Here is a 144,179-nt window from a genome sequence, read left to right on the forward strand (position 1 = left end):
AAACCATCTTACAATTTCCTATGGGGAGGCCTTGGATCCATTCTGCAGGAGCTGTACCATCGTCACTTCACCAAAAGTTAAAATTGGTGACGGAGGGTCGATTGGTGACTATAGATGCAGAAGAAGACATCATTGCATCAGTCACCGATGATATGCCATACATAGAGGCCGATAGTGAAGCGATAGAATGTTCATTCCGCTCATTGGAATTCGTAAATGCCACATTTGTCATCGAGATGAGCAAAATCCCAGAGCCTAAGATATCCAAAGCTACGTCAATGAGCTTACGGCTAACGATGGGAAAAGGAGCATTGCCTGGAAGAGGATTGGGAAAATACCTCCAGGGAAGGGTCGGAGTACCGATCCTAGTTAACAAACAGGACCGTTATGGTTTGGGATATAAGCCTAATGCGATGGAAAGGAGGAAAGAGATGGAGAGAAAGCAAGAAAAGAGAAGAGCACATTTGAGCGGGATAGAAGTCAAGTGGGGGCCGATAACCTTTCCCCATATATCTAAGACTTTTGTTTCAAGGGGAATTGTCTACCCTGAAGAGAAGGATGAGGTTACAGAAGGAAGGATTGAGAGGTTGGACATCAATGCCATATCCGCGGAAGAAAGGGTGGAAAGGAATTTATCGGGCATTCGTCCTTACGAACCTGGAAGTGTTTTGAATAACTGGACTGCAGAAGAGATCCCTGTAACATTTAGAACTAATTCAGAGTAATGTTCAGAACACTTGTTGCCCTAAGCCTGGGGGTGATAAGAATCTTTTGTAAAAGGCACATGTCCAAAATCTAATTTCAGTGAAAACTTATCATTCAGTTTCATCTTGAGCAAATATTCTTTCATTCTTTTCATTCCCTTTATAATCATAGTATGCATACAAGTATTCTTAGATTCTTTTATTTGGGCCTCCATTTGTTCCAATAACAGGTCTTCAGATATCAACGAGATGAGCGACTCTGTTACTAATTCAGAGTCTCTATTTGAGCAAGACATGAGTATAGATAATCCTCAAGATTTTGAAGGTGATCAAGACAGCGTTTTATCTCCGGATTTGTTAAGAATGATGGAAGAAGAAGAAAAACAAATTCTACCCTATAAGGAATCAGTAGAAGTTGTGATCTTAGAAGAGGGCAGAGAGGTAAAAGTTGGCGCTTGCATTGCCAGGGAAACAAGGCGAGACCTTGTTGAGTTGCTTCAAGAGTTTAAAGATGTCTTCGCATGGTCCTACCAAGACATGCCAGGTTTAAGTACTGATATCGTGGTACACCGATTGCCTATAAAGGAAGAATGCAAACCAGTCCAACAAAAGCTTCGAAGGATGAGGCCTGATGTCTTGCTAAAAATAAAGGAAGAAGTCAAGAAGCAATTTGATGCTGGCTTCTTACAGGTGGTCAAGTACTCAGAATGGGTAGCCAATATAGTCCCTGTTCCTAAGAAAGATGGGAAGGTGCGAATGTGTGTGGACTACAGAGACTTGAACAAAGCCAGCCCAAAAGATAATTTCCCACTGCCTCATATCGATACCTTGGTAGACAACACGGCCGGATACTCACTGTTCTCTTTCATGGATGGTTTCTCCGGGTACAACCAAATTAAGATGCTTTCTGAAGACAGGGAGAAGACCACATTCATAACGATGTGGGGGACGTTTTGTTATAAAGTGATGCCTTTTGGATTGAAAAATGCGGGAGCAACGTACCAGAGAGCCATGATAGCATTATTTCATGATATGATGCATAAAGAGATAGAAGTCTATGTTGATGACATGATCGCAAAATCCAGAACAGAAAAGGAACACGTGCAAGTTCTGAGAAAACTGTTTCTGAGGTTAAGGAAGTTCCAGCTAAAACTTAACCCAGCCAAGTGTACTTTCGGGGCTAGATCAGGAAAACTGCTAGGATTCTTAGTCAGCGAAAAGGGAATTGAAATTGACCCAGACAAAGTTAAGGCCATACAAGAATTACCTCCGCCAAGGACTCAAAAAGAAGTTCGGGGTTTCCTAGGAAGACTGAATTACATCGCTCGATTCATTTCACAATTAACTGAGAAATGTGACCCCATATTCCGCCTTCTTAGGAAACACAATCCAGGTGTATGGGATGAGGAGTGCCAGGAAACTTTCGAAAGAGTTAAACATTACTTGTCCAACGCCCCAGTACTGATGCCACCTTGCCCTGACAAACCATTGATACTATACTTGGCAGTATTTGAGAATTCCATGGGGTGCGTGCTCGGCCAACATGATGAGTCAGGACGAAAAGAAAGAGCGATCTATTATCTCAGCAAGAAGTTCACTGAATGCGAAACGAGATATTCGCCAATTGAAAAATTATGTTGCGCATTGGTTTGGACTACTCGGAGATTGAGACAATACATGTTGTACCATACGACTTGGTTAATCTCAAAGTTAGACCCTCTGAAATACATGATGGAGTCAACTGCTCTAAACGGAAGGATGGCCCGATGGCAAATTCTACTATCTGAATTTGACATAACTTATGTGAATCAAAAGGCTGTAAAAGGGAGCGCGATAGCAGATTTTCTAGCAAGTAGAGCCCTGGACGATTATGAGCCTTTGAACTTTGACTTCCCAAACGAGGATCTGATGTATGTGGCAACTACTGAAGCGAGCACACAAGAAGGCAATACTTGGAAATTAAATTTTGACGGAGCCTCAAATGCCATGGGCAACGGGATTGGGGCAGTCTTGGTATCTCCAAACGGTGATCATTATCCTTTCACCTGTAAACTAGATTTTGATTGCACGAATAACATGGCGGAATATGAAGCATGTATCATGGGAATCCGCGCGGCTATGGAACGCAAAATCAAGGTACTCGAGGTATATGGGGATTCGGCATTGGTAATTTATCAGCTCAAAGGCGAATGGGAAACAAGAGACCCTAAGTTGATTAGTTACCGAAGGATAGTCCTAGAATTGATTGAGGAGTTTGATGACATCACTTTTTGTTATCTCCCACGAGACGAGAATCAGATGGCCGACGCTTTAGCTACATTGGCTTCCATGATCAAAGTAAATAGACCAGAGGATGTGAAGCCTATCCAAATGAGCATTTATGATGCTCCAGCCCACTGTTGTAATATTGACGAGGAAGAAGAAAAGGACGACAACCCTTGGTATCAGGACATATTGCGATACGTGAAAAATTGTGAATACCCGAACCAAGCAACCGAGAATGACAAGAGAATGTTGAGGAGACTGGCCAGTGGTTACGTCTTAGATGGGGAAATCCTGTACAAAAGAGGAAAAGATCAGGTGCTGTTAAGATGCGTAGACGCTGTGGAGGCCAAGCAGATCTTGGAAGAAGTCCATGATGGTATTTGTGGAACACACGCTAACGGTTTCACAATGGCCAGACAGATCATGAGATTTGGATATTATTGGTCTACCATGGAAGGAGACTGCATCAAGTATGCTAAGAAGTGCCATAAATGCCAGATTTACGGAGACAAAATTCATGTGCCTCCATCACCTCTTCACGTCATGACTTCCCCATGGCATTTCTCCATGTGGGGCATGGACGTCATTGGGCCGATATCGCCAAAGGCTTCAAACGGACATCGTTTCATTTTTGTAGTGATTGACTACTTTACTAAGTGGGTAGAGGCTACTTCTTACGCCAACGTCACAAAGACAGCTGTCAGCAAGTTTTTAAAGAAGGAAATCATATGTCGGTATGGAATGCCTGAATGGATCATATCAGACAACGCATTAAATTTGAATAATAGCACGATAGCAGAGGTTTGTAATCAATTCAAGATCAAGCACCACAACTCATCGCCATATCGTCCGAAGATGAATGGTGCGGTGGAGGCAGCCAATAAAAATATCAAAAAGATTGTAGGGAAAATGACTGAGACCTATAGAGATTGGCACGAGAAGTTGCCATTCGCCCTCTATGCTTATCGAACATCCGTCAGGACTTCTACCGGGGCAACACCATTCTCTTTGGTTTATGGAATGGAGGCAGTGCTACCAATTGAGGTTGAAATTCCCTCTCTCCGAGTTTTTTCAGAATTAAAGTTAGACGAAGCAGAATGGGTCCAAGCCCGATATGATCAGCTGAACTTGATTGAAGAAAGGAGGTTAAGAGCTATCCGTCATGGTCAAATGTATCAGAAACGAATGATGCGAGCTTACAATAAGAAAGTTCGTCCTAGAAACTTCCATGAAGGGGATTTGGTACTGAAGAAGATCCTTCCCATACAAAAGGACTTCAGAAGAAAGTGGATGCCAAACTGGGAGGGACCTTATGTAGTAAAAAAGGCCTTTTCGGGAGGGGCATTAATTTTAACTGGGATGGATGGCAAAAGCTTGCCCAATCCTGTGAATTCAGATTCAGTGAAGAGGTACTTTGCCTAAAAAAAAAAAAGAAAAAAAAAGGGAGAGGCCAAGGCGAAAACCCGCAAAGGGCACCTTGAGACCAAAGGGGTTTTGAATTGAAAACCCAGGAATGGGCAATTCAAATTTTCAATCAAAGATGAGGCATAGAGTAGTTTTGTCTTCTCCGAATTAACAAGAAGGAGAGATGCTACATCTTGGGGCATCAACAAAATCTTTTAGGATTTCTAAACACAGAGTTTGTGCAGAGAAGCTCATGCTGCGATATCTGGGGCACCTTTTTTTTATTATCTTATTTACATCTTAGCAAAATTTGCTATTTGTTCATTTAGAGCTCTGCTCTCAATAAAATTCCATCTTATTCATTGTGATGATCTTTTTCATATATCAGCAAAATTTGCTATCTTGATTGATTTATTCATTTCGAGCTTTGCTCTTAGCAAAATTTTATTTTGTCCATTTTGATAATTTTTCAAACATTCTTCTTTGAAATAACGATTAATGGATTGACAATACACATGCAGAAGGAGTTCTGCGTATTACTCTGAAAGTTTCTAAATAACACGAGGACCTGAAACAGGACTGTTGTTTAGAGCTGACCAAACTTAAGGGTTAGAAGCATTGGAGGAAGAATAGTCCAAATTACATCTATTTCTTTAGGTTTTCTGTCAAAGGTACTGGCTGAACAAGAAGACATCAGTGATAGAACCTTGATGAACAATGAGGAATGACAACCTAAGCATTAAAAATGGATCATTCTCATGACATTCTACAAATATAATACATACACATCTAGTTAGGAGCATTTGATTCATTCTGATCATGTCATCCTAAACACTAGGCATAAATAGGTCCATGAAATGGATTTTGCAGGTCATGTTCCCCAGAGAACAGATTAAAGAAACAAATCCTATACCCCTGAAGTTACAGTGGGATAGATTGAAGTCATTAAAGTAGATCTTGTCTTCATGTATTGGCGTGAAGTAGATCGAAGATGCAGATCTTGTCTTCCCATATTGGTGGCGAAGTAGATCGAAGATGCAGATCTTGTCTTCCCATATTGGTGGTGAAGTAGATCGAAGAAAGCAGATCTTGTCTTCATGTATTGGCGTGAAGTAGATCGAAGATATCAGATCCTATATTCCTATATTGGTAGGAAGTGGATCGAAGATGCAGATCTTGTCTTCCCATATTGGTGGCGAAGTAGATCGAAGAAAGCAGATCTTGTCTTCATGCATTAGCGTGAAGTAGATCGAAGAAGCAGATCTTGTCTTCATGTATTGCCGTGAAGTAGATCGAAGATATCAGATCCTATCTTCCTATATTGGTAGGAAGTGGATCGAAGATGCAGATCTTGTCTTCCCATATTGGTGGCGAAGTAGATCAAAGAAAGCAGATCTTGTCTTCATGTATTGGCGTGAAGTAGATCGAAGATATCAGATCCTATCTTCCTATATTGGTAAGAAGTGGATCGAAGATGCAGATCTTGTCTTCCCATTTTGGTGGCGAAGTAGATCGAAGAAAGCAGATCTTGTCTTCATGTATTGGCGTGAAGTAGATCGAAGATATCAGATCCTATCTTCCTATATTGGTAGGAAGTAGATCGAAGGTAGCAGATCCTATCTTCCTATATTGGTAGGAAGTGGATCGACGATGTAGATCTTGTCTTCCCATACTGGTGGTGAAGTAGATCGAAGAAAGCCGATCGACGATGGCAGATTTTACCTCCCTGACTACAGTGGAGTACATTGAAGCCAATAACTCTATCTCCCTACATTTAACAGTGGAATAGAGTGAAGAGCACAAATCTTATCTCCCTAAGCAGTAATTGAGCGGACGAAGAAAAACACAAATCTCATCCCCATGGAATCGTAGCAGAGTAGATTGAAGCTACAAGGCGTATCTGAAGTTGCAGTAGAGCAGATCGAAGAATCATAAGACGCAGTGGACTAGAATGAGGTTACTTGAAGAAAGGAAGCACCAAAAGAAGTTAAAACTCGACGAGCCCGGGCAAAATTGGCCTTTCTTAGTCTTTGCTTTGTTCTCGTTACACGATAACAAGCAAAGAGGGGCAGCTGTAAGGCCCAATTTTATGCCCAGGCCCGAATATTAAAACAATAAACAACAGTCCAATTACAAAATAACAAACCCAAAATTCAACCCACTACCTAGCCCAATAGCAGAAACCCTAGCCCAAATAAAAAAACAAATGTTTGCAGCAGAAAACCCTAGGCGCAGCATGCCTAGGGCGCGCCGCTCAGCCTCGTCTGTCCCCCCACTCGCACGCCTCAGCCTTGGCCACCACGACGCCCACGCGTCTGACACTCCCACCTGCTCCACCGTGCCCACCACCTGCAACAAGAACAAACACCACAGCAAGGAAAGCATGCAAATGATGGGGAAAACAATAAACAAAAGGAACAAAACAAATATATTGGCTTTAAAAGCCGAAATCTGTCATGGGAACAAGGGGATTTTTTTCCTTTCATTTTTCAACTGTAATACTACTTAAGAATACAAGAAAAAAGCAGATTCAAGCGAGAAAGACCAAAAACAGAAAAGGCAGTCAGATCTAAGGTTTTTTTATTGTTCAAAAACTCTCTATTATATATTTTTACATAGCATAAGTCTAAAAAAGGAGTTAGCAAAAAAAAATAAAAAATTTTACCACGCGGTGGCCGGCGCCGGCGCCGGCGAGCCTCCGGTGGCCGTCCGGTAACCCCCCCTTGGCCGGAAATCGCTCCGTGCCCTCCCTCTCCCTCTTTCTTTCTTTTTTTTTCCCTCACCTGGTCTCAAATGAATTTTTCAAAAAATTTAGCTTTTATAGGGGACCAAAACGCACCGTTTTGGTCCCCCCCTGTTTAATGATAAAACGACGTCGTTTCGGACGTGGGGCGGGTCGACCCGACCCGCACCAGGGTAGGATCCGCGTGTTTTTGAGCGGAAGGGCTATTTGCGCAATTGGCCCTTCCGCATTTTTATATTTCGCAATTAAGTTATTCGTTGTTTATAAATTGACCCTGAAATCCATTACACTTTGCGATTTAGTCCCCCTTCCAACGGTGTCGTTTCAAGTGTTTGGATAAATTATTTATTTGATCCCCCATAGTTTAACGCGCGTTCTGATAAGTCCATTCTCCTTTAATTTCTTTCAAAATTCGCCCCAGAGATTTGGTTTTTAATCCAATCTCATCCCTTCTTCATTTTTTTTTACCTTAAATTTCATAATATTTTTGCTGTTTAATTCAATTTTAAATATAAATTGTTATATATATAATATTATTATCATTGTTGTTTTATTATTATTGTATTATATTTAACTATATATATATATTTTGTTTCGTTTCTATTATTATATACATATATCATATATTCATTAATATTAATATTTGTTCACATATTTCATTACATATATATATAGGTATTTTTGTGTATATGGTATTATTTTCATGTATTCATTTATTTATATCATTTTTTAAATAATTATATTAGGCATACACTTGTAAATATCGTGCTATTCGTATATTTCCCATTATCTCATACAAATATCTTTGCATTATTCGTCATACATTTTTTTCATTTTTATGTATATGTTTTAGATATCACAACATTTATATATTTTCGCATTATGTTACGTATACATTTTTTATCTTTACTATTGTGATTATTAGTATATGTTTTTTATATTTATGAATACATCTTTAATACATATAAGTGTATATTTATTATTAATAGATGTTTTCAACACTATTATTATGTATATTATGTGAATATTTTAACATTATATTATATATGTATTTATATATATTACGCATATATATATATACCCCTTTTTTAAATATTATATTTTTTACATATATATGTAGATATACGTACTTATACCTATTTAAACATATTTTTTCACACTTCATAATTTTTATACACTTACATATATTTATGCATATTTTACATCATATACATACTTATATATTTTATACTCTTAAAAATGCTTTTTGTATATTTCATATATTTTATAATTCACATACATATATCTTATATTATCACGATTTGTAAATATATAAATACACATTTACATTTTTTTAAATATTTACCGATTTCATATATGCGTATATACTTATCTATGTTTTCATATTCTGTAATTTATATATATATTTCTTATTTTATGGTTTTAAATTATACATGCATATATATATATTTTACATAATTGTATTTATTGTCATCATTATTATTTGGTGTTTGCTTATTTATCCATGAACACTTGTGCTTTTTCTAAAATGTTTGTTCTATTTATTTATTTGTATGCTTTGTTTATGTAATCGCCTCGTCATTTCATTTTGCCTATTGCATTGTTGTTACTCATTTTACTTTGCTCACCTTGTCGCATTCGTTATTGTTTTGTCAAGCATTGACACTAAACACCAAAAGGAAAATTTTTCTAAATAAGGCAATATTTCGCGTTTGGGAATTCGAGAAAACGTGCCCTAACATGCTGGGTTTCGATTTCTCGTTTGACTAAATAGCCAAATATCCTCTTAAAGCTTCAAAGTATGGTTTCATTAAACTATAAGGTGATCTTGGTTTCGATGGTTTAGAGTATCGTGTCCTAACGTGCTGGATGTGATATTCCCTCGGAACAAGAGAATCTTATGTTTCAATTCACAATATCAGATTTTCTTTTAAGGATCGCATTAAAAAAAATCTTCAAATTTTCAATTTTCGACACTAAAACACTAATTAATCAACTAGGTACCAATTTTGGGCGTATCGAGGGTGCTAATCCTTCCTCGTGCGTAACCGGCTCCCGAACTCATTTTTCTGAGTTTCGTAGACCAAAATCGTTGTTTTTATAAAATTAAATCATTTATTAAAAACAACCACTTTTTGAGGTGACCCGATCACACCTCGTCAAAAAAGGATTGGTGGCGACTCCCGTTTTCTTTTTTTAAATCCAAGTCGACCCCGTTTTCATTCAAAAAAATGGTGTCAACATGGTCTTACACGGAATCACATATCACTTACCGATGCCATAGCCCAGCTATGGTCTTACACGGAATCACATAATCACATGTTCACATGTTGCCATGGTCAAACCATGGTCTTTTCCGTCAATTCATCACATATCACTGAACGAAAGTACTCATTCCTGCGTTCTACTCAATTTGACTTCCAATTCAATTTTTCATACTATTAGAATATTCATGGTTTAGACATAAAACAAAATATCTTATTATCTTTAATTTAACAATTAAACATAAGATTCTATCATATGAACATACTAATTTCACTTATTCAAGCAGATGTACATACACACGTTCCATCTATTTAAGTAAATTTGCTTATCATATTCACTTAATCAAATATGTTGAGCACATAGCATTATATAATCACCAACATACTTGGATGAGCTTATCACAACATAAACTTTTTTTTAACTTATAGTCATCTCTTTTCATACATGAACACATCCATATCACAAATTTTTATACTTACCTTTCCAAATTCCAACATAACGTGAGCATTTTTCATTTATCTCAATATCATTTTTAGCATTATCGAAAATAGCTCGATTGAAAATCATCTCTGTCTTAACAAAGCAATTTCGTTAGAGCCCGGAGATATCACATCATCAAGAGTAATAACGTGGCATGTATAGCTAGGCTCACATATGCTACGTTTGGTCCGAGAACCGACTAAACCGTAGCTCTGATACCACTAAATGTAACACCCCTTACCCGTATCCAACACCGGAATAGGGTACGAGGCATTACCAAAACACATACACTTGTAAACGTATTTAACCGAGTTATAAAATTTCATCAAAATTAAAACTTTCAAAAATAATTAACATGTTTCTATAACTTTTCACAATATATCCTCAAAATATTATAATCATAATAATTAGGGCCTGCGAGACCCGATACATACTCATGCAATTTAATGCTTCATTTCCATTTCATTCAATTCGCAATTTCTCATGCTCATAATTTAAATCATATCACTAGAAATTTCCATTTAATTCACGTACAATTCAATGACATCAAATTCAAAACTAATACGTATTTACCATTTAACTCAATGTTTATTGATTATACCATTCAATAACACATTTATGAAATTCTCAATTTAGCAATGAAAATATCACTTTAGTTTGAATAACAACATCGTCCTGATATAAATACACTACCACTTATCCATTTACTTTAATTCTTTTGGGCCCATTTGTCACTTACCATCCTTAATCAAATTAGGGAACGGTCACGGAAAATTGAGTACTTCACTTTCACTTTGCCATAGTATAACTATGGTCTTACGTATGATCACTTATCACTTGTCCCTTGATCAGATAAGTGTAGCCACTTATCACTTTGTTTCTTGATCAGATAAGTGTAGCCACTTATCACTTTGTCTCTTGATCAGATAAGTGTAGCTAAAGCTATCACTTATCACTTTGTCTCTTGATCAGATAAGTATAGCCGAAGCTATCACTTATCACTTTTCACTTGTCACTTGATCAGATAAGTGTAGCCGAAGCTATCACTTATCACTTTCCACTTGTCACTTGATCAGATAAGTGTAGCTGAAGCTATCACTTATCACTTTGTCACTTGATCAGATAAGTATAGCCGAAGCTATAACTTATCACTTTATCACTTGATCAGATAAGTATAGCCGAAGCTATTACTTATCACTTTCCACTTGTCACTTGATCAGATAAGTGTAGCTAAAGCTACCACTTATCACTTTATCACTTGATCAGAAGTACTCAAATCCGGCGTTCCGCTCAATTTGATCATTTATTCATATATCAGGCTTACCAACATGTGTTAATTCATAAACCATTCATGGTATTATTTCATGCCAAATCATATACTGAATATACCATACACACATACTATGAAACTTTATTTTCACACATGAGCTTAAACCATGACCAATAATGCACAAAAATAAGCATCATTCATATTTCATCGTTTATGAGTTATAATCAAACATATGACCATTTATACACAAATCATTCATATATTTCCCAATTTTCCTCCTCCTCCTCTCCATTCCACATCCTTAATGTGTATAACACACTTAAACAACATTAACCATAATTTCAATATTCACTAACATGTATATTCAAAGCTGTTTATCCGAGTCAGAGTCACTAAATTATTTTTATCTGGAGCTACAGAGCTCCAAATTAAGATCCGTTAATTTTCCCTGAAACTAGACTCACATATCTTCATACCATAAAATTTTCATAATTTTTGGTTCAGCCAAATAGTACAGTTTATTCTTTAAAGTTTCCCCTGTTTCGCTGTCTGACAGTTCCGACCACTCTTCACTAAAAATTAATTATCTCATTGTACAGAATTCGGATGATGTTTTAGCTTGTTTCTTCTAAAAATAGACTCATTAAGGATTCTAACCATATAAACTATAACTCATAATCATTTCTGTACAATTTTTAATGATTTTCCAAAGTCAGAACAGGGGAACCCGAATTCATTCTGACCTTGTCTCACAAAATCTATTATATCTCATGATTTACAATTCCATTGCTCACATCATTTCTTTTATAAGAAACTAGACTCAATAAGCTTTAATTTCATATTTTATTCATCCTCTAATTCAATCTCTACAATTTTTGGTGATTTTTCAAAGTTACACTACTGCTGCTGTCCAAAACTGCTTTAGTGCAAAATATTGATTTCCATTTTGCCCCAAATTTCACAGTTTATACAATTCGGTCCTTTCTCAATTTACCCCTCAATTAATCTAATTTTCTCTATTAGTACTTTACTAGACATTATAAGTTGTTACACAACTATTGAAATTCAGAATTGCCACATATAACTCTATCTTCAAACTCTTTTACTATTAGGTCCCAAACATTCACTTTCTATTCAATTCTTTCAATAAAATCAGCATATGAACAATTTAAAGCTCTAATTTCATCCTAAATCATCATATAATTCCAGCACATATTCATATCAACTTTCAACTTCTTTCATAAAATCAAAAACTAATGAATTTAACAAGTGGGCCTAGTTGTAAAAGTCATAAAAATACAAAAATTTCAAGAAATAGTCAAGAATTGAACTTACTTGTAATAAAAATATGAAGAACCAGCTTGAAGAAGCCCTTCCATGGTGTTTTAGCTGATGAGAATTCAGAAAAATGAAGAGAAATCTAGATAATTCCACTTGGGTCCTAACTTTATTAAGCAAATTTTGCAATTTTCCAATTTTGCCCTTAATTCTCCTTACTTTCTTGCTGATTTCATGCCTCTGCCGTCCAGCCCAAATAGACCTTGGGTCCATTTTCTTTTAAGCCCTCTTCCTTTTATCATTTAAGCTATTTAATCATTTCCCAAAATTTTGCATTTGTTACAATTTAGTCCTTTTTGTTCAATTAATTATCGGAACTTTAAAATTTCTTAACGAAACTTTAATACTAACTTTTTAACACTCCATAAATATTTATAAAAATATTTATGGCTCAGTTTAAAATCCCCGAGGTCTTGATACCTCATTTCGATTCTAATTATTTTAATATTTATTTCTAGTGCACTATTCACTATTTCAAAAATTTTCCTAACTTCATATTTAACTTATACTTGCTAAATTAATAATATTTTCTACCCATTTGTCGAATTTAGTGATCTCGAATCACCGTTCCGACACCTCTGAAAATTCAAGCCATTACATTTTTTTTTCGTCGGATTTGTGGTCCCGAAACCACTGTTCCGACTAAGCCTAAAATCGGGCTATTACATTGGGGCATCTACAAGGGTACTCTAGATCCCCTGAACACATATTGGGCAAGAAGAGAGTCCTCAAGAAGTTAGTACAGAGAAGCTCACACTGCGATATCTGGGGCACTTATTCCCTTTCATTCATTTTGTATTCCAGCAATGTTTGTTGACTGTGATTAATCTATTCCCTTCAAATGTTGTTTCTGATAAATTTCAGTTTTGTCATTGTTATGATCTTTTTCAAGCATTTTGCATTGAAATGATGATTAATGGACTAAAGCCATTTTCGCAAAAAGAGTTCTGCATATTACTCTAAAATTTTTTAAATAGTACAGGAACCTGAAACAGGACTATTATTTAGAACTAACCAAACTCAAAGATTGGAAGCATCTGAGAAGAAAGAGTTTAAATTGGAACTACCTCTTCGGGTTTTCTATTCAAAATTTGAGCTGAACAAGAAGACAGGGTACCATTTCAGTGAAAGAACCTTGATGAACAAAGAGCAATGGCATTAAAAGGGATTCACGCTCACAACATGTTGCACCCATACATTTATAGATAATTCATAACGCATCTAATTAGGAGCATTTGGTTCATTTTGATCATAGCATCCTAATTCTTTGGCATAAGCATAAATACATGGAACTGATTCTACAGGTCATGTTCCTAGAATCAGTGAATTCACCAGACCCTAACCCCCTAAACCTTAACCCCCTAAGCAGTAGGGTAACAGGTTGAATTCACAAGCCTTAACCCCCTAAGCACTAGGGTAACAGGCTGAAGATATATATCTTATCACCCTAAGCAGTAGGGAAACAGATCAAAGGTAACGAGCTTTAACCCCCTAAGCAGTAGGGTAACAAGTTGAAGTTGATAGATCTTATCACCCTAAGCAGTAGGGAAGCAGATCAAAAGACGGTGAATCTTGCTTTCCTGAAGTTGCAGTGAAGCAGATTCAAACCACCAAGCCTTACCCCTCTAAGCAGTAGGGTAACAGGCTGAAGATCCATAGATCTTATCACCCTAAGCAGTAGGGAAATAGATCGAAGATGATGAGCTTTAACCCTCTAAGCAGTAGAGTAACAAGCTAAATTTACAGACCTTGACCCCCTAAGCAGTAGGGTAATGGGCTGAAAATTACAGATCTTGTCTCCCTGAGGTCGCAGTGGAACAGATCGAATCCAACAAGTCTCATCCCCTGAAGTCGCAGTGGAGCAGACTGAAGATTTACAGATCTAACCCCCTAAGCAGTAGGGAAACAAATCGAAAGTGATGGGCTTCAACCCCCTAAGCAATAGGGTAACAAGCCAAATTTTCAAACCTTAAACCCCTAAGCAGTAGGGTAACAGGTTGAATTTACAGATCTAAACCCCTAAATAGTAGGGAAACAGATCAATGATGACAAGCCTTAACCCCCTAAGCAGTAAGGTAGCAGGCTGAAAATCAAATATCTTCTCCCTGAAACAGCAGTGGAGTTGATCCAAGCACAACAGATCCCCTTGAAGTTTCAGTAGAGTTAATTGAAGTCACATGTCTTATCTCCCTAAAAATTGTAGCAGAGCAGACTGAAGATAGCAAATCTTATTTCCCTAAATATGCAGTGGAACGGAGTGAAGCTAAACAAACAGGTCTTATCTGAAGTTGCAATGAAGCACATTGAAGATACTTGAAGGAAAGAAGCGCTAAGGAAAGTCAAGACTCAACGTGGCTGGGCCAAACAGGTCTTTCTTGAGAATCTTTGCTTTATTCTAGTTACACGACAACAAGCAAAGAGGGGCAGCTGTACAGGCCCGTTTGACCAAGACCCAGACCCAATAGAAGCCCACTAAAGACCCAAACAACCCCAGACCCAAACTAACCAGAACCTACCTAATTACAGCAGCCCATTTCAAACCCTAAAACGAAAAGAACAAAAAACCCTAGCTGCTGCCTCCCTGTCTCATCCACCATCGACGCCTGCAAGAACTGCCACTGTGCCACCGCCCCACTTGCACCTGCAACATTAAATGTGGAGAATAAACAGATATTAAAAAACAAAGGCATGTAAACGGCTATTTAAAGCCGAATCCAAAACCATTTGTACATTCGGCCTTTTGTGAAATAAGAAATAATATTAGACTTTAAAAAAAAATACAAAGCAAAACAGAAACCCTAGCAACATCAAAAGCATAAAACAGTCCAAACAGAGAATAAAAAAGCTAATAGCCGAAGGTGATTCTCATCCTTATCTTCCTTTTCTTTCTTTTTTTAACCTATTTTATCCACATATACATATATATATGCTTTAAAAATAAAAAAATATAATTTTTTTTACCTTTTTCGATCTCCTGCCACCGTGTACGGTGGCCGGCGCGACGGACGACGCGGTGGACGGAGACCAGTCCGGCAGCAGAGACCTGGGGCTGAGAGAAAATTGAGAGAACAGTTTTTTTTTTAGAAAAGAGAAAACTGATTTTTTTTTAAAGAATTTGGGCTTATATAGTGACATAATACGGTACCGTTTTGGGCCTCAACTCACAGCGCCAAAACGACGCCGTTTAGGCGCTGACCCGAGGACCCGACCCGTCCTACCCTAGAATCCGCGTGTTTTTATTGTCTTTGGGATATTTACGCCCCTAGTCCCTTTGCTTTTCCCACCTCCTACAATTGGATCACTTTCCTTTACTTTTGTCTTTAATTTGGCCCCATGACTTCGGCCTTCGATTCACTATGGTCCGCATCGAAATGGTGCGCTTTGAGGCTTTGGAATAATCTCCTGATCGGCCCTCCTATTTGCTCGCGTGTTCAAATCAGTCCCCCTCTCTTTTATTTCTTTTAAATTCGCCTTAAAAACTCTATTTTCAATCCAAATTCATCCATTTTTTTATTTTTTATTTTGAGTTTTAATATTATTCATAATATTATATTTTATTATTATTATGTTTGTATTTTTTTACTTATTAGCATCCTATCATTATCATTTTTACTTAATATTTATGAATATATATATGTTATGTAGTATTATTAATAATTTAATATTATTATTTTATGTATTTTTTATGTATTCTTTTAATATACATTAAACTCCATACTACGTATATATGTATTATTATTATTACGTATATTTATTCTTTTTAGACATTACATATATTTTACGTATATTATGTATATATTTTAATATATTATGTGTATATTTTGTTTTGTATATTATATATATATCGTTAGTGTTATTAGTTTTATTTATTTATCCCAATTCGTGTACATGTTATGTATATACATTCAATATTATCATATATTTATTTTCAACATATATTTATACATAGTAATATTAATATTCATCATCTTTGTAATTACTATTATCATTGTATTATTACCTTTTTTACTACCATTATTTTTTTATACATATATATATCATTATTTGCATTAATACCATTTTTATTACTATTACTTTATTACGGCTACTACTAGTATTACTATTATTTCTTTATTATTTTATTACTACTATTATTTTTTTTTATCATGCTACCCTTATTTTTCCTACTATTATTATCATCGCTATTATATTATTAGCATATTATTTTTATTATCTTTATTAATACATTTTTTACCTTTTGTCAACATTGTTATTGTTTTTCTATTTTATATATTACTTATTTATTTATTGATTTATTATTAAGTTTCCTTTTTTACTTATTCTTCTTATTCTTATTTATTTTTATGATTTTATTTATTTTATCTATTATTCTCTTCTTCAATTACATAGCTTGTTTATTTCTTTCATTTTTTGTCATTCATATTACTCTTTTATTATTATGCTTGTTAAGATCATGATTTATTTCTTTTTCACAAATTTGTGTTATATCATCCTTTACCCAACAAAAATAATCCTTTCATAAATATAATATTCCGTATTTAGTAATTTGAGACAATCGTGCCCTAATTTACTGGGTCCCGATTTTTTCTCATTTTAAACGGAATATTCTTTTAAATCACAATACGAGTCTAAAAAAAATGTTTATTTTCGGAGCTTCGAGGTGTGGTGCCCTAACTTACCGAGTATGACATTTTGATACCTCAAAATAAGATCTTTTGCAAATAAAGGCAATGTTTGGTGTTCGGAAATTCGAGGAAACGTGCCCTAACTTACTGGGTTTCGATTTTCCTCGTTCACCCTAACTAATCAAATATCCTTTTAAAAGAAGTTAAAATACATCGATTTTAAATAAAAGGCATGCTCATTCTCAAAAGTTCGAGATGCCGTATCCTAACTCACTGGATATGACGTATCGTTGCCTCGAGACGAGAATGTCTTTAACATTTTGATGTTTATTTTACAAAAGAGGGACCGTATTTCGAAGTCTTTCAAGTTCTCAATTTTCGACAATTAAGACACTAATTAATCAACTAGGCATCAATTTTGGGCGTATTGGGGGTGTTAATCCTTCCTCGTGCGTAACTAACTCCCGAACTCATTTTTTGATTTTCGTAGACCAGAGATTATCGTTTTAGTAAATCTTAACTTTTATTAAAATGATTAATTTGAGGTGACCCGATCACACCTCATCAAAAAGGATTGGTGGCGACTCCCGTTTTTTCGTTTTCATTTTCAAATCCAAGTCGATTCCTGTTTTCCAAAAAATGGTTACGACAATAAGTATTATATATAATAGCGTAAAATAAATGGTACATGTATAATCTCCAAAAAAATATGTATGATAGTTTAAAAATAAATAAATAAATATATAATAATAATTATTATTATTATTATTATAATAAAGAATAATATTTTAAAAATGTGCAAAATTGATCTCAATGTACATTATTATGAAGTGATTTAAAATAAAACAACTTAAAATAAATAAAACTAAAACAGTTCCAAAAAAAACTGAATAAATAAACTAATAGATAAATTAACAAGCTTGGACTAGGATCAAGTTAAAATTCAAGGGAAAAATTATAAATAACGAAAATGGCCTATTGGGGACCTAGGTGAAACACGCTGAAGCACATGAAGAGTCGATTAGGAAATTATCCCTAGCCCCTATGCGCTGCGTTTCAAGATGGACTAAACTGAAGCAGACATAAAATATGCGGTGAAATTTAAAAAAAATAGAAAAATCGATGAAGACTAGATTGTAGCGCCCTGAAAATAGAAGGACCGAATGCGCAATAAACCCAAATGGGTGAAACACGCAGATCCCCCCATGGATCAGGTCGGGTCGCGTACGGCTCTACTCATACGATGCCGTTTCAGTGCTGGTGCCTTTGGTGCAAAACAGCATCGTTTTGCACTGCTATTTAAACTAAAATTTTTCATTTTTTTTTATTTTCCTTCCTTTTCTTCTACAAAAACAGAGAGAGCAGCCCCCCCGTTTTCTTTCTCGGCTAGGGTTTCTTAACCCTTCATCGCCGCCGCCGTGAAACCACCGTAGGTGGTGATCAGCGTCTACAAAAGGGGGGTTGTTTGACCCCAATTTTGGAGTGCTCGAAGGCCGTATTCCTTTAGCCTGTGAACCCGAGAGAAAAGATATCCTTTTTCTATGGGAGTCGGTTTCAATGATGGAGCAGGAACTCTGACGACGCGACTCCAAGGTTGGGGTAAGTCTCCTTTTCTCTTTTCTTTTTGTTTTTTGTTTAAAACAGAAAACATAAAACAGGAAAAAGAAGAAGATGAGATTCAACCTTTTTTTTATTGCTTAAATCGTGTGTGTAATACAATATTTCGCGTTTGAGGCTTCTTATAGCCGAATACAAAAAAAAATCTATTGTTTGCTACTGTTTGGCTCTGCTTTTGCTGTTTTCCTTTCTTTGCCATGTTTGCAGGTCCATGGAGGGTCAACGGATGAGGGAGTTTCCACTTCCGTGCAAGGGGCGTCGATCCTCGGGCGGAGTACGCTCTGAGGCACTCGGGTGGTGGCTACGGCGCAGGCGAGGCTCAGAAACCCTAGGGTTTCTAAGTTGGCTTAATGTTTGGGGCTTATTGGGCCAATAGAGGTTGGGTTAGGGATTTTGGGTTGTGTTTGGGCCATTGGTAGATTGGGCCTGCTTGGTTGTAGTTGGGTAGTGTAGTGGGTTTGGTGAAGTTTAGGCTTAGGTTGGGTAATTCAGGCCTACTAATTGTTTGCAATTTAGACATAAGACTTATTAATTTTTGGGTTTTCTAAAGGGCCGGGCAAATTTGGGCTCATACATTAACAATAAATAACTATTCAAATGGATTTATTTGAATAGTCACCACTTTTAATTAATAAAAGTTTTTTTTTATCAAAAATGGGCCTAAAGGCCGCCATCTCGAATTAACAAGCATCAATAAGTACAAGCCCATGGATATCGCTCGGATACTCCATGTTAAAAGGAAAGGTACAACGTTTGTTAATAGCAAGTTTACAAAGGCTATCAGCCACTCTATTGCTCAAACAAGCAACCCACTCAATCTTAAAATCGATAAAAAAGACTCCAATAACCCGAAGATTTCTTTCAATCAAAAACCAAAGATCGAAATGTCCTCTCGACGAGATTTAAATTGATTAACTAAACTTGCATAATTGGTCTCGAACAAAGCCCTTGTGATGTTGTTACGAGCCCACATAGTCCCTTCCCTTAAGGCTTTTGCGTCAGCCCATTCAATATCCATCTTTTGGTCCAAAAAGACTGCACAACCCTCTAACACAAAACCATCATGGTCCCTCGCAATAATCCCGATTCCAACTACCGAGTCAAAAATCTCCGCATCAATATTAATCTTAATAGCATTATTTGGAGGCTTGATCTACCTATGGGACCTAAGGGGACTGGGGTTCATTGGGGCATGCGATAGATTATGGATCCTAAAATCATCCCCCAAAGTCCTCGCCAACTCCCAAACCCCCTAAGCATCATCCTTCTTGCCCCAAAACAGAGCATTATTATGGCCATTCTAAATATTCCATAAAATTGTGATGAGATTCTCAAATGCCTTAAGATCCAATAAGCAGGTGGCATCCTCAAGCCGATCAATACCACTCTCAAAGGGAGAATCAAGTAAGCGTCCGTCAAGCCTACCAAAAGAAAAAACAGTACGGGCCTATTTTCATTCCCAATTTCGCATCGATGGCAAGTGCGATCGAAGTCATGGAAAATCGAGGCCATTTTAACATTAGTTGGGAGTAAGTTGTGACCAACCCTCCATGCAAAAATACGGATTTGGAAAGCACATGGAGTTTCCAGATAGTCCTCCCGAATAAGCAGTGCGGCCCATAACCAATCTTCTTAAAAATAAGCCAAGAATAGCCAGATTTTGATGAATAGCACTCGGACTTGTTGTGAAACTAAACAATTGGATCCAGTGGACCATGTTGAATAGTCGGTAATGCACAAATATGATCACACAACCTATTGCCATAAAGTTCCTCCACCTGATCTCTGTCCCACACACAAAAGTTAGTCCTCCACAACTCGCTCACCAAACCATCCCAAATGCCATTGAAAGAAGCCTTCAACGAATTACCATCAAGATCCTCAAAGCCCCATCAGTCGGACCCAAACCTAGCAGTCATGACATTACCTATTTGGCATCCAAACACGGTCTCAAGTGCTTTAACCATGTGCAGGATACTCATCAAAGAGCAGGAGGGCTCATCAACTGTCTGAGGGTGGAGCACATCCCAATCCAAAAAGTACTTAGAGCATAGAACAAGGTAACATAGAGTATCCTTATTATTGATGATTTCAAAAACTAATTTTTATATATTCAATAAAAATATGTCACTTCATATTTTTAAAAGAATTTTTAATTAATATTATGTATTTTCTAACACTAAATCAATTCTCTTTAACAATATTTTAACTCTTGTCGCATTGATTAATTAAATAAAAATAGCAAATAAAAATAACGCACGTTGATGGTGTTCTTTTTGTTAAAATAGGTTTATGATTTAGAATCTAGAGTTTAATACTTTGATTTTAGGGGAAAATGGCTAGAATAAGATTTAGGGGTGAGGTTAAGGTTTAAGTCGATTAAAATTTAGGGTTTTATTTTTTTAAAATAATTTTTTTAGATCTTAATCTTAAATTTTTCACACACAAAGAAAGATAACTTATTATATATTTTAATTTAATCTCTTTAATAGTCATTTTCATTACTATGGTTACATTCAAATCTTAACATATACTTCATCATTAATTTTAATCACACTACTACAATAACTAGTTTCACCACCCATCTAAAAGCAACCTAATTTCAATATTTTTAAGATGTTACAACAATATGAGACAAAAACAACTGCTACCTTTAAAATTAGCCTGTCCTTGATCTATCAGTTGTATATGAAAATAAACATAACAGAAGTAAAAAGGAAGTGTCCCCACAGTTCTTTTGACAACTTTGGTCCAAAATCTATAATATTTTTCTAGTGTATTAAGTACTTTACAGGTTATATAGATGGTTCTAAAGCAATAACTTAGTACCATGACACATTCAAACGAACCTTTTTTAACCATTTGTTGCTTTCCATGAAGTACCAATTTGGCAATTTTTTTTACAAAAAAAGCATGAGTATTTTCAAAAGATCTTGTAGATAATCCAGCTCTAATCGCAGCCACTAGTAAAAGCTGGTTTATTTTAGTTCTATTAAAAGAAATCAGATTATTAGACTACTTGCATAGGTGAAAGATTTGATATGATCTGATAGCATTGAGTTGCAGGCTGTATAATATTTCTGATAACAACCCACCGTATGTATATAAAAAAATTGCAAGTAACTTATACTAGTTTGACAACTAAGATGAACTAGTCATCAATTATTGTTGTAAACCTGGCCTGCACAATAGCATGCAAGAGCTGGTCGAATAACTATGTAATACACAGTTGATAATTGTACTTTCTCCATTTGCTGGTTAGAAACCTATTCCACTACTGTCCCTATCATGCTCCTGTGAGGCTCAAAAACTATAGTTTTTTAACATTAATGTGCTTGGTGCTTTAGTTTTATCAAGTTTTTAAACATATCTTCTTCCAATATAGAGTATTCCAGGATTCAAGCGCGGCTGTGCCAATAGTTACTTGTTGCAGAAGTGGAGATTCATAGTTCCAGATTCATGGAAAACAGACAACATGGTACGGTACACAGTTCATGTCCTTGATAGCTATGAGTCAAAGGACATCATGGTATGTTTTATCGAAGGTTTCAAGGCAGTTTTATTCGTCTCATCATAATTATATATGTTGATGTGCAAAAGAATTACGGGATATAATAAAATTCAATGATTGTGTAAGTCCTGTAATGATGAAATCAGTTCATTGAGCATTAAGGAATGTAAAACAAAAATATTGATTTCTATAAACAATTTCTACAATAATTCTTTATAGGAAACTTCGTGACTTTTAGAAAATAAGAGATATAATCTATTGTTCTTTCAATAATCTCCTCATTTTCAAAAAGAAAAATAGAATTTAATAATTTTAAAAATCAATTGCATAATTGGTATTTTATAATTGAATCTTCATTTAGTGCATGATAAACTATGATTTGAATTGGCAATTCTATTTAATTAATCAAACATATCTCATACAATAATTTTCATATCAATCAACACAAAATATTCCATGATAATATTATAATCTTGTGTTTATGACCTCTTTTCATGGGTTATATTAGAATAAGTCGTTAGGGCTTCTTTGGATGCCTGTTTATCATCAATGCAATTGCAGCACAAAACCATTTGGATGAAAAAACTATGTTGAGTTGGAAAAGCTAAAATTACGCCACACCTTAAAATTTTCGGGAAAGGATTGTATGAAACAGTAACGCCACGTTATCTGTATCCCTTTCCAATAGTTTTATGCCACATCAATATTTTTATCCTGAATTTCAGTATTTTAATTTGGATTTGATTTTTTTCAGGATAAAATCCTGAAATTCAAAATAAAAATACTAATGTGGCATAAAACTATTGGAAAGGGATATAGATGACGTGGCGTCACTGTTTCATACAATCCTTTCTCTTTTCGGGAAAGGATTGTATGAAACAGTAACGCCACGTCATCTGTATCCCTTTCTAATAGTTTTATGCCACATCAGTATTCTTATTCTGAATTTCAAGATTTTATCCTAAATTTCAGTATTTTAATTTGGATTTGATTTTTTTCAGGATAAAATCTTGAAATTCAAAATAAGAATACTAATGTGGCATAAAACTATTGGAAAGGGATACAGATAACGTGGCGTCACTGTTTCATACAATCTTTTCTCAAAATTTTCACTGGTCTCTTTATGTCAAGTTGAAAATTGAAAGCTGCTTGCAGCTCACATACCATTTTTGTCCTCATTCATTTAAAGAATTAATACAAAAACCCGTTGATGGCTAAAAGGAAGATTATTGATTTGTATCATGGATAACTCTAAGATTATAGATTTGTATGTCATCTCTAAATTTTTAAAAATTTAACATAATTGGGCTAATTGAATTTTATATATGGTGAAAACTTTATATATTTTTGTCTTCACATTTCATTAAAGAAAACTATGGAGGATATGTTTTATACAAGTAACACGGAGGAAATTGGAGTTTTGGCCGGTTTGTGTTGGCTGCTGCTGATTGCCAGTTAGATCGTTAGGATTTTTGTCCCTGTGTCCAGGGTAGGGAATAACACCTACTCACAGTGTGCTATGCCTTGTACCTCCACTTAGGCTATTTGTCCTAAGGTTGGTGACAGTACTAACAAAAAGATTGAACATGAAATCCAGTGGAATATTTTGGATTGTCTTTTTCTTTAGTTAGTGGGTCGTGAATTGAAATTGGAAACAGGCAGAGAGGATCATTAGATTCTCATGCTCATATCTAGCTACCAAAAGAGTAAAAAAAAAAAAAAAAAAGGCAATGACCTATTGATCACTACTTTTAAGCCTTCCAACTTTCGCTATATATAATCTCCACCATTTGACTTCTCTTCCAAACAAATTTCATCCAAACTCAGCAAACCTACTGGAAACCATGTATTCAATTTCAACTTCTTCTACTTCATCCCAACTATTGCAGAATTTTCTTGAAAACTTTCATTCCAGAAAATTACTGCTTTATTACAAACAATCGAACCAACCATCAGCTCCTCCTCCTTACCCTCAGAATACCAGTTTAGACCAAAATGTTTGCATGGTACTTTCAGTCATCTTTTGTGGCATAATTTTCTCATTGGGGCTAAACTTAATTATCAAATGTCTGCTAAGGTGCTCCAACGGGTCGGCTTCCGACTCCATCAACAACACTTCAGCTGCAATACTTAATAAAGGAATCGAGCCAGAGGCACTCAAGACTTTCCCCGTGGTGAATTACTCAGCGGAGATGAATCTGCCGGGGCTGGACGGGGAATGCGTGATATGCCTGTCGGAGTTTACACCTGGCGAGGGCCTGCGGTTTCTACCGAAATGCAACCATGGATTTCATGTTCGTTGTATTGATAAGTGGCTTAAATCACACACATCATGCCCCAAATGCAGGCATTGTTTGCTTGAAACATGCCAAAAGATCATGGGATGTAACCAAAGTAGTAGATCATTGGAATCATGTGTTCCAGCTCAGGACAGCATTATGAATATTCAACCTCTGGAACCTGAAGGTATGGCACGTGATTATAGGGGTGTTAGCTGATCTGATTCTGAAGGTGTTATATTCCACGAGCGAAGCTCATTTTGGAAATGGAAAACCATACTGTCAACTTGTATTCGAATATTCTTAAAAATTATAAAATTCAAGTAAAATGATTGAATATGTAAACTAATTATCACTGCAAAACTGTTGTTAGAAATGCCTGAAAAGAATGGCACCAAAAGCCAAGCAAAAAGAGAAAACATTAACCGTATCATGGAGACCCCATTTGTACTTCACCAAAATGCTAATTCCAACAGTAAAACCAGGGCACCCAAACAGAGATAAGATGCTAAAAACATTGGCTGTATATAATAAAGTTATCTCAAAATGTAAATATGAATTCATGAAGATAAGTTGCATGCCTGGATCCATCATATTAATTTGACGACACTTTTGTCAAGAATTATTTAGCATATAGGAAGGGGAAATTATTTTTAAAAACAGAAGATTTCTTTGAATCAAGTCCACTGTTATTACTGGAGTATGTACGGTGAACAATAACTTGCCATGATGGACTAATTAATTTTTTTTAAACTGTTATACGAGTTCATAATAATAATAATTTAAAAACTAAGAACTATATCGATCAAAGGGCACAATACATTGACAATTAATAGTTGGCCCGGCAGTAAATCAAGCCACGAGTTATAGTTTTTAACTTCCAACAATTGCACCATGCTGCGAAGAGTGCACATTATTCTACCTAAGTTGTCATCTAAAAGACGAGGAAAAACCCAATCCCATGCTTCCTTGGGCCCCAAGTTCCAGGTCAGCCCCACAAAAGTCAAGTATAATCTTTGGTATTTTCTCTATTCTAATTACCTTCTCCACCTAACCACTATTTTACTTCATTCTCTTTTAAGTTTCCTCCATTTTCCTTGAAGTATTGGAAAGTGTTTCAAGGTGCCATCTTCCACACCCTCATGCTCAATTGTTGGAATTAATGTACCATATGATAAATTATTGTTTATTTATGTGATATATATATAACTCCAAAAGCTAGTTTACTAGTTTCTAAGCTAATTTATTGGTTGGTTTACATCTATTTCAGATTAAATTCGAAATAAAATTATAAATTTTGAAGGCTAAAGATAATAATTTTATATGTAAGAAAATTTAAATTGAATTATAAATTTTTAAATAAATCATGTAAACTTAATACCCCGAAAAATAATTGTATAATAGGTAACCTAATTGACGGCAAGAAAAACCTAACTTCTATACTAAGTTGGAAATTTCGTCTTGAAAAGTCAACTTGTTTTGGTGAAAAACCTAAACAGTGCATAAACTACACTCAGCTACAAGAGTTAGGCATGTATGACGTGAGGCTTTGGAAGTGTGTATGCTAACATGATGATTTTATTTAGATTGATGTGTATTTGGGTGTTGTATCCTTGTATCCTTCTTTGAAAAAATTGCAGTTCAAACACAACAAAAAGCTAACAATCATAGTATGGTGTTTTTTCATATAGAAGACAAGACCATTAGTGTTGGAAATTCTACTGCAAATTTGGGTAGAAATAGCATCATTTCAATTTTCAAGTAGCAGTTCCAAGTCACTTATAAATGTGTAGTATTACACACACATTTCCAGTCATTCCTTTCCCAACTTTCGTGCGTCAGAGGATATGGATTCATTTAGTGGTGTATCTGGTATGAAACAAAAACAAGTGCCTAACTTTGAAATTAGCCTATCCTTGACCTATCACCTGTATATGAAAATTCAAACATAATACAAAAGTGAACAAAGAGGACTCCCCCACTTTTCTTTTCACTTTTTTTCCTGTGTCAAAAATACTTTACATGTTATATAGTAACAACCCTTGATAGATTAGATTAGATCAACCTGTTTTATAACCCTTATATTGCTTTTCATGCAATACCAATTTGACAATTAAAAATAGCATGAGTATTTTCCAAAGATCTCATATATCATCCAGCTCGAATCTTAGCCGCACTAGTAAAACCTGACTTGTTAATCAGATTATCCTACTACTTGTATGGCTGAAAGATGATGATCTGATCTGATCTGATCTGATACCAAAATAAACAAAGTAAACAACATGGGGTTTTGGAAACTGGTATCTTATTTAAGTGCAAGTAACTTGTACTAGTTTGACAGCTAAGATGAATTAATCGTCGAATGTAAAAGTAATGTTAATTTATTGTTGTAAACCTAGCCTGCATAACAGCATGCAAGAAGCTGATCCAATAACTATGTAATAGCAGTAAAGTAACCCAGTTTATATCTATATATATATATATATAAAGTTTGGCCTTAGCCGAAAAGAAAAAAGGACTGCAAATTGTACTTTGTTTATGCAGCAACTTTGCTGCTTAGAAACCAACTCCACTAGTACTGTCCCTATCATATTATCCTTTAAGGCTCAAAATATATAGTTTTATAAGGGCGGTGCTTGGTGCTTTGATTTCATCAAGTTTTTAAACATCCCTTCTTCACAAGATTTCAGAATTCCTCAGCGGTTGTGCCTGTAATACTTGGCAAATCCGGGTAAAATAGGCACCGGCTAGTGACTAGATGTTCCATGGAGAGAAGCAGTGGGTGGAAACTAGCACGTCGTACCTTTTTTGGCTGCTGGAAAGTTGAATTGGCCTTTCAGCAATATTAAAAAATGGAATTATCTATTGAACTACAAAAGACCTAGTGGGGATCCAACTTGTTGAAAGTCCTAAATAAAATCTTGGAGTAAATTACCCTAAAGAAATATTTCGAGATACACTTTATTCCTTTAATATCTATATCTATCCATATACCTTTATAATTTACATTCTTTTATCTGCCGCGTGTCTCCTTGTTCACACACTTTTTTATTTCTTTTATTTTGATTCAATACTAGGGTGACTGTTTGATCGAATCCGGTAAAAAGATTTCGAGGTAATCGAGTTGATGAGTCATATTTTATCATTCTAACTCGATTTAAATTTTTTTTCGATTTGAGTAGAGTCGAATCAAATCGAGTGAAATTAAAAAATTAAACATGTCAAATTAAAGTCTTGTTACAGTATAACTAATTTCATCTTAGAGCAATAAATTTGAAACCATATATATTTAAAATTGTTTTCAAAAAAAATAAAAAAATACTTTAGTATGATAAACTTGAATCATAGTATGATAAACTTGAATCATTATTAACTTATTTAAGTCCCTAAAATTGTTATTCTAGAAAATTTTTAATTTTTAAACTTTTTTATATAGAATTATTTTTGAAATTTTTATAAATATTTTGGATTTAAATAATTATTTTGAATTTTTTATATTGTTTGTTGAGAGAGAGATCAATTTCTTCATTTTTCAAATTTGACAGAAACCAATAGGGTATTTACACCAATCTGTTATTCAAATTATTAGAGTTATTCGAATGGTAAAATTTAACTCGATTCGAACTTGAAACTTGAATTCCGAATAAATCAATTCGATTAACTCAAAATTCAAAAAAAAATTTGATTTTTTGAATCAAATCGAGTTTTGCTCACCCCTATTTAAAAAGGATGATTTAGGTGTAGTGGTGTTTTTTTATTACATTGTAGAAAAAAATTTAAATTTCATTTTCATTAATTTATTACGTCTAAATTTGATATTTAATTTCTATCTTTTAATTTTTAATATATAATTTGTTTCTTATACTTTTATAATATTATTAATTAGTTTTGAATGCTCTAAATCTACACATTCCTCCTTTTTCTCCTGGGTTTTCTTTACTTTTTTTTTCCTTACATTCTAAGATTTTAGTAAAATTCTAGTTTAACCTCTATAATATGTTAAATTTTGATATTTAATCTATATATATTAATTTTTGAAATAATTTTTATAATCTCATTCATTAATCTAAATAATTAATATTTTTATTTCACACGACCACTAAGTAATTTTTTTCTTAATTTTAAAATATTATACTAATGAATTTAATAGAAAATTTTTAACTTTCGTAACAACTAGATTTAAAGTTTTAAATTCAAAAAATAAATGAATTGATAAAAATAAAAAAACAATTCTAAATATATGAAAAAACATATTTTAACTTTCAAAATTTTTAGTAAACATATACTAAACCCGACGCGAAGCGTGGGCGGAAAAAATGTTAATAATCTTAAAATATAAGTCTCTGAGCCCCCTTCTAATTAATTATTTTTCATGTATATATAATCTTTCAATGGAACCAACTCCTTACAGCCCTCTGAACTAAAAACACTAGCAGCAAATTAAATATGACAACTTCAATAACATCAACCCTTTTCTCCCAAGACTTGTATCCAAGAAAATTTCTCTCTCTTCACCCAATAGAATCCCCTGCAATTTCCCCAGCTCAACAAATCAATTCCCCCATCAATGACAACGTCCATTCAAATGCAGCCGTTATTCTCTTAGTCCTCATTTGCACCATCATTTCCTCTTTGGGGTTGTTTTGTATGGTCAAGTGTGCAATTAGAGGCTCAAGTTCTGTTGCTTCTGAATCTGGTGTGAACCCTTCAGCCAAGTTAGCTAATAAAGGAGTTGAGAAGAAAGCCTTAAATTCCTTCCCTACCATAAAATACGCGACCGAGTTGAAACTAACCAGCCTAGACACCGCTTGTGCCATATGCTTGTCGGAGTTTGCTGCTGAGGAGCGTCTGCGGATTTTGCCAAAGTGCAACCATGGATTTCATTCTCAATGTATCGACACTTGGCTTAGTTCACATTCTTCATGCCCTACATGCAGGCACTGCCTGATAGAAATAGATCAAAAGACCGATAAGTGCAGCCCGATAGGTTCCTTGGAACAGCCTCTGCCGGTGCAAGAAAGCATCATCAACGTTAACGTAGAAGAGAACTGAAATTGTACATAAATACAGGGGGGAAACTAAGCCGGTTTTGGTGTAATGATTAATAGAAATGCCGTCTTAGAAGTTGAAAATCATGACTAATTTCATATGTGGCTGCTATGCAAAGCTTGCAACTACTGGAACATAGAACTAATTATGGAACACAATTTTCCATTAACGAAATTGCAAGCAACAAAGTGTCGGTTGAACTGAAAATTCTTAAAAGTTAATGGAACAAAAATCCTGTGATTGGATCAAAATATTCAACAGATCGTATGATCATTCTTGCACAAGGGAAATGCAATGTGGGAATGGCAAAGAGATGTGATTAAATATGAAAAGCAATGAGAAATGATGCAGCCGTTTGGGGTCAAAATAAAATTTTAGAATTTAGCTGGCCAAAGTTAAAAATTTTGTTCAAAAAATTTTAAATTGATTACCTTATAACTAAAAGGAATATTATACCTCTTAGCTAAGGAGGCTAAGGCCACTATCTTCCCTTCTAACTATGCCCCTGAAATGATGTCCGGAAAAAGAAACTAAAGCAAAATAAATAAATTAGGAATTAGTGTTAACTCTGGTTAGAATTGCATCTTAGTGTCTGTTACACCTAATAGGACTGTTTTTCTGGACTTCTAGAAACTTTCCTTCACAGCCACTCATGAAAATTCCTCCACTAATGGTCCATACAACAAGCAAGCCAACTCATTAGTTATGTAATTATGATGTCAGAATTACAAGACAACCTAGAACACAGGTAAGATCATGCAAGACGTACCATAATGTCAAAATACTCACACCAATGATGCTCATTTGGCTAGTGACCCTTGATCCCTAACCTTTGATCTACCAATATGGCCCACCACGTGACATTACGAGACAAGGAGTAATCCACTAGATAAACCCATGAGCACAAAGGGGATCAATTCCATCATCTTCATTCTTCTACCTTCTTCAACCTCCTCCTCCTCCTCTTTCTTTGATGGCTCTCTTGCTTACATGAGTGAATCAATCTCATCCCTTATTCTCATTCTTTTCATTGTTGATCCTTCGTATTGAAAATATCAAAAGCTAAATGAAATTGAATTGTGATGACTAGTGTCGAAACCATTTTTTAATTTTGAAAAAACGGGATTGACTTTAAAATGAAATATGGAGTCGCCACTAATTCTTTTTGTTTAGGTGTGATCGGATCACTTAATAAAATATTTTATTAAAATATTGATTTTGGTCTATGAAATTCAAGAAAACGGGTTCGGGAGTCGATTACGTACGAGGAAGGATTAGCACCCTCGCAACGCCCAAAATTGGTACCTAATTGATTAACTAATGTCCTAATGTCAAAATTTTAAAAAGATTTAAAATGCAATGCCATTTGAAAATGTTTGATTATACTTGAATTGGATGCCAAGATTCCTTTGTCCCGAAGGAATAAAATATTATATCCAGCGCGTTAGGACACAATATTTTAAACCTCGATACCAAGGTCATCTTATAATTTCTAAAATTCATGAATTGAAATTTTAAAAGGATATTTGGCTATTTGGTCAACAGAAAATCGAAACTCAGTACGTTAGGGCATTATTTCTCGAATTTCCAAACGCACAATATTACATTATTTTTTTAATTCAAGAAAACATGGATGAAATTTCAAAAGGATATTTAGTTATTTGGTCAAAAGGAAAATCGAAACCCAGCACGTTAGGGCACGATTTCTCGAATTTTCAAACACGAAATTTTCTTTTGTTTTGAGAGGTTTTTAAATGAGAGTGATTATGAAAGCGGTGAAAAAAATGTATTTGCTTGGTTTGTTTGGGATAAAAGACAATCGATATCGGGCGAAATCATGATGCAATAGCAAGACCTAAAAGCATAATTTACATGCATAAAATAATTTATGAATACAACATTGTACAAATGGATGACAAGGATAATAATATGGCCATACAATTTGAAATACTCAACAATAATAATCCTATCTTGGAAAACAAACATTTATAATCAAACATTAATGAAAACTAAAGAATATAATTAATGAGAAGTAACTCAAATTAAAATAAATAAAACATAACAAACTTTCAAATGAAGGTGAATAAAGTTAAAATAAATAATGTGAAAAATGGGAAGTTTGAAATCACCAAAATATAAAAATGATTTAAAAATAAATTAATTGTATAAAAAAATTAAAATAAGCAACATGTATAAAAATTTGAAATAGATCGAAAAATAGAAATAAATAATATGCAAAATAATATATAAACGAAGTTTGAAATGAGTATTATGTAAGAAGAAAATTTAAGATAAGTAAAAGATAAAATAATTTTAAGTAAAAACATTAGTTTAATATAGATAATATACATAAAATGAAAAACTTAATACGAATAATGTACTAATGTCGAAACCATTTTTTTGAAAAAGGAGTCGACTTTGATTTTGAAAACGAAAAGGAAAATGATGAGTCGCCACCAATCCTTTTTAATGAGGTGTGATCGGGTCACCTTAAAAAGTTGTTATTTTTAATAAACGATTTTATTTATTAAAACAATGCTTTTGGTCTATGAAATTCAGAAAAACGGGTTCGGGAGTCAGTTACGTATGAGGAAGGATTAGCGCTCTCGACACGCCCAAAATCGGTACCTAATCGATTAATTAGTGTCTTAACGTCAAAAGTTGAAAATCTATAAGAATTTAAAAATATGATCCTCCTTTTTTATTAATGTTAATTTTACAAAAATGCTTGAATAAATCAAAGCGGATGCTAAAGTCCTTCTTGTCCCGAAGTAATACAATGTCACATCCAGCACGTTAGGATACGACAGTTTAAAACCTCGAGAATGAGCCTGTCTTTTTCAAAACTCATGCGTTTTAATTTGAAAAGGTTATTCGGTCTTTTGAATCAAACGAGAAAAATCGAAACTCAGTACGCTAGGCCACAATCTCTCGAATTTACAAAACACAGAATATTGTCTTTATTTAAGAATCCCTTTATTATGAATTTTGGTGAAAGTTGGTGAAATATTTAAAAATGATATATGGTGAAATATTTAAAAATGATATACGAGTAGATTATTTGATTATACTTAAAAAAGAAATCGTTTAAAACATGAAAAGGGTCATACGTGACTCATAAGGATAGTGCAACATACATTTGAAATAACAACAGCATAGTATGCATAAAATATAACATATATAGCCTTAATATTAATAAATCATAAAGTTAATATGCATGAACGATAATATTTATAATAATGCAAATAATAATGATATCAATAATAATAACAACAATAATAATAAATCTAAATTTGAAAGTACATGTAATATATCTAAATTTTGAAAGTACATGAAAAGTAGTAAATAGATAAATAAAAAGGGAAGTAAAATGACAATAACTAGGGCAAAAATAAAATAAATAAGCTAATTTAAAAAAGAGTGAGTAAATAAATAAATAAAAGCTAATACAAATTTGGTTTAAAAAGAAATCAATTAAATAAATAAATAAAATATTAAACAGTACATTAAATAAAATCATTTTTAAAATAAATAACTAAATAAACAAAAGGGATAAAATAAATAAAAAGAGTCCAAATTTAAAAGAATAAGGACTTGATTGCAGTTAAAATGAAGTTTAGGGTCCAAAATTAAAATAAAATAAATGCAAGGATATAAAAAGATTAAATTGGAACCTAAATAAAACTTCAGGTAAGCATTCGAAATAACAAAAATGGAATAAGGGACCAATTCACAACATGTTGAAAATGCCAGGGAGCAAAGGAGCAAATGTCTCAGGCCACTATGCGCAGCGTTTTACCTGAGGGCCTAAATGACACACAAATAAAATTATAGGGGTTGATTTAAAATATACAAAAACATTCCAAGACCTGATTGAAAAGTGTAAGAAAAACAGGAGGATCAAAACAGAAAATGTCCCATTTGGGATTTAAAACACGCAGGTCCCCCCATTAATCGAGTCGGGTCGCAAGTTTCCCCCCCAAACGGTGCCATTTTGAGGTGTGAGGGCGGTGCAAAACTCTGTCGTTTTATACGGCTATTTAAACCAAAAAAAAATTTTAAAAAAATCATTTCAGCCTCTTTTTTTTTTTAAAATAAAATAAACTTTCGAAACCCCTTTTTTCTTTTTTCTCTACTAGGGTTTTAAACACTAGCCTTTGCGCCGCCGTCGCCTATCTGCCACCTTTTACGGTGGCCGACGTTCCTAAAGTCCCTTTTTTAGCCGATTTCAGCCTCCTTAAACCTGATTTAAAGGAAAAATACCCCAAATCCCTCCAAAAAATAAAAAACAAAAAATGGAAGAGAAAAGAACAAAAACTAAGGCCCTTCGCCTCCCTATCCGGGACGGTGATATTTCTGACGAAACTCGAAGGTTTGGCTGCCCAAACTCCGACCGCAGGCACGAGGTGAGCGATTTCTTTATTTTAAAATATGTATCAATATATACTTGCTATGTTGTGAATAGATGTGCAGCATAAAAAGAAAATACTAAAAGGATTCTTATTTTCTATCTTGAGAGTTTTTTGCTTTCAATCTGATTTTTTTTTATTTCAAAAATCCCCCCTTTTACATTCGGTTTTTGGTGGCTTTATAGCTGATTACACTGTTTTCCGTCACTGTTTGCTATTGTTCTCTATTGTATTATTTGTTTGCTTGTCACGTTGCTTCTGTTTCTGTCTCTGCTTTGCTTCTGTTCTGTTTCGCAGGTTGCTAAGAGGTCAACGGGGTTGGTGCAAGGCCGAGCAGAGGGGGTCAGGCCTCGAGACCAGGCGCGGGCGGTGCGCTCGAGGCACACGGGGGCAAACGACGCCTAGGGTTTCTGCTTCCCTCTTTTGGCTGAAGTTTGTTTAGATCTTAGGCCTATCGGAACGTTAGTGTTTTTTGTTGTTTGGGCTGTTGGGGTTGTAATATTTGGACTGTTAATATTGGACTTTTATTTGGTTTTATTATTTTTTAATTTTGGTTTATAACGGGCCGAACAAATTGGGCCTGTTACAACTAATATATAAAAATGTTTAAAAGAAATGAAATATACAATTTAAAATGGGGCTCTTAAAATGAACCAATTATATACATAAATAGATTTAAGAAACTGTATATATATACATAAATAGACTTAAAAGAAAATAATATGAAATCAATAATATATGCTTAGAATATAAATTATGTATATGTATATATAATAGTATTAAATTAAACATCATATAATTTGTGAAACATAGGAATATATATAAAGGAAAATTCTAAGATAAATAAATTGTAAAATAAAACAATAAGAAATATATAAATGAAAGTATAAATTAATGAATTATAACAATGTAAAATCAATAAATTAATTCAAGACAATAAGTTAAAATAATATGTTTTAAAAAAATGAATAATAAATAAATTCTAAAGAATATAAAAACATAAACTAATACTTAATTGAAATAAAACAAAATTGACAAGATAATTTATAAATAAAACAATTTATTAAAGCAGAATCGGGGACCGGAATAAAATGCACACAAATGATCAAGGATTAAAACCGAAAATGTCCCAAATCCCAAAACGCGGTGTTCCAATATACGCATTTAAATGGCTCGAGGACCAGATTGAAATAAAAATTAAATTTTTGGGTCCAATTAAAAAAAAAGAAAAATATAAGTAGGACGCGATTGAATAGCGATGATAATGCGGAAGGACCTAAGGAGAAAATTGTCCCTTTTATCAAAAACGCGCGGATCCTCCTCAGGTCGGGTCGCGTGCGCTGGTTGAGGCCTCAAAACGACACCGTCTTGAGCCTATTTCCATTAGCCCTAAACGACGTCATATCCATTGCCTATAAAAACCAATTTTCAACCAAAAAAACATTTGATGCCTGTTTTAAAAAAAAAAACTCAAGTTCTCTCCAGCCCTCCGAGTTCCGACTGAACTCCAATTATCGGGCCACGGCCGTACGCCGCCATGCGCGATGGTCGGGACCCAAACGATGGTCTCCTTTGGCCATTTTCTCCTCCCCGACCTAGATCCGAAGCCAAAACACGCAGAAACCTTACGACCGTTGAGGAGAATCGAGAAAATGATTCAGTTTCCCCTCCTTCGATCACCTAAAAAGGTAAACATCAATAATATTTTTTTATAGATATACATGCATAATATTTTTGGATGCGTATGGATTTGAAAAAAATATGAAAATATACCTCTGATGGAAACTATTTTTTTATATTCAAGCTCTCGTATTGATTTGTATGCGTATTTACAGTATTTTCATTTGGCTTTTATAGCCAAATCTAATGAAATAGCAAAGAAATTAAAATTATTTTATTTTCCAGCTATACTATTTATTGGATTTGGTTATTGCTATTTCCTTCCTTCTCGCAGGTTCTAACGCTGACGTGGAAGCGTACGGAGGCGATACGGAGGCAACGCATGGGGTGTACGACGTACAGGGGCGCTGGTCCTAGGGTTTCAGTTTCTGAAACCGCAACCTAGGCATTTGGGCTCATTTTAGGATTGAGCCTGTAGATTTGGGTCAGATTGGGTTTATCTTGGGTTCTTTGTATTTGGGCTGGTAAAGGTTGTAAATGGGCTATTTCGGACTGTTTTATTTTGTGGCTTTTTTATTTTTTTTGTTGTTTATGATGGACCCGGGCAAATTGAGCTGCTTACAGCTAGCAGCAAAAAAGTGCAAGCACGTATCAACTCTCTATTATAAAAATCAATTTATATGAATTCATTTATTAGTAAATAAGTATGAATTTAGTTTGTGTACTAGCATAAAGAATCATATTGAAATTAAATTTTAACAAACTTAACATCTATTATTTAAAAACTGACAAGGAAATTATTATTTTTTGCATTTAAAATTTAACTTCAAACAAAATATTTCATTTGCAAAACCTTAAAAGCTTTACAAACAGGGGCGTATCTAGGGGCTAGGCCCTAAAATAAATTTTTTTTCATTTAGACTCTTTAAAATTTTTAAAATTTTAAATTAATAAAGATAAAATTATACTTTGCTCCCCTAAAAATGATAAAAATTTAATTTAATATTTTAAAAATTAAAAAATATAGGCTATTCAGATGGTGTTACTATTGTAAAAGTATAATTTAATTTCGACTCTTCCTAAAAACAGTTTTTTGGCTTCGCCCCTGTTTACAAAATTAACTCTTTTAAACAATAAATGACAATTTTTAAATAATAAATATTTTTTATACAATGATAATTCGAACCTAAACTATTTTTAGAGTAGATGAACATCTGACCGATTTATTAATATAAAAATGAAACTTGTATATATAAAATTATTAATATATAAAATTTTACCCAATTATTCATGTCAAAACGAAACTCGTATTTAACTTGTGGAATACCATTTTACTGCATGAGTTTAGTGAAAGGTGACGTGATGTCATATATTTCAATCAACAAATGTCATGCCATTATCCTTCTCAAATTAGTCAGCTTCAAGGGAAATATATATTTTTTTCCTTTCAAACCAATTAAAAGCTTTCTTTGTTTCAATCAAAATAACGTACCATGCGTGGTTCGTATATATAATTATGGGATTAAATTAAACTGATTTGTGAGAGTTTAAAATTTTGAGTTTCTTCATAGTTTCGGTTTTTACCCAAAATATGTGGTAAACTTTTAGTCTGTTTTCCTTAAATATTGAAAGATGCTTTATGCTTTCCACATAATTGCAGAGAAAAGAATGGAAGGGTTTGGTCGCCCTCAAAACCTTCAATCTCATTTGCCTCTTTTTCTATGGACACTCTACCTTTAACATTTTATTAACATCGCTTTTTCTTTTCTCACCTTTTCCTTCTTGTGTCTCACTTTTCAAGTTATCAACAAACAAAGAGACATTTGTCAATAAAAGTTAGGAAGAATTTTTTGAGTGTAAAACTCACTTTTTATTAGAACACAAGAAACGACAAAGACAATTTTTCCATCATCAACTACTTGCATGCAAATGCACCCATCCTTCTCTTACGCCTCACTTGCACCATCGTTTCCTGTCTTGGGTTGTTTTGTGTTTCCGAGTGTGGAATTAGAGGCTCAAGTTCTGTTGCTGCTGATTCTGGTGTGATCCCTTCAGCCAAGTCAGGAGTCGAGGAAAATACCTTAAATGCCTTCCCTATTGTAAAATACGCAACCGAGTTGAAACTGCCGAGCCTTGACACCGCTTGTACGCTATATGCTTGTCCAAGTTCACTGCTGGGGAGCATCTTCGGATTTTTCCAAAGTGCAACCATGGATTTCATACTCCATGTATAGATACTTGGCTTATTTCACATTCTTCATGCCGGCACTGCCTGGCTGAAACGGACCAAAAGACTAATAATTGCAGCCAGGCAGAGTCCCTGCCGCTGCAGGAAACCATCAACATACAAGTGAAGTAGAAATCGTGTATTTTGGTGCAGTGATTAATAATAATAACAACAACAACCTAGAGGTTGAAAATCATGACCAATTATCAATTTACAATTGAAACTCTCAACTAATTTCATCAAGATGCATGTATTGCAGCTAGTGGAACAATGAACTAAAACAGGCACTGCAATTTTCGATTGCCGAAATTGCAACCAACAAAGTGTTGATTAAACGATAAAGTCCAGTGATTGGATCAAAATATTCAACAGATCGTATGGTCACTTTTGCGCAAGGGAAATGCAATGTGGCCGTGCCAAAGCGAAACTTTATTTTTTTTTAAATTGATTAAATATGAAAAGCAATGAAGCCGTACCCATCGTTGAAAATGAGTAGTTTAGAAGCACTTTACACTGCTAAGAAACAATATCTAGCAAACGCAGAAAAATAATTAATGGAGGAATTAATTAATAATGTTAACTGTGGTTAAAATTTGCGAGAACCAAAAATATTTTATAATCCGTGCATTATTGTTTTTTTATAATCATGTTTAATTTATTATATATTTTCCATATTAATAATTTATATCATAAGGTGTTATTGTTAGTTACGCTTTGAATTCTGTGTGATGACCTGATAGTCTAGGTGTTCACCACCTTAGATATGGTCTGGGTTTAAACCATATTAGTTACATTTTGATTTGTTGACAATTTTTTGAGTGAAAAGGCTTTGAACTTTTTTTTTTGTGATAAAACAAACAAGAAAGATTATATACTTTTAATCCAATCTAGAGGAATCATCTTTTTTCCCAGAGGTAAATCCTTACCCGCTAGGCAAGAGGATAGCAAGTTAAAAATTTTGTTTCGGTAAGATATGTATTTCTATTACTATGAAATTCATAAATGAAGTAATTAATCATGAGGTTATTATTATCCTATTTGTAGTGACAAATCTTATATGTGTTCTTAAGAAAAGAAAAAAAATTATCAGAATGTCAAAGTCTTAAAGAGTCGTGGAAACATATAAGATATCTTCGATTAAATGAAGACCCTGATTGCTTGAAAAAGTCATCTTAGTAATAAAATTGACTTTCACATTCAAATCTCGCGAATTATACTCTAGCTTACATTGGCGAAAATCTAGCAAATTGTGTTGAATAAAGAATTAAATTAAATAGAATCATTCTTGAAAAGAGTAAAGTGCAGGCCATTAGATGTCCAAACTCTTATCCTCCTTTTGTTTAATTTCAATTTTTAATCAAAACTTGTGGCATACGTACATTGAGTCTAGTTTTTCTTTAAACTATTTGGTGGTGCTTTTTGCTTTCCACATGGTTTTAATTATTGCAGAGAAAAGAATGGAAGGGTTGGTCGCCCTCACAACGTTATTCTCATTGCCTCTTTTTTCGCCTTTTTACTCTTCCCTTAACATTTTTTCAGTCTCTTTTTTCTGACCTTTTGTCTGTTGCCTCTCACTTTCAGGTTATCCAACAACCTCTAATATGCTTCCATACAGATAAGCGGTACCATATTTTCTTAACCCTACCAAGCACGGGACGTACAGCTCAATTTGATGAGATGCTCTCGTTTTATGAACTCTATCTTAAGGTTGGGCTTTTGAAGGAATTAAGCAACAAAATTTTGATTCGATTTACGGAGAACATTAACTTGTCGTGAGACCCGTTAATTTCAAGTGAATGATACTTTCAAAACTTCTCCTAAAGAAATCGGCCTCCCATCAACAAATTCCATAAATTCACACATTCAAATTTTCATTGCCAAATTTATTTAATCTACAAATAACACCCGAATCTTATTGAAAATAAACATGTAAAAAAACTAAAAATGAAAAAAAATGCAAAATGTAAATATAAAATATAAAATATCTAAGTTCAACTAAAACGAAACTAAAACGTATAAAAACACTTAAAAGAAACAAATTAAGGCTTCCTTTGGATGCGTAGCATGTTTGATTTTGGTAAGGTTAAAAACAATGGTGACAATGAGATTAGATACTTTAGCAGTGATGAGATTAAAATGAACCATGGAGTATGTGTTTAAATTAAAATACAGTTGTAAAAAATAACTATTAAAGACCTTACATTATATTAAAAATGATATATATAGAATTCTTTTAAATTATTTTATTTTTATGAAATTATTAAAAATATGGGAATTTTTAATTTTATTTCATAAAATATGAATATGTATTATGATATTTTTATAAATATTTTAATTAATTATATAATCGTTTTAAATTATTTATTATATTAAATGATAAATATTTTAAATTTATTTATTTATAATTAATTCAATTTTTATAACGATGCGAAATATTATTTTCATAGAGGAAAATATAGTAACATAAGAAATAAAAGTATGGGAATTTTCGTCAAATAAAAAAAAAAATTCAGTCTCACTGTGCTAGACCGAAGGTTTAAGCTCCAGTTAACTCGACGATCCTTCACTGAGATTTGAAGAATCTCATTGCATTGGCCAATCCCATCCAAACAGCAATGTAGTGACATTGAAAGTGAAATTTGCCTCAAAACGTTCCTCACTGATGCTGATCGGCCGTTCAAATATCGTCATGATGAGCATCCATCACTAAGGATTCTCTTACCGACACACCAACGGCCGTCAAGAGGTTGTAGCATGAATTGACTTGCTTTGTTCACACTAGAGCCAATATCAAGTCTAGTTGGGCACATGTACCGCAAGGCTCCAACTATGCTAATGCCTATAGCATATCCTCAATGGGAACACCTAACAATGATGACAATGGTAGAAAGCTAGCCGTTGGTGTAAGAAGTACAGGATTTTCATCTAGCAATCCTATTTTAAGCATCCAATAGATACTTGCGAGTCATCTCCAATATCAAGAAGTAGCCTTAAAAAGAGAAAATTCAACATTCCCCTAAACCACATGCATAGCAAAGAACAAACATGAGCCATTGTTTGTCTGCTTGAACTGATCAGAGCATCAACTCTCGATTCGATTAATCTAATTAAGTTGTCTAATTCAATTGAATAAGTTATTATAAAATAGAAAAAATTAATTCAACTGGTTTGTAACAGTGTACGGATCAATCAATCTAACCCCTAATATGAGGTGCTTGTTTGAGCCCATTAGAAGCTTTTTGTAGTTTGCAAAATTGTATATAAATGTGTGAAGATATTTTGACGTCCACCCTGTTGTACCTCTCAACGTTGTATGACAACAAGAATAAATATGATGCTTACTGTATTAGCCTTCACGATAGGACTAAAGGGTGTCCATTTGAGTACTCTTTGGCAACCATTTGAGACAAATGCCTTCAGTATTCCTTCAGACTTAAAAATGCCATTCGCAGCTGACAAGTTCCTTTCTATTAGTTTGAAAACTGCACTGGGTGCACAAGATATTTTACATGGCTGTGAGTCTATCTCCTTGATCCCACAAGATATTTTTCATGGCAGCGTGTACATCTCCTCCTTGGTTCCCCAAGATATTTTTCATGGCTCCTGGATCCTTAATACCGGCTAGTGACTAGATGTTCCATGGAAAGGTGGAAACTGCAACGTGCTACCTTTTTTGGCTGCTGGAAAGTTGAATTGACCTTTGAGCAATATTAAAATGGACTTATCTATTGAACCACAGAAGACATAGTGGGGGTTGAAAGTCCTAAATGAGTGAATGAACTAATTATCCACAAGAAATATTGTAAGATAGACTTGGTTCCCCTTAATCCTAAAATATAATGGCTCTAACCCCTTTTTTAATTAACTTCTTTTCATGTATATATATAATCCTTCAATTGAACCTACTCCTTCAACCATCTCAACTAAAAACACTAGCAAATTAAATATGACAAGCTCAACAACATCCACCCATTTCCCCCTAGAGTTGCTTGATAGCTTCCATCCAAGAAAACTTCTTTACCACCCAGCTCAAGAACACAAGTTTTCCATCATTAACTACTTCCATGCAAATGGATCTACTGTTCTCTTAGTCCTCATTTGCGCCATCGTTTCCTCTTGTGGGTTGCTTTGTATGGCCAAGTGTTCATTTAGAGGCCCAAGTTCTGTTGCTGCCGAATCTGGTGAGAACCGTTCAACCAAGTCAGCCAATGTAGGAGTTAAGCAGAAAGCCTTAAATGCCTTCCCTATAGTAAAATATGCAATTGAGTTGAGCCTAGACACCACTTGTGCCATATGCTTGTCCGAGTTTGCTGCTGGGGAGATTCTGCGGATCTTGCCAAGGTGCAATCATGGATTTCATATTCTATGTATAGATACATGGCTTAGTTCACATTCTTCATGCCCTACATGCCGGCACTGCCTGGTTGAAAAGGACCAAAAGACCAATAATTGTAGCCAGGAAGTGCCTGTGTCGATGCAGGAAACCATGAACATAGAAGTGAACTAGAAATTGTGCATTTTGGTGAAGTGGTTATTAATAATACCATCTTAAGAGGTTGAAAAGCATAAGTAGTTATCACTTATCGGTTTACCATTGAAACTGTCAACTAGTTTCTTCAAGATTAATGTACTGCAGGCGTGCGGCTTGTCGAAGAGTGAAGTAAAACATGCACTGCAATTTTTTTTATTAAAAAGTTAATCGAGTAAAATCCAGTGATTGGATCAAAATAAATACTCAAGTTCAACTGGTAGTATGATGATTTTTGTCTCTTGCACAAGGGAAATCCAATGTGGCAGTGGCAAAGAGGAACCATTATTTTTATATAAAAAGAAGGGAAAAATCAGTAGTTTAGAAGCACTTTATACTGTTAAGAAACAATATCTAACAAAAGCAACTAAAGCTAAATAATTAATGTTAACTCTGGTTAGAATTGCCAAGTAAGGATCTTAAAAGAAAAAAGAGGGCATTAAAGAAAGCAATGAGGTGGGGAGAAGTCAAACCCAGGCAACCTTTTTTCTACTTAATTGGGCTGGCAAGTAATTAGTGCAGAGAAAATACTGGAAGGGGTTAGTTGCCCTCAAAACCTTAATCTCATTGCCTCTTTTTTGGCATTTTTTTATGGGGACACAGTACCCTTTAAGAGTTTAGTAATATCGCTTTTCCTGGTTGCCTTTCACTTTCAGATTATCCACAAAAGAAGGAAAAAAACAACAGGGAAATTTGGGAACAATTTCTAATATGGTGTGATTCATGTTTCAACGATCTTGATTCGATTCAGAGAACATTGTATGTATGAGATCAGTTAAGAAACCTCTTTTCCTTTTATAAGAGACGTCTCCAACTTTTGCTAACTAATCTCTTTTTCTTATGGATATGGAAAGAATTTCTACTTTTTTCCTTTTCCTTGTTAAAAAAAATTGTATTTGGGAATGAGAGAATTTGCTAAATTTAGAATTCAAACTTTCAAGCATATATTTAGGCAGTTGTGTATAAATTTACATAAAAATATTTCAATGCAGAATTATACGATTCTCATGAAAATTTTACTTAATTGAACTCTCAAACTTGAAAATTGCATCGATTAAATATTTTAAACACTAATTTTTCACATTTATATGTCAACTGATATTTATTTTTATCTTCCTGATGATTTTATACGTCTAGTTTCACTAACAAGATACTATTTATCTTATATGGCCCATCAATAAATTATTTTTTTTATAAATCAACGTTTTCATTAAATAAATCCTCAAATCATTTACAATAGAAACTAACTGGCACGCATAAACAAACACAAACATAAAAAACAATAAAGGAAAACTAACAAAACCAAAGAAAATAATGTCACCAACTAAGTTAAGAGTAAGTAAAACTCGATTCGATTTGAAAAAATTTAAAAAAAAATTAGACCTGATATCAAAAATTGAACATGAAATCCAAAACCCGAGACCGAACCCAAAACTGGTTAAATTGGGCCATGTGTATGAAATTGGGTCGACGGTCCAACCAATAGCTGAACCGGATTGGTCAGGCAATCACTGGCCAAGACTAAACCTATAGCAGCCGAACCGGCCAGACCCATTTATGCAAAATGACAACGGTTCGAGGTGTCAGGGGAAGTAGCATCGACAACAGCACCACCAGGCATGGTGGTTGTGACGGAAGCGATCCGACTATCGACGAGTGGTCGGCGACAGTGGTTCTTCGACAACAGAGCAGTGAAAAAACTAGGCTCCTAGTGGGTATTCCAAATATCATATTGTTTTAATGAATTTAATATTTAATTTGATTTAATATTTATCTAGATAGTATTTTATTAATTCAATTTTAATATGAGATATTAAATTTAATTTAATATTTATCTAAATAGGATTTTATTAATATGATAAATTTCTAGAGATATTTGACCCCTATAAACGTGTTATCGTTTATAGTTTAAAATAGCACACCAAAAATATATAGAATTGAATCAGTGGTGTCTGGAAGCGTATGGGTAAAATTGTAATATAGTAAAGTTCTATAGCTATTTAATACCTTTAGTTATTAGAACTCAACTTTTACACTTTACGTTATTTAGTCCTTTTTATCAAATTAGGCATGTAAATAATAAAATTTCTTAACGAAATTTTTATAAGGCACTTCTGTCATGCTGTTGGTAATATAATAATAATAAAATAAATTTTCTAACTTTGAATTTGTGGTCCCAAAACTATTGCTCCGATTTCACTAAAAATGGGCTGTTACACTTTCAACCAAGGTCTTACACAATCCCGAAATGATGCCATAGTATATTTCAACCATGGTCTTTCCTTTTTGAATTTATTGTCATGATATATTTTAATCATGGTCTTTTCCTTTACTCAAATAAAGTAATCCAATCACTAATTCATAAATATGTACATTTAGATATTAATTCACTTCTATAATTTAAATGAACTACTTTAATTGAAATATGAACTTACCTCGACTAAAACGGTTGCAAAAACAAAGCCGATGAATAATCTAATAAATTAGTTTTTCCTCAATTTAATTCCAACTATTGCGTTTCTTGATCTAGATAATAATATTTCATTCAATTAATACAATTCTAACACTTAGATAAGTTATTTAATACAATTAAGTCCTTCCATTATCATTTTACAAAATTACCCCGACATTTTACCTTTTATACAATTTAGTCAAAACGTGTAATTTAATCACTTTTAAAGAGAAACTCTACTAGCCGATTTTCCTAGGGGCTCAATGCAACTCATATCTTTCATCAATTCACCCTATTTTCATTGAACTTTTTCTATTTTCTTAAATAGGCCCCTAAACATTAAAATTATCAAAAATCACTTAACAAAATATTTATATTTAACTACCAACCTTAATAATCTATCAACTAAGTTCTCAAACACTTCCAATTCATTCATGACAAGTCCCTAATTTTTTAATAATTTTACGAATTGACCCCAAGCTAACTAGATTAAACTAAATCGATCTCAAAAACATAAAAATAACTTAAAAACGAAGCTAAAAAACACAACTATGAAGAAAGTTTGCCGAAACTCCTTGGCTTCTCCAATGGTGTTTTATCGGTTTGAAAAGTATCAACATAAAAAAATAAATAAATAAATAAATAAGGTGATATGTTTGTTTCTTTTCTTTTAACTTGCTTTTCTTTTAATTATATTATTAATTTATAACATATAATTAACTAAAAAAATAGTCATTAGCCGTGTATGCCTTTTAAATATGGAAGAATTGCTACTTAAGCCCTTGTACCATGATTTATTAGCCATTTAACACCTTTTAACCATTAAAACTAACTTTTATAATTTTTACGATTTAGTTCTTTTCGCTAAATTAACTATTTGAACGTTAAAATTTCTTAACTAAATTTTAATATGACCCTAAAAACACTCCGTAAATATTTTATTACGACTCAATTTATAAAAATGAGGTCCTATACCTCATTTTCTAAAACCACTTGACTTTAAGGACATACCACTTGAACCTAATTATTCTTTCAATTAACAAAATTTATTAAATCAAAATATTGTTTTGACTCATAAATATTAATTAATAATATTTACGAACTCACTCGTAGGATTTGTGGTCCTGAAACCACTGCTTCTGACACCACTGACAAACGAGCTATTACACCATAAAAACTCTAACTTCAAATAGATATCCTCAAATGTGCAAATCATTTAAGCTAGGCCTTTTACTCATCCAAAACTCATAAGAGGTTTTTTTAGTTGTTTTAGTTGGAATTCTATCGATTATATATGTTTGATCTTTAATGCTTCTCCTTAAAGTGATTCAGGCAAGGTAGAATGATTAATCGTATAACTTACCATGTACTCAAGTGTTCTGTTTTGTCTTTTAGCAACAACATTCATAGTGGGTAAACCCAACACAATGTACCATGGAACAATACCACTTTCCTCCAGGAATTTAACAAATAAACCGAACCATTATATTTGTGGCAGAACTTATCATCATGGTCATATTTAATGCATTTAATTCTTCTAACGAGTTGGTTTTTAACTTCAACATTATAATTTTTAATTAGACCAAGTTATTGTGATTTCTCATAAGGTAGCCACACCACGAAAAATCGTTTATGAATGTTATGAAAAATTATTCATTTAATTTCTTATTGGCATCAAATCTCTTGATATTTATTTGTTTTCCTTTAATATAATTTACACACATCAAAATCTGAAAAATCAAAGGGGCCGATAATACTGACGGACACAAGTATCTCAATTCTCTTTTTAAAGATATTACATTTTATAGTCCATAAATGAACAACATTAATAAATGTTAATGCTCACCAAAAAAATTTACTATCAATGTTTATTAATTCTCATATATTCTAGTTAATTTGTTATCCCAATTTGTATATTCTTAAATATTATGTCGGTTAAATTAATAGTTTAAGCTTAAGCTCAATTTGATAATTACTGAATTAAATTTAATTTTTTAAATTGAACAGCACCTCACTTGAATTACTCAATTTTTATTTATCGAAAAAAGCATAAGAATAGAAACTATTGTTTTAAGAGATAAAATACATATATCATTTTTTTAAGCTTAGTTCATGATTTAATCCTTAAAGTATATCCTTTTTTTACTTTAGTACCTAACTTTTTTTTTCTCTGTTTAGTACCTAAAATATCATTTTGTTAGAGTTTTTAGTCTATTTTACTAACGTACGTTAAAAAAATTGATAACCAATCAAATTGTGCCACTTGTCTTTCTTTTGTAAAAAATATATTAACTTTAAAAAGTTATAAAAATAAAATAAATATATATAGAAATCATTAAAATACAAAAAAAAAGCATAATTAAATATTTTTAGCCAAAAATAAATCAAAAATCAAGATTCATCTTTTTTATCTTTTCTCTTTTCACCTCCTCCGTCATCCCAGCCCAAGAAATAGAGCTCATCAATTTCATTAAATAATTAAATATTTTTTAATTTAAAAAAATATGAGTTGGTGAAAATTGAATATTGGTAATGATAATGAATCGTAAAGAAAGAGAAAAAAATAGAACATACCGATGTTACGTGAAAACCTTTTCAGAAAAAACTACAGGTAAAGAAAAAAAAAATTCACTAATTGTTGAATTCGAATGATACAAAAAAAGAGACGGCTACGTCTATTTATAAGTTTAAAAATTTTATTCTAATCAAAGTCTAATGGAAACAATATAGTAAAATTGAAACATCTTATTCGACCCTTGGTCTTCGCCCCATAAATCCCCCTATCTTTTCATTAATTTTTTAACAGTATTTAGATCACACAACTCGATCTCAAATACAAAACACCCAAGTTAAAAACTACATTTTAAGCCTTTGATTCTTTTTCCTTTATGACAAATGACTAGTAAACAGCTAAATAGAATTCATACAAGGATTTGAGTTGAGTCTGACTCAAAACAATTTTGGCATTTACATCTCTTTTAAGTAAATTACAACAAAATTATATTTAAAAAGGGTTTTAAGGTTAAAATTAATGACCACTTGATGATGAATTAAAAATAATATATGTGTTCGTATTATCTCTCTGCACTAGTAAGCTTCATGCCTCCTTCCTGGTTCTAGCAGAAATCCTGAAAATGGGTCCAACACATAGGTTGGATGGATCCAGTTTGATGAGAAAGCCCATTGTGATGAACTTCATCAACTCAGTGGACAAACATCTACAAGCCCTGATTCACCCTTTCACTATAAAATTCCCTTGTGCAGATACAGCTTTTGAATACGAAATTAACCATCTAAGCTGAACCTAAACTCACTCTGCCAAACTATGTCCATTGCCTTTACCACTCAATTTATCCAAGATTTTGTAGGAGAATTCCACTCTAGAAGGTTGCTGTTGCCAAACCCCGAAAACCACCACAATTCTTCACATCCTTACACTACTGCTGACATCACCTTCAATGGAAACCTTGTTGTTATGGTTCTGTGGTTCCTCTTGTGTGCCTTAATTTGCTCACTTGGATTGAAGTCCATCATTAAGTGTACATCTAGGTGCTTGTGTTTATTGACCTCAGAATCCGGAGGCAGCAGCACCACTGCCTCAGCTAACACAGGGGTCAAGCCAAAAGCATTGAATACCTTTCCAACAGTAAACTACTCCGATGAGTTGAAACTGTCAGGGTTGGACTCTGAGTGTGTGATATGTCTCTCGGATTTCGCACCGGGTGACCGGTTGCGGCTTCTACCCAAGTGCAATCATGGGTTCCACGTCCGTTGCATAGATAAGTGGCTAAGCTCCCATTCATCATGCCCTAAATGTCGTTACTGCCTCATCGAGACATGCCAAGAGATTGTGGGGAGTAGAGAGGCAAGCTCGTCAGAACCACCTTCTTCACTGCAACAAACCATTCTGACCATACCACCCATAGCTCCTGAATCTTTCATACATAGCTATAGGTCAATTAGCTTAGCTTAGATTAGCCCTTTTTCTGTTGTTGTTGGTTTAATTGTATCATATGTGTTGAAGCTTAAACATATATACTAGTTGAACCCTTGCTATCAGCTTAAATTTCTTAGTAATTGTCCGTTCATTTTAACATGATATGTACTAGCTAGGCTCCTCATTAGTAACCGATTGCAAGCTATCTTTTTCCTACCCTACTTCTGTTCATAATATATATTATGTAAATTACATTTTTATATAAGCAATGAACTCTACTGCATCGACTTAATTAATTTTTTTTATTGATAAAAAGAAGAGGCTGTTTACTGTTCAATTTTTTTTGAAATGAAAAAATAGACTAAGACACAGCAAGGGAGCAATTTATTGATTTGCTCAGTTATCCCTCATAACCAATAACCCCTCATCATGATCAATACTCCTCAGAAGAACGCCGCATTTATGACAATTGTTCGATGGTGTCTCATCTTCTCAGGCTAGATAAGTCTTTAAGAGACTCTCAGAGAATATCTCACGCAACGTCATAGCCTCCCGTTCAATTAGGAAGGGCTATTGTCATACCCCTCCACCAAAAGAAACATGTCAAGCCCAAAAGGCATCATTGACTCTGCATTGACCCTTTAAGCACAGAACTTACTACTTATGTTTATAGGAGAACATTATCGTAATGTGAACACATTTCCAAAACAATGAAGAGTCTATTAAGGCTTAATTACCTCATACTCATAGTACTCCATAATACGTGTCAATAATTACCCATTACGCATTTAACGTGATCAAACACTTATCTAGCCAATATCATACCGGTGGACAATAGGACTTTTTCCTATAAATACCCTGGAAAACTATGGGTAAGAGATCGTCCCTTTTTATACCACAGGGTTATTTCGAGCATTTATGTTTTCACTTTACCTCTACAAGTGAACCGATCTCTACTGCATCACCTTGATCTCCTTATTTCACCTTGACTTCCACCCTTATTCAACTTTCATATAAGAAAATAAAACACAGATATTTTAGTTACATGTGAAGAAAATATTATTTTTAATAGATTTTTTTGTACATATTCATTAAAATAACCTCAACGTCACATGAACAATGATGATGGATGTTCACATGTGTGTAAAAGAATGCTTAATTAATGTATTTTTATATTACATGAAGATGATAGTTAAGCAACTAAAGATCATTTATGTAGTGTGGGCAGTATTAAATATTAGCCTCCGAATGATGTCTCAACTATATTCACAAGAAATTAATGCTCCTGAATTTGTTATTTATTTTCTTCACATTATTTGTGATGTGATTTCTTACTCATTACATAATTAATTACTCAAATATAAATAATATTAATTTGTATTTTCATACGATGCATGAGTTTTTTGTATTAATTTATTAAAATATATGTATTTAAAATTTTGTAACATTTAAAAAAAATAAATTTTAAATAAAAATAGGACTTTAAATTAGTGACTAAGTTGAAAGAAATGAAAAATATGTGAAATTAAATTAAATAGAGTTAGAATATAAATAAATATTTTAAAATAGAAGTACAAAAAAATAATTACAAAGGAGGGTTGTAGAAACCCATTCCTACCCGGCCCACTAAACCAAAAAATAAAACTATCCAAACTTAAGTCCAAACCCTAGCCCAATACCTAAAACAAAAATAAAAACCCTAGCCTAACTGCCCATGCCAAGTCTATCACCATTTGCCTGGTCACCGCCTCTGCTTCCACTGACAGGTCAAATCTACCGCCACAGCACCTGCAAGCCATTAAAACGAAAGGACAACAAAAATATAAAAATCATGTAATGGCTATAAAAAGCCAAGCAAAAACCATTGTACAGATTCGACATTTTTTTCTAAGCAAATACAAAAAGCACTTGACAACTTCTAGATCTAAAACACAAACGAAAGCAAAGATCTTAGCAACTCCAAAGAAACAGGAAAATAAAAGTTGAAATACCAAGAATCGAAATCTAAAACAAAAGGTGATATTACATCATTATTATTTCCTTTCTATTTACTTATTTTTTTCTTTTTTATTTTCGAATTTGTTTACCCTCATATACACATATATCATAATTACATAAAAAAAGTAAAAAAATATCGGTGGCCGGCTTGTTCGCCGGACCTTGACTCCGGCTAGAGGGCGAGAGAGAGGGAATGAGAGAGTAGCTGATTTTTTTTAAGGAGGATAGCAGAAATGAATTTTGCCCAAAAAACTTGGCTTTTATAGCCTTAAAAAAAGGGCAGCGTTTTGGGGTTCCCTCCCCAGTCGCAAAACGACGTCGTTTTGGGGAGGAACCCGTGACCCGACCCGCCTGGGGAGAGGATCCGCTTGTTTTTTAAGCGGAAGGGTTATTTGTGCATTTAGCCCTTCCGCTTTTTCATGTATCTACAATCAAGTTATTTCTACTTTTAATTCGGCCCTGAATTTTGTCCCACTTTTCAATTTGGTCCTCGGCCACGCGCTGCGCTTTAGAATGGGGGAATATTGCATTTTCAATACCTCTAGATTGCGCGCATGTTGCAATTTGGTCTTTTTCTTTTTTATTCTCTTTGAAATTCGCCCCAAAATTCACTACAGGAAAATAGACTTTTAGCGGCATTTTTTTTGCCTTTAGCGGCGCTTTCCCAAGCGCCGCAAAAAACGTCACTATATGCAACGCCGCAAAATTTAGCGGCGTTTTTTCAGAAAAAAAAATGCCACTAAAGACCAAGACTTTTAGCGGCGCTTTTTTAAAAAACGCCGCTAAAGACCAGGACTTTTAGTGGCGCTTTTCTAAAAACACTGCTAAAGTCCAGGACTTTTCGCGGCACTTTTCCCGCAAACGCCGCTAAAGGTCATAAAATTTTAAAAAATAAAATATTATAAAAGTCATGAAAAATATAAAAAGTTTAAAATTCATTATCAAAATATTGAGAAGAATAATATCCATGATATAAATATAAAAATTTCCTATTAAAATTCTATTAAAATTCATTATCAAATTAAATTTTCTATTAAAATTTTAACTTTAAAACTAAATACAAAAATTAATGAATTTAAATTTAAAATTTAAAATAATAAATTAATAACACAATTAAAATTCAAAGTTAAAACTCAAGTTATCTTAAATATTAAAATAAAAATAAAAATTTAGAATCAAAACTAAAATAAATAATAAAAATTAGATTAAATATAAAGATATCAATAAAATAAGATATTATAATGAAGTTACTTAAATGAAATAAGGACTTAAATCATAACCATGTAAAATACAAGATTTGAATATCCATTCCCATGTGAAATATCAACATTGATTATTTAAATTGATTAAGCTGCTAATGAATATTCTATTTTCTAAGTCAAAATTACAATTCATTTTTTTCTTCTTTCAACTCAAATAAAAATAAAAGGTTGAAAACAAAACAATTAAATAAAAAATAGAATAATTAGTTGACACGAGATTATTATTAAATATATGCAAATATGCAAGTAGACTATTACAAAACTAGGTGTAGTTTTTGATCAACTAATTAGTTGATCCTAGTGCAGGTTCTATCTATAATCTGCTTAACTAACATACAAACATAAGGCACTCTAATACTTTTTTGCACATAAAATATCTGAAACTCACACCTGAATTTGCATTCAAGACCATCTGCAGCAGCAAGCTGAGTCCCCTGACCATTGACCATAAACTAGTGGAACAAGAGTTTTTAGTAGTCCGAAAACTTAATAAACTAGTGGACAAAAATCTTTAAGGTATAATACAAATTTCAAAGACATCACCACAATACTTAATAGGTACATATAAAAGTACATATCAGACAATACAATGAACAAGAAAATGAATTGAAACAGAACAAATAGAAAGAGTTCTAGGCTTAGTACTTGCTAGATTCACCTAAAGTTTGCACACAGTCCCAATCACCATCAGCATCCTCTGACCATCAAACCTACAAGGAAAAGTGAATGTATCACAATTTGATCACATTTCTCAATCTTGTTGGCATATAATGAAATTTGCAAAAACAACCAAGATTTCTATGGTCTTTTTAAAGAGGGAGATCCATCTAGCTTATACTGCAGTGTTATATGCATATAGTAAAATATTAAAAGTACCCTCAAATAATATAATTTATTAACAATGCAATTACTTGTATATATAAAATATAATACAGAAAATCAACTGAAAATGATGAATATATAAATTTCGTTTGACGTTACACGGTTTTCCATCGATAAAGGTTTACTTTCTCAGAATCCTAACGACAACACAGTGCTCCAGCACATCCCTGTATCAACGAATGGAAACAACGGAAAAGGATTTGGGAAAGACAAGCTAGGTTTCAGAAGGCTAACTGCCAGGCTCTTATTTCTCCCTAAAATAGATGGCAAAACTGTGAAGTATAAACAGCTTTCTTTTTCCTGATTAGTTTTATGAGATGACATCAACATGGCAATGGAAATGGGAAAGGATGAGAAGAGGCCCAGGATAAATGAATATAGAATTGCAATGTTAGAAAGACCACACAGTATAAAGTGAACAAGAAAGACGATTAGTCAGTGTCACATTTAGTCCATGCAACCAGTTGAGAATCTAACTAACGCAGCCAGTACAAGAAAGACGAGCAATTAAGCTTTTGGACTGATGAAGTGAAACTCTTAGTAAGTTGCAGAATTTTGGAGGATCTAACTAATGCAGGAGACTGGTCTACTCAATTTTCTTACAAATTTCGACCACCATATTTGCTAGTCTCAAATAACATGAAGAAATTCGATATCAATGCAGAATGAACTGAAAGGTCCCAACAAAAATCCATGAACAAATTGCAGAGAAGAATGCAAAGATATTATCTCTCCTGTTAACCTCTTTAATTGCTGCTATAAAGTACATATCGAAAATTTCCCTGAAATCAGTGGCCGTCAAACGTACATGCTGATGAATTATAACTAATTTGACCAGAGAAAAATACAAAAACCCCCAAAAAATGAATGCAAAAAGAAGGGAAACCTAAGCTTGTAATGGAACAATGATGGCTGAGATTCTCTGTTTGAACTGTCACTTCATAGCATTTATATCATTGATTTTATATTTTTAACCATTCATTGCAAATGAAAGTTAAGAAACAAGACATAAACTAGTTAACAAAACAGGAACAAGTGAACCAAATGACTCCTTGGTTTTGAACTTAACCATCTAATTAAATCCCCAAGCACTAAAGGAGTCATTCCTTTGAAAAGAAATCTTGCTACAATCTTCTCTATTCCTATCTCCACTCTCCTATCTAATACCCTTACAATTGGATCTTTCTCTAAAACTCACTTGGAAGAAAAAATTGGACAAAGGAAAAGGGGAAAGAAAAAGGAGGAATCGAAATAAAACAGGGACTGATTACATAAGCCTCTATTCTGTGCTTCACTTCACTAGTTCATGCATGGGTGATTGGGTATGTCAGTACCTTCATTTATGGCATAACAAATAACATCCATGAAATTTAACCATTTTGATCGGCAAAATACTAGAGACTGAAAAATCCTTGTCAGGCTAACCTTGTAAAGCATCCATTGAAGTAGCAGCATGAGATGGGCTTAAAAAATCAACAAAACAAAGTTTTATTGGACGGTATTTAAAGCATTTTTGCTGTTCTTGATGAAAATTCTTTCAGTTGATAAAGGTCATAATAATACATAGAAATGCTTAGTCATTCAACATTCACTAGCAGAGTCTCTACACAGAAATAAAATTAATGCATGCACAATGCTGACCTTTTTAACTTTTAAATTAACAGCTTCCACCCTATCTTCAGTGTCCTGTGCTTCCGATTCCAAAACATGAAGTTCAAAGTTGTTTTTCTCGAAGCATCCCAAAGCAAACATACCTAGGAGAACGAGGCCTACTACTCAAGTCAGATGAATATTGCAAATAAAGCAAGCATTACAGGCAAGGAATCCAACAGTAGAAAAAAATGGAATTAGGGATTATATTTATATTAAACCATTTAAAACGAACCTCCTCTTGTAGAGCCTTAAGCTTTTCATTAGCAAGTAATGAATCATCCTGCAATTAACATAATATAGAAATTAAAATTCATAGCCGAATAAACCCTAATTTAGTACACTGTACTCTTCAATCTACGCTTCTTTAGGGAAAGACATTCAATAACTGAAAATAATTGAAAACATAATAATAAAAAAGCAAAGCTTCTTGGCTAAGAATTGAACTTTAAGAGTGGATATAACAGACTGCAGATAAGTGATCTTGTTTTCCATGTCTTCGAGAAGCTTCTCGCGTTCCTTGAGAGTAAAAAGAAATTTCTTTCTAATGAAGCGTTTATCGTTAAAAAGAAATTGAGAGTAAAAGGAGATGAGACAGAAGATGAGAAGCGGGTAACCAAAATTTATTTTTTGGTTGTGAGCGGGATTTTGAAAACGAGATAAAAAATAATAGTTTTTTGTGACGTTTTAAATGAAAAACGCCACTATAGTTCATTTTTATTTCTCAATTTTGATTTTTTTTTAATTTTTAACATATTTTTTTCTATTTTTTCTTATAAATTTTTTGTGCTGACATTATCATTTTTTAGAATTTTTTTTTAAATTTTGAATATTGAACCTTTTAACTGAAATATGAACTAAAATATTAAATTTTTAAGTTTTTTATTTTTTATTTTTTAAATTTTTTATGAAGATTTTTATAATTTTTAAATTATCATATAAAATACAAAAGGAAACTTTAACAGAAATAAAATGAAATTGATGAATTAAAAAAATACAAAATGACACAGTAATACAAGTATTATTCTTTTAAGTATGGTCCGCATTAGTTGTTTAGATTTTTATATAAATGGCATTTAACTATATGTATACACCTAAATTTTAATAGAGATACATCTTAGAATTATATATGAATTTCGGTTTAATGTGTAATTGTAGACGTGAAATTCTAATTGTGGTTTAAATGTATAGTTAAAACTTTAATTTTGATTTAATCATACAAATTTTAAAAAATAAATACATCAATATATTTTTCTATTGGATAAATATAAATATTTATGTATGCAATATATAAATATAAAATGATGTTATATCAATAATTGTGTTAATAATTTACAAGAACTGGATCAAATTAAAGTTCATGTATACAATTGCACACTAAACCATTGTTAGAAAAAGAAACATTTATCATATAAGAAAATATTTATATAATGATAATTAATTCAATATTTTAAAATTAATACTATCTCTTTTATAATTATATAAGAAAATATTTATCATATAATTAAAAACACTAACTAATCTAAACCCTAAACTCCTAATCCCTAAACATTAAACCCTAAAACATAAACCATGAACCATGAACCATGAACCTTGAACCCCTCACCCTTAACCCCTAACCCCTAACACCTAAACCTTAAACCCCAACCCTTAAACTACCTATAAACCATAATCCCTAAATCCATAATCCATAAACCTTAAAATAGTGAGACTAAGATTAGAACCTAGTTGGTATCTTTAGCGGCGTTTTACCAAAAGCGCCGCTAATGCTCTGGTCTTTAGCGGCGTTTTACCAAAAGCACCGCTAATGCTCTGTTTTTAGCGGCGTTTTAACAAAAAACGCCGCTATTGCTCAGTTTTTAGCGGAGTTTTTGTCAAAACGCTGCTATTGCTCTGTGTTTTACAATTTTTGCGGCGTTTTTTGATAAAACGCCGCTAAAGCCCTATTTTCCTGTAGTGATTCGTTTTTGTTTTGATTTTCGTCCCTCCTTTACTTTTTCTCATTATTTTACTTTAATTTTAATATTATTCATGCTATTGTATTTTATTACTGTTATTATTATATTTTTGTTTATTAGTGTCCCATTATTATTATCCTTACTGGATACTTATATATATTATATATATTGTATACTATTATTAATAGTTTTAATATTATTGTTTTTATTAATGTATTTGTATGTCACCAACGTTTTCTTTAAATATATATGTATTATGCTCCATATTACGCATATTTATATATCAATATTATATTGTGTATATTTCTTCTTTTTAAGTGTTATATATATATATATTTATATATTATGTATATTTTTAATATATATTATGTACATACTTGTAATATCATCATGTATTTATTTTTAAAATATATATGTATGTATACTTATGTAATATCATTAATGGTTGTTTTCTAACATTATTATCATCTCTAAATATATGTGTATCGTATATATATATACTTTAAATATTGTATTTTTCTATATGTTATGTATATATCTTTAGTACTATATTATATATACTTTTTATTTTTTTTATATTACCTTACGTATATATTTTAATAACTATATTATATGTATACTATTACTATATCTATTTATGTAGTATTATTAACGGTTATTTTTGTTCCTAACACATATACTATGTATACATTCTTAATACTATATTATATTTCTTAATATCATATCATGTACATGTTATAATTATTTTTACCTCTATTATACTTATTATTAATATTTGTATATACTTCATTATACATGTATATATATCTTCATATATCGTTTTAAATTTCAAATATTTTAGCTTAATTATTATTTTCTTTTCTATTTTTATTCGTTTCTTCATTTATTTAATTTCAGCTCTTATTATTATCATTCACATTTTCTTTTATGTTTATTCTGTTATGCCTGTCAATATCGAAATTTGAATTTATTTACGCATTCTTTATTATCTCATTTTATTGCAACTTATGTTATATTAACCTTGCCCCGAAGAAAACAATTTTTTTCATAAAAAGCGATACTCCGTGTTTGGAATTCCGAGAAAATCGTGCCCTAACTAACTGGGTTTCGATTCTTCTCATTTTACCTAAATAACGGAATATTCTTTTAAATCACAATACGAGTTTTAAAAATGCTTATTTTCAGAGATACGAGGTGTGGTGTAACACCCCTCGCCCGTATCCGACGCCTGGACGGGGTTCGAGGTGCTACCTGACTTTTACTAACACTTCCATACTAAACAGGGTCATGAAATCTCAAATAATTAAAAACTTTTCTTTTCACATGCAATCTGTCCTTTATGCGAGCTTACGAGGCCCAATACATGCATTCGGGGTGGTTCGGGACCCAACCGAGAACTCGTGAAAAACTTAGGAAATCTCTTGTATTAAGGCTCCACACGCCCGTGTAGGTATAGAACACACGCCCGGGTGCTAAGGACACGCCCGTGTCCCGAACCCATGTCCAAAACCTGGACAAATACAAGGCTATTTTCCAAGCCATTTTGTCACACTCACAACACATGCACGCATACTTATACAATAGCATACAACATGGCAAAATTAGGCACTTAAACCTTCCTAACATGACATGACCATGGTAATTTCACATGCAACCATTACAATAAGTTTTTCTTTCATCTTTACCATATTAATGCTATAGCTATCAACATGTCATCAAACCTCATTTCCATCACAAAGCATGCATAATCATATCCACAAACCATTCATGAAGCATTATTAACTATTTACCAATCACTTAATCCTGCATTAGTTATTAGCTCATCAATGAATCTCAATTCAATCTCTAGGCATACATGTTGTAAGCCACATCACAAGAGATAATAACATACATGCATAAGAATAATCATATGGACCCATAACGATATTAGCCGACATAGGCCAATTTACATGACTAATACTACCTTAATAACAAGCCAATGCCTTTGGCTAAATCATAATATTACATACTCACATTAAAACCCTATACACGCCATAGACTAGAATCACTTGAGTTTACTTACGCCGATAGCGTTAACTCGACAGTGTGATAATATCTCTGACGACCTCCAACCCGAGCTAACCTGGAAACTCTAGAAAACATGGGAAAGAATAGGGGGTAAGCTTTCGCTTAGTAAGTTCATATGAAAACAATAAGCAACTCATTAACTTGTTTTATCAATGTTTACAACATATTCTCAAGTTCACTACAAGCTGTCTTTCTGACCAATGGTCACTAAATTATTTATATCTGGAGCTACGAAACTCCGACTTAAGTTCCGTTAATTTTCCTTGAAACTAGACTTATTTTCATTTCTTCCATAAAATTTCCAGAATTTTTGGTTAAGCCAAATAGTACAGTTTATTCCTCAAAGTTACCCCTGATTCACTGTCTGGCAGTTCCGACCCTTCTGTACTAAAGTTTGATTATCTTATAGTACAAGACTCGAAAATGTTCTCGTCTATTTATCTTGAAACTAGACTCATATGTCTACTGACTAATTTTTTTCTAGAATTTTTGGTTAGGCCAATTAGTACAGTTTATTAGTTAAAGTCTCCCCTGTTTCAGGGTATGACCACTCTGACCCCTGTGCACTACAAACCGAATTTCTCCTTGTAAAAAAATTCCAACGACAATGCCGTTTATTTCCCCTAAAAATAGACTAAGGAATCCATTCATGTAAGGTATGACTCTTAATAATTTTTGTACAATTTTTGGTGAATTTCTAAAGTCAGAACAGGGGATCTCGAATTCATTCAGACCCTGTTTCACAAAAATTCAAATATCACACAATATGGAATTCTTTTTCTTCCCCTGTTTCTTTCATGTGAAAATAGACTCATTAAACTTTAATCCCATATTTTATTCTGACTCTAACTCATTTTCCACTATTTTTAGTATATTTTCAAAGTTACACTACTGCAGTAACTCAAATCTGTCAAGGCTAAATTACTCATTCATGATCATTGTTCACAAAATTAATACAACATCGTTTGTATAATCATCACCGAGACATTCATACCACATTTTCATTTACCATCTCACCATATTGTTGTTATGTCGAGTTTTCAACCTGTGAGTTAAGTACATACCTGTTCAAAGTATCCATTTCACAACATTTACCAATACGTCCCTTTCATCTCGAGTATTCCTCCATTTGAGTAGAATTTTACCCGTTGAACACATCGGAATATAATTCGGATATATGGAAAGTTTGCACATAAGTGCCACGTATGTAGCCAAGCTACCATGTAACCCGCCCATAAGTGAACTCGGACTTAACTCAATGAGCTCGGGCGTTCGCATCCATAAGTGAACTCGGACTCAACTCAATGAGCTCGGATGCCTAGTTACATCTCACGAACTCGGACTCAACTCAACGAGTTCGAACATTCGCATCCATAAGTGAACTTGGACTCAACTCAACGAGTTCGGATGCTCAACCATCCTAGTGACATGTCACTTGTATCCTAATCTATTCCTAAGGTTCAAACGGGATTTTCCTCGAACACATATCCTTGCCATCTTCCGTAAAATACCGAAACCAATACTCGCTAGCATTTTATATTTAACAGATAATACACATAACTTGAATTTTATTCGAAAATAACCACAAAGCATATATTTCATGATAAAAATCAGCATATCATATATTTAACATCAATAACTTAAAAATAACAATTATGCTATATTATTTACACATGAACTTACCTCGATACCACAAAGGTTAAAAAAAAAGACGTAATTATCCCTTAATCGATTTCTTTCCGTTCTAGGTCCAAATCTCGATTTTCATCATCTAAAATATCACATTCAACTTATTAAAACAATGTACTGATCAAATTAGTCCATTGAGACACTTGGGCAATTTTTTACAATTTTGCCCCTATATTTTGCCAAAATTACCAAATTACCCCTAGGCTCGTAAAATAATTTTTATCACATTTCTTTACTGCTTGAGTCTAGATGAACCATTTTCATAACTATAGCAACTCATAATTTCAACTATTTCACACATTTACAACTCATTTTACAACTTAGCAATTTATCCCTTTTAAGGTGTTTTCATGCAATTTCTTTCACAAAAGTTGTTCATTAGACAACTAGGACTCATAATATTCCATAAAAACACAGAAAACAACACATTTACTCTCATGGCAAAACCCTAGACTCTTCATCATTTTGCAAAATAGTCCCCTCTTATGAAAGCTCATGCTTTAAGGGTTCCAAAAATGTAAAAATCATCAAGCAAAGACATTAAAATCACTTACAAGCAAGGGAAATATGTTGCTGAAATTTTCCAACTTCAAAGCCCTTTCTTTGCTGCATATTTCAATGAAGGAGAAGGGAAAAATGATAGCTTTTTCTTTTTGGTTTGTTAATAATAAAACTAGTCAAAATTGGTGACCAAATTTCACCTAATTTTGACTTTTCAACAATTTTGTCTCCCATGGCCGGCCATCACACTTTCAATGGCCTAATTTCACTTTAAATACCCCCAATTTAAGATACAAGGCAATTTAACACCTTTAGGTATTAAAACACAACTTTTACCTTTTACGCGATTTAGTCCTTTTTCGAAATTGGACTAGAAATTGCTAAAATTAACTTACCAAAATTTACATGCACTTATAACATTATATTATAACACATAAAATAATACTAAAATAATTTTCTCTAGCCTTGAAATAGTGGTCCCGAAACCACTGTTTCGACTAGGCCAAAATCGGGCTGTACATTTCTTCCCCCCTTTAGGGATTTTCGTCCTCGAAAATCTTACCAGAAGAAGTTGCTCTCTACTTTCACGAGTCACTTATATCTTTTTCTCACAACTTACAAAACAACTCAGCACAAGCTCATACTGAAGATTTCCTATAGCTTTTCCATAGTTGAGGTATAAACCTCGGAGCTCAATTTGAAACACTGGAGAATGACATTCTTGGAACTATAAACTCAGAAACATACAACTTAGTCACATCTGTCGAATAATATATCTGTACATACTAAAATAATCATGTGGACTTCCATCATCAATCTATCACAATTCAACTTGCATCCCTCCTTTTTCCTGGGAATGAGAGACATCCCGATACAAAATTCATAACAGTCTTTTCTCATTTTCTTCCCACTGTCATCACTGACAATAATAATCTCGAATACATTTGATATTCGGCTACCCTATAGACAATTCGACATCCTTTGAACGAATAAACAAGATACTGCTGTGAACTCTGTACTCAATTCTCTGTATACCCAGAGTTTCTCAGTACTGAAATCTTACTCTGAATTAATAATAATAGAAACCAGAAATCAAATCCTCCCTGCAATTCCAAATTAAAAGTCGAATCATGCTATACTTGTTTAATTTACCACTTATAGCCACAGTTCTATACTCTGATCATCAACTGTTTAGAAACTTTACTAACATGAATCAAATGATTCCAACTTCATAGATGTGGTCTATTTATTAATCAGGATAACTATACTTATAACATCTCTCGAACAAGAGAAATCCAACTAATATGTTTCCATAACATACTTTCAAGAATAAAACCTCATCATTTTTACTGTACGACTACTTACCAAGGAACACGTAACGGTATTCTCGAACCAGAGAATAAACTTAAATGCACATAACTCAGATTTACTTTTGTAGAATAACCATTATTTACCCCAGGAATTTTAAAGAAATCTCGACACTGAAATCCCTACACTTCTATGGTCGAGCCAGAAGCTTAATCATAACAGATTCTAATATCGCAAGTCAAAGATTACTCGTAAAGATAAGCCAAGCTTGATAATTCTCGAAACAAGAACGAGATAAAAGCTAATATAAGAAATTCCAAGATATAAAGACTATACCAGAAATCCGAGAATATAATCCAGAAGAAAATAATATAAATGATCTGGAAAATCCCTTAGAGAAAACCAGAAAAAAACTACTGTCTGTACGCTCTAGAATTTCTCGTAACAGAGATAATATAATTCTCACATATATAAACCATAATCAATAGAACATCAGAATAATCTTACATAGATTTTTACTGTCAACTTCATTCCAATATATCAGAATAGAAATCTGAAGAGATGGGGAAATGTAGATCATAACTAACTGGACCAATAGAACTTTTCATCTAATATCACAGTCACTAGCATCCTCACATAATAGAATTCTCAGTCGAAAGGGATAACCATACGTATTCCCCAGAATTGAGGAAAACATAGAATACTCAGAAGAGAAAGATAGCCATCACTTTTGTTTAATTGAATTCGTCATACTCAGACATCTGTGCAAGTCCGACATTATTCCTCTAACTAATTCTGTCTTCGCTAATCTCATACTATTCCATTTTTGTACTCTTCAGTTTCACTTTTGCAAGCTTATGCAACATATCTCTCGAGAATCTCATCGTATAACTCTATTCTGGTAAGGGGGCGAAGATTGTAAAGCCTCTAAACTTTTGACTCTCAAGCAAATACATATTCAACAACAACATAGCTTTACGCATATTGATTCAAACATTTCAAATTTCCAACTTGTTATAAACACATTTTCACATATCTCAGTAATACATGCAACTTTATTTCATGCGAATATTAGCTAAACATAAGTGAATTTATAATAACTCAAACTTTCATTTCTTTTTCTCAAATTACCCTTAATGTTTTATCAAATTCCCATATTTAGTCTTAATCACTTGCCAATATTTATCAAATTGGAGAACGTCTTATGGTTTTGAGTACATCGTTTACTTGATGACATAGTTCAACTATGATCTTGTACTAGCTCTCATCCATCTGTGTCAATGCCGTGTCCCAGACAGGTCTTGCATGTCCTAGACATGTCTTACACTAGCACATCTCGTAGCCGACGCATGTCCCAGACATGTCTGACACTGGCTAACATCTCGAGGCCGATGCATGTCCCAGACATGTCTTACACTGGCTCTCATACTGTGGCTGATGCATGTCCCAGACATGTCTGACACTGGCTAACATCTCGAGGCCGATGCATGTCCCAGACATGTCTTACACTGGCTCTCATACTGTGGCTGATGCATGTCCCAGACATGTCTTACACTAGCCCTCGTCTCAATGCAGATGCCATGTCTCATACATGGTCTTACGCTGGCACACAAATCTCATGTATTATCATGGTCCAACCATAGTCTTTTCCGTCAATTCATTAGTAAACGATCGTACTCATTCTCTGCGTTCCACCCAATTTGATCTTTCATTACAACTTTCATGCTATTGTGACATTTATGATTCTGTAAGTAAGATTATAAGGCATAACATTTCAGCATCTTGACTTCATTAATCTAGACATAAATGTCAACCTCATATATATACTGATTACTAATCATGCAATAAAAGTATTCATACATACATTCTGTCACTTCAAGCAAATTTCTTTCTTTTCCTAAACACTTGGCCAAATCAAGTTGGACATTTAACATCGTATGAATACTAACATGCATGAAAGCATTTTTCACATTCTTTATCTCAAGAGTATCACATAATGAATACTAGTTCATATAAAAAAATATGGATTTCTTTTCATACCTTTCCCAATTTTCAACATATCATAAGTATGATTCAATAATCTCAACTTTACTCGTATCTCTATCAAGATTTGCTCGGTTGGAACTCATTCATGTCTTAATCAATAGTTTTGTTAGGGCTGAGAGATATCACACTATCACGAGTAATACTATGGCATCTATAGCTAGACTCCCTTACGCTAGGTTAGTCTGAGAACCGACTAAACCATGTTCTGATACCACTAAATGTAACACCCCTCGCCCGTATCCGACGCCTGGGCGGGGTTCGAGGTGCTACCTGACTTTTACTAACACTTCCATACTAAACAGGGTCATGAAATCTCAAATAATTAAAAACTTTTCTTTTCACATGCAATCTGTCCTTTATGCGAGCTTACGAGGCCCAATACATGCATTCGGGGTGGTTCGGGACCCAACCGAGAACTCATGAAAAACTTAGGAAATCTCTTGTATCAAGGCTCCACACGCCCGTGTAGGTATAGAACACACGCCCGGGTGCTAAGGACACGCCCGTGTCCCGAACCCATGTCCAAAACCTGGACAAATACAAGGCTATTTTCCAAGCCATTTTGTCACACTCACAACACATGCACGCATACTTATACAATAGCATACAACATGGCAAAATTAGGCACTTAAACCTTCCTAACATGACATGACCATGGTAATTTCACATGCAACCATTACAATAAGTTTTTCTTTCATCGTTACCATATTAATGCTATAGCTATCAACATGTCATCAAACCTCATGTCCATCACAAAGCATGCACAATCATATCCACAAACCATTCATGAAGCATTATTAACTATTTACCAATCACTTAATCCTGCATTAGTTATTAGCTCATCAATGAATCTCAATTCAATCTCTAGGCATACATGTTGTAAGCCACATCACAAGAGATAATAACATACATGCATAAGAATAATCATATGGGCCCATAACGATATTAGCCGACATAGGCCAATTTACATGACTAATACTACCTTAATAACAAGCCAATGCCTTTGGCTAAATCATAATATTACATACTCACATTAAAACCCTATACACGCCATAGACTAGAATCACTTGAGTTTACTTACGCCGATAGCGTTAACTCGACAGTGTGATAATATCTCTGACGACCTCCAACCCGAGCTAACCTGGAAACTCTAGAAAACATGGGAAAGAATAGGGGGTAAACTTTCGCTTAGTAAGTTCATATGAAACAGTAAGCAACTCATTAACTTGTTTTATCAATGTTTACAACATATTCTCAAGTTCACTACAAGCTGTCTTTCTGACCAATGGTCACTAAATTATTTATATCTGGAGCTACGAAACTCCGACTTAAGTTCCGTTAATTTTCCTTGAAACTAGACTTATTTTCATTTCTTCCATAAAATTTCTAAAATTTTTGGTTAAGCCAAATAGTACAGTTTATTCCTCAAAGTTACCCCTGATTCACTGTCTGACAGTTCCGACCCTTCTGTACTAAAGTTTGATTATCTCATAGTACAAGACTCGAATAATGTTCTCGTCTATTTATCTTGAAACTAGACTCATATGTCTACTGACTAATTTTTTTCTAGAATTTTTGGTTAGGCCAATTAGTACAGTTTATTAGTTAAAGTCTCCCCTGTTTCAGGGTATGACCACTCTGACCCCTGTGCACTACAAACCGAATTTCTCCCTGTAAAAAAATTCCAACGACAATGCCGTTTATTTCCCCTAAAAATAGACTAAGGAATCCATTCATGTAAGGTATGACTCTTAATAATTTTTGTACAATTTTTGGTGAATTTCTAAAGTCAGAACAGGGGATCTCGAATTCATTCAGACCCTGTTTCACAAAAATTCAAATATCACACAATATGGAACTCTTTTTCTTCCCATGTTTCTTTCATGTGAAAATAGACTCATTAAACTTTAATCCCATATTTTATTCTGCCTCTAACTCATTTTCCACTATTTTTAGTATATTTTCAAAGTTACACTACTGCAGTAACTCAAATCTGTCAAGGCTAAATTACTCATTCATGATCATTGTTCACAAAATTAATACAAAATCGTTTGTATAATCATCACCGAGACATTCATATCACATTTTCATTTACCATCTTACCATATTGTTGTTATGTAGAGTTTTCAACCTGAGAGTTAAGTACATGCCTGTTCAAAGTATCCATTTCACAACATTTACCAATACGTCCCTTTCATCTCAAGTATTCCTCCATTTGAGTAGAATTTTACCCGTTGAACACATCGGAATATAATTCGGATATATGGAAAGTTTGTACATAAGTGCCACGTATGTAGCCAAGCTACCATGTAACCCGCCCATAAGTGAACTCGGACTCAACTCAACGAGCTCGGGCGTTCGCATCCATAAGTGAACTCGGACTCAACTCAATGAGCTCGGATGCCTAGTTATGTCTCACGAACTCGGACTCAACTCAACGAGTTCGGATGCTCAACCATCCTAGTGACATGTCACTTGTATCCTAATCTATTCCTAAGGTTCAAACGGGATTTTCCTCGAACACATATCCTTGCCATCTTCCGTAAAATACCGAAACCAATACTCGGTAGCACTTTATTTTTAACAGATAATACACATAAATTGCATTTTATTCGAAAATAACCACAAAGCATATATTTCATGATAAAAATCAGCATATCATATATTTAACGTCAATAACTTAAAAATAACAATTATGCTATACTATTTACACATGAACTTACCTCGATACCACAAAGGTTAAAAAAAAGACGTAATTATCCCTTAATCGATTTCTTTCCGTTCTAGGTCCAAATCTCGATTTTCATCATCTAAAATATCACATTCAACTTATTAAAACAATGTAATGATCAAATTAGTCCATTGAGACACTTGGGCAATTTTTTACAATTTTGCCCCTATATTTTGCCAAAATTACCAAATTACCCTTAGGTTCGTAAAATAATTTTTATCACATTTCTTTACCCATTGAGTCTAGATGAACCATTTTCATAACTATAGCAACTCATAATTTCAACTATTTCACACATTTACAACTCATTTTACAACTTAGCAATCTAGCCATTTTTAAGGTGTTTTCATGCAATTTCTTTCACAAAAGTTGTTCATTAGACAACTAGGACTCATAATATTCCATAAAAACACAGAAAACAACACATTTACTCTCATGGCAAAACCCTAGACTCTTCATCATTTTGCAAAATAGTCCCCTCTTATGAAAGCTCATGCTTTAGGGGTTCCAAAAATGTAAAAATCATCAAGCAAAGACATTAAAATCACTTACAAGCAAGGGAAATATGTTGCTGAAGCTTTCCAGCTTCAAAGCCTTTTCTTTGCTGCATATTTCAGTGAAGGAGAAGGGAAAAATGATAGCTTTTTCTTTTTGGTTTGTTAATAATAAAACTAGTCAAAATTGGTGACCAAATTTCACCTAATTTTGACTTTTCAACAATTTTGTCTCCCATGGCCGGCCATCACACTTTCAATGTCCTAATTTCACTTTAAATACCCCCAATTTAAGATACAAGGCAATTTAACACCTTTAGGTATTAAAACACAACTTTTACCTTTTACGCGATTTAGTCCTTTTTCGAAATTGGACTAGAAATTGCTAAAATTAACTTACCAAAATTTACATGCACTTATAAAATTATATTATAACACATAAAATAATACTAAAATAATTTTCTCTAGCCTCGAAATAGTGGTCCCCAAACCACTGTTTCGACTAGGCCCAAAATCGGGCTGTTACATGTGGTGCCCTAACTTACCGGGTATGACATTTCGTTACCTCGAAATAAGATTTTTTGCAAATAAAGGCAATATTTGGTGTTTGAAAATTCGAGGAAACGTGCCCTAACTTACTGGGTTTCGATTTCCCTCGTTCACCCTAACTAACCGAATATCCTTTTAAAAGAAGTTAAAATACATTAATTTTAAATAAAAGGCAAGCTCAGTCTCAAAGTTCGAGATGTCGTGCCCTAACTTACTGGGCATGATATTTTATTACTTCGAGATGAGAGAGTCCTTAACATTCGTTTTAATTTATTCAATCGTTTTTTAAATTAGCATTAATACAAAGAGGGATCGTATTTTAAATTCTTTCAAGTTTTCAAATTTTCGACACTAAGACACTAATTAATCAGCTAGGTACCAATTTTGTAAAAAGTATGTGAATGGGTTCATAATGCAATTTATATTTTATATTTTTTTAACAAATAAACATTTTTATACAATTTTTAAATGGGATGAAGAGAATATAATATTTATTCATTTTTATACAAATTTTTTATTTTTGTATAATAATATCTAATTTATAATATTATTAATATTTCTGTTGAATGTTTTTGTGTTATGTCTCTCAAAGGCGCTAATTTCCCTATTTATATGATAGGGTTCTTGGATGTGACGTACTAGGTTGGCTCTCATGCATGCCAACGCATACTTTATTCTAAGATTAACAGGTGTTCTTCAAGTGTGGGTTAGCTTGCATGATGATACGAACCCACCATATGGGAGCCCATACAAAGATGTGAACCCTCCACGTGCGAACTCATGTAAGTGAACTATGCAGGCTATCATCATCAGAGTAAAGAGGATCAGGTCAGCCTCAATCGGACAACCGATAGCGAGTTGATAATGGCAAACACCATAACAAATATGATTAAGAGTTGAGAGAAGATGGTGACCTCAGAGAGAAGAAGAATGAAGAGCGGCGAGAGGTGTTGCTCTTCAGCTGGGTGGTAGAGGAATGAAGAGGATTTTAGTTTAAGTTAAGGAGATTTTATAATCGAACCCTATTTCTAAATCTATTGCGGGTTGTGGACTGATTTCCTCTTCGCTTCTCTTTGGGCTCCAATAAGGCGACGAATTTCTTTTTATCCCAAAAAAGAAATGGGTTAATATAACTTTTAGTCCCTGAATCTAATAACGGAATCCATTTAGAACGAATCTGGACATATAGTTATCCTGATCAAATGAACCAGGACAATCATGTGCCTTGGTTCATTTCAAATGTAACTTCTATTAATTATTTTTAAAATTTCTTTATAATTTAAAAATAATTAATTTTTTTTCTGGCATGCTACGTGGCATCTTCTGGTGGTTGTCGTCGACTACATCAGCACTTTTAACTATTAAATGATCAATTGATTTATTATTATTATTACTAAGAACTCAATAAAATGCACTTTTTTTAAGGGCTTAATTATTTTTTTTTTCATTTTTTACCCTTAAGCCTACAATAAGTTATTATATACATTTTATTGTATCATAGTAGTATCCTAGTTGTCAACCATTATCATCTCAACTTAGTATAATTTGAAATCACTGATTAGAATACAGGAATCAAATACATATTTTCTCCTCGTACCACCAAAAAGACGTCGAATTATTGATTGAATTAGGCTTGTTATTATGGGGAAAAATAAGAGTGAATAAAGTGAAGAATGAAACAAAATTACAGCAAAATCAGAGATGCAATACATAGTACATCTCATGACAACATATTCATATGGTTAATAATGTCACAATTGTTAGTCCGTAAAATCAAGCAGATTAAATATGATTTGAGCAGCACCTATGAATAATTAATCTCTTTCTGCAAATGTTGTATTTGGATGGAGGGTTCATCAGTATTGAAATAGAAACTTACTTGAACAACAAGAGTGTGTAAGCTGAGCATTGGGTACAACCAAACTGTAGAAAAGCTCCATCACTCCTATATGCTACTGTAATTAGGAAAACATTGAAAATACCTCTGGGTATAGAGCAGAAGCAGATCCCCCTGTATGTACAGTAGGTGTCCAACACCAAATGGCATGACAACAACGCCCGTCATCAGCCAATCCAGTAGATTCACCTGCATCAAGGATATTCAATGACAAAAGAAACGCCTGTCCCAATGCCATTTCCCAGCTATTTCTTTCACTTGTCCCCATTTCAAACCTATCTTCATTCCATTGTTGACTCCTCAAGCTTCCATTCTGCATGGAACACTCTTCTGCTAGGGGTAGAAAGCTTTCGATTTGCTTAGGCCTACGTACCAAAGTCAAAAAGGGATACCAATGACAAAAACAAATATCACGCCGTTGCCGGGGATCGAACCCGGGTCGCCCGCGTGACAGGCGAGAATACTCACCACTATACTACGACAAGAAGTTGTAAGTTATTTTATAAATAACTTACTTAAACAATAATTCAACAGAATAAGTCATTTGCCGCAAGTTCGTAATATACTTGATTGACTAAGGTAAAAATACGTAGTAATAATATAATAAGAAAGTTGTCAAGATTCTTTAACCTCTCTACCTATGAAACCAATATTTGGACGATACATGTCATTATGTAAGCGAACTCACATCTAGAGTATAAATGTTAATCTTAAAATAAGATACGTGTTGGTATGTATAGAGACTTACTTAGAACGTCACATCCAGAAACCGTATCATATAAATAGAAAAATTAGCCTCAAGAGACATATACACAAAAATACTCAACAATTTCGTGTTTTTATTTTTTTAAAATTATTATTTTTAAGACTTAAAAACCTTTTTAAAGTTTAGTTAATGATATAGGGACTGATATCGTAAATTTGGTAATCAACTTTAAGTAATGTTGAAATATATGAAATAATGACAAATTAGCAAATTAAAATGTATACTTTAGAATAAAACAGAAGTACCCAACCACGAATCTATTATTTATGCATAAACATTGACTTAAGAAAGAATGCATGCTCAAATCATGTAAAATTGGATAAGTATTTATTATATTAACAAAAATCCCTATACATCAGTGATCACCAGCCTAAATCTTAGATAGGACTCGGGTCGCCTACCCGCAACTCGAATAGGTCCCACCAGACGATTAAGTGTGAGGCAAGCCGTGAGAGGAAAGCGAGGGGAGCTCGCTGACCTAGCTCACAAGGAGAGCTCGCACGAACCAAGGGAAGCTTGCAATCTCGGTTCATATATACTCAAGGAGCTCGCAGAAGGGAGACCACATGGTCTGGCAGGTAACCCAGAGTGAAAAACGTATCCAGCATGGCTGAGTTCCGCTTAGAACGTCAGTCCTAGGAATAGTGAGGTCAAGTCATGAACAGTAAGGTCATATTGTGAATAGTAATAGCATGTATAAATACTCAATGGCGAATCTAGGGGGTTGGCAGGGCCCCTGGCCCCCCTAAAATATAAAATTGCTATTTAGGCCCTTAAGATTTTTTAAAAATTTTAAAATAGTAAAGGTAAAATTATACTTTGACCCCCTTAAAGTTATAAAAATTCAATTTAATCCTTTAAAAATTATAAAGATATAGACTATAAAAAATTAAAACTTCATCCGACCCCCCTAAAAAATTATTTTGGCTTCGCCTCTATAATACCCGAATGTTCCCATTAATAAGATACCAAAAAAAATTTACTCAACAAATCTTTTATTGCATGATTTAGTGTAAAAGCTAAAAACCCACTCATAATACTTTAGTTGTATGAAATTTCTTTCAATAATAAAAATAAGAACATATTTTGAATAAAAAATAAAGAACAAAATGTTACTTAGATGAGCTAAAAAAATTATTTTATTTGAATAACCAACAAATGGTTGGTTATAATAGTAAGACGCATTTGAATCTCATAAATCTCGAACATTAACAGTAAAATGAACATGTGCAATACAATTAATTTTTGTAACTCTATTTAATTTAAAATAAAAATAGTTCATATAATAAAATATATTTTTTGACATTTTTAATTTACTTACCAATTATATAAATTATATTATTATAAATAAGAATTTATAAAAACTAAAATTTAAAGTGATTTTTTAAATTTATTCATATGTTTCATTGCATTTATATTTAATATTTTGTGCACAAAGAAAAAAAAATTACCTATAATTTATTATAATCATAAATATTAATTTTAAAAAATTCCTTCTAAATTTTTGAAAAAATTCAAACAATTTTCACTTAAAAACCCTAAAAAAACCTAACATGTTGATCATGAAATAAATTCATTATTAATTTTTGTTAAAATCATAAATTAATTTAAACACAATTTTTTTATGTCAATGAAATTAGAGGAAGTTAAAGGAAATGAAATATTTTGATTTCGTTGAAAAGAAAAAAAAACTGATATGGAACAAAATGTTGCAGAATGGCAACGGTCCAGTCTTTTAATATTTTGTTATTTCTATTTATGAGTTGTATTTTTTTATTATATATTTTTTGTTACTCCCTCCTCAAACTTGATCATTGTCCTCAAGGATCAAACTCTAGATATTTTTGGCGAAGTTCATTGAAATTTCCCACGTAGAGTCTTCAGGAAAGGTATTCGTCCAATCCACTAAAACTTCGGTTATTGCTTGGTTTCCCCTTTTTACCATACGTCTATCCACAATCTTAGTTGGTATTTTCAAAGGACCACCATCAATTGCCACCAAAGGTAGCAATGAAGCGTGAGGGGCTTGACCAATGTGCTTTTTCAGTTGTGACACATAAAATGTAGGATGAATTCGTGATCCAGCAGGTAAGGTCAATCTATAAGCAACTTGGCCAACTTTAGCCTCGACAGGATAAGGGCCAAAGTACTTAGGTGATAGTTTTTTTTACTTATCACCCTCCTAATAGAATGTTGTCGCTAGAGTTGTAACCTCAAATAAACTAAGTCCCCCACTTGAAATTCCCTTTCAGACCTTTTTTTGTTAGCCAACTATTTCATCCTCTCTTGGGATCTCTTCAAATGGAATTTGAGTAGTTGTCTGGCCGCTTCCCTTGTTTGCAAGCTAAGATTTACAGTGGCAACTTGAGAGGAACCAACTAAATATGGTTGGTGTAAGGGAGGGTCTTGACCAAAAAGTGTTTCATGAGGGGAAGGTTGTATTGTAGTATGGTATGCGGTGTTGTACCACCACTCAACCAAAGGTAACCAGCTCACCCAATCACTCAGTCTTTCTCCTGTCATGCACCTCAAATAACCCTCCAAACATTTGTTTAGCATCTCTGTTTGACCATTTGTTTGGGGAGGGTATGCAGTAGATAACTGTAATTTGGTCATCATTTCTTTTAAATAGCTCCTACCAAAAGGTGTTGATGAATATCTTGCCTCAGTTGGAAATTATAAATTTAAGAGCCCTATGTAATTTGTAAATTTGACTCAAAAACTCTTGAGCAACAATCACTACAATGAAAGGATGAGATAGTGTTACGAAGTGTCCATACTTAGCTAACCGATCAACAACCACCAGTATGGTATTTCTTCCTTTAGAAATAGGTAATCATTCGCAGAGGCGAATCTAAGGGGCTGGTAGGGGCCCTGGCCCCCCAAAAATTTAAAATTGCTATTTAGGTCCTTAATTTTTTTCTAAAATTTAAATTAGTAAAGGTAAAATTGCACTTTGTCCCCCTTAAAATTATAAAAATTTTGATTTAATCCTTTAAAAATTATAAAGATATAGATTATAAAAGATTAAAATTTCATCCACCCCTAAAAAATTGTTCTAGCTTCGCCCTGATCGTTCAATAAAATTCATACTAATAGCAACCCAAGCCCTATCAGGAATAGAAAGGGGTTGAAGGAGGTTAGGAGAAGCTGATAAATCTACTTTGCATCTTTGGCATGTTGGATATTCCTCATCAGTTTTTTACATCCCTAAACAAGTCATTGAGATTCTGTGTCTTGTGGCATGTACTCCTGAGTGGCCGCCTATTGTTCCAGCATAGAAGTACTGAAAAAGGTCCCTCCTAAGGTCGGCATTGCTCCTAACAACTACTTTACCCTTTCTTCTCAAAATTGTGCCATCCCAAGAAATTTGGAGTGAGCATGGGGTGGTTGTTGTAATTCTTGGATCATGTGTTGTAACTTAGTATCAACCAACACAGAATTCACAATTCTATCCCACATTCCAGACCAAATAGTGCTGACCACACATTGAAATAGTTGGCCCTCTTGTTCATGTGATCTTCTAGACAAAGCATCAGCCATAGTGTTTAAGGAATCCTTCCTATATGCAATGAAATAGTCATATCTCAACATTTTTGTCACCTATTTCTGTTGGTAAGGTGTGATTGCTAGCCTATTAGATAAGAATTTAAGGCTTTGATGGTCTGTTCTTATCAAAATGGACCTCCCAACCAAATATGAATGTCATTTCTTCACTGCTAGTAAAATAGCCAATATCACTTTTTCATAAATTGGCAGAGCTAGATGTTTAACTCCCAAGCCTTTGCTAAAAAATGCTATTAGCCTTCCCTTTTGTTGTAATACAACCCCAACTCCTTGTAAGTTCATTCTTGACATTTTTGGGCCCTAGGCGAAACAATAAATTGGGCCCTTTTAAAAAAATTATAAAATGTAATACAATAAAATAAAATCATACACTAGTAATTTCATTAAAATAACACGTTTTATGACATTAAGAGAATAAAAAAAATTTCTAACAAAATTTAAAAAAAATATATTTTTCATTCAATCTACTCCTATGTCATCAACTACAAAAACACAAAAAATCATTAAAAAAAATAGGTTCTACGACCATTTTGAGATGGAAAATCATGAATGATAACATCAACATTAATATTTTCCAAACAATCATTCTCGATTGATAAAATTGCCAAACCATTAAACCATTCTTGTGACATTGATAACCTCAAGTAGGTTTTGATTAACTTTAACTTTGAAAAACTTCTTTCAACTGATGCCACAGTCAAAAGGACTGTTAGAAAATTCTATTAGCAATTGAAACATTCGGATAGCAATATGCAAATTTGACAAACTCAAGAATTTCAGTGGCTGACATGAATTCATTTGGTAAAGTAAATTGCAACACTTTCAATTTAAAGAAAAGATTATATAAATCAACATATGATGAATCACCATGAGAAAAGGTAGAGTGAAAAGTTGGACAGCTTTCTCTCAAATTCTTTTCATCCAATGACTTTAACATGTTTAAATCAAACAAAAACCCAAAAATACCTTTAAATGTTTTTAGTTGCTCAAATTTGCTCTTCAAAGAAGTAATTGTCATGTCTACAATAACTAAAAAATAATCAACTCTAAATTATTAGTCGCTTGAATTTCTTCATCCTCTTGATTATTCTCACCAAATTATTTTTTTTAATAACACGACACTTTGTTGCAAGGGTAGGCTCTATATTCATATCAAGTGCAATATTCATACTAGAAGTAAAGTCTTCATCTCTATATATTTCAAAATATGACAATACATCTTCTAATTGTTTTATGGTGGTGCCAATGTACGTAGACTTAGATTGTAATTTCTTACTCACCATATTTATAGCAAATAAAATTTCATACCAAATTATCATACCAAGTAAAAACTCAAAACTGTATTGAGTAGGTTAGAAAATAATCCTTAAATTTGGCTTATTACTTATTTTGAAAATTACACTTTTTTTTTTAAATTTACTATGACCTTTTTTAGGGTTTTATTATGACATTTATATTCTTTAATAAAAACAAATTTTATTTAAAATTTGTAAACTAATTCAAAGATTATTTCCATAGTTAATAATAAATTAGTAAAAAATGATGGAATTATTAAGTATAAATGAGAAAATTTAGGAATAATTATGATGGCTTTACAAATTAGATGGACTTACCAATAAACTGATGAGTTGTCAATCAAAAAGTGGTGCCACTTATATAGCTTAATTTTCCATATTTGAACCAAAACTCCACTATAGAAATTTTCCATATTAGATTAGCAAAATGAATTGAGATTTATAAAAAAATCGAATAAAATTTTACTTATTTTTAAAAATATAAACATAAATTACACCAACAATCACTCAATTTTGGTACAATTACTAAAACAGTTGCTTTGATTTCAATTCAATCACTCAACTTTCGAAAAATAACAAATCAATCACTAACGTTATCGAAAAGTGACAAATCAGTCACCCATTAACATTTTTCGTCATAGACAGCTGATGTGGTCGGTTAACTTGCCACATTAGATCAGGCAAAGTTGAGTGACTGTATTTTTTCATCCTTCCTTTTTTTCATTTTTTAATAAATGGCCTAATATTTTTACTTTTTGCATAAATGACCCAATATGTTTATACTTCTTCTCCATCCCAACAATCACTATTTTCAAATATGATGATCTGCTTCACTCTACCATTAATCTCTTTGTCTTCTTCTCTACCTTCCAATCTCTCCCCATCCAGAATCTACCATGCCAAAATCCAAACCACAACTTCCAATCTTTGCCATCATGGTTGCCATTGTTATGTCGCCAAACCAGAGCTTCCAATCTTGTGTTGCCAAAACCATAAACAATTACTGCAACCCAATTGTTTGTGAAATGTCGCAATGAGCTACCATTTTCGATTACCAACCCAACCTCCCAAATGTGGCGATCATCGATTCAAACTCAACTGTGATAGCAACAACCGCATCCTTTTATCCCTAAACCATCGCAGATTCTACGTCCAAAGCATTTGGTACGAATACTCTATGGTCTAAGCTATCGATGTGGCTAGAAGAAGAAGACCTGAAATGAGATGACCTAAGATAATGCATTTGGCCAGATACGACAAAGAAAAGCTCTTGACCATTCCCATCATCGGAATTGTTCTTTGTGAAGCCTGCCCCACCGCGGTCGCCACAATCCACAACCTCATGCTGTTGTTGAACAACTCTAGAATTTTTCTCTTCTTCTTCTCCTCCTCTTCTTTTTTTCTTCTCTGCTTCTTTTTCTTTTACTACCCAACCCAACTAGGGTTTTAAATTGGGGTCATTTACACAGTGAGATGACAAGTCATCTTTCTGTTACGTTTGTAATAGAAAATAGTTAAAATGGATAATTTGTTATTTTTCAAAAATTAAGTGATTAAATTGAAATCAAAGTGATTGTTTTACCACTTGTATCAAAATTAGATGACTATTAGTATAATTTACCCAAAATATAATCAATCGAAAATCTATAGTTTTTTAAATATCTATATTTGTCTAAGTTTAGTTACATAAATATAACTATTTGAATTTTGCAACCATTAAAAAATACAATATTTAAAATTATTATCTATTTAAAAAAATAAAAATAAAAAGTTTATGAGTTAAACCCATTTATAATATTAGCATATCTTACATTTATCTAAATTCAACCAACTCAAAATAAAAATCTCAAATTGTATAATTTAAGCCCAATTATTTTTTAAAGAATTTAAAATCTATTTTTTCTTTAAATTATAGTATTGTTGTTTTCTTAATAATTTTTTTAAAATGTCTAATTTCATATATATTAGTTTTAAAATTTTAAAAATAGACGCATTTTTAAAATGGTTACATTTTATGTTATATATTACCTTAAAAAAAGTATACATCACCAATAGAAAACAAGAGAAACCTAAAATCAACTCATTTCTAAACAAGCTCAAATAAAATTATGACGTTAGTTTTAAAAACATAAAATAAAAAATGATACCCATTAAAACTATTTTGTATAATAATAAAAAATGTAATTTTTTACAATTTAACTTAATAACTAAGTTTATTTAACACATCTAATTTTTGTCTACTTTAATTCTTGAACTCAATAACTAGATCATTTTGCTTCATGAAATTGAAAACTGTAAAAAATTAATGACGTGGTACAATCTCAAGTCTAATCTGAACAAAAATCAAAGTCAAACTAAAATAGACCTAGTTGTCAATTTCAATAATGAAGTTAGATGTAACAAAATATTTATACAAATACCAAAATAAACCTAGTTGTAAAGAGACGCAATGTTGTCCGTAAATAGTGAGGTAGGGATGTCATTGACAATGCAATTTCATGTTAAAATTGTATTTCCTATTCATTGCCTCCATTGCAGCTAACATCAGTTTATAGCTATAACAATGAGGTAAAAAGAGAACAATAATAAAGTATTTCATATTTAATATTATCCAAAAAGAACCTTAGGCATGATGCAATGCAGATAAATAATCCATAGTCAGAAAGAACATACAATAGACATCAATATAATTGCACTCTTAATAATGTATTTCTGATTCCTTTTCCCTGGATAAAAAAACCAGTAGAGAACCTAAACTACATGGGGCTGCATGCAACCTTACAAAAACTGAAAAGCTCAAGCTAGAGAAGGGGTCCCATAATACAATACTAGAATTTAAGCATATAGAAATTTTGTCAATCCAGATACACAAAGTCCGGCCCAGATTGAATAAATTTGTCAATCCATGCAGCTTTCCTCGGCCTACCATGGATGTCATCATGCTGTTTTCTAGTAAGAACTTGGAGCACTTCAGACAGGAGTAGAGGCTAAGGCAAGATTTTGGTGTCAGGTTTTTCATTAGAGGCTAAGTTACTCAAAATGGTGAAATAGACCAATATGGTTCATTATGAAAAAGTACTCCAAACTACTGTAGCAATAGGAGTGAATGAAAGCAATAAGGAGGTTGCGGCAATAGGAAAGAAAGGTAAGGTTCTTTGGTGACTATAATAGAGAGATTTCTAGTTGTAAATTGTGATGGAGTCATAGAAAGTATAACATCAAGTTTTCAAACAGTCATATGAGATGCTAATAGTTTCATCGCAGAACGAAGACCAAATGCATAAAGCACTACAGCTTCAAGCGGTGAAGCACAAGCTCACACCATACTGAAAGGAATGTAGCAACCAAAATTAGATTGTACAAACAAGAATGCAATTGTTGAGACTCATAGGTGGCAGTAGGTAGTTTAATTTGCAAGTTTGAAGGCTACCAACATCATTGTATATATGAACATGTGCTCCATGACAATTTGCATAGCTGGTGATGTCCTTTCCCATGTGATCAAAAGGCTAATAAAAAGGCATGGAACCAAACAGTAAAGCAAAGGCAAAGTTATTAATATTAAACATTGGAGCACAAAACACCTATGGCTTATGATTTAATACATCAAAAAATTAACAGCATAAAAATGATAAGCAGTTCTCTTGTGGATGATTTTGCCCACTGCTATTGATAACATACAGATACCCAATCCAATGAGTTAGGAGGCTTGATTGTGCAGCTGACATAGGGCACAGCATAACCTTTTATTGTCACAAAAGTGCTAGTAGCCATGTGCTATTAAAATTAGGGGTCATAATTCATAAATATTGAAACAACAGCTAACATCACAGTATTTCAAAGATGTTGGGGTCATATAAGCTAACATTGCTTTACATATCAAAGGTGCTGAAGCTGAGTTTGTCAAAGGCTGCTTGGTTGTCATTTAGACGTGTCCATCCTTAGATTCCATTTGGTTGGTGCTTTTGCTATTTAATTTATCTTCACTTTTTTTATTAGAAAAAGCAAAAGCACCAATAAAAGGATCCATAATTGAATATCTTTTGCTAAAAAAGTAAGTACTTTCGACAATAAAAAAAAATTATGATAAAAATAACTCCTAGAATCACTCGCTCGACTTTTTTTATTACAAAATTGCTATTTTTTAATTTATCAAAATAATGATCTCGGGAAAATCCCCAAAATATGTTTCTTTTTTAATTTTTATTATAGAATGTATATCACATAGAACTTGTCATGAGTTTGTCAGGCCTGACCTTGCGCAAGGTCAAGCTTACACATTCAATAATTCCAATTAAAACCGTTCCCATCTTAACCATCAAAACCTCACATTAAAACTACAATTAAAACTGTTCCCAACTACCTGTTAAAACCCTACACTAAGTTGAATGTGGGGTTTTAACAAGTAGATGGAATGGTTTTAATGGTATTTTAATTAAAGTTACAGAATATGTAAGTCTGACATTGCCATCCTGGTTGTCAAGAGGTCTGACAACGAATTCCCGCCAACTGGGTTAAGATTCAATCCATTACTTTTTCATCCATTAATATCCAATACATTAATCATCAACATTCAAATGTGTAGAACCCATTTATTGTTAACATTAATGGCAGACAAACAATAATGGCTAACGTTAATGGCAAACAAACAATAATGGCAGCCATCAATTTTGAAAAAGTGGAATGGGATAATTTCTTTTTGGTCCTTGAGATAATAGGCTATTTATTGTTTGATCCTTGAACCTCAACTATAAATAGGCCTTCTCATTACTCATTTCAAATTATCCCAACCATTCTTTCTCTCTTAGTTTTCTCTCTTCTCCCATTTGAGAATTCTTAAGGAATTCTATTTGTTTGTAATATTTTGGAGATAGTGAAGTTATCATCTGGTGTTAGTGCCCGAGGACGTAGGTATAATTTACCGAACCTCGTTAAAACTCTTGTGTTCTTTCTTGTCCTATTTTTCTTTCAATATTTGAGGGTATAATAGTAGTATTTAATTGTGCTATTAAATTACGATAGAAGGGATATTCTGACTAAGGAAAGACTTGGTACTTAAGAGATCCTTGTGATCCACCTCTCTTCCCTGGGAATTAAACTTTGTTTGATTTTTTAGTACAATAATTTACACGCTTCCGACCCTATTGGAACAACAAGTGGTATCAGAGCCGAAGGTTAATCGTAGTATGCTCTGTGGTTACAGTTTAAACTGATCTTCCACATCAGAAAAGATTTCCTTAGGTATATTGAAAGATTATGGAGAAAACGGACGGTTTGAGAGCTTCAACATTGTCTATGCGAACAAGACCGACAATAGCAAATGCAAGATTGGCCGTGGATATCTTTGATGGCACAAGCCATTTTGGTATGTGGCAAAGTGAGGTTCTAGATGCCCTTTTTCAGCAGGGTCTAGACATTGCCATTGATGAAAAGAAATCAGATGATGTACAGGAGAAAGATTGGAAGGCGATCAATCGGTTGGCATGTGGCACAATTCGATCATGCCTTTCTCGAAAACAAGATATGCTTTTTCAAAGGAGACTTCTGCAAATAAGTTGTGGGTGGCACTTGAAGAAAATTTTTTGAAGAAAAACAGTCAAAATAAGCTCCACTTGAAGAAAAGACTGTTTCGCTTCACTTACGTCCCAGGTACCACAATGAATGATCACATCACCAAATTTAATCAGTTAGTCACTGATTTGCTAAATATGGATGAGACATTCAAAGATGAAGATTTGACTTTGATGCTATTGGGGTCACTTCCTGAGGAGTTTGAGTTCCTAGAAACTACTCTACTTCATGGTAGGAGTAATATATCTCTGAGCGAAGTCTATGCGGCCTTATACAGTTATGAACAGAGAAAGAAGGACAAACAGAAAAACTCAATCAGAGACACAGAAGCTTTAGTAGTCCGAGGTCGTTCATACACTCGGAGAAAAACTCTAAAGGGGAGATCAAAGTCAAAGTCCAAGTCCAGACTTGGGAAAGATGAATGTGCCTTTTGTAATGAGAAAGGCCACTGGAAGAAAAATTGTCCAAAGCTGAAGAATAAGGGAAAAGCTGTTGTAGATGCTTGTGTTGCAAACCAGTGACTCTGAACTATCACTGGTTGCATCATCATCGTTCCATTCAAATGAGTGGGTATTGGATTCAGGTTGTACCTATCATATGTCCTCTAACCGGGAATGGTTCTCTGATTTAGTAGAACTAAATGGAGGAGTTGTTTATATGGGTAATGACAATGCTTGTAAAATTGTTGGGATAGGTTCAATCCAATTAAATAATCAAGATGGATCAACTAGAGTTTTGACTGATGTTCGGTACGTGCCTAGTTTGAAGAAAAATCTCATCTCATTGGGAGCCTTAGAATCCAAAGGTTCAGTTGTTACTATGAGAGATGGCATTTTGAAAGTGACATCTGGCGCACTTGTGATATTGAAGGGCATTAGGAAAAATAATTTGTATTACTATCAAAGTAGTACAGTTATTGGAGCAGTAGCTGCAGCTTTCGGTAACAAAGAATTGGACTCAATGCAGTTGTGGCATATGAAGTTGGGACATGCTAGTGAAAAATCCTTGCAAATTCTGGCAAAGCAAGGATTGTTGAAAGGTGCAAAAGCTTACAAATTAAAATTTTGCGAGCATTATGTTTTGGGAAAGCAAAAGAGAGTGAAATTCGGCACTGCTATCCGTAATACAAAAGGTATTTTGGAATATGTTCACTCAGATGTGTGGGGACCTTCCAAAACACCTTCGTTGGGAGGAAAACACTACTTTGTTACTTTTGTTGATGACTTTTCCAGAAGAGTTTGGGCGTATACCATGAGAACTAAGGATGAAGTGCTTGAAGTTTTTCTTAAATGGAAAACTATGATCGAAAATTAGACTGGAAAGAAAATCAAGCGGCCTAGGACGGACAATGAAGGTGAATATAAAAGTGATCCGTTCTTCGATGTGTGCCAAGAGTATGGTATTATTTGACACTTCACAGTTAGGGATACACCACAACAGAATGGAGTGGCAGAGCGTATGAATCGAACATTGCTGGAGAAAGTTCGATGTATGTTGTCCAATGCTGGGTTGGGCAAACAATTTTGGGCTGAGGCTGTTACATATACTGGCCATCTTGTTAATCGTTTGTCATCATCTGCATTAGAAAGAAAAACACCTATGGAGGTATGGTCTGGAAAACCGGCTACAGATTATGATTCCTTACATGTGTTTGGATCCACTACATATTACCATGTGAAGGAGTCAAAATTAGATCTGAGGGCAAAGAAAGCTCTCTTTATAGGAATCACTTCTGGAGTAAAGGGATTTCGTCTTTGGTGCTTAGACACAAAAAAATGATCTGTAGCAGAGATGTTATCTTTGATAAATCTGCCACATTGAAAAAGGTAGTAGATAAAGATATTCAGACAAGCGATACTCCACAGCAGGTGGAATATACTCCAAAACAGATGGAGTTTGAGCAGATGAGGATTTGCCCAGTTAATAAGTCTAATTCTCCAGCCACAATGGAGAAATTAGAGGTTGAAGAGGTTTTCACCCAAGAACCGTTAAGTACACTAGAACCAGTTGCAGTTGCAAGGCCACGGAGAAAAATTCGTAGACCTGCTCGATTTACTGATATGGTAGCCTACGCCCTTCCCGTTGTTGATGATGATATTCCTATCACTTATCAAGAAGCAATGCAAAGCTTAGAAAGTGACAAATGGAAAAGCGCCATGGATGAAGAAATGCAGTCTCTCCGGAAGAACAATACTTGGGAGTTGGCGCAATTACCGAAAGGTAAAAGGGCAATCAGATGCAAGTGGGTATTTGCAAAGAAAGATGGATCTCCTAGCAAGAAAGATGTTCGCTACATGGCAAGATTGATAGCTAAAGGCTACGCTCAGAAGGAGAGAATTGACTATAATGATGTATTTTCCCCTGTTGTGAAGCATTCCTCCATTAGAATTTTGTTAGCCTTGGTAGCACAGTTGAATTTGGAACTAGCTCAACTTGATGTAAAGACAACTTTCTTGCATGGTGAGTTAGAAGAGGAGTTCTATATGACTCAGCCCGAAGGATACAAAGATGCTGGTGGTAGAAATTGGGTTTATAAGCTGAACAAATCGCTATATGGATTGAAGCAATCCCCGAAGCAGTGGTACAAGCGATTTGATAGCTTTATGAGAAGGCAGAAGTACACAATAAGCAAATATGACAATTGTGTGTATTTGAAGAAGCTGCATAACGGATCTTTTATTTATCTACTCTTGTATGTTGATGATATGTTAATCGCTTCGAAGAGCCAAAAATATATAGATAAGCTGAAGGTTCAGTTGAATCAAGAGTTCGAGATGAAAGATCTAGGTGAGGCCAAGAAGATTCTCGACATGGAGATAAGTAGAGATAGACAGAGAGGCAAGCTTTGTTTGAATCAGAAGCAATATTTGAAAAAGGTATTACAATGTTTTGGTATAAACGAAAACACAAAACATGTAAGTACCCCACTTGCTTCTCATTTGAAACTTAGTGCTCAATTATCTCCGAAGACTGAAGAAGAAAGAGAATATATGGCAAAAGTCTTATATGCTAATGTAGTTGGGAGTTTGATGTATGCGATGGTGTGTACGAGGCTTGACATTTCACAAGCTATTGGAGTTGTGAGCAGGTATATGCATGATCCTGAAAAAGGACATTGGCAAGCTGTGAAATAGATTCTACGGTATCTTCGAAAAATCGTAGACGTTGGTTTAGTTTTTCAGCAGGATGAAGCGTTTGGTCAATTTGTAGTTGGATATGTTGATTCCGACTTTACTGGTGATTTAGATAAACGTCATTCAACTACGGGGTATCTGTTTACTCTTGCTAAAGCCCCAGTGAGTTGGAAGTCTACCTTACAGTCTACAGTAGCTGTGTCTACTACAGAGGCAGAACATATGGCAGTTACAGAAGCTATTAAGGAGGCTATTTGGCTTAATGGATTGTTGAAAGACTTGGGAATTGGTCAAAGTCAGATTAGTCTATATTGTGACAGTCAGAGCGCTATTCATTTAGCGAAAAATCAAGTCTATCATTCAAGAATCAAGCATATCGATGTAAGATATCACTTTGTGCGAGAAGTCTTTGAAAAAAGAAAAGTTCTACTTTAGAAGATTCCGACAGCAGATAATTCTCGCAGATATGATGACCAAGGTGGTAACAACAATCAAATTTAATCATTGTTTGAACTTGATTAACATCTTGAGAATTTGAGCACCTTAGGTGTATAGCGCTCGAGAGTGCATTTGTAGGCACTACAAAAGATAGCTTTATCGAATTTGGGGAGTTGAAGGAAGTGTGTGAAGATGTGATTATCCTAATCAAATCTTCAAGGTGGAGATTGTTAACATTAATTGCAGACAAACAATAATGGTTAGCATTAATGGCAAACAAACAATAATGGCAGCCATTAATGGCAACCATCAATTTTGAAAAAGTGTCATAGGATAATTTCTTTTTGGTTATTGAGATAATGGGCTATTTATTGTTTGGTCCTTGAACCTCAACTATAAATAGGCCTTCTCATTACTAATTTCAAATTTTCCCAACCATTCTTTCTCCCTTTGTTTTCTCTCTTCTCCCATTTGAGAATTCTTAAGGAATTCTATTTGTTTGTAATATTTTGGAGATAGTGAAGTTATCATCTGGTGTTAGTGCCTGAGGACGTAGGTATGTTCCAATAGAGTCGGAAGCATGTAAATTATTGTTCTAAAAATCACACAGTTCAATTCTCAGAAAAGAAAGGTGGATCACAATGATCTCTTAAGTACCAAGTCTTTCCTTAGTCAGAATATCCCTTCTATCGTAATTTAATAGCACAATTAAATACTACTATTATACCCTCAAATATTGAAAGAAAAATAGGACAAGAAAGAACACAAGAGTTTTAACGAGGTTCGATAAATTATACCTACGTCCTCGGGCACTAACACCAGATGATAACTTTACTATCTCCAAAATATTACAAACAAATAGAATTCCTTAAGAATTCTCAAATGAGAGAAGAGAAAAAACTAAGAGAGAAAGAATGGTTGGGATGATTTGAAATGAGTAATGAGAAGGCCTATTTATAGTTTAGGTTCAAGGACCAAACAATAAATAGCCCATTATCTTAAGGACAAAAAAGAAATTATCCCATGCCACTTTTTCAAAATTGATGGCTGCCATTATTGTTTGTCTGCCATTAATGTTAACAATCTCCACCTTAAAAATTTGATTAGGATAATCACATCTTCACACACTTCCTTCAACTCCCCAAATTCGATAAAGCTATCTTTTGTAATGCCTACAAATGCGCTCTCGAACACCATACACCTGAAGGTGCTCAAATTCTCAGGATGTTAATTAAGTTCAAAAAATGATTAAACTTGATTGTTGTTACCACCTTGGTCATCATATCTGCGAGAATTATCTGCTGTCGGAATCTTCTAAAGTAGAATTTTTCCTTTTTCAAAGACTTCCCGCACAAAGTGATATCTTACATCGATATGTTTGGTTCTTGAATGATAAACTTGATTTTTCGCTAAATGAATAGCGCTCTGACTGTCACAATATAGACTAATGTGACTTTGAACAACTCCCAAGTCTTTCAACAATCCATTAAGCCAAATAGCCTCCTTAACAGCTTCTGTAACTACCATATATTTTACCCCTGTAGTAGACACAGCTATTGTAGACTGTAAGGTAGACTTCCAACTCACTGGGGCTTTCGCAAGAGTAAACAGATATCCCGTAGTTGAACGACGTTTATCTAAATCACCAACAAAGTCGAAATCAACATATCCAACTACAAACTAACCAAGTGCTTCATCCTGCTGAAAAACTAAACCAACGTCTACGACTTTTTGAAGATATCGTAGAATCTATTTCACAGCTTGCCAATATCCTTTTCCAAGATCATGCATATACCTGCTCACAACTCCAACAGCTTGTGAAATGTCAGGCCGCGTACACACCATCGCATACATCAAACTCCCAACTACATTAGCATATGAGACTTTTGCCATATATTCTCTTTCTTCTTCAGTCTTCGGAGATAATTGAGCACTAAGTTTCAAATGAGAAGCAAGTGGGGTACTTACATGTTTTGTGTTTTCGTTTATACCAAAACATTGTAATACCTTTTTCAAATATTGCTTCTGATTCAAACAAAGCTTGCCTCTCTGTCTATCTCTACTTATCTCCATGTCGAGAATCTTCTTTACCTCACCTAGATCTTTCATCTCGAACTCTTGATTCAACTGAGCCTTCAGCTTATCTATATATTTTTGGCTCTTCGAAGCGATTAACATATCATCAACATACAAGAGTAGATAAATAAAAGATCCGTTATGCAGCTTCTTCAAATACACACAATTGTCATATTTGCTTATTGTGTACTTCTGCCTTCTCATAAAGCTATCAAATCGCTTGTACCACTGCTTCGGGGATTGCTTCAATCCATATAGCGATTTGTTCAGCTTATAAACCCAATTTCTACCACCAGCATCGTTGTATCCTTCGGGCTGAGTCATATAGAACTCCTCTTTTAACTCACCATGCAAGAAAGTTGTCTTTACATCAAGTTGAGCTAGTTCCAAATTCAACTGTGCTACCAAGGGTAACAAAATTCTAATGGAGGAATGCTTCACAATAGGGGAAAATACATCATTATAGTCAATTCCCTCCTTCTGAGCGTAGCCTTTAGCTACCAATCTTGCCATGTAGCGAACATCTTTCTTGCTAGGAGATCCATCTTTCTTTGCAAATACCCACTTGCATCCGATTGCCCTTTTACCTTTCGGTAATTGCGCCAACTCCCAAGTATTGTTCTTCCGGAGAGACTGCATTTCTTCATCCATGGCGCTTTTCCATTTGTCAATTTCTAAGCTTTGCATTGCTTCTTGATAAGTGGTAGGAATATCATCATCAACAACGGGAAGGGCGTAGGCTACCATATCAGTAAATCGAGCAGGTCTACGAATTTCTCTCCGTGGCCTTGCAACTGCAACTGGTTCTGGTGTACTTAACGGTTCTTGAGTCAGAACCTCTTCAACCTCTAATTCCTCAATTGTGGCTGGAGAATTAAACTTATTAACTGGATAAATCCCCATCTGCTCAAACTCCACCTGTTTTGGAGTACACTCCACCTGCTGTGGAGTATCGCTTGTCTGAATATCTTCATCTGCTACATTTTTCAATGTGGCAGATTCATCAAAAGTAATATCTCTGCTACAGATCATTTTCTTTGTGTCTAAGCACCAAAGACGAAATCCCTTTACTCCAGAAGTGATTCCTATAAAGAGAGCTTTCTTTGCCCTCGGATCTAATTTTAGTTCCTTCACATGGTAATAAGCAGTGGATCCAAATACATGTAAGAAATCATAATCTGTAGCCGGTTTTCCAAACCATACCTCCATAGGAGTTTTTCTTTCTAATGCAGATGATGGCAAACGATTAACAAGATGGCCAGCATGTGTCACAGCCTCAGCCCAAAATTGTTTGCCCAACCCAGCATTGGACAACATACATCAAACTTTCTCCAACAACGTTCGATTCATACGCTCTGCTACCCCATTCTGCTGTGGTGTATCCCTAACTGTGAAGTGTCGAATAATACCATACTCTTGGCACACATCGAAGAACGGATCACTTTTATATTCTCCTCCATTGTCCGTCCTAGGCCGTTTGATTTTCTTGCCAGTCTGGTTTTTGATCATAGTTTTCCATTTAAGAAAAACTCCAAACACTTCATCCTCAGTTCTCATGGTATACACCCAGACTTTTCTGAAAAAGTCATTAACAAAAGTAACAAAGTAGTGTTTTCCTCCCAACGAAGGTGTTTTGGAAGGCCCCCACACATCTAAGTGAAATATTCCAAAATACCTTTTGTATTATGGATAGCAGTGCCGAATTTCACTCTCTTTTGCTTTCCTAGAACACAATGCTCGCAAAATTTTAATTTGCAAGCCTTTGCACCTTTCAACAATCCTTGATTTGCCAGAATTTGCAAGGATTTTTCACTGGCATGTCCCAACTTCATATGCCACAACTGCATTGAGTCCAATTCTTTATTACCGAAAGCTGCAGCTACTGCTCCAATAACTGTACTACTTTGATAGTAATACAAGTTATTTTTCCTAATGCCCTTCAATATCACAAGTGCGCCAGATGTCACTTTCAAAATCCTATCTCTCATAGTAACAACTGAACCTTTGGATTCCAAGGCTCCCAATGAGATGGGATTTTTCTTCAAACTAGGCACGTACCGAACATCAGTCAAAACTCTAGTTGATCCATCTTGATTCTTTAATTGGATTGAACCTATCCCAACAATTTTACAGGCATTGTCATTGCCCATATAAACAACTCCTCCATTTAGTTTTACTAAATCAGAGAACCACTCCCGATTAGAGGACATATGATAGGTACAAACCTGAATCCAATATCCACTCATCTGAATGGAACGATGATGATGCAAACAGTGATAGTTCAGAGTCACTGGTTTGCAACATAAGCATCTACAACAGCTTTTCCCTTATTCTTCAGCTTTTGACAATTTTTCTTCCAGTGGTCTTTCTCATTACAAAAGGCACATTCATCTTCCCCAAGTCTGGACTTTGATTTTGATCTCCTCTTTAGAGTTTTTCTCCGAGTGTATGAACGACCTCGGACTACTAAAGCTTCTGTGTCTCTGATTGAGTTTTTCTGTTTGTCCTTCTTTCTCTGTTCATAACTGTATAAGGCCGCACAGACTTCGCTTAGAGATATATCACTCCTGCCATGAAGTAGAGTAATTTCTATGAACTCAAACTCCTCAAGAAGTGACCCTAACAACATCAAAGCCAAATCTTCACTTTGAATGTCTCATCCATATTTAGCAAATCAGTGACTAACTGATTAAATTTGGTGATGTGATTATTCATTGTGGTACCTGAGACATAAGTGAAGCGAAATAGTCTTTTCTTCAAGTGGAGCTTATTTTAACTGTTTTTCTTCAAAAAAAATTCTTCAAGTGCTACCCACAACTTATTTGCAAAAGTCTCTTTTGAAAAAGCATACATCTGCTCTCGAGAAAGGCATGATCAAATTGTGCCACATGCCAACCAATTAATCACCTTCCAATCTTTCTCCTGTACATCATCTGGCTTCTCTTCGTTAATGACAATGTCTAGACCCTGCTGAAAAAGGGCATCTAGAACCTCACTTTGCCACATACCAAAATAGCCCGTGCCATCAAAGATCTCCACGGCAAATCTTGCATTTGCAATTGTCGGTCTTGTCCACATGAACAATGTTGAAGCTCTTAAACTGTCCGTTTTTTCCATAATCTTTCAATATACCTAAGGAAATCTTTTCTGATATGGAAGATAAGTTTAAACTGCAACCACAGAGCATACTACGATTAACCTTCGACTCTGATACCACTTATTGTTCCAATAGGATCGGAAGCGTGTAAATTATTGTACTAAAAATCACACAAAGTTCAATTCCCAAGAAAGAGAGGTGGGTCACAATGATCTCTTAAGTACCAAGTCTTTCCTTAGTCAGAATATCCCTTCTATCGTAATTTAATAGCACAATTAAATACTACTATTATACCCTCAAATATTGAAAGAAAAATAGGACAAGAAAGAACACAAAAGTTTTAACGAGGTTCGGTAAATTATACCTACGTCCTCGGGCACTAACACCAGATGATAACTTCACTATCTCAAAAATATTACAAATAAATAGAATTCCTTAAGAATTCTCAAATTGGAGAAGAGAGAAAATTAAGAGAGGTAGACAAACAATAATGTCAGCCATCAATTTTGAAAAAGTGGCATGGGATAATTTCTTTTTGATCCTTGAGATAATGGGCTATTTATTGTTTGGTCCTTGAACCTCAACTATAAATAGGCCTTCTCATTACTCATTTCAAATTATCCCAACCATTCTTTCTCTCTTAGTTTTTTCTCTTCTCCCATTTGAGAATTCTTAAAGAATTCTATTTGTTTGTAATATTTTAAAGATAGTGAAGTTATCATCTGGTGTTAGTGCCTAAGGACGTAGGTATAATTTACCAAACCTCGTTAAAACTCTTGTGTTCTTTCTTGTCCTATTTTTCTTTCAATATTTAATTGTGCTATTAAATTACGATAGAAGAGATATTCTGATTAAAGAAAGACTTGGTACTTAAGAAATCCTTCTGATCCACATTTCTTTCTTGAAAATTGAACTTTGTGTGATTTTTTAATATAATAATTTATACGCTTCCGACCCTATTGGAACAACATTTATTAAATATAAAAATCTTGTGAATGATGGTTAAATATGTATAAGATAGTAATGAACAAAAAAGAAATGGTGGGAAGCCAAATCCCTCCCACAAATGCATTTATAGTCAATAATAGGAAACACGCTCTAGACCTGCATTGCTATGGCAGTCCATCATAGATAGCATGATCTAACCTTGCATTGCTTCAAGACTTCATTTTTCTTGAAGCACCCATGTCCAACGGGTATTAAAAAAAATGGTGAGTAAATATGACACATCAAAGGCATAGAAAAACTTACAAAAAAATGATCATACTCATGCTAGACACATCAGCATCAAACACTCATACTTAAAACCCCAAATAACAAAGATAGAAGCATTGAGCTTCACAGGGACAACTAAAACTATGTACATAAAAACATTCTTAATCATTTTCACATGTAATATTTACCCTTCACTACACTGATTATCTAAGCCGTTTTGGTATAAATACAAAAGGCCAAAACCCTAAAAGGCAGGCTGCAATTCCACATTTTATACCAATAAATAAATTTATAATACAGCACTAGACTATCGAAGTAAGCTTCCAAATGTTGATGAGTAAGTCAAATTTATAAACGCTGGTAATCTAATCACTCTTAAAAGCTATTCACTTTAGTCCTTGAGCATGTATGGAGCAGGGCACCGCCCATATTAAAACAGTTCAAACCTTGATTTAAACTAAGATTATTGGATTTTGCGATTAGCTAAAAAAATGAAGCAAACATAGCTAGAGACTAAAGGAGCTTTAAAACACCCAAAAAAGGAAACCAAATTGGAATTAGAAAATCAGAAAAAGGAGGGAAGAAGGACAGAAGAAGAAAATTGAACCTTCAGAGCTATGAAAAGGAAAACATCACAAGGTCCAGGAAGGAGGCATTGAGGGAAGGCCAAGTTGATTAAGGGAAAGTGAAGAGGAAGAAGAAGAAGAAACACGAGCAGCCATCGAAATTCAGATTGAAAACTATATTGGAAAATAGAACATCACGTTTCCCTCAGATTTTTTTGGTTTCATCTACATGTTTCTGGCCGCTTCCAGTGTTGTCTTCACTTGTCTTTCTCACTCTCCGCATCACCGCCGCAACCGAAGCCAAAGCCCTCGCCTATCACCCCCCCTTAAGGATAATACCCAGGAAGGGGTCTAATATTTTTATATAGGCAGTAGCGACAGGGGATTTTGGAAGGGTTTTTAGGCATTCTCTTGCAGATACATGGGGGCTGGGCCCTTTTTCCCTTCTAGTTCTCTAGAGTCTTTCCAGCCCATAAATGACAAACCAGATTTAAAAGCGGTTGACCTATTGGACTAGAGTCAATAGTGTTTGCGTGTGTGAAATTTTAATTTATAATTGGATTTAAATGAAATTATTTATTTATTTTGGATAATTTTAGTGAAATATAGTAATTTAATTTATTTTGAAACTTTAACCAAAACCGAATTAAATATAAAAAATCAAACCGAAGGTTAATTAGTGTTTTTTTTAAATTTTAAAGCTTAAATCTGAAAAAGCTCTCATAAAATAATTTAAAAAATCAAGATCTCTTAAAATAATTAAGAAAATAAATTAAATTGAGCCTTTTATTTTTTTAAAATTTATTTTACAAAATTTAAATTGATTTTTTAATAATTATAAAAAGTTATTTAAAAATATAGGAGATAATTTATATAAAAATATCCTAAAAATTAATATTTTTAGGGACCAATAAATTAATATCATTTAATCAATTCTTAAAAGAAATAAACATATTATTATAAATTCTTCTATATCCAATATCATCTCTAACCCAATTTAATTTTGGATAAATATAGGTCACCCAATTATGAGTTTTTTTTATAACTTAAATATAATTTTTTTAAATTGATCATCTAAATCGAAATTTTTTTTTTGTCTATTTCCATTGACTGCACTAAGAAAATGATTTGGTAGTTGAAAAATTAATATAATAACAAATTTAACTCTTAATTTCTAAATGTTATATTGATTTCATCCTAATTAGTGAAGATAACATAAATAATTAATTAAATACATAGACATGTTTATGTGCCTAGTCATTTTCATTTGTGTTTTTTTTAACAAAAATTAACTGATATTTGGATAATAATATTATTATATTATGTCTAGAAAAAGTTAAAGGTATATATATGGTCCAAGCTGGCAACAATCACCGACCAAACAACCAACCGTCATTCAAAAATCGTTAGCTTTAAGGAACCAAAATAACATCCAACTTCCAGCAAAGTTAATTATAACCACCACAAAAGAAGGAAAAGAAAACCATTTGCAATTTTTTATATGTAAATTTATTAATTTATTTAATGAATGAAATCATATAATTTAAGGAAAAAAATAATAAATATTCGTCGTAAGTTGAGAAGGACAAATTCCATCAATATAGTAAATGTTTTAATCTCAACATCAATAAAATATTTTGTCACAACTCAAGTACGACAAATCTAGAGTGATTATAAGCACTTAGCACAATAAAAAAATATGTTTCTTTTCTCTACATATATAATATGTTCTTTTTGCATATTTATAATAAGGATAATGTGAATTTTTATTTTTATTTTTATTTTTTAATTAAATTTGATTATTCACTTTTTAAAAAGAATTAAATCATTTTCCTTAAATAGAAATGTTAACTAAAATATTAATATTTTAGTTATGATGGCATGACAACTTGCATGGCAATCTACGTATACTTCATATTGACATTACATTATATGTCTTATATGTCATATCAACAAATAATTTAAAATTTATGAAAAAAATTTAAAAATAATATATAATTCATAAAAAAATAGCAATGTTTAAAAATTCAACGTTTTAGCCCATATTTTCGTTAATAAATAATAATTTATCTTTTTTTAAAGGTTGATAATCAAATTCGACTTTTTTTAAAATGTTAAGAATCAAATTTAGCTAAAAACATAAAGGTTAAATTGACAAATGATAATATTGAAGGCTAAATTTGACATTATACCTAAATAAAAAAAAAAAGCTCTCGAAGATTTGATATTTTATCTCATATCTAGAGATAATAGTGGGTTGGATATTCATATCTTTTGAATTATTCAAATTGAATTCGCAAAAATATTTAAAATTTATGAGTTAATTTGTCGAATATCAAACTCCTCAAAAAATGCAAATTAAAATTTTCTACCATTTGTCTAATACTTGAATCCACAATAAAAGTCTGAGTTTGTACTTGCATTATTTGTTGGATTTCCAAATCTGTAAAAAAAATCGAGCTAAAAATTCTTTTGTAAAAATATATAATCAAATAAAAATTTCTCATAATTAACAATAAAATTTAAATAAAATTCAAACATTTTATAATACACTAGTTTCTAGTGTTATATATATGCATGTGATTTTTAAGTATTTAATTTTTTTAATTAATTTTTAAACAATGTATTTCTAATTATTGTAATTAATTTTTTAATTTATTATTCAAATTGTTAAATATAATTACAATTTTTTATTCAAATATAATACAAATATTTTTTAAAATAACTTTTTAAAAGATGATATTTTTCATTAATAATTTTTTAATAATATTAAAAAAATTAAATCATAATTAAAATATTTGTATTATTTCTAATATTCAATATAATTTTACTATTTCCATCCAGCAAGTTTATTTTGTATTGGTCTATTGAGGAATGGTAGAACTCTTTTCTGTTTGTGATGGAGCGCATTGGCATCCGGAGGAATTTTCCAAGTTCAATCTGGGAAAAAATCGGTTTGAAAATAAATTTTTTACATAGCGAAAAATTAAAATTTAAAAAAATTGATTTGATTTGTGATATTTATAGCAATGAATATTAAGTTGAATTTGTACATATGTTTCAGATAGATAGACCATTGTTGTTCTTCGCTTTCAACCAAACAATCTTCTTCATTATTATCGTAACACGAATTGCTTCAAATGTGGGCTCGAACAAATCGAATCAAATACAGAAATTAGAAATAGTTTTTTTTTTGTGAAAACAAAAATTCTCTTCTCAAATAGAAATAGACATAATTGTTATTCTGAAAAAGTATATTTAATAGTTAATAATATATTTTTTCTATTTTTCGACAAAATAACAATATTTTAAAGTTGTGTTTGTAACTCTACCGATGTCATCTGTTTATAAGAAAAAGGTAGAACTCTTATTGAATTATAGAAGTTTATTTCAAATAGAAAAATGAATTTCTTTTCTAATTAGGAGTATAGGTGGCGACAACCTTAATTAATATTAACCAGGGTTAGTTGTTCACTTTATTAACATAAGGGGCTTTTGGGCCTTTTTCATATCAGGTCAATTATAAGTACTTCCCGAACTTTTAACTTAATACTTTATAATTTGATTCAACCTAATATTTATTTTTCTTTTTTTTCAAAATAAACTTTAATAAATATATATCAAATAATTTTCTCATCCCAATTTTACCTCTGGTAAAGTTATGACGATTTTACCCAGGATAAAATTTCGAGAAAATATATTTAATATTTAACCATTTAACTTATTCATTATGACCAAATGATTTATTTTTATTTTCGAACTTTAAAACAGCACAAAAACATAACTCATTTTTCTTATCATTTTTTAGAAATCTATATTCATTTGCAACTGAATCATTTCTCATTTTTATTTCTTTTTTCATTTTGAGAAAACCACATTTATTTTCAAATGATTCCATTTTTTCATTTCGAAGAAAACCATAATCATTTCTAAATGTCTTCCATTTCTCCATTTCTATTCCTTCTGTTCATTTTGATTCAACATTCAATTCATTTCTGGTTTTAACGAGCCAGTGGAGGGACTCGATTTTTAATTAAGTTTTAACTTTTCGCCTATTAATTATAAACTCATTTAGCCACGAAGCTATTTCACTATAGTCTCGTGACTGAGCTCTCCCTAATGACATATTATTACGAAAGCAACTTAATTAGTGTTCATCTAATGGCCTAATAATAAGTGTGTTACCCTTATAGGATATCCTTAATCTCTTTAGAATAATATTCGTTCTCCCAATATGATCCTATTTTATTTCATTGTAACATTTACATCTTCCTTCATGAAATATCATTCATCACAAAGACGAAAAACCTATGATCACGTTTACTTTTCATCAACCATGCAATGCCAATGAGAGGATATCATTTACCCATATTTCGAGTTATGAATTTCACTGTTGTGAATGACACTATATATTGCAAAAATTGTACATTCAATGCACCAACTTTCGGTTTCTTATCTATTTGAACTTAGGCTTGTACTTACATGAAAGTGTACGAGTCATGCATCATAGTTCGTCATCCACTCAGGATTTAGGTATATCACACTATGACCGTCACAAGTGAATAAATTCATAAACGAATTCAGGATCTATTCTTCTTGGGTTCAGTTTGATATATTGTTTATCTAGTTAATCACATCTAAGTCTCTATCTTCTGGGAATCATTTCCTCTTATGCCTAAGACAAAACATCTCCCCAATTAGACTTGATAGATAACATATTAATTTTTTAATCAGGTTGCTCGTTTCCAATAAAACTAAGGACATGTTTAGGTTTGTCTACTAATACAAATTGTTTTTCCATATCATGGTCTGACAATGTGATGCTGCTCAGTATTAGTTTAAACATTAGACAACTAATGAGTAACATTGCTTCCATTTTGCTTTGCGTGTAAAAACTATTTGAGGACAATCATACAAAATATATTAATGTAATCAATAAATTTATTTTATTAATTAATCTATTCAAAAAAATTATAAGTTTACAAACAAATATACTACACTCAGAGTAGCAAATCTCACACATACTTGCGCGTGACTCCAAGAATACCAGTTATCAATTGCTTCTAGTTAGGCTTTCCGGACTTGCTAAAGAAAACATCAAACTTGTTGTAATTGATTGATAAGCTCGAGAATGTGCAATATGTCTTCAATATTGTTTTGAGTGCCTTGGCAGTGTGGGTATTGGTAGAAAAGAAAAAAATAGGAATCATTTGCAAATAGTAAGTAGTTTATAAAGGGCTTGTTTTTGCTAATTTGAATACCCGGGATTTGATTGTTTTTTCTAATTTGAATACCCGGGATTTGTGCTGACTGTTCTGCTTGGAGAAGCATTAAAGATAACACATTTTGGCATAGGAGGAATATGTATAGAGATAGTGGATCACCTTTTCAGAGTCCTCGATGTGGTTTGAATACAACTATGGTTTGAACATTAATGAGAACTTGGTATGAGGCTGTGCTGAGGCATTGAAGGATGAGTTGTCTCCGGTGATTACTGAAACCCATTTGTTCCATTATGCAAAGTAGGAAGTCTTAATTAATCCAATCATAAGCTTTGCACATATATACTTCTAGTGTTGTCAAAATGCTTTTACCTTGTTTTCTTATTTCGGATTGTGTGAAGTAATTTGTTGCTCAGAGTAATGTTATCCATAATGCTACGATCTTGAATGAAAGCATTTTGGTTCTAGGTGATGAGTATATTCATGATCAGTTGAGACAGTTAACCAACACTTTTGACCAAATCTTGTATATTACATTGCAAAGGCTTATTGGTCAATAATTAGAGAAACGATGTTGTTGTTGGCCCTTTGAAATGAGAGGAATGAGTGTTGTATTGAATTCTTTTAGAATATGCCCCAAATTAAGAAACTGAGGCAAGCTTGGATCATTGATGGACCCACAATCTCCCAATCCTTCTAATAGAAAAATCCTGCCTTCCCATTGATTCCAGGTGCTTTGGTCGTATGGATTTGGAATACCACTTCTTTTACGTCTGCCTCATTAAATGAAGCATTCAGTTAAAGAAGAGTATTGCTTAGGATAACCGGAAGAGGTATGGTGCCTAGAAAATTTTGAATTTCGTCTCGAGTTACTGAGACAAGTTTATCATATATATATATATAGATGCGAGAAATTCCTGACCGCCATAATTTTAGGGTGAATTGATTCGTTATCCAAGTGCCCTGTTCGTCATATAGTCCCACCATGCGATATTTTGCTCGTCGTCGATTGGCTATTACACGGAAAGATTTAATATTTCCATCTCTTTGTATCGGCTGAGTGGAACGTGCCTTCTACGCCCAATGAATGTGCTCCTGATCTTCTAGTTGCAGTAGCTCCGTTGTAAGATGTTTTTCCTGTTGCCTATTGTTTTCAGAATCTGGGTTGTCTTGCAATAGACGTAGTTTTGTTTCCAGTTGGATAGTGAGATTGCCGAATACGATTTTGTTCCAAATTCAGAGATTTTAATTTTCCGCATCAACGTGCAGGCAAAGGGGTAGACCAAGCTTGTTGAATAATTTATCGACATTGAGGATGTGTGAAGTTTGTTGAATGAATCAAGTGTTCAACCACTAATGACGCATTAAGCATTTTACTTCTACTTTAAGGGAGATGAAGAGATACAATAAAATTTGGTAACAATTATTACCCAAAAATGTTTACGGAATTAATGAGTAATTGGATTACTCAAATTGTCCAATTATTCTCATTCCGTTTTATAGTGCCAATTTTTTTTACCACATACACCAATTAAAAGCTCTTATTTCCATTCTGTTTTATAGTTCAATTTTCTTTTTCATGAAAAATACCTTTCTTCTCTTATCTTTAACACCAGCAATCAGATTAATTTAAATTTTAAGTATGTTTTTTACTCATTGATAGGTATTGTAATCTATTATATTGATCGTCAAATCGTCACTTGAAGCTCACTAACTGAACTTCAAAAAAAAAACTTAATAGCATAGTGACTTAAATAAAAAAAATTCAATAATTTAGTGACTTAAATGATAACTTTTGAATAATTTGTGACTATTTTATAATTTTTTAAAGTTAAATAACAAAAATATAAACTTATAAATAATTAGTGACCTTAGACGGAGTTTAACCAAAATTTTAATTTCTTTCATAATATTTAAAATTAAAAATATCGAGAGCGACATGGGGCTGGAGTGAGAGAAAAAAAAAAAAAAAGAAACTGTCAGACAGACAGGTCACCCTATCTTTTCTCATGGTGCGGGAAATGATTTCATTTTCAGATTTCCATATTCTTACTCCTACTATTTAATTTCAAATTTCAAAAATTTCCATACCTCTCCTTTTTTTTTTCTTTTTTTTTAAGTATAATTACCCATTATATAAACATTCCCCTTTTCCTTACTTTTCTCTCTATATATATCCATTTCCGTCTCTACCACCAGCATCGACCTTGTACGAGAGATAGAAAGAAAACCAAAGCGTCGTGGTTCTTTTCTTGTTAAGGTAAATCTTTTTACTTGGCTTTTGATTTTGACTTCAAAGCGACCGATCTGTTGATTTTGATGTTTTGTTGATGATAGAACTGAGATCCAGGCTTCTAGAAGTTTCTACCGGTTTTCTAGAGCTAGATTTAGCTTGATCTGCTTCTCTTTGTTGTATGGATCTGCACTTACCTTGTTGTTCTGCTTCATTACATTTCCTATTTTAATTTTTAGATCTCATGAGTTTTGAACTTAGTTGCGCTTCCAACTTCTACCGTTCAATGCTTGATTTTCGAATATTCTATTTTTGAGGTTTATTATGTTCTAATATTTGATCTTTATTTCTTTGATAATTGATTCAGTAGCTTACTTAGATGCTGTCGACTGAATGTTGTCTAACTTTTGAACTGACTGAATTTGGTTGCGCCTCTACTTGATCGGGAATGACAATGGAGCGAAGTTGGGATTGTTATATCTACTTTCGTTAAAACTGTCCACACTGCTACTTTGATATAAGTTATATCTATAATTGCTTTAAAGAAAATTACATTGAAAAATTTTAAGTGCAAAATAATAATTCTAAAAGATGAGGTGGGATAGAGCGAACCATGCATTTACGAAAGCTCATCACTCCATTGCCAGCATCCACTTAAAAATAAAGAAAAAAGAATTTGTACGGAGCAGATCGGTGCTAACTCTGTAGATGGATTAAGTTTTGCTATCCCTAATGTTGACTTTAAATGTTCAATTTTTTCAATTTAGAGAAAATATGACTTGATTTGTGTAAGACTTTGTTTATCATTGCCGGTTGCAAGTTCTTTTTGCTTCACCGACGATCTCAGTCCTTGTTTGTAATACAGTACACTGTAAAAGATGGCCGATACTGAGGAGATTCAACCCCTTGTCTGTGATAATGGAACTGGAATGGTGAAGGTTAGTTGATTTCTAGACCTTGAGTTAATATTCCCTCCGTTATTGTTTATTTATTTATGAAAAATGTACTATTTTATCATTGTTGATCTGATTTTTCCTTATTGTACAGGCTGGTTTTGCTGGTGATGATGCTCCCAGGGCAGTTTTTCCCAGTATTGTTGGCCGACCCCGACACACTGGTGTTATGGTTGGGATGGGTCAGAAGGATGCATATGTAGGAGATGAGGCACAATCTAAAAGAGGTATCCTTACTTTGAAATATCCCATTGAGCATGGTATTGTCAGCAACTGGGATGATATGGAAAAGATCTGGCATCATACATTCTACAATGAACTCCGTGTTGCTCCCGAGGAGCACCCAGTGCTTCTCACAGAGGCACCTCTCAACCCCAAGGCCAACAGAGAAAAGATGACTCAGATCATGTTTGAGACCTTCAATGTGCCTGCCATGTATGTTGCCATCCAAGCTGTTCTCTCTTTGTATGCCAGTGGTCGGACGACAGGTTTGTTAAGACAGAAATCTCTGAATTTTTCACAATTTTATAGATCATTCTTAACTAATCAAGCTAAACACTGGTTTTCTGAAATAGACAGGTATTGTGCTGGATTCTGGTGATGGTGTATCTCACACTGTGCCAATCTATGAAGGGTATGCCCTTCCACATGCCATCCTCCGTCTAGACCTTGCTGGTCGTGATCTCACTGATTCTTTGATGAAGATTCTTACTGAGAGAGGTTACATGTTCACCACCACTGCTGAACGGGAAATTGTCCGTGACATGAAGGAGAAGCTTGCTTACGTTGCCTTGGACTATGAGCAGGAACTGGAGACTGCCAAGAGCAGCTCTTCTGTTGAGAAGAACTATGAGTTGCCTGATGGGCAAGTCATTACTATTGGAGCTGAGAGATTCCGTTGTCCAGAAGTCCTCTTCCAGCCGTCTCTTATTGGGATGGAAGCTGCTGGAATCCAGGAAACTACATATAACTCTATCATGAAGTGTGATGTTGATATCAGGAAGGATCTCTATGGTAACATTGTGCTCAGTGGTGGTTCAACTATGTTTCCTGGTATTGCTGACCGAATGAGCAAGGAGATCACTGCCCTTGCTCCTAGCAGCATGAAGATTAAGGTAGTTGCACCACCAGAGAGAAAGTACAGTGTCTGGATTGGAGGATCTATCTTGGCATCACTCAGCACCTTCCAGCAGGTGAAATATTTTTGCTTATATTTGGCCCATGTTTTACACTTTTTGTAAGCTGTTTGTCCAAACTGACATTATGGCTTTGCTTGTTGCATCAGATGTGGATTTCCAAGGGCGAGTATGATGAGTCCGGTCCATCCATTGTCCACAGGAAGTGCTTCTAGGTTTTATAAGTTCTTTGATGGTGAGTTACATTTTCATTTACTTGGCTTTTTCGTGTCCTGTGTCAAAATTGAAATCAAGGTCCGGTTTATATGGGGAAAGTGTTGAAGGTGGGATCACTGAAGGAGGATGTACTTTGATCTTGATGTACTATTATGGCTTTCATTTGTTTCCACAACCATTGAGATGATGGCCCTCTGGATGTGGTAGTGGGCAAACTATTGATGCTCTATTCCTTCCTTTCCATGTATCGTTCAACTATGTTGTTTAATAGGATGTTTGTAGCTAGAGAGTGATTGTGATGCTTATTTCTTATATTTTCTTTATTTTCACATTCAAGGTTTTTTTCTCCACCGAAAACATTATTGTCAATAGCTGTTGTATGAAGGAATTTTAAATTAGTGTCAGTGGTATGATCTTTCAAGTTGAAGATTTGTTATTAATTATGGGTTCTTGTTAATCAATGTGTCAAAATGACAAATGCTCAGCTCTGATATGCTTGTTGGTCCCTGGATGGTGACCGAAGGTGAAATTGCACCTACAATTGGGTGCTATTTGTTTTATGGACGTAGCTGGGAAGGTAGTTATGGGGAAACAAATGATTACCATTTTTTAGGAAATTAAAGACTGATCGTGGATGAGTCAGGATTGAGTTCGCGGCATAGAGTGTGCAAAAAATTGTTTTAACCAATTAAACTCATCTGATTAGGCTTTTGGATTTTTTAAATTAATAATTAATTTTACATTGAACTCCAATTCATAATATAAACCCAACCTCAAAATTTTAAATATAAACTCGACTCAACCCAAGTATACTAAATTAACAATTAATTTAATTATAAAATAATTTATATTACATAAATAATTTAATAAAAACCCCTAAAAAGTAAAAACAAAACATCCAGATATAATCCCTAATTTCCCAAACCCGGTAACTTTCTACTGTCGACAGCCCAACACACCCACCGTTCGTCCGCCACCATCGTACTTCATCAGATCAATAATCTCTTCGTCCTCCACAGCTTCACTATTATCGTCTTTCACGCCCTAAACCAACGCACCTTCGGCTTCAAGCTTTAGCTCTCTTTCTCCCAACTGTCGACGCATGCACATCGCATATTCTCACAAAGGTAACATGCAAGTGAACAGTATATATGTCAGGATCTTTGTTATCGACTAGTATTAGTTCTTTGCTGTAGTGGCTTTGGGTTAATGATTTTATGAATCAAAATGGAGACCTTTTTGTAGTGTTTGTGAAGATTGAATAGGATTTCAAATAAGAGAATGAAAGTGTTGATAAGAATAAGAAATAGATGAAGTAATAGAGAATCTTCGATGGAACTGTTTCTTAGCATGTTTTATACTTAATTAAATGTCTTCCTAGATCATATGGTGAATTTTAGTTTGAACTTTTTCACCAATGTTCCAGGCAATGTAACCTCATTAGTATGCGTTTTTAACTGTTCCTCTCATCATTATAGTTGGACTCACTTGTATTTAATAACCGGTAAATATAGTTGATCTTATTTGGTTGGATTATATTTTAATTTGTATAAATTAGTTAATTTATTTAGTTATTATCATACGAAAATTGAATCAAATCGAATGTCTTTTATTTAGGGCATCACATGAAAATTATCAGAAATGCCAATATATGAAAAGCGTAAACATGAAAACTTTGAATACGAATGATCCCTTTTCTTTGTCGAGATTGGAAGTACAAACATGTTCAGACACTCATCTAAACATCAAAGATTGTTGAAAGTGATTAATTTCTGGAAATTAAAATGGGTTGAGAACTAAGAAATTGTTGAAATTTACTGAGCACTACACCAGTTCAAGTGCTAGGTTATCTGCCCATGCTCGAAGCTTTGTCCTAAATTTGAGAGAATTTGGGTAAAAATATTAGGCCAGAAAATGAGCTTGGACAAAGAAAATAGACCGTTTAAAATATGGGTCGGTTTTTAAGTTTTTAATAATTTATATTACGTTATTTTTATATATTATGTAATTTAAAACGCATTAAAAAATAAATTCATACTAAATATATAATATTACTCTAATGCAAACATTAAAATAATGTTAAAATGATTATATAAAAATATTCAATAAAAAAAAATAAAACTATTAAATATTAAAATACTATAATATAAATATTCTTTTAAAAAAAATAATATGGACAAGCTTAAAATGCGCTTGAGTTAATCTTTTGCAAATATGGACGGGTTTAAATAAAATTTTAAGTCCGTATTTCTAACTTGACCGAACTTGAATAAACATAAAATATATTACTATCATACTTAAACCCGACTTAAACCCGATTCAACTAGACTCATGAGCACCTCTATCAAGCATTTAAAATTATCATTTTGCAACACCCTCCACGGTTCATAATCACAATATTTCGGTTCTCTTTTAATTTCATGGATTATTTTTAATACACACATAAAAGAAAAGCCATTAGTTTAATGGCAAATCCGCTGATGTCTATGAGCACTTTGTGAAAGACTATAAAAGTTACTAGTTTAGACAATTTAAAGCCGAGAATTTTACAAGTCCCTATTAAAATTTAAAAAAATTAAAAAAGAAAATTCTTTTTAAGATTTACATGCATTACAAGTTCTTTAATAGCAACATAATTAGCGTAACTCGAACTTAGGTCATCCATGTGGTGGTGAACACCCTAATTATTAGACTAACACATAAGGTTCAAACTCTTTATTTTTCTAATTAAGTACTAGAGCATATATTGAGTACCAAAGTGAATATTAAAGCCAAATTTAAGTTTAAAATTGAAAAAAACCTCAGGAACTAAATTAAACATTGAAACAAAATTCAAGTATCATATAACATGTTAAACCCTAAGTTTTTTTTTTGCCAAATATTAAACCCTAAGTTTAAATAGTATATGGATAGACATTCATTAAAATTAAGCCCTAAAATTAAGCCCAAACTTATGAGGGTTCAATTTGAATCATAAAGTTTTGTCACCCTTTTTTAGCTAGTGCGGCTAACAAATAACAGTTCCCTTGGAAATAGTTTGCAGACGGCTCATATCATTTCAAAACCTTGACAAAACCCTGGGAACCCCACATTCCCTTAACACACCTTATATCTTCATCTCCTCAACTATTTCAGTCAAAGCATCCCAAAGTTTTTATCTTTGAAACAAAGTTTCTGATTTAAAATACCAGCCTTGCGACCGAGCTCTTCAGCTTCTGGTACACACTGACTTCTTTTACTTTTTGGGCAATAATTCAACGTTTTAATTGTTGGGTTTTGATTTTGATTTTTTGTTTTTTTGATTGATTAGATGTTGGGGCAATCCTTGTGGAAGACACGACCTGCACTTTGGAGCTTTTCAAAGTTCTCTCCTATTGCCAGAAAAGAGGTATTTCAGTTGTTCATTTCTCCCTTTGTTTTTGTTTAAAATGTGATTTTCTCCACGTTTATGAGCTAAGTATCGTTGAAAGAAATTTGGGCTTGTCTTAGGATTCTTTCTTTTTCTTGCTACGATTCTCCCATGGCTGTTGGCTAGACTCAAATTAAAAGTTAAACAGTGAAAGCCAAATCATAATTGAATACAAATGGATAAACAACTAAACAATATGACTTAATTCTAATAATTAAAAGTAGTATTATGTACTTTATCTATAAGAAGGTTACATTTTTTTTATAAAAGTTGATTTACAATATTCATTTTATTTCTTATATATTGCATCTAATTGCAATTTCTTTTCTTTTCTTTTTTTAATTTGAGAAGCAAGAAGTAAGAGATACGAGTTTGTAATGTATTGAAATTGAGAATGTTGTAATTATTTTTGTTTCACCGTAGATGCACTATGCTCTTGACCAATTAGCATCCAGTTCATCAGATGAGCAAGAAATCATTGGTACCCCAAATATGAATCATTCCGTTAACCGAGTCTTTGAATTACATAGAGTTGAAGTTGTTGAAACTTTGAATACTTTGAGAGAACAACCTGATAAGGCTTTGTCATTTTTTAATCGATTGAAAGAAGATGGTTTTTCTCATGATGTTTGTACGTATGCATCAATTATAAGAATATTGTGTCAGTGCTGTTGGGAAAGGAAATTGGATTCGGTGTTGTTGGAAATCATTGGGAGAGAGAAACATTTAGGTTTTAAAGTCATGGATTTGTTTGAAATTCTTGAAGAGGGGCTTGAGGGAGAAGATTCAAACCTTTTGGTTCGATTGTCCAATGCATTGGTGAAGGCATATGTTAGTGTTGAAATGTTTGATGAAGTTATTGATATCTTGTTTCAAACTCAAAGGCGGGGATTTATTCCACATATATTCTCTTGTAATTTTCTTATGAATCGTTTGATTTGTTGTGGGAAAGTGGACATGGCTATAGCTGTTTATCAACAGTTGAAGAGACTTGGGTTGAAGGCAAATGATTACACTTATGGCATTATGATTAAGGCATTTTGCAGGAAGGGCAATTTCGAGAAAGTTGTTGGCATTTTTCAAGAGATGGATGAAGCGAGAGTTAGGCCGAATGCTGTTGCTTACACAACTTATATCGAAGGGCTTTGTATGCATGGAAGAACAGAGTTTGGTTATGAAGTTCTTAAAGCGTGGAGGGAGTCAAAGATTCCTCTTGATGATGCCTTTGCTTATTATGTTGTGATTAAGGGCTTCTGCGATGAGATGAAATTGGAAGAAGCTGCAGATGTTTTATTTGAGGCTGAATTGCATGGTATTGTTCTTGATACGTTTCCTTATGGTGCTTTGATCAGAGGATACTGCAAATGCGGTAATATAGACAGAGCTTTGGAGGTTCATGATGAAATGATGTCAAACGGTATCAAAACGAATTGTGTGATTTTGAGCTACATTCTTCAAAGCCTGTGTCAAATGGGCCGGGATTTTGAAGCTGTAAATCAATTTAAGAAGTTTACGAACTTCGGGATATTTCTTGATGAGGTTTGTTATAATGTAGTGGCTGATGCTCTCTGCAAGGCAGGTAAAGTGGAAGAAGCTGTAGAATTACTTGATGAGATGAAGGGTAAACAGATTTCTCCTGATATTATTAACTATACCACTTTAATCAATGGATATTGTCTTCAAGGTAAAGTTGAAGATGCAGTGAACTTGTTCAAAGAGATGTTGGAGAATGGTCACAAGCCTGATATTGTTTCTTTCAATGTCCTTGTAGGGGGCTTAGCTCGAAATGGCCATGCACGAAAGGCTATCGGTCTTTTGAATCATGCAGAAAAACAAGGTTTGCAGTGTGAGATTGTCATGCGCAACATGATCATCAAAGGTTTATGCATAGGTGGTAAGGTTAGGGAAGCTGAAGATTTCTTAGATAGTTTGCCAGACAAGTGTTTTGAAAATGATGCTGCCTTAGTTGATGGTTATATTGAATCAAGACTCACAAAAAAAGCATTTAAATTGTTTCTTAAGCTGGCTAATCAGGGATTTCTGGTGAGGAAGGCTTCTTGCTCAAAACTGCTGAGTAGTCTCTGCAAGGATGGTGAAAATTACAAAGCTCTTATGTTACTGAAGGTCATGTCTGATTTGAATGTTGAACCTACCAAATTAATGTACAGTCAACTCATCGGTGCATTTTTTAAGGCAGGAAATTGCATAAACGCCCAATTGTTGTTCGATCAAATATTTGCGAGACAGCAAACACCTGATCTAGTTATCTACACAATAATGATAAGTGGCTACTGCAAGATGAATCTTTTGCAGGAAGCCTTGCTTCTTTTCAATAATATGAATGAAAGAGGAATTAAACCTGATGTTATCACTTATACGGTCTTGATTAACAGCCATTTGAAACTAAATTTGGTATCTCTTTCCAGTCCTGATGCACCACAAAACAAAGACAAGAAGATAATGGATGCTTCAACTTTTTGGAGGGAAATGAAGGACAAGGAAATAGAACCTGATGTTGTTTGCTATACGGTTTTGATTGATTATTACTGTAGGACAAACAATCTTTGGGATGCAATTAGGATATTCGATCAAATGATTGAATCAGGATTAGAACCAGATAATGCGACATATATGACTCTTATATCTGGCTATTGTAAAAGAGGATATTTAGCAAGGGCTTTAAATCTTTTTGAGGAAATGTATAGGAGGGGCATACAGCCAGATATGCGTACCATTTCAACTGTTGACCATTGTATCTTGAATGCCAAGAGAGTTGTGAGAAGTAAGTACTTTTGAGATTCAAGTGGTGATTTATCTAAAGCATGTTGCAGTGAACTGTTTGGAGGTACATTGAATTGTACAGTGCCACTAAATTCGTTTCATTGCATTTTGTCTTGCAGAGTAGCCATACTCCACACAAGACGGTTTATCTTATCATGCATTGAAGTATCCTGCTAATATGTAGCAGGCTGAGGAAAGCTTTCTCTCTATGAGTAGAAGCTTTATGTGCACTTATGATTCAATATGATGAATTCTCTTGCATTTACTATGTAGAATAGCCGGAGGATGTCAAAATCTGCCCGACTTGCATTATCCCGAGCTACTGTTGGTCTTCAGCCTAAAAGAAGGGCAGTGCTTAAAGATGTAACTAATGTCTGCGATGACACTTCATACATGGACTGCAAAAATGCAACTAAAAATCGGGTGAGAACATCAAAATTCTTTCTTTTTTATTGTTATGAAGTTCAGTCAGAAAATTTTCGGTGCACCAAATATTGTATGCTAACAACATTTATACTTGATCAATATACTTATTAAACAACTGAGAAGAGTAAGTTCATCACTTCAAGGCCATAAGTGGAGGACTGATTTTTGCTTCTATTTTTTCTTCAAGCAATAAATTACCCTTTGCTTACTACTTGCAGCCTAAACTAAGAGTGCCTGTTGATATTTCTGGTTTGACAGACTACCAAGCAGACTATTACAGACCCTAATGAGAAGAACACCGAAAGGTTTGAGGATATTGCCATTGGAAATCCCATCAGCTGAAGAGGATGTGAAAGCTAAATTAGCAGACTCCTTATCTAAAATAAGGATGATGGAAACACAAGAAATCACTTTACCAGTAATACCGGAAGAAAGAGAATTACTGGAATCTAAGTGTTGTGCAAGAGAACATGCTGCCGCAGATGCAATGCCTTCAAAACATACTTCCACAATTGATGTTGAAGTGCAAAGCTATCGGAAAATAGGTTTGTGCTCTGTTTAAAATTCTCTCCATGTAATGGCATACCTCTGGTTGAAAATAAAACCATCAGGTATCTAAGAAATGTCATACCTCCGTTTTAGAAGGATAAGGTGTCAACACTGCTCTAAGGTTAATAGGCAATAAGGAAAAACTATTCTGTTTTTCGACCAAAATGGTCATTCATGTTAATGGATTCATGGAACTCGTGGAATTCATGTCAACACTACTTACTTGACTCACTTAAACTGGTTCAATTCGTGGAACTCATGGAGAAAACTTATTGACTTGAAGTTTTGGTGATTCAGTGAAATACTCTAGTAAAACTAGATTTACTAGGGTAATTGTAAATCTTAAAGGACAAGATTGTATAGAATTTAAATTTATTAGGACTCTAATATTGTAAATATGCATTAATCTCAGCTGTTGATGTAAATCAATTTGTACGGTTGGATTTGGTGGAGCTCAACTATAAATAGGGACTTTCCCTTTCGTTTATAATCATTTCTTGTATTATATTCAAAGTAAGAGAATACTTTTGAGAGTACTATTACTTTCTTGTGGCTTTTCTGTTCGGTTCAAGTTCTTTTGTCTTTTAGTTGTTTTCGCTTTATTTTTGATGTCTTCAAGAATTTTCCTTGAAAATTTTTATTTTTGAGAGATAAGCTGACTTAGATAGATTTGAAGCAAAAGAATTGTCTAAAGTCGTGCGGTTTGTTAAAGTTCTAATCTCATGACACTTGCAAAAGCATCTATTATATATTGTTGAAACATTTAGTGCCTACAACAAAGCATCATCAATCTAGCATTCATAACATAAAAAGTTTTTAACTCTATTGGATGCAAGTTTAACGTGCAACAATCAACTAAAGGCAGCACAAATACAAATACAAAATCAATTTCAAAGTTTATGAAATTTATGCACACATTGAGAAGTTGCATCCTTGAGAGTTGCACCAGAAATACAATCAGAAACGTAACGGTTATTTGCAAGTGTGATAAGTTAGTTGTAATTTTTTGTGTTATAATAAAATACGAAATATTTTCGAGGACTAAATTCAAGAGAGTTCAAGTGATAAGGTGATCAACAATGAAAATACATGCAAACAAGAAGTTTAGATAGTTACTCACTACTGAGTATTATATTACGACAAATCATTATCAAGGGTTAATTGCACTAACACTTAAAAGGATTAAATTGCAAAACAATCAAAAGTGCACAAAAATCAATTCAAAGAGCTAAAGTGGCATAATTCTTGGATTAGGGATCTAAAGGCTTCAAACTCCTAATTGGTTCAATTTTACTTTTCGGTCATCATTTTACCCAATTAGATGATTTAGTCCAAGTATCTCTCGATTTTACTAAACTAAATTAGGACGATTGAATTGGTTCCCAATAGGTTCTCCTCTCGGTCTTACCTATCTAATTGTTCACCTAGAGCTGTCAATTTTATGTTTTGAAGTTTATTCGATTTAGTCTAGTTTTTACGTTTTAGTTCTTGACCCAAAAACTGAATATGCAACATTTCCATCAACCAACCACCATAAAATTTAATTACTATCCATCACCAACACAACAACATCATCCAAGTACATGCTCAATTAATTCATTAAAGAAAACATAAAAGCAAGGTTAGAGAAATTTTAGGGGTTGCCGATGGGTTCTTTAGAGAAGATAGCAACAACAATGAAAGAGAAAACATAACTAAAGCTGAGATTTATACACTTTTGAGAGTTAATTAGGTTGAAATATATTAAAGAACTTCAATGAAAATCAAAATACAAAGTAGAGTTTATGTATCTAAGTGCAAAGAAAAGAAAAGCTATAGTAAAAACTGATAAAATGAACAACTATAACTACTAATATCAGGAAAGTAAAGAACTAAAATCTAAAAATGGTGGATAGAATAACTACTAAACTAAAAAGATAAAAAGGTGGCTCTTTTAAGTTTGATAGCCAAAACATCTTTAATATAGACAAAATTTCAACCCTAAAATTGACAAAATTGCCCTTGAAGTCTATGGGTTGACTTGGGTTTTTGTTGGAAAAAAGACTACTCCTGTAGTATTTTTCACCTTGTCAAGCAGCGGTGTCACAACATCCAAGCTTTAGTGTTGTGATGCCCTTGATAGTGGCACACTCTTGGCTTTAGAGGTTTTCGATGTCGTGACATTCTCGACAATGGCCATGACTTTTTCACTTCAACAACCATTAGTGATATTGCGACCTTGGAGGCTTGGTGTAGCGACTTTGGGCTCAATGTTGCAACACAACACACTTAGTGTCACGACACTCTCGACAACCTGCTCTAGGTTGATTTCTTGTTGAAGCCTTTCACCTTTGAGGTAATGGAAGCTCAGTGTTGCGACACCCATGTCAAACGTAGGTTTGGCCATTGTCATCTCCTACATAACTTAAGCACATTATTAGATTCTTAATGACACCATTTCGTCAATTTAGGTCTTAACATGAGTAAAACCAAATAAAAACGATTAGTAATACTGGAAACTAAAAAATAATGAAAGGCATAAAAAGAGACTCGTAAATTACTTGAGAACAAACTCATTAAGTATTCTAGAATGCCTAATTTGACGTATCAAATTACGACATATCAAGAGGGAACAAAATGATTTTCCTTGAGAGATGATATTTTCCATTGTTGAGGACTAGTGTCCCCGAAAGAGTCAGATTGTCCCTCAGCAAACCCCAATGTGTGAAAGCGAATATCAAAAAATAAATGAAAGACTCAATGTAAGTTTGCAATTAAATTGTAAAATAAGTATCAATTTGTACAAAGGAAAATAGATAATATTTGATATATAGTCTGTGAAGTTTTTAGACTTTACAAGCTGGAGTAAGGAGTTGACAAGCATCCCATTAAGGTATCGTAAATTATTAAAAACTAATTTTTTTTTAAAAAAAGAAGAAGAAGACATATGATAACTTTTTAAAACTATTTGTGGAATAGAAAAAAAATTGTTAATGTACCAAATACTAACCCAAGAAAAATAAGATACTTGAAAACTCATCTAGCTATCAACAAACTTAGTTTAGGCCCAAGTTTTTACTTGAAATATGGGTTTAAATTTTTTTTCTAAAATCTACCTATATTTGTAAATGGTTAACCTAAATCCTTTTTAAGTCCGTTCATATTTTTTCATTTATATATAGTAATGTTATATATTAGTGTAGATTTAATTTTTATGTGTTATAAATTAATAATATATAAAAATAACATAATATAAAATATTACAAATAAATGTTCAAGTCGAGACTGGTTCATATTTTAAATGAATTTAGTTTTTTGTCCAAATTCTTTTTTTCAAATTTAATATTTTTACTCAAACCCTCTATAAGTTCAAACGAGGTCTCGATAAGTGTCCCATCAACAAATTTAACTTTATGCCTATACAGATTATGTAACACCCCAAACCCGGCTCAGACGTTATGGCCGGATCCGACATGCCACATCGAAGCGTTCAAAACATTTTATATTGTTGATCCAGAAAAACCTACTTAGTGTTTTAAAAGATAATTTCATTATAGGTTAAAGTGAATGGAAGCTGTGCACCAGGTAGGAAACCGAAAAAGAGGAGGTGAGTCTATCAGACTATTTAAGTACCAAGCTCCCTTCGGATCTAATCCTAGACATGTACACCGCCATTGCCACACCTTAACGTCATGTATATTTCTAGGAAACCGATTTGATTAAGTCATTTTTAGGAAAAGTGATTAATTTTGGAAAATACTTTCATTGCGGAAGCTTTGCTTGTTGTCGTGTTATTTTGAAATCAATTGTTGTTTTTTTTTTGAAAACGCGCCCTAAAGCTATCCAATTTCAATAGTTAAAATAAGTAATACCTATCTTAGTAATACATATTAAAACCATCAAAAATAATTAAGCGGCCTTATTACATTTAAAAACCAAACCTCAACGTAAATAATAGGATGTCCAGTTCACCAGAAGAAAACCAAACTTTCAGAACGGGTGGCCACTCCGAATTCCCTCACAGCTCCAAGACCACTATGGTTGGGGATTTCCTGCGTGGATAAAAATAAAAGGGGTGAGTTTGGGGAAACTCAGTGTGTAAGGAAAACCCATTCAAAGCCCAAGTCAGCTCAAGTCTATTGGGCCTAAGCCCATTCAGGTAACAGTGGTACTGGACCAGAGCCCTTTTCAGATTATAATAAACTGGGCCTTAGCCCCTTATTCAGATAACAGTCTGACCCATAGGCCTATTTTAAAATACATGCAACATCAATAACATATGCAAGCCCATTTGGGGAGACTACTCAACCCACCAACCACTACACTCCACCCGTACCAGCCTTACACTCCATGTGGGGAATAGCTCAACCCACCCAGCCCAACACTCCACAGTTGTAGCCTTGCTGCTCAGTTAACAGTAAATTGAGGCAAAGCCTCCAGTACGTGGACAAGCCACTTTCAGTACTTCCTCCGTCAATATCCCAATCCCATGCATCAGATAATAACAACATGGCATGCAGTAAATAACAACAGTCAAACATGCATTTAGGTCAATTTAACCCTAGGGGTATTTCGATAATTTATCTACTAGGGGTAAAACTGTAAAATTTTCACTTTTAAAGGTATTTCAGTAATTTATCTATTTTAGGGTTTTTCATGCATATTCCTACCTTTCATGTACTAACAGAATCACTACCGAGGGTTCTTACCGAATTGGGCCCGTTGGCCCATCATTCCAATTTTGGCCCATTAAGCCTAAAAATATCGAGGACACAGAAATCATGCACTTTGCAGTCCAAACATTGCAGCTTACCAAAAACATTAATCGATTTACCTCACGAGCATTCGCACACTCGCAAATCTACAAAATACCGGTTTTCGGCATTTCGACTTTTCGACTTTTGCCGATCTAGACTAAGAAAGAGGGTGTTAGTTACACACCTGTTTGCGACGATATGCTGACGAGATCCACACATGAACCGTCTACAACTGGATTACTAACACGTTAATCTAACTATTCAAATACAAACTACGTATTAACCCCTTACAATATTCGACCAACCACACCTACAGATCATAGTAAGCTTATAAGAAATCAATAAGCAACTCATTAACAAATTTTTGTCAATGTTTACCACATAATCATAATTTCACTGCAAGTTGTCTTCCTGAGCAACAGTAACTAAATTATTTATAACTGGAGCTACGAAACTCCAAATCAAGTGCTGTTAATTTTCCCTGAAAATAGACTCATATATCTTCTATCCATAAAATTTTAGAATTTTTGGTATGGCCAATCAATACCAGATTTTTCTTAAAGTTTCCCATGTTTCACTATTTGACTAATCTGACCACTCTTCATTAAGAATCAAATTTCTCATTTTACAGAATTCAAAATATGTTCTCGTTTATTCCATTTGAAACTAGACTCATTAAGCTTTAATTACATAATTTATGTAGCTTCTAACTCATCTCCCACAATTTATGGTGATTTTCCAAAGTCACGTTACTACTGTTGTCCCAAGCAGATTTATTACCAAATCACTCTTTCACACCTAACTTGCATGCTTGTTATTTAAACATGTATATCACTAATCAATCATCACATATCTATGATTTTACTTAAGTATAATCTCCATTTCATCATTTTAAAGCACAACATGTTAGCCGATTTTTCCCCTTAGCATCTAAGGCACATGCATGCTCATTTGTTTGGCTCAACTTCACCTATCTTCCATTTTTCATCAAAAGAACATGAAACAACAACCATTTCCTTCATTTTAATTCATGACTAAATGCTCACAACACAACTAAAAACCAAAATATGCTTCAAGAGTTAAGGTAGAATCAAGAAGAACTCATGAACATCAAGATAGAAGCAAACTACCATGAACTTACCTTCAATTTTCTTCCCCAAGTGACCGAACATTCAAGAGCTTTCTCCTCTCCTTTCTCTTCTCTAATTTAGGCTATGATGAACAAAGATGGACAAAACTTTGTTCTTTTCATCCCTTTTTCTTTTAATAAAATTTCATATTTCATCCATTTAATTCTTTAATACAAAAGACATGAAATTCTCATCATGGAACATTTACCTAAACCATTATCATGGAACATTTACCTAACCCATTATCATGGAATATTTACCTAATCCATTATCATGGAACATTTACCTAACCTATTATTAATTTGTATCAATTTGTACCATAAATTATGGATATCAAGTGCTCATATTGTCTACAACAACATGATGGCTGGCCACTTCATGTAAAATGGGAGGTTTGTCATGCAAATCCTCCTATTTTGCACTCCTATTTATTTGACCACTTCAATTTAGCCTATAGCATTTTCAAACATTTTCACATAGGTTCTATTTCATAATTTCACCTCTTTTTTCTTATGGAACAAAAATTAACTAAAATTATCGGGTTCTATCTTAAGCTTGGCTTTCTAGAGGCCCACTAACATAATTAAACTTATGCCAACATTCATAGAATTTTCGAAAATTGGGGCGTTACAGGTTACGCAGTGTTTGTGATTTTGTAGTTGCATGTGTTAAGACAAGGAAAGCCAAGAGTAATATTCTATCAGCAAGATTATGCCTATACATACGAATCCTTCTATCAGCAAGATGCCGAGAAGTGAGGATTCAATCTACGTAAACTAATTAATAAAAATATATGATAGCAATATTTTTTCACATGAAATGATTCCTTTATCACATATAATTACACATCACATTATGCATGTAATTTCTAAATTATATTTTCGTGTTTATCTATGTCACTTGGTTGTATTAATATACATGATCGATAATAAAATTTAATTACAATATATGTAAAAAAAGTAGCATTAGTTTAATATTACTGTAATTGATGGATGAGATTATTTAGAATATCTTTTGATTATATAATAGACCTTTGAGCTAATAAAATTATATACCTGGTCAAGTAAAATATTGTGGATAATATGGATGTCATAAATATATGTATATATATAATAAGAATAATGATATATTATTTACTATTATAAAATTTTATCTTATATAAAAGGGTAAATTACACCAACTATCCTTAAATTTTGTTTAAAATTACATTTCAGTCACCAAAATTTTAAAAGTTACATAATAGTCACTAAAGTTATCAATTCGTTACAATTTTTTCACTCAGCTGTTGGCTATCATTAAAAAAGTAGCGTTGCAATTTAATGGGTTAATAGTTAATTCGGTCATTGGGTATAGTTAAAAAATCATTTTGATATTTTTAATATTTTCTTAACAATAATTGTAAAAAAAATTAAAATATTAGGTTAACAATTATTTAAAAATTTATAAAAATAATTAAAAAATCATAAATTTTAAAAAAATAAAAAATTAAATATGTATAAATATAAAAAATTCTTATAATTAAAACTAAAAAAAAATTTAAACTAACATTTTTTTGCAAATTTTTATTATATAAAAAAATTAAAATTTTCAAACTAAACTCTATTTGTTTTCTACCATTGATGAACACCTTCAATCAAATCAACAACATGTTATACCCAGAAATTGCTTTGCAAATTTTGTTTTATTTTATTTCTCAAAGCCCTAACAAAATACATATCAATGCAATATTCAAATTTTACTATTAGATCGATTGTTGCTTCTTGAGTTTTCAAGATGTAAAATCTAGGTTTGCAACACTACTTTCATTATTAAGCATCATAAAAAGTTCTATCATCAACGACCTATTTGTAAGATTTTCTGATAATTATGAAGAAAAAAAGAAAGAAGAGGGCTAAAGAGAAAAGCAAAATGTTCTATTATTTTGTTCGGGTCTTTGTTAAATTTTAAATTTTTTTTGAAATTTTGGATTTTTTTAAATTTATAATACAAATTACTCTTTTTCTTCTCCAAACCCTCTATTTTTTCTTAAATTTCAAGTCAAGATTTTACTTTTAATTATAAATAAAATATAAATATATATTTATTTTTAATGATCTGAGAAAAACAGAGCCAACACAGATATACATGAAAAAAAGGGTAAAGAAAGATTAAATGAAGAGAGCATAGAGCAACAAAGCAAATGAAAAAAACATGTAGGATCAAGTGAATGGGTATTTTTTGTGACATTTCAACTAATTTTTTATGAGATTGGATGCTGAAAAATTAGCTGCTAAATTCTTGATTTTTCCTCGCTGCAATTGATTTTTTATATAAATTATTTTATTTATTTTAAAGATTTTTAAAATTTTTTTACAATTATTGTTAAGAAAATTTTTAATTGACTATAGCTCATGGACAAATTAGCTATTAACCTTTTCAATTAATGTGCAACATCACTTTTTTAACAGAAGTTAACAACTGAGTGATAAAAATATAATAATTTGATAATATTAGTGACTATTATAAAATTTTTAAAAATTGGATGACCGAAATATAATTTTAAATAAAATTTAAGGATAATTGATGTAGTTTATCCCACATAAAATTTTATTTTATTTATTCCAGAAGTTTGTGGAAATTCGAGACTTGTCTCAATTTTTTATTTCAAGATATTTGACCAAATTAATTGTAGATAAAGACAATTTATTTTTTATGATTTACTAGAATATTCCTTTGTTGGGTTTATTTTATTTTATTTTATTATCATTCTTTTAATTAATAGAGAATTGTTCATAAAAAATAAAATAACATTATTCTTATTAAATTAGCGGGAAAAAACTCTGTATAATATCCTTAATTAGAACACACTTTATCAAATTTTATGGATAAATTTGATTGTTATTTTAAAAAAAAATCTTTTTGCAGATATAATTACTGGGGTTTCTTTGACAAAAATAATGGAAAAAATAAATAATTACTAAAATGAGTATGTAAAAAATTATATACAATAATCGATATTTTTAATAATTTTCGTCGATACCGTTTGACATGTTGACAGCATCACCTCACTTTTTCTTCAATCATTAAATCATAATTAATTTTAGTTTTTTAATGTCATCACTGTGACAAACAATACTAATATATATTTTTAAAAATTACTCGAAGAAATGTAAATATTCGGGTTTGATAAGAAAATAATGATTTTCTTTTTACTTAATCTACAAAAGTGAAAAACCAAAAAAAAAATCAGATAAAAGGCTGAAAAGTAAACAAATGTTTGATTTTCCTGACTCCCATGCTTTTGTTTCCTTTCCACATTTTTTTTAAAAAAATATTTTTTTATATTAAAAAAAAAACTTAAACCTTATCAGTGCGGCTTAATACATTGATGTCATCATTAAAAAAATATTTTTTAGGTAATTTAATATACTAATATTTTTTTAAAAATACATAAAGTATCGCCTGGCATAAAAATGACATCAAATATTTTTTTTAAAAATAAATTAATTATGACTTAATGATAGGAAAAGTAGGGTAATATCGTGGATATGTTCAGCGGAAATGATTGAAAATACTCATTTTCGTTTATAATTGAAGTAACTAGAATAGAATAGATCATGTTTTTTAGTTACTATTAAACCTGATTATGGGTCAGGCCACCTGGCCCAGCCTGAAGGCCTATTCTAAAAATAGGAAGATTCAGGTAAAAATATAAGCTTAAAAAATAGGCTTGAATAAAAAAATAAGGTCAGTTTAGAAAACAGACAAAGTCTCGGGTAAATTTTTTTGGTCTAGGCTTGCTCAGGCCCGGCTCGAATTATATAATAAATATTTTATTTTATTTTTAATCATTTTAAATTTTTAACTTTATTTTTCTAATTTCACTTTCACTTTAAATTTGTATATTATTTTAAGAATTGTTTTGCTATCATTTATGTTTTTAAATGTATTTGATTTATTATATTTTAAAATTTTTTATTTAATAAAATAAGCTAAAAATTTAATATGTGCCCAAACAAAATTCTAGGCCTACTTTCTAGGCTCGGGTCGTGATCCGATCCGAGATATGAGCCTAAAAATTATCTAAGCTCAACCCGACTCATAATCAACTCTAGTGACTACGAGTGTAATTTACCCTAAAAAGTACACAAGCTATGAATAAGACATTTGGACAGGTATCAACTGAAACCCTAAGTAAGGGATTTCTTTTATATAATAGTGTAGAAATGATATTATAATATAATTAAAAAATGCTAAAATAAAATATAAATATTATAAAAAAATTTCAACATTTATGAATATATATATATACTTAGGGTTGTTCAAATAGTTAATCAAATCGAATAAATATCAATTGAAATAATCGAAGTTTTTAATCTTTTAATCATTAATCAAATTAAAATATTTTGATTAATTCGAATTTATCTGAAATATTAACTGAATTAGTCAAATTTTTTAATCCTTTATTTGTTTATATATTAAATTAGTTGGATTAAATTTTGTATTTACTCTTAACATAATTTGAATTATTATATCTATTAATGGCTATTTATTTATCTTATTATCAATTAGTTTTTTAAGATTATTATCAATTCAAATTAATAATTAGACACAGTTATGGATTCTATTTATAAATATAATTTAAATTTTCTTAAATAAATATAAACTATTTTCCTATCAGATACAAATAACGTACTATATATTTAGCATTTGTGGAGATTGAGGAACTGTGTGGGAATCAGTAATAGAGTTGATGGCAACGAATGAGTATGAAGGTGTGTTGAAGAAGATTGAGGAACTGACCACAAATGCTGGGCAAATTCAAGACGAGGTATTGGGGGAAATACTAAGTAGAAATGCAGGAACAGAGTATTTAAGGGGATTCCTCCATGGTCAAACCGAGAAGCAGCTCTTTAAGAAAAATGTTCCCATAGTTACTTATGAAGATCTCAAGCCTTACATAGATAGGATTGCTAATGGGGAGACATCAGATATCCTTTTAGCTGAACCCATTACAGCGTTCTTTCTAAGGCAAGCATGCATTTGTTGCTTTGCTCCTGTGTGTTTTGGGGTATTGTTTGCTTCCTTCTAATAGTTCTATCATCTGTTTGATCAAATGCAGCTCTGGGACTTCAGGCGGGCAGCCAAAGATGACGCCTGTCACTGCTCAAGTTACTAAGAACTGTGAGTTATTTCGTCGCTTGTACGAGTCTCCTGTGATAAAGTAAGGAACCAATCCCTATTTTCTTCTAGTTTTTCTTTCAGCTGCTCGTGAAATCACACTGTGCAATCCAGCCCTAAAACTAACTATTTGCCTTTATCCGTCTAATTTTAAAGGCACTTTGGTGACATCAACCAAGCCGGTAAAAGAATGGAGCTTATGTTTGCCAGACCAGAGATTGAAACTCCTAGTGGCCTCAAGGCAGCATCTGTCTCAACGAGCATATACAACGAGAGTAATTTTAGAACCATTTTGCCTAAGCTTTACACAAGCCCCATTGAGACCATCTTTTGCCCAGACCCCAACCAGGGCTTGTACTGTCAATTACTTTTTGGTTTAATCCAACGAGACGAGGTTGTCACGGTTGGTTCACTCTTTGCATCTACGGTGCTAAGAGGTGTCAAGTTTCTAGAAAATCACTGGCAAGAGCTATGCTATGACATAAAAACAGGTCGATTAAGCGATTGGATCACCGACTTAGGATGCAGGAATGCAGCATCATTGGTCATGAAGCCTAACCCAGAACAGGCTGACTTGATAGAGAACATATGTAATTGTAAATCATGGGAAGGAATAATTAGAAAGCTATGGCCCAAAGCAAGGTATATTGGTTGTGTTTGTACTGGCGTTATGAGACAGTATACTGCAGAACTCGAGTTCTATTGCAGAGGGCTCCCTTTAGTTTCAGCTTTTTATGCTTGCTCAGAAGCTATTTGTGGGATTAACTTAGAGCCTCTATGCAAACCCTGTGATGTCTCCTACACATTTCTCCCTAACATGGCTTACTTTGAATTCATTCCTGTGGAAAATGAACATGATGAATCTATTGAAATGAAGAGGAACGATGAAGATACTGAACTTGTTGATCTTGTAAATGTGAAGGCTGGCCAATGTTATGAACTAGTTGTTACAACTTGTGCAGGTAAGAGTTCCTCTTTTGAATATAATCAATTAATCAAATGCCATGTTCTGATTTTGAATTATGCTTCCTAGTTCCTGCAGTAACCTGTTAGATAATGATCTAATCTAGTTTGATGGTATTCCTTTCAGGATTATATCGATATAAAGTTGGAGATGTACTTATGGTGAGTGGTTTCTACAATAATGCACCTCAATTCCAATTTGTGGAGAGGAAAAATGTTATCCTCAGTGTTGATCAGGAAAAAACAAGCGAAACAGACCTTTCCAAGGCTGTGACAGAAGCAAAGGCTCTTCTCGATCCACTTGGATTCATCTTGACCGAGTACACTAGCTATGTTGATACTTCTTCAGCACCAGGTCACTATGTCTTATTTTGGGAGATCAAGGGAAAAGAAGGCAAGCATTGCAAAGGACTTGACCCAAAGATAATGGTAGAGTGTTGCTCTAAAATGGAAGAGTCATTGCATTATACATATAAAATCTATAGGAAAAGGAACATAATTGCAGCTGTGGAGATTAGGGTGGTAAAGCAAGGAAGTTTTGAGGCACTAATGGATTACTATGTGTCCAAAGGAACTTCATTGAGCCAATACAAAAAACCTAGTTGCATTAAATCTGAGGAAGCCTTGAAGATATTAGATTCAAGAGTGATAGGAAAGTATTTCAGCCCCAAATTACCGTTATAATTAGTTTGCATCAGTTCTTGTTTAAGATTACCTAATCCTTCCTATGTATAAAAACTCACGAGAATAATCCTTTTCACTTATTTTTTCTTAATTTATGTCTACAAGTCTATTCCGACATTTAAAAAAGTGTCAGCTTAAAAGTATTATCCTAATATTGTTTTATTGTGGTGAGATATTGAATATATAAAACAGTGAAATCATAAGCTCATTTTTTAGAATTCTAAATTTCCAATCATTTTAAAGAATATCAATAATTAATTTAAATTTATTTTAATCAACTTATTTTTTCTTAATTTATATCTATCATAATATATATCATCTTAATATTAAAAATTAAAAATTAAACATTTATATTATTTATTTTACTTTCGCAATTATAATACTGAAAAATTATAAAATTTTTAACTAATAAATATAAAATTTTAAATTTGATATATACAATCTAATCCGTGCATCGCATGGGATAAAAAACTAGTTTCATTCTAAAATCGAGTCTCTTAAAGCATTTTTAAACTCAAACCACTAATCTAAAACTTAATATTTCCATATAAGCTTTCAATTTTTTTTTCTTTTTGTATTGGTACTAGCTTTTTTACCTCATTTTTCATAAAATTTTATAAAAAAAATATTTAATAACATAAATGTTTCATTCATTAATTTGGATATATTATATTAAAATTATTTAAAATTTAAATATAAATTTATATGTTCATAAAAGTGGAAAAAAAATTCAAAAGTAATATTGCACCATGAAATAGATAAAGAGTTTATACTTTAAATAAACAATTGTGATGTTATATTCATTTCATTGATTAATAAATTTGCTTGATTTAATTAAAGTAAATAAAAAAATTAAAAGTGAAAATATATTAAATATGTATTAATTAAATTTTTTGTTCGCCTGAACTAAATTTCAATTAAATAATTTTTAAAATATTTTTATTTAAATTTAATTATAATAATATAAATTTATATATTTTATTATTTTAATATTTTAAATTATTAAAAATGAAATAAATGTACAAGAAAATTCTATTTTTCCTAAAGATTGCACTCTTATTTTATTCTTAATTAAAATGAGGAGAAATAATATACTTGTTTTATTTTAAAAAATGTAAGTTAAAATAATATTTATTTTATTGTATTCATAAATTATTAAAATTTAATTCTAAAAATAGAACTCAATTCTCTCCACTACAGAACATTTTTTTAATTATATTTAAAGTGGATCCTAGTGTTTTTAATTAAATTTATTATATCCCTCTAGCTTTGTACACGAGTCAGCATAACAAATCACTTGAGAAGGCAGTTCTCTATTTTCTATTACCTGAGTAGTCATCGAATGACTCACATCTCGAAAGGCATGCCTCTATTCAACTCTTCAATCTTTTCGTAAGAATTATGGTCTCTTGAGAATAAGTTGTTCATTGTTGTGAACAAATTACACGTTCCCTTCAAAAAAACCTTGTCTATTCGTCTTTGTAAATAGGCCACCCTATATATGAATGAATAAAAACATTCTCTTATAATTATAATTATATTTATTTAAATATTAATAAAGTATGTTTCACATACATTATTTAAATAAGGGTTGTCTGAATTATTTTAATCAAAAGTTAAAGGGCACCTTAGTCAATATATATTAAAAATATTATCTTAAAAGTAGTCATGATTGAATCTTAAACAAAGTAAGATAAATTTATGACATGAAATTATAAAAAATCATATCAACTAAACCTCTTTCCGCCTAAAATTAGTTGTTACATTGGCTTTTGAAGATTGTAAGAGGCAAAAATTGGTACTAAATTACATTAAATTCAATTTTCTCATAGTTGTTTTATATTTATATTTACTCTTTCGAGAAAAGTTTTCGTAGTGTCATTTTCAAAGATGTCGATTTAGTCCCTCAATAAAAGTATAATCTTCTTGGGAAGGTTTTATCCCTCTTTACAGAGAGTAGTATACATTTCACGAAGGGAAGCGCTTCAATCGTATGTGGGACGTACGACTAGGGGTGAGTATTCGATCGAGACAAGTCGAATCGAGTAAAAAATTTTCGAGTTAGTTGATTTAACAAATCCTATTTTAGCAATCGAACTCAATTTGAATTTTTTTCGAATCAAATCGAATTGAGTCAAAAAATTTCGAGTCAAATCGAGTCGAGTTAACGAATCCTATTATTGATACTTAATGTTGCGTTTAGATGGACAGATTATTTAACTAGTAGACGAAGTACAAGATTATTTAACTGCATAAACAATATAATGATTTTGCCTTTTAACTTAATGGGTAAACATTTATCAAAACGACGTAGCTTTGCCTTTTAACTTAATTATTTTGAATTTTAACTTTTAAAAAAGTAAACATTTATCAAAACGACGTAGTTTTGTCTTTTCTTATTCGAATTTTCAGATAACTCAAATTGTGTAATTCATATTTGAGTTAAACCGAAAAACTTAATTTTTTATTCGAGTTGATTCGAATAACTTGATTAACTCAAATAACTCGAACTATTTAATTCAAAATTAGAATTTTTTATCGAGTTTTTCGAATCGAATCAGATTTTGCTCACCCTTACGTACGACTACCCATTAAGAGGTGAATACGTCTCATGTACAGTTGAGGCGTTCTCTTTTATGAACCGTACACACATAATTCTTAATTATGAAAAAAATAATTTTATTAACATTAATAACTACACAAAATTTCATTTAATTATTATACTACATATACTTAATAATCCCGCGTGTTGACCTAGTGGTCTAGGTATTCACTGCCCCAAAAGTGATCTGGGTTTGATTTTATACAATTATTGTTATGCTAATATTGTAATAAATGATACAATAATATTTTAATTAAAGTAAACACACATTTTCAAGATATTGCATATGTTAATTAATTATTATTTATTTTCTAAAATTAGACTAATAACAATATTTTCAAACAACTATTTAGAGTAGGTATTGAATATAGAAAATTTTGAATTTACTACATTTGATTAAAATCCTGTCTAAAAGACAACAAAATGAAGCAAGGGAAAAAATAAGGAAACTTTAAGTTTTTCTTTTTTATTTTTCAACTACCCTATTCTATCACAAGACTAAAACTTTAGTTTGACAAATTGTACGGCCTTAGGCGATTTTTTTTGTTCAAATCTGTCTAAATCAACCTTACTCTTGAAAAAGTGAGAATTCTGCCAAAAATTCTCTAAGGCATCGAAATAAAGCGAAAACAACTCGGAAATACAAATGGACTTGAGTCGAACAGAAAAGCCACAAGAAAATAATAGTACAACAAGCGTTTGAGTAAATGCTCTAAAAAATATTCTTTAACTCAATAATATTGTACAAAGGATGAAGTGATTATAAATGAGGGGGAAAACCTCTATTTATAGTTGAGCTTCTCTAGATCCAATAATACAAATTGAATTACATCGACGATTAAGATTAGTGTTTATCTATAAGATGAGAGTCCTAAATTGTTTAAACTCTATACATTTTTATCCTTTAGGATTTACAATAATTACCTTGATAACTCTAGTTTAATTAGGGTGTTTCACTAGACCACTAAGATTTCAAGTGAATGGACTTCTTCATGTGTTACACGAATTAAACCAATTCAAGTGAGTCAAATGAGTTATATTTAATTAGTTGATTTCCATGGGATAATTTGCTTGCATTTCGTCATGGGCTTTGATACCACGACTTGTGACATCCCATTACACATGAAAAAAAAAAGAAAAAAAAAGAAAAGAAAGAATTGCCTTTTATATATGGGAAACGTGGAGGGGTTATTTGCAACAATAACTCCTCAGTGTTCTTAATTTATTCTATCAATGGCTTTTACCTTTTTAATTTTCTCATTTAGTCCCCACCATTTAAAACATTATATAATTTTAGAAATATGTTAATAATATTAACTATTTTAGTCTCTATTAATTTTATGTTACTTAAGAAAAGGAATTTATCTTATTTAATTTTAATTTTTTGAACCATTAATTTTCATTTTAACTTCTAATATCATGCTTTTATGAATTTACATAAAATTTTAAAATTTATGACTGTTTTAAAAAAATACTTCTACATAGGAGAGAATACAAACATTCTCTTATAAAAATAATTATATTATTTAAATATTAATAAAGTATTTTTCGCATTCATCATTTAATTTTTTTATTAAAAAGCGACAACGATTGTCTGAATTATTTTGTAAATAGAACTATGACGAATTTTGTCTCTCATTAAATCATTTTCTTTAATATATATTTATATATTTATTAATTTTAATAGAAATATATTTTAATCAACAAAAATTTTTAATATTTATCCCGTAATATTTTAATATTAAAAATAAAAAAAGAGTAGAATCAAAGTGAATGAGTATTTTTTTTTGTGAAATTTCAACCGTGTTTTGATGAGATTGGATGTGTAAAAATTAACTTCTAAATTTTTGGTTTTTGTCTTGCTGCAATTGGTGTTTTATACGATTTATTTATTTATAATTATTATTAAGAAAATTTTAAAAATATTAAAATGATTTTTTAACAATAGGTCATGGAGCAATTAGCTATTAACCCTTTATATTAAGGTGCATCGTTATTTTTTTAACGGAAGTTAACATTCGAGTGATAAAAAATGTAACAATTTGATAACGTTTGTAATAGCCTATTTTTGCCCGGCCCATTCCAGTATTTAAAATAATAAACCCCAAAAATAAAAATAAAGCAAAGTCCAAGTCCAGTATAAAATTACAAATATATAATTTGGCCCAATCGGAATGGCCCATTACTTGAAAAGATTTAAGGTCCATCTATAAGCTTGACTCATATGAAAATATAATCTTTAAGGATATGCAATCTTAGATATGATATGCAATCTTAGATATGATACAATCTTAGATATGATATCCAATCTTAGATATGATATGCAATCTTGAAGATATGATCTTGTAATCTTGGAGATTTAATTTGTAGATATCCTTTAATCTTAACCGTTGATGTAATTGATCTGTACCGTTGGATTTGAGGAGGCTCAACTATAAATAGAGGCCTCTCCCTTTATTGTAACACACTGGAGTTTTGGGAAGCAATAAGAATTTTTGAAAGCATTCACTCAAATTTCTCACCCTCTTGCGTTCTTACTCTCTGTGGTTTGTTCTTATTTTATTCTTCGTCTATCTTAGTTTTTCAACCTTTTTTTATTTTAATTTCTTCATTTTTCAAATATGTATATTTATTCCTACCTTTTATACATTTGATTATGTATTTTATATATTATAATTTTAACTTTTTATATAGTTTATTTTCAAATATATATTTTCTATGCATATATATATATTATATTATCATTTCATGTATTTTGAGCTATTGCATTATATTTTTATAATTTGTAAATGTTTTATTTGTTCATTTTTTTTTGTGTATGTCATTTATCTTATTCGTGCATAGTTTCATTTTTCTTATAAGCCATGTTTAATTATTTCTTTTATATGTTATTTTATGATATATATTGTTGTATAATTTTTGCATATATTATGTTTTTCTTTTAGTTTACTCATGTTTTTATTTGTTTATTATCTTATATTTACCCTAGTATGATTTTTTCATTAAACGTATGTTCATGTTATTTAGTTTTGTCATAATGATATTATTTATGTTTGTATGGAAATGTTAGAATATTTTGTACATCTATGCTTCATGATGCATTAGTATGTCATCCTAAAACGTCATTTAGAAATAATATTCCAAGGTTTTTTTAAAAAAAATTAAAAGGCAATGCTTGATGTTTGGAAACTTCGAGAAAGGTAGTGCCCTAACTTACTGAGTTGCGACTTTTCTCGTTGAATTTGAATAGTCAAGCACCCTTCTAAGTGATTTTGAGTTTTCAAAACTTAAACAATTATTTCAAGAATTCAAAACATAGTGTCTTAACTTACTGGATATGACGTTTTGTTGTTTCGAGATAGAAATTTTCGAAAGACGAGCTTAGTTTCGAAGGTTTTAAAATGTTGCATTCTAACTTACTGGATGTGATGTTTTGACTCGTTTGAAATAAGTGAGCCTTAATTTTCAAAATTGAGACATTCTAATTAAAAGAGGTTTGCATATTAAAACTTTCAAATTTCGGACATTAAAGACACTTGATAATCAATTAGGCACCAATTTTTAGGCGTTACGAGGGTGCTAACCCTTCCTCGTACGTAATCGACTCCCGAATCCGTTTTCTCGACTTTCGTAGACCAAAATTAATGTTTTAAAACAAAACATTTTATAAGGTGATCCAATCACACCTAAAAAGATTGGTGGCGACTCCCGTTTTCGTTTTTCTTAAAGTCGATTCTCATTTTCCAAAACTCGATTTAAAAATAGTTTCGACAATGTTAATGACTATTATATAATTTTTAAAATTGAGTGACTAAAATATACTTTTAAACAAAGTATAGGGACAATTGATACAATTTACTCTATATAAAAATTTATTTTATTTATTCTAGAAGTTTGTGGAGATTTGGATTTATCTCAATTTTTTTATTTCAAGGTGGGATAGTATTTCACGTAATTTATTAGAAAATCAAATATGTACCACAAAATGTTTTATCAAATAATAATTGTAGATAAAGACAATTTTTTTATGATTTACTAATTAACCTCCCTTTGTTGGGTTTTTATTTTATTTTATTTTATCATTCTTTTAATTAATTGAAAATTGTTCATAAAAGATAAAAACACTAAAAACCGTATTAAATTTTTATATAATTTTTTTAAAAATAATATAACAAAAATATTAAAAACAATAGAATAAATATTTCTCAACAAATTAAAAATAAAATTTAAAAAAATTATGTATACTTAAAACAAAACTAAAATAAGTATAACTTAATAAGTAAATAAATCTAAAATAGTAACAAAATTAATAATAAAATAACAATTATATAATAATAATAAAATAATAACAATATAATAAAATACTAATAAAATAATGAAAAAAACTAAGAAATTAACAAAAAAGAAGAAGAACTAGTAAAAGACAGCATATATGAGCCACACTTAAGTTGAAAAAACCTTACCTAATATTTGACCGTTTTTTAAAACGAGCCTATTTTTTACCCAAACCTATTTTTAAAAAACTTTTTTGGGTTGTCAGGCCGACCGGTCTACTCTAGTCGAAAATATCTTATTACAAATAAAAAAGACCTTAATATATGTTTAGCGTAAGTGGAGATTGCATTGCAAATAGCTAGAACATCCCGCAAAGAAGAAAACAAAAAAAGTTGCCTCCATCCGTCCATCTCATCCTTTAACCGTCTAGGGATCAATAATAGAGTTGATGGCAACGAATGGGTATGAAGGTGAGTTGAAGATGATTGAGGAACTGACCACAAATGCTGAGCAAATTCAAGACGAGGTATTGGGGGAAATATTAAGTCGAAATGCAGGAACAGAGTATTTAAGGGGATTCCTCCATGGTCAAACCGAGAAGCAGCTCTTTAAGAAAAATGTTCCCATAGTTACTTATGAAGATCTCAAGCCTTACATAGATAGGATTGCTAATGGGGAGACATCAGATATCCTTTTAGCTGAACCCATTACAGGGTTCTTTCTAAGGCATGCATGAATTTGTTGCTTTGCTTCTGTGTGTTTTGGGATATTGTTTGCTTCCTTCTAATAGTTCTATCATCTGTTTGATCAAATGCAGCTCTGGGACTTCAGGCGGGCAGCCAAAGCTGATGCCTGTCACTGCTGAAGTTGGTAATAAGTGGGATTTATTTCGTCGCTTGTACGAGTCTCCTGTGATAAAGTAAGGAACCCATCCCTATTTTCTTCTAGTTTTTCTTTCAGCTGCTTGTGAATATATGTATATAAGTTACCATATTAAGCAAATACATATAATATGAATATATGTATAATATACCACGCAGATAGTAACACCCGTATTTTGTAAATACTACTTATACATCTATAGATATAATATACATAGTTGCTTTTCTTGCTTTTTGCATTTACAACGGCAACTCAGTGCTAAAACTATTTGCCTTTATCCGTCTAATTTTAAAGGCACTTTGATGACATCAACCAAGCCGGTAAAAGATTGGAGCTTATGTTTGCCAGACCAGAGATTGAAACTCCTAGTGGCCTCAAGGCAGCATCTGTTTCAACGAGCATATACAGCGGGAGTAATTTTAGAACCAGTTTGCCTAAGCTTTACACAAGTCCCGTTGAGACCATCTTTTGCCCAGACCCCAACCAGGGCTTATACTGTCAATTACTTTTTGGTTTAATCCAACGAGACGAGGTTGTCAAGGTTGGTTCAGTCTTTGCATCTACGGTGTTAAGAGGTATCAAGTTTCTAGAAAATCACTGGCAAGAGCTATGCTATGACATAAAAACAGGTCGATTAAGTGATTGGATCACCGACTCAGGATGCAGAAATGCAGCATCATTGGTCATGAAGCCTAATCCAGAACAGGCTGATTTGATAGAAAATATATGTAATTGTAAATCATGGGAAGGAATAATCAGAAAGCTATGGCCTAAAGCAAGGTATATTTGTTGCATATGTACTGGAATTATGAGACAGTATACTATAGAACTCGAGTTCTATTGCAGAGGGCTCCCTTTAGTTTCAGATCTATATGCTTGCTCGGAAGCTATTTGTGGGATTAACTTAGAACCTCTACGCAAACCTTGTGATGTCTCCTACACATTTCTCCCTAACATGGCTTACTTCGAATTCCTTCCAGTAAAGAATGAACGTGATGGATCTATTGAAATGAAGAGCAACAATGAAGATACTGAACTTGTTGATCTTGTAAATGTGAAGGCTGGTCAGTGTTATGAACTAATTGTCACAACTTGTGCAGGTAAAATTTCCTGTTTTGAATATAATCAATTAATCAAATGCCATGTTCTAATTTGCATTATGCTTCCTAGTTCCTACATTAACCTGTTAGATAATGATCTAATCTAGTTTGATGGTATTCCTTTCAGGATTATATCGATATAAAGTTGGAGATGTTCTTATGGTGAGTGGTTTCTACAATAATGCACCTCAATTCCAATTTGTGGAGAGGAAAAATGTTATCCTAAGTGTTGATCAGGAAAAAACAAGCGAAACAGACCTTTTCAAGGCTGTGACAGAAGCAAAGGCTCTTCTCGATCCACTGAGACTCATCTTGACAGAGTACACTAGCTATGTTGATACTTCTTCAGCACCAGGTCACTATGTCTTATTTTGGGAGATCAAGGGAAAAGAAGGCAAGCATTGCAAAGAACTTGACCCAAAGATAATGGTAGAGTGTTGCTCTAGAAGGGAAGAGTCATTGCATTATACATATAAAATCTACAGGAAAAGGAACATAATTGCAGCTTTGGAGATTAGGGTGGTAAAGCAAGGAAGTTTTGAGGCACTAATGGATTACTATGTGTCCAAAGGAACTTCATTGAGCCAATACAAAAAACCTAGTTGCATTAAATCTGAGGAAGCCTTGAAGAAATTAGATTCAAGAGTGATAGGAAAGTATTTCAGCCCCAAATCACCGTTATAATTAGTTTGCATCAGTTCTTGTTTAAGATTACCTAATCCTTCCTATGTATAAAAACTCAGGAGAATAATCCTTTTCACTTTATTGTGTAGGAATACATTAATGTTTGGTAAAGTTATTAATGTCTTGTTTCGAACTCAAAGGCAAGCAATTGTTACAGTTACACACGTATTCTTATGTAATTTTCTTATGAATCGTTTGATACATTGTGGGAAAGTTGATATGGCAACATCAAAGGGCTTTATATGCATGGAAGAACATATTTGGGATATTTCTTAACGTAGTGCCTGATGCTCTCTATAAGGTAGGTAAAGTGGAAGAAGTTGTAGAATTGATTGATGAGATAAAGGGTAATTTCCCCCTGATATTATTTACTACACCACTTTAATCAATGGATATTTTCTTCAAGGTATAGCTAAAGATGCATTGAATTCAAGGTATAGCTAAAGATGCATTGAACTTGTTCAAGTAGATAATGGAGAATAGTCACAAGCCTTTGATATTGTTTCTTACGGTGTCTTTGTTAGGGGCTTAGCTAGAACTGCTCTTACAGAAGAGGTGATCAATCTTTGGGATTAGGGATTATGTAGAGACGCAAGGTTTGAAGTGTAACACTATCATGCACAACATGGACATTAAAGGTTGACATTAAAGGTTTATGTAAAAGTGGGAAGGTGAAGGAAGCTGAAGCCTTCTTACATACGATCAATTTTGAGGATTAATTGTTACGATCAATTTTGAGGATTAATTGTTACACCTCAAACCTGACTCGAGAGTCCAGTCAAATTCGAAGCGTTACAATAATTATTGGAATGATGCACTCAATCAATCATTCAATTAATGTGATTAACCAATTAATTCATTTTAATAAATTTGATTATCAAATTTAAAATAAAAGAACTCAAATAAATTAATTTTTCAATTCAAAGATACAAGGATCGCTTGCCTTAAACTAAATATTTAACCAATATGAAAATAACCCACAAATCCGATGGATCTAAATACATGCCAAAGTTAAACTAAGTGAAAACGTTATCACAAACTAAGGATTGCAAGGACTCTTTGGTAATGCTATTCGATCTAAAACTTAAAAATCATCTATAATTGGTGTACGGAATTAAAAATCCAAACGCTAAGCAATTTATAGCTTAGTGGTGATATAATACATTTTAAACTACCTATACTTATAGTAAAATAAAAACATTCTAATAAGATATACATATATCTATCTCTACTTGGAATTAAAAACCAAATATATCACAAGCAATTAAACACCTAAATTAACTTAGCTAACCGATATCCAATATCAACAACTATTTGAGTGAGCGATCAGCGGCTATTTTGACGATGGACCAGCAATATTTTGGAGGCAAGCAATGGGGCAATAAACAAGGCTTTCGGATGAAGATTTGATGGCAATTTGGAGGCACATTTCAGGGGTTAGCCAATTCTTACATAAATAAAAATCCTAATCTAAAAATAAACTACAATCCCAATTTTTTAGGGTTAGCCAAAAAAAAAATCCCTAATTTGATTGTATAATATAATATTTTGGGAAGTTTACCAGTCAAATATACATATATTTGGTAAGGGAGAAACAAAGCAAGTTTTCCAGCAAAACATATGTATATTAAAATATTGTATGTAAGCTAACATTGGGTTGCCTATTGTAGGGTTGGTGTTATTTTGGTGGCAATTTTTTATTTTCATTTTCTTCTCTTTTCATTTTCCATTTGAAATATATGCTTCGACTGATTAAAAAATTGTTTCTAAAAATCCTGTGTGTTGGCCTAATGGCAATAATGTTCATTTAAGTTCAAGTCGCGTTGCTATTACGGCTTTATCCTCCTCTTATAATCCAACCAAGAAAATAAAATTATTTTCAATCTTTTGAATTTTGGTTAAGTTAATACTAAATTTTTATATTATGCTGATTACTAAAATTAATCTTTTTTATTTGTTATTGAATTATATTCATAATTTTCAAACGAAACTTAAATCTTAATTAATAAATTAGAGAATGAATTAAAGTTTATGAATTAATGTTGCAATTTTTTATTTTGTTTTATATAAATTAAGATATATTAAAATATTTTTTAAAAAAATTTGAAGCGTTCCACTTAAAATTTTATAAAAATATTTAATAACATAAATGTTTCATTCGTTAGTTTGGATATATTATATTAAAGTGGTTTAAAATTTAAATATAAAAGTTATATGTTCATAAAAGGAAAAAAGAAAATCAAAATTAATATAAATATATTATATTCATTTCGTTGATTAATAAATTTGCTTGATGTCATTGAAGTAAATACAAAAAAAAAAAAAAAGAAAAGAAAGTGAAAGTATATTAAATATGTATTAATTAAATTTTTTTTCTTCGGCCTGACTCAAATTTCAATTAAATAATTTTTAAAATATATTTATTTAAATTTAATTATAATAATATAAAATTATATATTTTATTATTGTAAATTATTTTTTGACAAAAAAGGACCCGAAGGTCACTACCTTAAATTATATTGCATCCAAAATAACAATGTTATGGATATTGTTAGGATAATTCATTTCAAAATTCAAGTTACAACACTTAGAAAGAGACCAATTACAAAGCGAATCAGCTAATTTGTTACAACCACGATTTACGGATTCGAGCAACTTGCGAGCTTCCTCGATATGATGCCCAATAATCGTGATGTCCTCCTTATGGTAACAAAAGCGGTTGACAATGCTTGCACAATCCATTTCAAAGATGACTTTATCAACGTTGAGAATGTGAGCAAGCCGAAAGCCATCGATGAGAGCATCCAACTCCGCCTGCTCAGGGCTAACCACTTTGTTGAAGAAAGACGCTTTATCCCTCAAAACAAAGCCATCGGAATCTCTAGCGATGATGCCCAAGCTTGTGCCATAAGAATTCACGGCAACATCAACATTAACTTTTATTACCCCTTTCGTCGGCTTTTCCCATCTACAACATCTAGGGACTCGGGATAAGATCAGTTGAGAAGAAAGATTGTGAATCTGGAAATCATTGTTGAGTTTACGGGCACGCTCCCGAATCACATTCGCATCCTCCTCCTTACCTCTAAAGATGGCACTGTTTCTACCATTCCATATATTCCACAATGTAGGAATCAAATCTTGGAAGACTTTTTTGTCTAAAATCCGCATGGAGCCTTCAATCCAATCGATGCAAAAATCACAATAAAAATATTGAAAACAACCAAAGTGAATAGATAATTACTAATTATGTTATAAAAAAACAAAGATTAAGTGATAATAGATTAACTTTCAAACCACAATTAATACTACAAATTAATAACATTATCCAAGTGCATAATTAGTAGTATATCACATGATATACTACAATATTTTCCAAGTGCATAACTAGTATTACACCACATAATTAGTACTACACCATATTAAAGCATCAATATCTTCAATTTAGAGAAAATTTTTGAAGCCAAATTTTTTTATGCTTCGTACTTTTAGCTAAAAAAGCTTTGGCCTTAGATTTACAACCCACAAGATAATCAAATACACTACAAAGGAAGTCGTCATTAAATCTTTCTAACTCCATCCACAACACTTCTTCATAAGGAATATCTCAAACAAAGGAACACTAACTGATGCAATAGCAAGCTGCTTGACATAAAAGAGAATCAATCAAACAAGGTCATAAAACAATCATTGAAATTACAAATCAATAAGTATGAGCAAGAAGTATAAGAAAACTTGAGCCAATTCAAAATGTATAAACAAGAAATGCTCGTAACAGCAACACAAATACATGTACAAACCAACAAACAAATGATCTATAATACATATGAAAAAAGGGAGTGATTACCTAGGACACAAAATTAAACACTATCGTTCAATTGAATCAAAATACATCTACAAACCAACAAACAAACTTAAACTTATACTAAAATAAACGATGAAATTCTCTTTTAGAAAATACAAAGGTATTAGTTGTTTTGTTGTGATCATGAATCTATTTACAATATCAGATATGGTTTTGTTATTTGTCTGTTATTATGTGAAGGAATACCATTTAGTATAACACTACCTTAAAAATAAAACGAATATAGAGTCCAAAACTAAGGAAGTTGATGTTAATAAAGAAAAATGCTTGGTAAGCCAATGACAAACTATTGCAAACAAAAACAGTTACAACCTATAACATCAAAATTAAGAAAAGAAAGATAGATAGAGACATTGAAGCAGGAAGTGACAAACACAACAAGCAAAACCACTTAAGTTTCGGGTTTTAAGAGCACTAAAATCTAACCTCCAACCTTAGTAGATCTAAGAGAGAAAAAGAAACACCTGTATTACAAAAGCTATTTGGCTTCAGCTTGAAAAAACTTGAATTCATCTTGACCATCGTCAAATCAAGCTCGAGCTAGAGAAAGAGCTGAATTTGAGTATTTGAGTCAAGCATTTTAAGAGCTTAATCGAGCTTTTTCTTTTTAATTACTATTGTTTCTATTTGAATCCAAACTTGAGTATAAAAACTGTGTAATATCATGTTTTTCAGTGGTGTCGAAAACAGTGATTTCAGGGTCACCAAATCCGACGAGTAAGTTCGTAAATATTATTATTTAATATTTACGAGACAAGTGTGATTTTTAACAAAGTTTTTGATCTGATAATTTATGTTATATAAGTGATTTATTAAGTTCAAGTGGTTTTAGAAAATAAGGTATTGGGGCCTTTTTTTTATAAACTGAGCCGTAAATATTTTTATAAATATTTACGGAGTGTCATTTAGGTGGTATTAAAGTTTCGTTAAGAAATTTTAACGTTTCGATTGTTAATTAATTAAAAAGGACGAAATTAAAAAAAAGTGCATTCCCGAGACTCCATTTCTGTAAATCGGACTTGTAAGTTAGTTGTGTAGTTAATTAGGTTTCAGTTAAGTGAATTTCCTTGAATTAAAAGTAATTAAGTATAAGAACTAAATTGCATATAGAGTAAAAATTGAATTATAGATTAAAGAAAAATTAAAAAGACTAAAGAAGGAATTATGCCATTGCCTTTAGTTAAGGCGGCATAAGTTGTAATATAATATATATTGTATAAAATATATTTACTTAATATGTAAGTATATATTTTATAATTAATAATAAAATAAATAAAGAATAAATAAAAAGAAAGAAAGATAGAAACGAAACAGAAAGAAAAAGAAAGAAAGAAAAAAAAAAAGGAAAGAAATGAAAGAGAAAGCCACGGCCTTAGGGGCTTTAATTATTCAAAGTTCAATTAGTTAGTTAATTTAGTCCATTTTTCTTTTAATTTTTATGTTTTTGGAATTCCGGTATTAGATACTACTCGATTCATGTCAAAATTTTAGAAATTATTGAGTTTTTAAATGTTGTTTATGTTGAATAATTTGAGTCTTAGGGATTAAATTGATAGATTTTAAGTTAGAAATGAAAAAGGATTGAATTGTAGAATAAATTGAAAATTTTGAGTAATAAGGACTAAATTGTGAAAAATTCAAAATTTAGGGATTGAAGTGAAATTATGGAATTAAATCTAGTTTAGAGTGGAAATTGAATGAAAATATAGAATTAAATGTGAAAAAATAAAGTTAGTCTCGGTTTAGGGGCTAAGTTGGAATTTAGGCAAATATTGAGTAAAAATTGAAATTTTCAATATGAAATTGAATTGTGTTTTATTGATGAATTTTGATTGTTTTAATTCCATAACTAACATCGTATTAGAATCCTTGACTAAAAAGGGGAAAGATAAAGTCGACTTGAAATAGCTCGGAATTCCTAGTTTCTATTTCTATAGTCTGAAACTAGTTATTAATTGTTGTAATATTTATTTAATGTATATGCTAAGGGTTGAGGTGAGAATTATTATGTTTTGCAATTTAAATGGATTGATTTAGTATGTGATGAATTTATTGAATTTATATTGATTGAATTTGTATATATATATATTGAATATATTGATTATTTGAATTGAAATGAATATTGGATGTATTTGAAAAGTGAATTGGAACCCTATTAACTGTATCGGGCTGAGTCGGATATAGATGGCATGCCATAAGATTGGAAGAGTTCAGGAATTTCTTTGACTTCGAGTCAATGAGACACTGAGTGTCAATTTACTACTTCGGATTAATTCGATGAGGCATTGGGTGCTAATTTACTTCGGTTTAGCAGATGAGACATTGGGTGCCAAACTGGTGTGTTTTGGTTGGATCCGTGTATCCGTCTGAGTCTGGGTCGTGTTAATAAGAGTAAATGAATAATAAAATTTTATAATTGATATTAAAATGGTATGGTATGGGAAATGGAAGTGAAATAGTGAATTAAAAATAGAATGTGAAATATGTTGCAAATATATGGAAAATATCAGTTATATATTCATGAAATGACTATTGCAAATATATGGAAAATATCAGTTATATATTCATGAAATGACTATGGAATGGATATTGCAATTGTATAATGAAATGTGAAATAAATTGTGAAAAGCTATTTATATAGCAAGTATAAGAATTGAGATATTTGTGAAACAAATGAAATATGATATGGTTGTTGTAATAATTAAATATTAATATGTGTTTATATTTAAATTGTATATTTGTAATTTCTTATCTTTAAATATTCGGATTATAGAAATACCATTGAGTTTATACTCAACTTACGATTTATTTTTCCATGCGCAGGTTAGGTACTTAAGTTTGATCGCGATTTAGCATTCAACAACGATCCCAAACTCAAATGTGGTGATGTTTATCCTTTGTGTCGGTATGTACCTAGGGTGTTTAAATAATAGTTATTTTTTGGTTTGATTGTCAATGAGGTTGTAAGTTTAATTTTGGTTGGTTTTATACATATAAATATGTGTTTGATTGTTGAAGTTATATTATGGCATGGTAAATTGAACTAAATCTAGATAGGTGCATGTGAATTTAATTTTATGTTTAAGTGCTCATGAACTAGGCAAATTGATTTGGATTTGGTATGTTTATAATTTGGATTAAAATAATGCTTTGATGACTTGTTTTGATGATATGAAATTTATGTCTGCTTGATCTGTAAACTCCGGTAATACTCTGTAACCCAATTCTAGCGAGGGATACGGGTTGGGGGTGTTACAAACTGAGTTTATATTTCACTTTAATTGAGGTTCATCTAGTTCGACTATTATCTCAAATTGCTTCAGCTATAAAAGCAAAATTCAATCAAACTCAAGTTGAGCTTGGAGCCTTGCATTTCAGATCGAGTTTCGAATGGTTTGAGCTCGACTACACCTTGTAAATTGACCTACCCTTTCGATTCAGATTACATTACTCACTTGCAAAATCAAAAATATACATACATATTGATACTAAAAGAGAGCAAAAAAGTTGAACCAGATCATTTTAACTTGAAATAAGATTATGTCCAAGACAATAACGTCCATAACTTTTGCAGCAATTATTAGGAAATTACTAACCAAATTATTGTTGCATCACGAATATGAATAGCCTAAAAGTTTACAAGCAAACTAAAAGCATCCAAATAAACATTCAAAAAAAGCATTTTTAACATTCTGTTCCACTATAATTGTTAGTATTTAACAATAATTCATCAAAATGAAATACAAAAAGAGAAGAAAAAACATGCAATTGATTCATTAGATCAATTATTAGAGAAGGGTAAATAGAGAAAATATACCATAATGGGTCAAAATTCAAGCTAATCAATGATTTATATAAGAAAAAAAGGTTTTTTTTTACCCCAAGAAAAAGGGGGAAAACAAAATTGATTTCTATTGGAAGAAAAAAGAAAGGGAAGAAAACAAAATCATGCCCACTAATCCCATTTGAACAAATAACGTATGAACTTAAAGGCTTTAAATTTTTAATCATTAGTTGTGTCTCAGCCACCACCACCACCATTACCATATCTTAATTATTCCATTACCACTAACAAAAATCTAGCTTGCACAGTTCAAGGAAGATGAAACTTAAAAATAATAAAAACCATAAAAAAAACTAAAAAAAGAGGGATTAACCAGTAACAAATTAGGCTAAAACAACATGTTGCTACTAAAAAACAATCACATATTTCTTCCTTTTTTTTAATTGTTACCTTCGAGAGAGGAAGATGAACACCATCGTTGATTGGTGCAGTGCAAATTTTGACAACGAAAGGCGAAAAGGAGGAAAATTAAAGGTGAATGCCGACGACTAGTGTTGAGAACCATTGCTGGCCGGCGGCAAACACTAGATCAAAGTGGGAAGGAAGGGGGAAGGGGAAAGAGGCTTTGGGTTACTTTACTGCTGAAGAAAATTTTTTTGGAAAATATCTTACCAAATTAAAACTGTAAGACATTTTCCTAAAATAAAACCTTCTTTTTTCGTATTTTGGAGAAGGTTTTACGATGGGAATTCATTTTCCATCAAACAAATAGTAAAAAAAGATGAAAATATTTTTCGTAAATTATTTTACAGCTAAATAAACACAGTCTTACACAAAATAAGATATAATTGATGAGATAAAATTATAAAAATCATAGATAAACTAAACCTCTTTCTACCTAAAATTATTTGTTACATTGGCTTTTGAAGTTTGGAAGAGGCATAAATTGGTACTAAATTACATTAAATTCAACTTGCTTATAATTATTTTATATCCAAGCTTAGTTTTAATATATTTAATATATTACTAATTCATGTTTTAATCATTTCATTGATGCCACATTGTTTATTATGAGTGTCGACATGTGTGGGTCTAGTCCCGTGAATCTTATTGTATTTAGCGTAGGTAGAGATTCCATTGCCAATAGCTAGAACATCCCCAAAAAGAAAACAGAAAAAGCTGTCTGGATCTCAGTAATAGGGTTGATGGCAACGAATGGGTATGAAGGTGGGTTGAAGACGATTGAGGAACTGACCACAAATGCTGAGCAAATTCAAGACGAGGTATTGAGGGAAATACTAAGTCGATATGCAGGAACAGAGTATTTAATTCCTCCATGGTCAAACCGAGAAGCAGCTCTTTAAGAAAATTGTTCCCATAGTTACGTATGAAGATCTTAAGCCTTACATAGATAGGATTGCTAATGGGGAGACATCAGATATCCTTTTAGGTGAACCCGTTACAGGGTTCTATCTAAGGCATGCATGAATGTGTTGCGTTGCTTCTGTGTGTTTTGGGGTATTGGTTGCTTCCTTCTAATTGCTCTATTATCTTTTTTATCAAATGCAGTTCTGGGACTTCAGGTGGGCAGCCAAAGCTGATGCCTGTTACTGCTGAATTTGCTAATAAGTGGGAATTATTTCGTGGCTTGTACGAGTCTTCTGTGATAAAGTAAGGAACCCATCCCTATTTTCTTCTAGTTTTTCTTTCAGCTGCTTGTGAATATATGTATATAAGTTACCATATTAAGCAAATACATATAATATGAATATATGTATCATATACCACGCAGATAGTAACACCCGTATTTAGTAAATACTACTTGTCCATATATAGGTATAATATAAATAGTTGCTTTTCTTGCTTTTTGCATTTACAACGGCGACTTAGTCCTAAAACTAACTATTTGCCTTTATCCGTCTAATTTTAAAGGCACTTTGGTGACATCAACCAAGCCGGTAAAAGACTGGAGCTTATGTTTGCCAGACCAGAGATTGAAACTGCTAGTGGCCTCAAGGCAGCATCTGTTTCAACGAGCATATACAACGAGTGTAATTTTAGAACTATTTTGCCTAAGCTTTACACAAGCCCCATTGAGACCATCTTTTGCCCAGACCCCAACCAGGGCTTATACTGTCAATTACTTCTTGGTTTAATCCAACGAGACGAGGTTATCACGGTTGGTTCAATCTTTGCTTCTACGGTGTTAAGAGGTATCAAGTTTCTAGAAAATCACTGGCACGAGCTATGCTATGACATAAAAACAGGTCGATTAAGCGATTGGATCACCGACTCAGGATGCAGAAATGCGGCATCATTGGTCATGAAGCCTAATCCAGAACAGGCTGGTTTGATAGAAAATATATGTAATTGTAAATCATGGGAAGGAATAGTCAGAAAGCTATGGCCCAAAGCAAGGTATATTGGTTGTGTTTGTACTGGCGTTATGAGACAGTATATTGCAGAACTCGAGTTCTATTGCAGAGGGCTCCCTTTAGTTTCAACTTCTTATGCTTGCTCGGAAGCTATTTGTGGGATTAACTTAGAACCTCTATGTAAACCTTGTGATGTCTCCTATACATTTCTCCCTAACATGGCTTACTTTGAATTCCTTCCTGTGGAAAATGATCACGATGAATCTATTGAAATGAAGAGGAACGATGAAGATACTGAACTTGTTGATCTTGTAAATGTGAAGGCTGGTCAATGTTATGAATTAGTTGTCTCAACTTGTGCAGGTAAAAGTTCCTCCTTTGAATTTAATCAATTAATAAAATGCCATCTTCTAATTTTGCATTATGCTTCCTAGTTCCTACATTAACCTGTTAGAGAATGATCGAATCTTGTTTGATGGTATTCCTTTCAGGATTATATCGATATAAAGTTGGAGATGTTCTTATGGTGAGTGGTTTCTACAATACTGCACCTCAATTCCAATTTGTGGAGAGGAAAAATGTTATCCTAAGTGTTGATCAGGAAAAAACAAGCGAAACAGACCTTTTCAAGGCCGTGACAGAAGCAAAGGCTCTTCTTGATCCACTCGGATTCATCTTGACAGAGTACACTAGCTATGTTGATACTTCTTCAGCACCAGGTCACTATGTATTATTTTGGGAGATCAAGGGAAAAGAAGGCAAGAATTGCAAAGAACTTGACCCAAAGATAATGGTAGAGTGTTGCTCTAGAATGGAAGAGTCATTGCATTATACATATAGAATCTATAGGAAAAGGAACATAATTGCAGCTTTGGAGATTAGGGTGGTAAAACAAGGAAGTTTTGAGGCACTAATGGATTACTATGTGTCCAAAGGAACTTCATTGAGCCAATACAAAAAACCTAGTTGCATTAAATCTGAGGAAGCCTTGAAGATATTAGATTCAAGAGTGATAGGAAAGTATTTCAGCCCCAAATCACCGTTATAATTAGTTTGCATCAGTTCTTGTTTAAGATTACCTAATCCTTCCTGTGTATAAAAACTCAGGAGAATAATCCTTTTCACTTTATTGTGTAGGCATACATTAATGTTTGGTAAAGCTATTAATATCTTGTTTCGAACTCAAAGGCAAGCTTACACACGTATTCTCATGTAATTTTCTTATGAACCGTTTGATACATTGTGGGAAAGTTGATATGGCAATTTCAAAGGGCTTTATATGCATGGAAGAACATATTTGGGATATTTCTTAACGTAGTGCCTGAAGCTCTCTATAAGGTAGGTAAAGTGGAAGAAGTTGTAGAATTGATTGCTGAGATAAAGGGTAATTTGCCCCTGATATTATTTACTACACCACTTTAATCAATCAAGGTATAGCTAAAGATGCATTGAACTTGTTCAAGTAGATAATGGAGAATAGTTACAAGCCTTTGATATTGTTTCTTACTGTGTCTTTGTTAGGGGCTTAGCTAGAACTGCTCTTACAGAAGAGGTGATCAATCTTTGGGATTATGTAGAGACGCAAGGTTTGAAGTGTAACACTATCATGCACAACATGGACATTAAAGGTTTATGTAAAAGTGGGAAGGTGAAGAAAGCTGAAGCCTTCTTACCATGAATTTTGAGGATTAATTGTTACACCTTAAATCCGACTTGAAAATTCAATCAAATTCGAAGCGTTACAATAATTATTGGAATGACCCACTCGATCAATCATTCAATTAATGTGATTAACCAATTAATTCATTTTAACAAATTTGATTATCAAATTTAAAATTAAAAAATTCAAATAAATTAATTGTTCAATTCAAACACACAAGGATCGCTTGCCTTAAACTAAATATTTAACCAATATAAAAATAACCCACAAATCGAATGGACCTAAGTACATGCTAAAGCTAAATTAAGTGAAAACGTTGTCACAAACTAAAAAATGCAAGTACTCTCTAGTGATGCTATTTGATCTGGAACTTATAAATCATCTATAATTGGTGTACGAAATTAAAAACCCAAACGCTAATCAATTTACAGCTTAATGAAGCTCTAATACATTTTAAACTACCTATACTTATAGTAAAATAAAAACATTCTAATAAGATATATATATCTAACTCTACTTGGAATTAAAAACCAAATATATCACAAGCAATTAAACACCTAAATTACTTAGCTGACCGATATCCAATATCGACAACTATTTGAGTGAGCGATCAGCGGCTATTTTGACGATTGACCAGCAATATTTTGGAGGAAAGCAATGGGGTAATAAACAAGGCTTTTGGATAGAGATTCGATGGCAATTTGAAAGCACTTTTCAGGGGCTAGCCAAATTTTGCATAAATAAAAATCCTAATCTAAAAATAAAACCTAAATCTAAATCTTGTATAAAAAAAATCTTAATCTAAAAAAAACTACAATCCCAACTTTTTAGGGTTAGCCACAATTCTTTCAGGAAAAAAATTCCCTAATTAATTTGATTGTATAATATAATATTTTGGGAATTTTACCAGCCAAATATACATATATTTGGTAAGGGAGAAACAAATCAAGTTTTCCAGCAAAACATATGTACATTAAAATATTGTATGTAAGCTAACACTGGGTTGCCGATTGCAGGGTTGGTGTTATTTTGGTGGCAATTTTTTATTTTCATTTTCTTCACTTTTCCTTTTCCATTTGAAATACATGCTACGAGTGATTAAAAAATTGTTTCTAAGAATCCTGTGTTGGCCTAATGGCAATGATGTTCATCGCCCAGATGTGATTTAAGTTCAAGTCGTGTTGTTGTTAGGATTTTGTCCTCCTCTTATAATCTATCCAAAAAAATAAAGTTATTTCCAATCATTTTACATTTTGGTTAAGCTAATACTAAAATTTTATAGTATGCTGATTACTAAAATTAATCTTTTTTTTTATTTTTTATTGAATTATATTCATAATTTACAAACGTAACTTAAATTTTAATTAATAAATTAGAGAATGAATTAAGTTTATGAATTAATAATACAAATTCTATATTTTATTATTGTAAATTATTAAAAATGAAATAAAGGTACAAAAAATTATATTTTTACCAAAAATTAATCCCTTATTTTATACCTAACTAAAATGAAAAAAAATATATATTTGCTTGTTTAAAAAACAAATGTAAATTAAAATAATATTTCTTTGATCGTATTTATTAATTAATATAATTTTACATTAAGCGATTGGATCACCGACTCAGGATGCAGAGATGCAGCATCATTGGTCATGAAGCCTAACCCAGAACAGGCTGACTTGATAGAGAACATATGTAATTGTAAATCATGGGAAGGAATAGTCAGAAAGCTATGGCCCAAAGCAAGGTATATTGGTTGTGTTTGTACTGGCGTTATGAGGCAGTATATTGCAGAACTCGAGTTCTATTGCAGAGGGCTCCCTTTAGTTTCAACTTCTTATGCTTGCTCGGAAGCTATTTGTGGGATTAACTTA

At 32.7% G+C, this 144,179-nt stretch overlaps 10 protein-coding genes, 5 long non-coding RNA genes and 1 pseudogene across 21 annotated transcripts in view; 11 read left to right on the forward strand and 5 right to left on the reverse strand.

Moving 5' to 3' along the window:
- Window positions 1-24,045: 24,045 nt before the first annotated feature.
- Window positions 24,046-24,770, forward strand: LOC107961427 (RING-H2 finger protein ATL78). The gene has a single exon (XM_016897564.1). The coding sequence runs from the start codon at window positions 24,067-24,069 to the stop codon at window positions 24,718-24,720; it is 654 nt and encodes a 217-aa protein (XP_016753053.1). The 5' UTR covers window positions 24,046-24,066; the 3' UTR covers window positions 24,721-24,770.
- Window positions 24,771-28,835: 4,065 nt separating this feature from the next.
- On the forward strand, window positions 28,836-30,022 carry LOC107961426 (RING-H2 finger protein ATL78). Its single transcript, XM_016897562.2, has one exon. It carries the CDS (start codon window positions 28,948-28,950, stop codon window positions 29,551-29,553), a length of 606 nt encoding a protein of 201 aa, XP_016753051.1. The 5' UTR covers window positions 28,836-28,947; the 3' UTR covers window positions 29,554-30,022.
- Window positions 30,023-35,002: 4,980 nt separating this feature from the next.
- On the reverse strand, window positions 35,003-35,907 carry LOC121229653 (uncharacterized). The gene is made up of 2 exons (XR_005927567.1): window positions 35,733-35,907; window positions 35,003-35,639 (listed from the first exon to the last, which is right to left on the reverse strand). It is a non-coding gene; the product is annotated as an uncharacterized lncRNA (long non-coding RNA).
- On the forward strand, window positions 35,405-36,264 carry LOC107959566 (uncharacterized). The gene is made up of 2 exons (XR_001700833.2): window positions 35,405-35,647; window positions 35,914-36,264. It is a non-coding gene; the product is annotated as an uncharacterized lncRNA (long non-coding RNA).
- A 5,459-nt stretch (window positions 36,265-41,723) lies between these two features.
- On the forward strand, window positions 41,724-42,564 carry LOC107961425 (RING-H2 finger protein ATL78). The gene has a single exon (XM_016897561.2). It carries the CDS (start codon window positions 41,753-41,755, stop codon window positions 42,311-42,313), a length of 561 nt encoding a protein of 186 aa, XP_016753050.1. The 5' UTR covers window positions 41,724-41,752; the 3' UTR covers window positions 42,314-42,564.
- Window positions 42,565-47,907: 5,343 nt separating this feature from the next.
- On the forward strand, window positions 47,908-48,985 carry LOC107961424 (RING-H2 finger protein ATL78). The gene has a single exon (XM_016897560.2). It carries the CDS (start codon window positions 48,112-48,114, stop codon window positions 48,757-48,759), a length of 648 nt encoding a protein of 215 aa, XP_016753049.1. The 5' UTR covers window positions 47,908-48,111; the 3' UTR covers window positions 48,760-48,985.
- Window positions 48,986-52,171: 3,186 nt separating this feature from the next.
- Window positions 52,172-55,169, reverse strand: LOC107959565 (uncharacterized). Its single transcript, XR_005927569.1, has 4 exons — window positions 54,963-55,169; window positions 54,751-54,798; window positions 54,507-54,619; window positions 52,172-52,693 (listed from the first exon to the last, which is right to left on the reverse strand). It is a non-coding gene; the product is annotated as an uncharacterized lncRNA (long non-coding RNA).
- Window positions 55,170-64,888: 9,719 nt separating this feature from the next.
- On the reverse strand, window positions 64,889-67,475 carry LOC121229654 (uncharacterized). Its single transcript, XR_005927570.1, has 3 exons — window positions 67,368-67,475; window positions 66,808-66,894; window positions 64,889-65,234 (listed from the first exon to the last, which is right to left on the reverse strand). It is a non-coding gene; the product is annotated as an uncharacterized lncRNA (long non-coding RNA).
- A 10,589-nt stretch (window positions 67,476-78,064) lies between these two features.
- LOC121229655 (uncharacterized) lies at window positions 78,065-91,865 on the reverse strand. Its single transcript, XR_005927571.1, has 2 exons — window positions 91,522-91,865; window positions 78,065-78,892 (listed from the first exon to the last, which is right to left on the reverse strand). It is a non-coding gene; the product is annotated as an uncharacterized lncRNA (long non-coding RNA).
- Window positions 91,866-98,643: 6,778 nt separating this feature from the next.
- Window positions 98,644-101,644, forward strand: LOC121229656 (actin-7). Of its 3 annotated transcripts, XM_041114417.1 has the most exons (6): window positions 98,775-98,962; window positions 99,040-99,114; window positions 99,801-99,873; window positions 99,983-100,376; window positions 100,468-101,081; window positions 101,174-101,644. In XM_041114417.1, exons 3-6 carry the CDS (start codon window positions 99,814-99,816, stop codon window positions 101,237-101,239), a joined length of 1,134 nt encoding a protein of 377 aa, XP_040970351.1. In that variant the 5' UTR covers window positions 98,775-98,962; window positions 99,040-99,114; window positions 99,801-99,813; the 3' UTR covers window positions 101,240-101,644. The 3 variants fall into 3 exon arrangements, with proteins under 3 accessions (XP_040970350.1, XP_040970351.1, XP_040970352.1); XM_041114416.1 differs by lacking the exon at window positions 99,040-99,114 and having other exon boundaries at window positions 98,644-98,962; XM_041114418.1 differs by lacking the exon at window positions 99,040-99,114 and having other exon boundaries at window positions 98,796-98,962; window positions 99,783-99,873.
- A 2,599-nt stretch (window positions 101,645-104,243) lies between these two features.
- Window positions 104,244-108,944, forward strand: LOC107959576 (pentatricopeptide repeat-containing protein At2g26790, mitochondrial). 5 transcript variants are annotated; one of them, XM_041114419.1, is made up of 6 exons: window positions 104,244-104,458; window positions 104,551-104,628; window positions 105,073-106,333; window positions 106,421-107,431; window positions 107,550-107,853; window positions 108,115-108,944. In XM_041114419.1, the coding sequence occupies exons 2-5, from the start codon at window positions 104,551-104,553 to the stop codon at window positions 107,552-107,554; spliced, it is 2,355 nt and encodes a 784-aa protein (XP_040970353.1). In that variant the 5' UTR covers window positions 104,244-104,458; the 3' UTR covers window positions 107,555-107,853; window positions 108,115-108,944. The 5 variants fall into 5 exon arrangements, with proteins under 5 accessions (XP_040970353.1, XP_016751148.1, XP_016751150.1 ...); XM_016895661.2 differs by having other exon boundaries at window positions 104,257-104,458; window positions 107,709-107,853; XM_016895659.2 differs by having other exon boundaries at window positions 105,073-107,431.
- A 9,996-nt stretch (window positions 108,945-118,940) lies between these two features.
- On the forward strand, window positions 118,941-121,281 carry LOC121203329 (indole-3-acetic acid-amido synthetase GH3.17). The gene is made up of 4 exons (XM_041114420.1): window positions 118,941-119,281; window positions 119,373-119,474; window positions 119,588-120,393; window positions 120,522-121,281. Exons 1-4 carry the CDS (start codon window positions 119,004-119,006, stop codon window positions 121,076-121,078), a joined length of 1,743 nt encoding a protein of 580 aa, XP_040970354.1. The 5' UTR covers window positions 118,941-119,003; the 3' UTR covers window positions 121,079-121,281.
- A 6,961-nt stretch (window positions 121,282-128,242) lies between these two features.
- On the forward strand, window positions 128,243-130,754 carry LOC121203298 (indole-3-acetic acid-amido synthetase GH3.17). The gene is made up of 4 exons (XM_041114421.1): window positions 128,243-128,681; window positions 128,773-128,874; window positions 129,132-129,937; window positions 130,065-130,754. Exons 1-4 carry the CDS (start codon window positions 128,404-128,406, stop codon window positions 130,619-130,621), a joined length of 1,743 nt encoding a protein of 580 aa, XP_040970355.1. The 5' UTR covers window positions 128,243-128,403; the 3' UTR covers window positions 130,622-130,754.
- A 2,381-nt stretch (window positions 130,755-133,135) lies between these two features.
- Window positions 133,136-133,792, reverse strand: LOC121228990 (uncharacterized). Its single transcript, XM_041112050.1, has one exon. The coding sequence runs from the start codon at window positions 133,790-133,792 to the stop codon at window positions 133,136-133,138; it is 657 nt and encodes a 218-aa protein (XP_040967984.1).
- Window positions 133,793-139,353: 5,561 nt separating this feature from the next.
- Window positions 139,354-142,337, forward strand: LOC107959575 (indole-3-acetic acid-amido synthetase GH3.17-like; annotated as a pseudogene).
- Window positions 142,338-143,930: 1,593 nt separating this feature from the next.
- The window catches only part of LOC121229657 (indole-3-acetic acid-amido synthetase GH3.17), a 1,317-nt gene continuing 1,068 nt past the window's right edge, over window positions 143,931-144,179 (forward strand). The window contains exon 1 of the mRNA XM_041114422.1: window positions 143,931-144,179. This exon is cut by the window's right edge and continues 193 nt beyond it. Within this exon, the coding sequence (XP_040970356.1) occupies window positions 143,958-144,179 (222 nt within the window). The 5' untranslated portion in view covers window positions 143,931-143,957.

The sequence above is a fragment of the Gossypium hirsutum genome, chromosome A05 (assembly GCF_007990345.1).
Source record: "Gossypium hirsutum isolate 1008001.06 chromosome A05, Gossypium_hirsutum_v2.1, whole genome shotgun sequence".
Lineage (NCBI taxonomy): Eukaryota > Viridiplantae > Streptophyta > Magnoliopsida > Malvales > Malvaceae > Gossypium > Gossypium hirsutum.

Bases quoted from the DNA above. Each gene is read 5' to 3' on its own strand.
- LOC107961427 (XM_016897564.1), top strand. From the start codon at position 24,067: ATGTATTCAATTTCAACTTCTTCTACTTCATCCCAACTATTGCAGAAT.
- LOC107961426 (XM_016897562.2), top strand. From the start codon at position 28,948: ATGACAACTTCAATAACATCAACCCTTTTCTCCCAAGACTTGTATCCA.
- LOC107961425 (XM_016897561.2), top strand. From the start codon at position 41,753: ATGACAAGCTCAACAACATCCACCCATTTCCCCCTAGAGTTGCTTGAT.
- LOC107961424 (XM_016897560.2), top strand. From the start codon at position 48,112: ATGTCCATTGCCTTTACCACTCAATTTATCCAAGATTTTGTAGGAGAA.
- LOC121229656 (XM_041114416.1), top strand. From the start codon at position 99,814: ATGGCCGATACTGAGGAGATTCAACCCCTTGTCTGTGATAATGGAACT. The intron at 99,874-99,982 runs GTTAGTTGATTT...CTTATTGTACAG, and splicing joins ATGGAACTGGAATGGTGAAG to GCTGGTTTTGCTGGTGATGA. The intron at 101,082-101,173 runs GTGAAATATTTT...TTGTTGCATCAG, and splicing joins CACTCAGCACCTTCCAGCAG to ATGTGGATTTCCAAGGGCGA.
- LOC107959576 (XM_016895658.2), top strand. From the start codon at position 104,551: ATGTTGGGGCAATCCTTGTGGAAGACACGACCTGCACTTTGGAGCTTT. The intron at 104,629-105,072 runs GTATTTCAGTTG...GTTTCACCGTAG, and splicing joins CTCCTATTGCCAGAAAAGAG to ATGCACTATGCTCTTGACCA. The intron at 107,432-107,708 runs GTAAGTACTTTT...TATGTAGAATAG, and splicing joins TGCCAAGAGAGTTGTGAGAA to CCGGAGGATGTCAAAATCTG.
- LOC121203329 (XM_041114420.1), top strand. From the start codon at position 119,004: ATGGCAACGAATGAGTATGAAGGTGTGTTGAAGAAGATTGAGGAACTG. The intron at 119,282-119,372 runs GCAAGCATGCAT...GATCAAATGCAG, and splicing joins ATTACAGCGTTCTTTCTAAG to CTCTGGGACTTCAGGCGGGC. The intron at 119,475-119,587 runs GTAAGGAACCAA...CTAATTTTAAAG, and splicing joins TACGAGTCTCCTGTGATAAA to GCACTTTGGTGACATCAACC.
- LOC121203298 (XM_041114421.1), top strand. From the start codon at position 128,404: ATGGCAACGAATGGGTATGAAGGTGAGTTGAAGATGATTGAGGAACTG. The intron at 128,682-128,772 runs GCATGCATGAAT...GATCAAATGCAG, and splicing joins ATTACAGGGTTCTTTCTAAG to CTCTGGGACTTCAGGCGGGC. The intron at 129,938-130,064 runs GTAAAATTTCCT...TATTCCTTTCAG, and splicing joins AATTGTCACAACTTGTGCAG to GATTATATCGATATAAAGTT.
- LOC121228990 (XM_041112050.1), bottom strand. From the start codon at position 133,792: ATGCGGATTTTAGACAAAAAAGTCTTCCAAGATTTGATTCCTACATTG.